Source organism: Poecilia mexicana, unplaced genomic scaffold (genome assembly GCF_051168715.1).
Source record: "Poecilia mexicana isolate PSO_F unplaced genomic scaffold, ASM5116871v1 scaffold_1, whole genome shotgun sequence".
NCBI classification, from domain to species: Eukaryota; Metazoa; Chordata; class Actinopteri; order Cyprinodontiformes; family Poeciliidae; genus Poecilia; species Poecilia mexicana.
Genome location: NW_028263370.1, coordinates 11440773 through 11560863, shown reverse-complemented (window position 1 = coordinate 11560863; position 120091 = coordinate 11440773). Strand labels below are relative to the sequence as shown.

Sequence of the window (120091 nt, the reverse complement as noted above, 5' to 3'; positions counted from 1 at the left end):
AATTATACTAGTTTAGTAAAATGTTACTTTTACTAAACTAATTTGACTAATTTTCTCTTTCAACATGTTTAAACTCTGGAAGTTGGATTAATTTTTTTTTTTTTTTGAGAGTTTAAGGTGGACTGAAAACTAGTAAAAAAGCTACTCTGGTAATCCTTCAGAGAATTAATGCAAAAATAGAATAAAAATATATCTTCTCTGCAGTTGTTGAAACAAGAGAAATAATGTTATTCTTTGTACATACAGTCATATTGATTAAATGATATGTTCAGGCTATAAGTCTCATTAGTCTTGTCTAGTCTTAAATGTCATGTTTTCATTAGACGCAAATGTAAAATCATCAAACAATAGTCTTGAGTCCAATTAATCAACATAATGTTTCACTTAGTGAACTGGATAGTGTTGTGAAGATAATTATAGCTTTACACCATAAAATGACACCAGGCAGCAGACACTGACACCTACGTGTTACTGCCTCCCTGTGAGCAGCATCAAGCACTGCAGTGCAAATGACATGACGCTTGTGGCCAACGTCCAATGATCACAACTGTTTAAAGCACCTTTCACATTTATTTATTATAAGATGTGCAAAATGCCTTAAGTTATTTACATATTAGTTGGAAAAACTTTAATTCAGAATTCCAACCTTCTGTCTTTTTCGTGTGCTTATTCAGCGAGGGAGGAAAAATGTATTCCAATAGCTGCAAAATGATTTAAAAGAAAGAAAAAGGATGGATGGATGCGGTACAGAGACCGTACATCTGAGGAAACTTATTGATTTTACTCACTACTATGAATAATAATTCATATTATTTGTTTGGCACCAAAATAATGTAAGCTATTATTTTGGTGCCAATTTTGCAGTGACTTTGTTGCTTTTTTTTCTTTTCTAACCCAGCTTTTACAGCTCTTATGATCATCAGGAAAGCAAGAAGCGTAAGCAGCAACATAATATTTGTTTATTTTATTTATTCTTTATTTGTCCTATTTATTCTTTTATTCATATGTCTAGTTAATTATTTTCTATTCATAATGTACAGCATTGTAGGACAGACGGTTTTAAATATTACAACATTTCAACGCTCTTTTCTTAGTATTTTCTTCTCCTAACTTGCTGTTTGAAGTAAAAATGTGAGTGGCTGTAGTATCGACAGTTCACCGACAGAGGGAGACATTTATCTCTGAACAGCAACAATGCTGTACAATGTGACCAATTATAAATCTTCTCACTGGCCGGATTCAAATGAAAAAATACAAATTAAAAATACATGAGTGATTCTCGCATGACATTTCATGTGTTCTACTAAATAAAACGTTTATTTTTTTCCAATACAGCAACAACAATTTTATTTCCTGAGCCAGGATGACGTTTGATGAACTTAAATCCTCTTTTTCCCCCTTTGTCCCCTTGCTCTCTCTGTGAGGTGGAACTAGCCAGCGTACATGGGGGAGATTTATCAGTGTGTTTGGAAAAAATCAGAGTGAGGTCTTCGGGCCAAATGAGCCTCACTTCTCTGTGGGTGAGAGTACAGCTGGAGAGATTATCCCCTCCAACACGCGTCATCAGTGTCGCCTCACAACAGGCCTCCAGTTGCTCTGGACGGGCTGTGTTTGTGTGTGCGTGTTTGTGTGTGCGTTAGCTTCAATAATCAGCCCTGTTGGAGACGACGGGGTTTGTGCGGCCATAAGCTGACCTGGAATTTTTTTCAATAAAAGGTTTAATCTTTAACAGGAGGCAGGTGCATGAGAGTTTCTCTTTCTTTTCTTTTTTTCTCTCCTTGTTTTGCTCCTTAAGCCAATTTATCTGCTTGGTTACTTCAAATAACCTTTCACATGAATGTCACTCAGTCACAATATTTGCATTGCGATGCATTTGACCTCTAGTTGCATCATTGCTGCTTGGTAAAGTGAAATATTAGGCAGCACTCATTTCTTTCATTTTGTTTGCATGTTACATTCATAACTGAAATTTCAGACACGAAGTTTGATGCTGCCTTTACTTTTTTTGTGTGCCTTTTTATAAGGAAATAAGGAGATGAAGGAATCTGCAAATAGGGAATACAAACAGAATAAAACTATTTTATTTCATTTAACCTTTATTTAGCCAGATTAGTTATTAAGAAGAAATTTTTAAAATAACAACCTGGTGTGGAAAGAAGCATTTTTTTAAGACTACAAACCAGTTTCTGAATAACTATTTATTTAAAAAAAAAAAAAAAAAACGTAATGACTTCATTTGCTTTCTAGCTGGGAAAGGTGGCATAGCAGAACAGAAATAATTCTGGTTTTATTTAGTCAGTTTCAGAAACACAAATCGAAAGTTACTTCATTAGATTGGTGGTTGGTAGATATACAGGGAAGCACAGAATCATTCATATCTCTGACAGATTTAAATGGATATGTATTTCAATTCAACCAAAGAGTTGGTTTCTGACAGGAAATAATGATTTCAAATGTAAAACAAAACGTATCACTTCCAACAAAAAAAAAAGAAAAAAAAAAAGAAGTTGTTCTCTGTTCCTGAAAAACGGCATGTTGACAATGATTCGCCTATTATTTTAGTGGTATTTACCAAGTTCATATGCAAGTGTGTGCAGGAGTTCAATTTCCTTGGCCATCTTGTTTTGGCTTCTTTCTACAGTTATTGGATGAGGTCTAGGTCAAGGTGCTGCAGCATCAGGGTAAAGCCTTCACCTTGCACCTTTTATTTTTCCATCACCCAGACAGTTATGCCTGAAGCTAAAACACAAGGTCCTAAACAAGACTGATCCACACATGCTTTTTTGCAGCAATGACAATAACACACAAATCTTGATTATTCCTGTTTTTCTTTTTCGAAGCTTGTATTTGTGCATGTGCATGCAAAACAACTTCTAGAACCCTACAAGCTCTTCATGATTTGTTTATCAAAGTTTTATTATTATTATTTTTTTGCTATCAGGCGATCGTTTAGCCAAGTCTCTTGTAAAATTCCTGAAGCATTTTATAACAGTGTTTCTCTCCTCAGCCTGACATCTAGTTTGTTTTTGTTACAAACTAAAGAAAGTGAACGCTGAAAGTTTTTTTTGTTATCCTCTGTAAGCTAGTCAGACAAGGGCAGCTGGTCCTACTTTTCTTTTTTTTTTTTTTTTTTTCAAATTTCCATTTAATTTTTAATAAAATTCTGATATGATGAGATGGATAAAATTGAGCAGGCAGCTCCTTAATTTTAGAAATTTTAAATAGAGAAACTATTTAAAAATAAATATTTTTAAAGGCAAGTAAAGTTAGTGCATAAAAGATGTTTTATGCTCACCACATATTGATCTGTATGATCTGAGTTCATGGATCCAGTTCACCACCACACACCGCTGTAACATGATCCAAGTTTTCCTCTGTCCTAAGTTTTCCAGACCCTGAACCTTGATTGGATCCACTTGTTCCGGGTGAATAGCCACACTACCCCATCCCTTTGTGTGCCATTGTTTTGAATCATAAGAGTATCGGTTGAGTGTTTTACTGGGAATCTGGGCTCTCTGTGTCTCACATCGCTCTATTGTGCAGCAAAGAGGGCAGAGTTTGAGCTGCCTATTGTGAGGGAAGTTTACTTTGTTTACTCCTTGTGAGAAAAGAGCGAATGCTGAGGTATATTATGTACGGCTCAAGAGCTTTTATTAAAAGGAAACTTTAAAATGAACCCTGGTTTCGTTTTAGACCCAATCACAGAAGCAGGTGCAGAGGGTCTTGTTGACTAATTGGACACAAGAACATAGTTCAAAAGTCGTAAACATGGTGTGATAACCGGTATAAAAACCAGACTCACCAAACACCATTTTGAATGGCCTTCTTGAACACTTTGTCATACCAATTTAAAACTTGGTACAAATACATAATTAACTGGTTGCAGGCATATTTCTCTGAAAAATATGACCACTAGAGAGAAGAGCCGAGTGGAGAGATTTTGTGTCCCTGGCATTTTATCTGGTTCACCAACTTAGACATTTCCATTTCCAGTAGCTTTGATAAATTGACTTTGTAATTTTATGTTGCCAAAAGCATTTTTCGTAAAACCTTTCTGCTAATCTATAAAGATAAAATCCTCCAAGCTCCCTGAGGCCATATAAAATCGCAAGAGGACTGGCAGGTTGTTGTAGGTTTGAACTTAGTTTAAGTTTTAAATTTCACTCAATTGCTAATGTTTAGCAGTGACGTATGTAATGTGAAAGGTCAACGCTATGAAACTTACCGAAAATCGCCTGTAGCGTAAAAACAAAAAAACAAAAATAAAATATCCTCCACTAGCGAGAAGAGCCGATCCAATTTAGGCGGCTGTTAATGCTAATTCAATATTTGGAAGCGCGACCAACATGGACTGAACGGCTTCGTTCACGTCCATCGCTGTCATTGCTAAAACTACAAGCAGACTACAATTATAAATCAGCGCAGAAAATTGACGTCATCGTTCACAACTTCTCTGTTCGCTGTTTGAACACAGGTTGAGTTGGAGGGATGGGAGGAAGCCCAGACTGAGCTGTGAAGCGAGATTAGCATCAAGTGGAATTGCGTAACAAAAAACCAAAAAACAAAAAAAAACAATTGCCAGGTTAGTGATATCTATCCCTCAAAGCCTTGAGTTTTATTAAAAAACAACAACAACAACAAAAAAAAAAAAACTCGCAGCTTCTTAAATTGCAGATGTTGAACAGCACAGTCCTGTACATAATCTGCTATGAGGTCTTATTGTGGTTCTTTTTCAAAACAGTAACAGGTGTTACGTCGATTCGCGTTTCTCCTTCAGATACTGTTTCCGCAGCGTCTTCTCCGCACCTCCGAGGCGGAAAAATACGCGCGTAACACCTGTTACCATGTCACACATGATGTCTTGTTTGCTGGTCGTGCTGGTTGAACCGTATTCATGTCTATGGGTTGAACAAACCATACGTCATTACTACATGATGACTCTCTTAGGGCATAATAGAGGCAGGCTGGCTTTTACCTTTCCCAAACACCTCCTTGGTGCTTTCACAAAACAGATGGAGAGGAAAAATGACATCTAAATCTCACCGTCAAGTGTTTTGTGAAATAGATTTGTTGAAAGAAAGCCACTAGTATTTGCTTTTGCAGTTTGTCACGCCCATGTAGGGGACACAACAAACATGACGACAGTGGAAGAAGATACTCGGACTTAAACAAAACCTTCAGACTTGCATGCAAAATCCCAAACTAGCACTGGACAAAACTGTGAACACAACGTCCTCATGGTGGTGGCAGCATCATGCTGTGGGGACACTTTTCTTCTGCAGAGATTTGGAAAACAATCGAGATTGAAAACGTTTACAGGCTGGTAAATAAGCGAGAGTGGGGTGGAGGTTCACCTTCAGGACAGTGGCCCCAAATACTCGGCGAAAATGGAACGGTCTAGATCAGAGGATATTCATGTGTCAGAACGGCCCAGTCAAAGCCCAGAATTAAACCTGATTAAGAATCTGTGGCAAGGCTGAGAACTGATTTTCAAAGATGATCTCCATCAAATCTAAATTCAGTTTTATAGTTTGTACGCAAAAATAAACCTGGAACAAACCTCTCCTCTAAGTCCACTCATACAGAGCTTCGCTAAAGTATGTAAAAGTGTAGCACAGCACCTTGAACACACCCACAGTAAAACACAGTGGGGGCAGCATCATGCCGTGGGACTGTGTTGATCTATTCACAGATAGTGTCCATTAAAATGTGCATTAAATTGAGCTACAGTGACCATAAATGAACACCACAGTTTTTCCCGTCACTTCACACGTACGCTCTACTTTACGTCGCCTGTCACAAATCACCTCTGTGAAGTGTACAGTGACTGGGGATTGTTATGTGATTGTAAAAAAGTTTCAGGGCTTAAAATACTTTTGCAAGGCCCTGTACCTGCAGTGTTGTATGCTTAATATTATGTGTGCATTTTTCCTTTATCTGTCTTTTCATTTAGGGCTTGTAAGATCTGTTAAGTAAGCATTAAAGTCAACGCATTGAGCAACTAATCCAACGGCCCAGCCTCCTCCCTACCAGAGTTCAGGCGCTGTGTTGAAACGATATTTCTCTGTGTGAGCACTTCTGACTCAATCTCAGTTTCCTATGCACACACACACACTTACAAGTTCCCTACTGTGTGAGTAAGTGCATATGTGTGTGTGTGTCTGTGTGTGCATGGGGGGGGGACTTTATCTGAATGTATGCATGCGTGTCTGCGCGTGTGGGTGCATGTGTGTGTGTGTGTGTGTGTGTGTGTGTGTGTGTGTGTGTCTCTGTGTGTGTTGTTACTCTAAACAGGGATCCAGCTTCCTCACTTCTCTCTTCTGTCCTCACTCTGGTGTCTGGCTGGCTGTTCTCGCCGCGGCTGTAACCGTTCAGCACATCGTGCTCGCTGCCTCCCCAGTCTCCATGACAACAGGCTGTCACAAAGGCGTCAAAAAGTCACCGGAGATCAGGAAGAAGGAAGCACCTGGTCCCACCCTCGCCGCGGCACTCTAAGTAATCCAGGTAGGCAGACGCACACATTGGGGAGACGCACTGTTACACAATATTGAACGAGAGATGAAGGCTGCTCTTGTCAGGAGTGTGTTGAAACAGAGATACATGATCAAACAAGTACCTTCGGGGAAAAGAAAGGGAGTAAAAAGAAGCTGAACGCGGAGAACGAGAAGCTCCGAGCTGTGTCACTGTTTTACTTTCAGTTCAGGTGTGAAGGAAGCAGCAGCCTCTCCAAAGGCTGGAATGTGTTGGTGTTAGACATATTGAGCTTCAAGTTTCACTGCAAGTCATCTTCACGCTGACAGTAAAACACAAGGAGCGGGATTGGGTGTCTGAGAGGAGCTGTTATTACATAAAGTTGTCATTATGGTGGGATCCACTTTGCTGACGTCAAAGAGCGAAGACAGTCGCCCCAAAGACGGCGAGTCATCATGACCTTACGAGGCGGCAGAGGGTGATCAGCGGTAATAAGCAGGTGGCGGATGAGAGCAATCATGTGGCGAAGGTTTGGAATGAGGTGTGAAGGAAACCCCTTCTGGAGGAATGCTGCTCAGGCTGTTAGGACATGGGCGCGTGCACGCACACACACACACACACACACACGCACACACACACACACACACACACTCACGTGCGCGCACTCATTCAGGCAGGTTGAACAGGGGCACAAGAGGATAGCATTTCCCATCCGGAATGATAGAAGGGAGGAGGTGTGCCGGGAGTTTGGGCAGTTCTGATTCTGGTTTGGTGAGTTTCAGGGGCAGGTAGTGTGTACACCTTACACACAGCAGCAGAGGCACAAGGCAGGAGGATTTCTAGTGAAACGAAAGCAGCGGAAAGGCAGAACTGAACACCTCAAAGAGTTTTGGGTCCAGAAGCATCGAGGCTTGAGTTGAGCGTCATGCAGCCCTGACTGGAGCGCTGCGTAGGTCATGGTTTGCTGTGAAGGAAGATAGATTGTGGTGTCTCATAGGATCAAGAAGGTATTCACCGGGATGATTAGTGTGTCTGCGTGTGTGTATGCGTGTGTGCTCTGAACTTTTTCATTTCTTCTACCTCCCTTTGGTCTCTCCCCCCTTCCAAGCTCTGAGGAATGCGGGGCTTATGTCAGTGAGAGTCAGGTACAGACTCACTAATTACCACTGCCCTCCCTACCTCCATCCTTCCCTCCCTCCCTCCCTCCGTCTGTTCTCTCCTTCTTCACCGTCACCTCCTGCTCTCTCCTCCACTTTAAGACCTTGCGGGCTCCCCCCTCTGTTCTCCTGTCTCCCGCTGTTGCGTCTACACGTGTTGTCGTGACTGGAGCAGAGAGGAGAGGACAAACAGAGAGGATCTGAGTCAGGATCTGAAAAAACACCAAAAGGAGAAGAGAAACTCTGACTTGTCCTCTCTGGCTGTGTGAGTGTTTGGAGTTGGTCGCCTGAGATCTGTTCTCACTGTTCTTTTTGTGGGGGCCCCGTCACTGAAGACAGGAGTCCGCTTGACAACCAGCACGAGGCGAGCGGCGAACCTGACGGACAGCGCAGAGGAGGAGGCGAAGAGAAAGAAAGAGAAGATGAGAAAGTGACGAGTTGGATCGTTGCTTTTTGCGTGGTGGACGAAGAACCGACGGCGACGCAGCGACTACACGTCCCATCATCCCACAGGTTGGCTGGAAACTCATCACACGAGTTCTCTGCACTTCTTCTACTACTTCTTCTCCTTCGCTTTTCACTCTTGATCCCTAACAGATACTCTGTGAGGACATTGTGTGTTTTCTCACCTGGATGGCTCGTACTATGCACACACTAACACACAGATGCACACACACAGTGGGTATCTGGAAGGACATTTTTTCAGCTGGTCAAGTGATCACACTGACCCAGCTGACTGCTGTAACCTTCACGGCAAGGTTACGGGACGAGGTCTGGATGTTTATTTGTGTGTGTGCGTGAGTGAGTGTGTGTATGGTTGTGTGCTTTTAACTAATGTCTTGTCTTGCCATTTTGTGTGTGTGTGTGTTTGAAAAACTGGTCGAGCAGGGCGCCAGTCAGCCTTGGGTGTCCTGTTGTTGTACAAACGAGATTTAGTTGCGTGTGTGTGTGTGTGTGTGTGTGTGTGTGTGTGTGTGTGTGTGTGTCTGCGTGCGCATACACTGAGCCTGCAGTGTGTCTGTTTAGGACGGCTCATATCCAGCTGATATTTTCAAGAACAGATGTCCTGTGCTTCTCCATACGATGATGTGCACTTTGAATTTAGGTTTGAAGGAGACGTACCTTTGACAAAATCTGCCGGCTTCTTAAATAATATCTGTAACACCGTGGTCTGTTTTAACCATGTAATTTAAACTCTGAAGCGGCTTTTAATCCAACTGAAGATTACACAACTTGTAGGACACAAAGCAAAACTGAGACTGAAACAAACAAAAAAACTGGTAGTGAAACTCAAAGTAATACATCACAAGTTCTGTAAAATTATTTGCACAATGCCGGACTGATTTAATTCAGATCAGTCCAGTAATTTGCAATACAATCCAGAAATGTATTCAGATTCAGATGTAGCTCCACACAGTCCAATTTATGGTTCTGTCTGTGGCTCTGTTTGTGAGAGACATAGTTAAAAACAAAAAGACTGAACCAGAATTATAGCTAAGAAAAACTAAGAGATAATGTAGAAGTAATAGCAGTTTTAGTTCCACCACCGGCTGAATACTGAAGCACTGGGCTGTACATTCTTTCTATGGGAAAGAAATACAAAGAGACGAACCCAGTTAAGGGAAATAACTACTGCACAGATGTCTCTGTCTGGGAAAGAGACATTTCTGAACACAGAAGCACCGAGTGAATTTCCCTCCTTGTAAAATAAAATCAAAGAGCGTTCACAAAGATGATGGCAGTGATAACAACGTCAGTGATGCGTCTAAAATAGAGCTAAACACAGAAGAGTGCTTTCCATAGATGATGAGGCAAAACGAGTAACAAAGTTAGAGGCAGTAATATTCCTATTAATAGCCATTTCTAGAAAAGAAAAAAAAACCCATGGAGATACTGGATAAGCACAGACATACTTCATTATCAGCTTTCATAATGTCCCATAACGTGAGGACAGGGAGGACTAATATATGTAAAACACAATGGGTGCTAAAGTCCTTGCCTTACATGAGTTTGTAGGACAAAGTTCGTGGAACATAATAGAGGCAGTCGACCTTGGCTCAGGTTTTACAGAGAATAAAACCTGAGAGTGTAAATTAGGTGTCCTCCAGAGATACCATCCTGTAGTTTTTGTGTAGATGCCTCCCTACCTGGACTGAATTCAGACAACCTTATCATAAAATACTCTACATGTAGGTGTAGGTATGTTTGATTCACATTCAAGAATGACTCAATCGATGCTTATAAACTGAGATTGTTTTCTTTACGACGACTTTCAAAGAGGATGATTCATGTATCAGTTTTTAAACAACAACTTTTTTCTTTACTGAGTTTGTGTGTTACATCTCTTTGCTGTTTTGAGGCAGCTCATTTGAAATTTATTTTTCTATTTCAAAAGCTGCCTCCGTAGCTCCTCGAGAGCCTCAGAGGTTTGCACGAAATACGTTGTGACATTACCTCACCCCCATTATGACACACTTTAGAAAGTACAACTATTCTAATGCTTTAAAGGGCTGACATTCTTTCGTTCTCCAAAGCCTGAACGAGGCTGAGGAGTATTTACTGTAAATGTTTATGCAGGTTTCTGGAAGGTGTGTGTCTGGTCAGACCTGATGAGGTGGTGACACGTGGTGTCTTTGCACTACCTCACGCAAGACCAAAACTAAAAATAGAATCATGGAAAACGGCAGACTTGTGACACTTCTTTTAAAGTCAAACGATTCTGTATTCGCGTCACCTCCTCGTTAAAGCCACGGCGAATTGTGCAAGTAGATGTTTTCAAAAAACTAAAAAAAAAAAAAAAAGTCATTAAAGATTGAATCTAGATTTGAGCTGTTTTGTCCCAGTATGACTTTACTGGTAAATCGTGTTTGGGCCGTTATTGGTTTCAGGAAGACGAGACTAGTGACTGAAGAAGATTCAAACAGGAAGAAAATGTGACATTTCTTTTGTTTTTTTAGAAGCGCGACTTAGAATACTGTTTAGCAAACCTCAAACATAAGGAAGAGAAACAGCTTAAACGGCATGAATTAGAGGCAAACAGACACGTAGTATACAGTCATGCCACATGATCATCTCAAGCTGAATATGAGGAAGCACAGATTTAGTGCACTGCGAATGCGACAAAGCCAAATCCAGAAGCTCAGGGCCAGAAATCCAGAGCTGCGCCGCGCACAGAAACTCATGCAGCTCAGGCAGAGAAGGGGACCTGTTAGCACTATTGTGCTGTTTATGAAACACCTGTAACCAGATCTCATCTCCTCTCCCTCTCTTTCTCTCTCCTTCTCTCCGACTCTTTCTGTTTGTCACAAACACACACATACCTGGAGAGCACAATGGCCACATTCTTCCCCTCCGTCTACCCCTCCCACCTTCCTCTTTAGCTCCCATCTGACCGGGCCAAACACAGAGTGGCAGCAAGACGAAAAGGAAGTAAAACAGGTCAAAATTACTGTTGCGTGATGTGTTACGAAGAGGCATAACATTTAAAGTGTGCTCATTTGCAACAGGAAATATATGAGACTATCAGGAATTTAAAGCTTCCTTTTGAAGAAAAAAAAAGAGACAAAACAAGTATTAGGACAAATAATAAAATGAATTATTTTAAAGAGGTAAATACATATACAGCTCTGGGAAAAATACAAGAGACCTCTTCACTGAATCCCATTGAAAACCTCATGGTTACTCCACCAAATATCGATTTCTGAAACATTAGTATTGTTGTTTCTAAATGAATATGAACTTGTTTTCTTTGCATTATTTGAAGTCTGAAAGCGCGGCATCTCTTACGTTATTTTGACCAGTTCTCATTTTCCGCAAATAAATGCTAAATTGTTGCTTTGAATTTCGGAAACAAATTGTCAGTAGTTTATATAATAATAATAATAATAATAAAAAAAATCAATGTTCATTTTACTCAGACGTATGCCTATGAAAAGCAAATTCAGAGAAACTGATCATTTTAAGTGGTTTTTAAAAATGTTTCCAGAGCTGTATTTATGCCCTTTCTACTGACCTTGAAGAAGCGTGTGTTATTAGTCCTACATTTTGTTCGGCAGGACAAGATTATGTGGCTCTTTAGATAGTATAAAGTGCATTTTTACAGATAAAAAACATTTTACACCAAACTGTTTGGTTTTGAGAAAGACAAACTAAAGAGAAATTTTGTTTTTATTTATTAGGAAATCAATAATTATAGTAAGAACGATAAATAGCTCTCTCCCTTGTCAAATGCTCCGTTGACACCCTTCCTCGTCCGTCTGCTCACTCAAAATTCTTTGCAAAACATCATTTCAAATGTACCCAGAAACATTTGCTTGTTGCAGCAAACATCCTGTTGAAGTTTACACTGCAAACAGCAGTCATGGATTACAGGTTTGCAGTACTCATTAAGACTAATAATAATAATAATAATAATAATAATAATAATAAAAAAAACTTATTTAAATGACGCATTGGTTTCCATTTCTGATTTGTGTTCAGATCTGTACTTTGCTTTGTTTGCATTTCTGCTGGCATACACCGTTTTTATGAAGGAGGTTTTCCTAAAAAGGTTCCTCATGACTTTACGTTGATATGACGATAATTTGTTTATTCGTCTGGAGGGAACGCAGAGCAGAAATCTAATCGACTCGAAAGCAATCAACACTTTACTAAAGCCAGTTTCAACTCTCTGCCACTCCACTAAGATGAGACATTGTGTAACTTAATGTTCGTCTGTGAATGTGGCGGCTCGACTGAGTGTGTAAACAGGTGACATCCACTCTCTGCCAAGGCTGGATCAACACTCCCCGTCCCCTGTTTTTCCTCAGTCCCCTTTCCGCTGTTCAACCTTCGACCCCTGCGTAACCCCGGCGCCCCCCGGTGCGGTGACACCAGTGAACTCTCTATCCTCTCCTCTCGTCCTACACCCCTGCTTTCCTCCCTCCTCGCTCCTCCAGCCTGCTCCAGCCCTAATGCTCTTATTATGCTTCATTTCACTGTAAGTCACCTCTGCAGGAGAAAATGAGCGAACCAGAAAACAGGACCTTCTTTACAAACCCATGCATATAGGCCGACGCCTCTCGTGGCAGCTGTTGCTAACATTTCCAATGATTTCCTTGTTTTTTTTTTTATTAACTCTAAAGTAAGTCAGGTGATACAAAATCTATTTTCCCCAAGGACATTAACATTTACCCATTAAAACCTTCTTAGATCTTTCTATGGCAGGTTAAAGACACTCAGATTTAGCATTGATATTATGCTAATTTTATGACTTTTAATTTTCAATGAACAACTTCAGGTTTTTTTGTTTTTTTTTAAAGAATGCAGTGAAAAGGTTTGAATTTATGTTGCTTTTTCTGAACTCCAGACATGTTTAAAATGATTCGTACAGCTCAAATATACTTACACACAGACTGATACTCGGTTAGACGTTCCATAGCAAACAGGGGGAAAAACACACTTCTTACAGCCATCGATAAACTTCTGACATAATTCTAGATGGTTATTTGACTGATGTTCTTATCAGAATTGGTAGAGTTCATTTTAACTGGTTGGTCTTCAAACGGGGTCAACAAATTCCCAACATGAGTCAAGACTAGATCCTGTTTTGATCTCTGCTGGGGGATCATTATCCTGTTGGCGCACCCAGCCGTCGACAAGGTTCATGTCACGACTGTGGTCGAGGAGTGGACCCCAAAATGCAGCAGGCTGGAGACGTAATGTGGAGTTTTAACATGAAAATTTAATATGAAAAAATGAAGAAGAAAACTTCCAAATGTGAACAATCCAACGGAGCGCAAAGAATAAAAAAAAAAACAACCAAAAAAAACAGAGTGACGAGCAAAGTGATGAGACAGACTGGCGAGTTGTGACTGAGATAGAGGAGCTTAAATACTGGGAGGCAGCAAATGGAACAATTTGCTCCAGGTAGATTGCAGGTGTGAGTAGTTGGCACAGGATCTGGCTGAGGCACAGGGAGAAGGTGGCACAGGGAAGCTAAGGAGATATACTGGAGAATAACACCAGGGAGCGGAAAATACTTCTAATACTAGAGAAACAATAAGACTAAAGAAAACCTGATAAACTAGAAGAGAAAAAAGTAATCTTTCCATTTTACCAATGCGTTTCCTCGTACTGGAAGTCATGTCAGTGTTTTGAAGGATGTTAGTCAAAAGTACTGATCTGGATCTGAAAATGAATCTGTGGTGGAAGATTAGGGTGATGGCAGGGAGGTCTTCCAACCTCTACAACTTGGAACTCATCACCAAAGATAAACCCTCAAAAGTATTAACATTTATAAGAAGTGTTTGGTGTCAATAGTGGTTTTTCCATTGATTACTCAGAAGTGTTGTTTGTTGTTCGTTTGTTTTTTAAATATAGAAAACATATTAATACTGTTTTCCCCCAAAATATGTTATTTTGTCTTTTGAGAGACTCTTCCCTCATTTCCTGCCAGAAACAAGCTTGTTGGTTCAGTGCTAATCATTGTTAATGTGCGTCTCGGCGGGGTGTGAATAACTTTGGGCTCGCTTTTATGTAAACCTCTGACCAGCGCTGTGCACACATCCTCAGATTTCTGGTGGCTGTTCTCAGAGACACTCTCCTATGCATACCTGTTGCTCCACACAATAGCCCAGTTGTCCAGACAGCTGGCCGTGGCAAGGTGTGCGAGCGTGTGTGATTTGATTCTGGTTTGGAGGAGAAGTAAATACGGATGGGATGTGTGTGTGTGTGTGTGTGTGTGTGTCGGGGTGCGTTTGTTTGTAATACCTTGTGGGGACGATTTTCCTGACATATACTACGTTGTGGGGACCAGTCGCTCCTCGTGGGGACCTGAGCCTGGTCCCCACGAGGGGAAACCCTGTTTTTGGGTCAGGGGTCAGAGTTAGGGCTAAGGTATGAATTGAGTTTTGGTTAGGGTTAGGGTTAGGTATGTGATGGTTAGGGTTAGGAAAAGGGTAAAGGTAAGGTTTAGGCTGTAGAAATGAGTAGAAATGAATGGAAGTCAATGGAAAGTCCCCACGAAGATAGCAAAACAAACGTGTGTGTGTGTGTGTGTGTGTGTGTGTGTGTCGCGGTGTGTGTGTGTGTGTGTGTGTGTGCTCGAAAGCGAGCGGCTCCAAAGGAAAGAAACTTCACACTGTACGACTCTGCCTTTCATGACAGGGTTTCACCCACAAGCCCACATATTGCCTCCCCGGGATGTGCCAGAATGGAATGTCCCATATGGTGTATCGGACTATGAACCCGTTCACAAAACTGATACAGAGTAGTCGCACAGAGGCCGCTCTTGCACACACAAGCACACTCATCTTACGCACAGACGCTCTGGTTCGTCATTTTCTCTCTCGTCCATGTTTCTCCTCTGACCCGTTCCCACACTCCTGTCTTTTGTTGGGTTAGCGGCGTCAGCGTGCAGGCAGGGCGACGGGTGTGTTACGCACAGCTTTGGTTTCTCAGGATGATTTCGTTTTATTCCGGGCCTTGAAACACCTGACTGTGAGGTTTGCGTGACATCGTTTAGCAGTTCTGCCTTTGTGCGTCCCTGTTTGGGGGCGTTAGCCTGAGTTCACGGCCGCTGAATTCTAGCAGCTTTTCATTCAGCTCTTATCGGCCGGCTATGCTTTCCCCTTCTCACCTTACTGGATGTGGGTGTGAGAGGCTTTTAGGCGAGCGGCGTTGGGGAACATTTTGTCTTTCCAAGTAGCAGGGGACGGCAAAGACCGTTGGTTTGCTAAAAGATGAAATCCTTGCACATTAAAACACAAGTGCTTGGATATTGAAGAATATTCTGTAATGTAAGGAATACAAATGTGGTAAAATAAACTGTTAGGAGTTGGAGAATGTGGGAGCCTATTTGTGATTTCCTAGGAAATTAGGCATTCAAGGGTGTGTCGTGGAAAAGAAAATAGAAATCCTATTGCTCATGTTTGCAAAATAATGCAATAGTCGTTCTGTGAACTGAACAAAAAAATGCGTTTGAGGAGAAAGTAAATATTGTGACTCATTTAGGTGAGTTTCTAAGCAAGTCCGGCTGTTTCATGGTGAACTATAATTTCTTTCACACACTTCCATCTTCTTTCCATTTTCCATTTTTATTGCTAACCTTTTCCACTCAATCTGATGATCCTGACAATCTGTTTCTGTGCAGATGAAACCTAAACTTTCCAAGCGAGTTATCTACAGAAACCAGGAAAGCGTTCCTGAAAAGATGCTGCTCAGCTTCGCACATTTTTACATTCCAGGTTGCACTTCCACCGACAACTCTTCACAACTACTGTGCTGTGATGAACTCGAGGCCTTGGACAACCTATTTCAGTTCGCAGTGTAATGTTTCCACAACCAGGTTCTATTGTCGCCTGATATTTTCATTCGGTGACTTGTGACTGCCTCCAGGGTTACATCCCGAACAGACCGCCATTTCAGCACAAGCCAACAAAGTGACACTCACTGCGGCTGATTGGCTTGACTTGTATATTTTTGGACTGTGGGAGTAAGCAACATAAAATTTGATAAAACTGGACTTGGTCTGCGTGTCGCAGAATCATGGTTGAATTTGAACAAACACGTTGGTAATTAAATGTGATTGTGCTGTAATCTGCAAAACACTGTGATCTACAGTGTTTTACAAAAGCTTTTCAACTTTCTCACAGTTTGTTGTGTTACATTACGTCCACAAACTTCGCCGTATTTAATTGGGATTTAATTGGGAAAAAATCGTGAAACATTTTTTTGTTGTTGTTTTTTTTGTGTGTGTTTGCTTTCAGTCCCACCAGGTCAATTAATACTTTATAGAACCACCTTTCAATGCAATTGCAGTGGCAGGTCTTTAGGTTTATTTCTGTTCCAGCTTTTGTCATCTAGAAACTAAATGTTTGCCCTTCTTTGCCAAGTCACTCAAACTCAGTCAAACTGAAGAGAGCGTCAGGAAACACATATTTTAAAGTTTCAGTAAACGGGCTAAACATCTGGAGACTAGAGTATCAGAGTATTTTTTCAATATGCCCACATCCATATTTCAATTAGTTTGGGGATAAGTGCCTTGCCTTCTTTCAAGGAAGAAGTTGGATCTGAACCCACAAGAGCTTTTTCCACTAAGCCACAGCCATTCCACAGAGAAATTAATTAGCCCATTAGCAAGCTTTCTATTTGGATCAACGTCCGGAGTTTTACTGGGTCATTTCAAGCACATTGACACAATACGATGCTGCCACCACCATATGTTACTGTAGGGACTAGGATATGTTTGAAATACTTTAAAATGTCACTGCGTACAACGAAAGGAAGATTTTGTTTTTTACTTTTCTTGTGTTTGAGTGATTTAGAACCGAGACGGGTGTGTCCCTGTTTTATTTTTGTCACCTCTCATTTTGCCAACAAAATGACAAAAAAAAAAAAAAAAAAAAAAAAAAAATGCAAGGAACAATTTGCATGTTATGAAACTGGAGTAATACAAAACGCAAACAGTGAAAACAAGCGCCTATCTACACATTTATTTACTAATTTTCACATGAGCTCTGTTGAAGTTTTAGCTAAATTTAGCCCCCTTTACTTGGTGAGGCCTCCATTTGTCACATGATAACTGGGATTATTTCCTGGTACAGGGAGTTAGGACAGTCATCCACGTTGACGTTAAGGTGGTTAGTGGCTATTGGGCAGAAAATAAGCAGCTGCGCTGCGGCTTACATGTCATCAGCATGACAGCTTTTTGTTGTCCTCAAGTTTTTGAGCTGCTTCAGTGATTTTCCTCCCTATCTCTGCGGCCCTGCCTTCCTCCTTCCTTTTCTCCTTGACCTTGGCAGTGATTGTAGCACAGAAACGCACACGCTGTGCCTTGTCCTCTGCTGGTTAGCGACAGGCCACATGACTGCATGTAGAGCGAGCGTCAGCTGACCGACTTCTAGGCAAAAGGGGAAACGTCTTTCATCAGAATGAAGGAAGGGGGAAAAAAGAAATGAGATCTCATTGTCTTGTATTTGTGTGTGTTTGTGTGTGTGAGTGTGTGTGTGTGTGTGTGTGTGTGTGTGTGTGTGTGTGTGTGTGTGTGTGTGTGTGTGTGTGGCAGGATGGCAGAGAGGTCTCGCTTTTGTGCTGAGTCATTTTGCTAATCAGAGGAGCAACTCTGGAATTGGCTGACAGGAGTTGTGGGATTTCACGTTGCCGGTTTTGCTGAGAAAGTGCTAAAAAAGGAGCAGGGCGGAAGATTTTCTGTCAGTTCAAAGTTTTACTAAGTGTGATTGCTGTAAGTGATGTGTTCGAACATTTTGTTCGAACACAGCTGCTAATCTAGCAGGAGCTTTTCTGCATCCTGTTCCCCCCTCCTCTGTCATACTAACCCACAGTTTTAGTCACGGACGAATTATTTCCAACATATTTTATGTGTGTCGCATGTGAAGCAGATCAGAAGGCTGTTCGAACGGCGTCACGATGAGACCCAGAACCTCCGATGCTCACGTATACGACATCACTGAGTTGAATGCATGTTGGATCATTTTTGTCTTGGAAGAAATTTTTTGACATTTTGTCCAGCTGTGGCCTTCTAGCTGATCTCACATGCCTTGCAGGCCCAACACACACTTTTCATTTAATTTCTGTTTATGTTTTCAGTAACTATAACGTTTACAGACAATATAGAGCAGTCACCCCCCACCTGTCACATTGTTTCAGTTACTGTCTCGTTATTTTGGGTTGAAGGTTACTTATCTAATGATGGTGCTGTGTTTGACTAGCCCTGCCTTAAATTAAGTAGCTAATGTGTCGTGATGTGGACTAATTTAGATTTCTTTGAACACAGATCACATATTTTCAGATAGAGTCATGAGAGTGTCAGTGTTCCTGAGTTTTTGTTTCATTCTGCAATCCACACAGGCCTGAATTTCTGGATTTTTCTCTCTCGAGTTTTTAGCAGGGTCGGATTTTCAGGACAAGGCCTTGGAAAATATTAAAGTAGTCGAGTGATCTGTATGTTTCACAAATTACAAACAAGAGAAGGACAATTCAGGAGTGTTGAGGGAATATTTCACAGTTGTTTGTTCATCTAAACTCATTTAGATTAGTTGATTTAAAAATCTATAGCAGATGTCAAATCAAAACCTAATTATCCAAAAGACTCTCTAAATCCAGATGGGCAAAGTGCTAAATGTAGTCACAGAAGAAAAAGAAAAAAAAAATCAAAGATCAAACACATTACCGTACTTAAGTATCAAATTTATAGTAAAACATTTGGATATTTTTTTAAATTAAGATTTACTTGTAGAAAATTAAAACACTTTTTCCAGTCTCAGTGTGCATATTTCTCTACTTATCCAGACTTTGAACATATCAAAAGGAAGTTCCATATTTTCTGAGATGTCGTATGACCTGATGTGTTTGCTTTGCAGCTGGAACATGTTTTCTGTTGCTGTCAGTTGATAATTAGTGTCCCCATTCTAGCTGCTGACAATAGGGAGATATTTTACATGCTTTATGAGGGAGTGCACTCTAATTTACCCCATACTAGAATTTAGACAATTCTCTTGCTTCTGATTGGTTTGGAGGTGGCTGGAGGCGGGATCATGTTCCCTTCATGCAAGAGCTGGCATTTAAAATACTTTTCTATAATCATGGGAGAGTCAGCAGTAAGGAAATGTGGTTGTGTGACTGTAACAAATGTTAGGGTCAGCCTGCCCAAACAGGAGTCGGCACAATAATCACTACATTGAATTAATTATCTTTTGATTTATGTGAAATGTTTAATTGTCTGCATAATTCATCAGAATGCTCAACAATCAAGACAGATAAACAGTTGCATGAGTACCTGGATATGAAGTAGTTTGGTTATACAAAGTGGAAGGAAGCAGAGAACTGAAGAAATATTCTGTATGTAAGTAATCATTTAATTTTAGTTGTGTTCTGCCAATTCACATCACAGTTAAAGTGCTTCTTGCTGGAACAACGTCTTCATTCGTATTCTTGCTGGCCACTGAGATTTTGACACTGAATTGACTCAGTCTTTTACAGAGCAGTTGAAGTTTCTATTTTATGCTGAATATGCATTTGAACCACTCTCTGGGACCAATGGAGTATTCTGATCCGAAGCATTTGTAACCACACGAAGTCCATCCGGGCCGTGTTTCACAAGCATACAGAAACCGTGCTGCTATTAAAGAATATTGTCCTGTTTTTGTGATCCGTGAGGAGTTTTGATGATAAACAAGAGGCTGCCACCAGCGTCGGCCTCGGCTCTGTTTGTGTACATCTTTTCATGGTTCATAGGAGACCTGCAGGGCCAGTTTCTCTACGTCTCTGTTAACATTGCGATTGATGGCTTTATATCTGTCCCAACGTTATGTTGAAATCAGCATTTTCCTGATTTACGTCACACAAAGGCACCGTTTCTGAATGCTTTACGTTTTTACCAAATGTCTCGCTTTTCTCATTTTCTTACTTTGAAACTGGAATCTTTTCCTTAGATCAGAAACTCTAAATCCAAGTCGATGTCTAGAACAGCTTCTATTCTGCAACTTTTAGGTGCATCCCGTCTCCAACACACCTGGATTAAAAGGCATACTTGCCTCATCAGTGTGTCATTCAGCTATGCAGACGGCTGGTAACGAGTTGCAGGGCAGCAGCTCACCAGGATTAGACCTGGGCATGGCGATCTGGAACCTAAAGCCTTGTGATTCTGACTAGTTTTCTGCTGGCACACTGACAGCCAAAGTATTTATTCATAAAATCAAAACTGCCCTAACGCGCACATTTGCTCAAATATCAGCCCGGGTTTATAACAAGTTTGTAACCAAGCCATGTTTTACTTTATCGTACCAGGTTTTACAATAAGAGTTAGTTAGCACCTTTATTACATGCCAGTCAAGGGTAAGGTCTAACACCCATTAAGTGACGGCTGAAAAAAATTATAACGCTTTACACAGTTTGCAAACATTTAGACTGCTGAAGGAAATGCAATAAAATTTACACTGATAGCATAGCAATTCTTTATACTTAGGATATTTACTCACTGCTCTGCCCACCTTTAGACCTTTCAAACGTTGACCACTGGGATAGGCTACAGTCAGATTTTTGAGAAAAAAAAAAGGAAATAAAAATTACTTGCAGATTGTCAAGTAGAAATATAAACAAGAAAGAAAGATAATATAAACACAAAAGTTCATCTCTTGAAGTAAATGTTACATGTTGCCTTCCATTAATCACGTTTTCCAGCATAGATGTTAATGCAAAAATTAATGCAATTAGGCTGAACCTGAAACCATGTAGAGAAACTGTGGCACATTCATTTTGACTATTTTGGTTTCCAGCTCATTTTACACCAAAAATGAGTAAAACGTCTTTATTTAATAAAATGGTAAAGTAGTGAAACGGTGTTCTACACTGCGGGGTAGATTTTAGTCATTTTATAACTTGTTAGAGGCCGGATTATTTACACACTGAAAGCATGAAGCTAATTGAGAGTGCCTTTTTAGAACAGTTTTAGGCTACACCAATCTACTTAGATTTCTTCAACTTGGAATGCTTTTTGCTGTTTTAATCCTGTATATTTTTGTGTTTTTTTGCTCAGGACAAACAAACACCAATGACTGAAGATGATATGTAGGTCTAAACAGAAAAGTAAAAAATCCATCTTGTTTTATATAGTGCAGACCATAAAGTCGCCTTGATGCTTGTATCCATCGCAGCCAACCTGTAACGTAGGTTTATGATTCTGAGTGGCCTTCACTTCAGGCACCTCAGGCCGTGCAGTAGAGAGATTTCATCATTTAAAACTTTGAACGGATTTATCTACACAGTTTATGGAAGTGCATAGCAAAAACAGTGCCGATCACTGATTGCTTGTCCTTCATTAACAGAGTTGTTGGTTAATGCGTTACTAAGGATCAGCAAACACACACACACACACACACACACACACACACACACACACACAAACACACTTACCCTGTCTGATAGCTGTCCAGGCTCCCGTTCTCTTCGGGGTTGTTTGAGGTTATATACACTTCCACACATTGTCAGTCCTTCCTATTCTCTCTGACACTTGCTGTGTTTCTGGTCTGTATAACTGCGATGTGACAGCTTTGGTCTGGTTTGCGTTATCCCTCTATTTGCTGTATTCCCCAGTATGTGACCACCGAAAGGCCTTTCAGGTTTTATTTAGCACAACAGGATAATTCGAACTGTCTAATTACCAGATTTATCAAGGTGCACACTTAAAGTTGTTCTCTTCTTAATGCTTTGGACTTAGTTTTATTCACACTTTCCCCCCCCCCAGCAGCACACTAATGAACAAATCCACAGAAAGGTTGAGTTTCAGAATAGAACCACAGATGACCGCTAGCAAACATGTCTTTTAAACCTTTATAGCGCTGTGTGTCAAAACACCTTAAACTGATTTTTCTCAATCAGTTTCAGGTGATTCAGGAACAATAAAAGCACGCATATTCAGTTTTAAAGCTGGACTTTCAAATGAATAAAAAATTTATTTAAAACCCAACAACACTGATATTGGAGCTTCTGTTAATTTTAGTGGTTAGGAAACTGATTTGTAGTACAGCTCTGCCTATTCGTTGTTCAGTATTCGTAGATTCACCTGTTTTCAGTGTATTGTGAGTCCAAATTATTAGCAGAAACTGTGCCTTGTCACATTATTTCTCATGGCACTTATTTATCTACAATTTTTGAAAGAAAATGCAGCTTAGGAATCCGACTTACCTCAGGGCAATGCGACATAAACAATGAACGAATATGAATATGAGTGTATGTTTGGTTTTTGTTAGGGTCAGAAACAGTTGAAACTGGATCCCCCAGTGTAGAATAGCATAACAATCATTTTATCCCCAGAAAAGTGCATTGTTTTTAAGGATGAATACACACACATATATGTACAGACATGCTCCTGTTGCTCATGTTTGAACAGTTCAAAAGCTAAGCTAATGCCAGTATGTTTATTGTCTGTTTAATTACGACTCAGTTCTGCTCACATGTTTCAGTGCCGTTGCGCCTAATCATACGCGGAGAAGACTTGCATCGCTTTGTCCTCCTGCTTCATAAACTTAGCACATTACCTTGAACGTTTCTGTCTTAATAAGTTTCCTCCACAGGTGGAGCTTTCCTGAAGCACGAACAGAAACAGCTACGCTGTAAAACAAAAATAGGACAAGCTATTTACACCTTTTGTGGAGTAGTTTTCATTACCTTAATTTAAAACATGGAGATGGATATGTTAAAACTGCAACATTTGCAATGAAATCATAACCATATTTATTTTATTATGATGTTTTTTCTAACGTTCACAAGACATTATTATGGTTCATTAAATGAAATCTTTAAACATAACTTTGACACATGCTAATTTGGTATTAGCATGTGTCCTGGCTAATCAAATTAAAAGAAAAAATAAAACTTTAACAAAGACCGTTCACATGTGGCATTAAAGCTGCATCCTGAGTGGTCAGATCACAGTTACCTGGTTTACATCCAAATTAACATGTAGCTACGTCAGAGTCTGGGCCGTCAGGCGATCAAATAACAAGACTGCCGATACTTATCACCACAGATTCGTTTTACCGCTTGAACTACGTCATTTCTTAGACATCAACATAGCTGAGATACATCTCTTAGTTCAGTGAAGCTATTTCATTGAGTCTATGACAGTTTACCTGTCAGACATAACAGACACAAGATATGAGGAACAGCGGCCGTTACTCATGAAGCAGCATTGCCGTAAAACAGCTGACTGGTTGTTGTCGGAAATTTCTTAGGTTATGTATTTGGTGTGACTGAACATTCCTGAGGCTGCAAACTTTGCTTTACCATCAACAAGGACTGGAAGTTACTGGGTATCAGATTGAGGCGGCTCTACAACACAGCAAGTATGCTACGCTACGCTATGTCGTGGCGCAGTGAAATCAGTAAGCTTGTGGTAGTTATCCTAAATGTCAGATTAGACATATTTAGAGTAGCATTGTGGCTGATTTTAGCTGCAATGAGAAACATTGTGATTATTCCTCTCCATTTTCCTGATTATCACAAACCCGTCACACCCTGTGCCCTTTCATCCTTTTACCTTCCCTCTTGTCCGATTCCTTATCAAGTGACCAATAGGGATACTGAAGGAGGGAGTGAAAGGTGGGGGTTACCTGTGCTGAGTGGCCCCACCTCTCCTCCTCTGGCCACTGAGAAGGGTAAACACAAAACCACCTTCGCTTACCTCTGCACTCTGCCTGTCAACACCACAGCTCGGTGAATAGATAGAGACAGAGAGAGTTTTTGACAAACGTGTGTGGATTGCCAGTAGAATAAAACACACAGGCTGCGTCTCCTTGGCCTACCCTTCAGTATCTGCACCGGGATAAAGGTAAAGTGCTAATACCGACCTTAAAAATGTGTTTCTAGCTTTTCGACTCCTTTACATCGCTTGTCTCGTTCAAATTGCTGCTTCTCATTGTACTTTTTGCCTTGAAAGACTTTTTTTTTTCTTTTTTGACCTCTTTATTAAAACCACCTCAACATTTGACTGTAGGTTGTGTGTCTGACCAAAGACTCTTTCAGTATTGATTGACTCATCCATTGTCAGGAAAAAACAAAAAAACAATTCAGCTACTTGCCTTAAGAAGTTTACCCGACATGCCTGTTTTACCAGCTCACTGTAGCCATGCTGATTGCAAACAAAGGCAATCAGTGATGGGAAGGGTGATCAAGGAGTCTTTGCAATGAAACCAGTGGAACCAGTGGAGTGGCATGACATGTGTATTCAGGGTGGGGGATAAAAAAATAAATGCTTCAGCGACTACACAGAGAAGTTACTATTGTCGCCTTCATTCTTCCGGGTTGCTCTTCATATAATATGTGGACTTTTGCCCCGATGAGGTGAGCTGTGTGCTTAGTGTGAGCATGTGATCTGGATCTTCACTCATTCACTGCAGAAAGTGTTCAGTGCTAGAAATGCAACGACAAATAGTTTCTTTTTAATGATCTGATTTACTGTTTTTTTTTATGCTGGTGAAAGAAAAAATAGGCTACATAAGCCGTTCCTGGAGCTCAACTTGATTTGCTGTGTTTGTCAACAGGGTGGGCCCGAATGTGAACAAAGGTTGGCTCATTTATCAGCCTAGAAGGAGGAGGAAATAAAACAAAAAGGTCACAGGCAGTCAAGTTGTTGATGAATGTTTTAATCTTGCTAGTTTGCTTCACACCAGAAGGATTTGCGGGATCATTTTGAGACAGGATGGCCTCCTGATCAAAATAGAATAAAAGTCAGAACTATTTCTGAAATCAGTATGTAATATTATTTAAAACTTCAGGGACATTCTGTGCTTCATCAAAACGGATCAACAGGCTACACAAAATAAAACCGGATATTTTAAACTAATTTCACACATTTTTTCTGATCCATTGCTGGAGCGTGGCAATACATTCAGCTCACAAGACAAGACGATCTGCAATATTAGATGACCGAGGAGACAGTGTGAGCCAGTATTTTCAGTGAGGCCAACAAAAACCCCCAATTTATTTTATTTTTTTTGTTTGTTTTAAAAAAAAAAGAGTATATATTTCAAACAGCTGCATTTTAATGAAGAATCAAATCCAGACTTCACAAGTCCGCATGTTGCAGATTTTATTCGTTCTACTGTTTCCAGAAACAGAATATTTCTTAAATCTTAAACTGCATTTAAAGAATTTATATTCTTTGCGGAAATCAACTTTGATTAGTTTGATGCAAATCAGAAAACTTTGTTTTGGTTCTAAAGTTAGCAATGCATGCCAATGCAACTTTATTTTGCGACAAATTATGATTTAAAACACTAAAGAAACATATTTACGAACAGATATGTAACAGCACCAAGTGTGTTACTGATAAAAATAACATACAAATCATCTGAAGTGTTAAGAAATAGCTTACACCAGCATCTTTCTGTAGATGTAGCAGCGACGTTAGATATTATTTTCTGGGTTGCTCAGTGTGTTCTGACCAACATCAGGATGTGCTACTGTTCTATTTCTTTTGGTAACTCGAACAGTCAGACTTCAGAGTACAAAGAGAAAGTTTCAGCAGCAACCCGGTAGTACGCTCCAAAGCAGTAGCATCATAGCATTTTGGAATTCGTGGTATTTTAATTTTCACTTCCTTTCTCACGTCAAATTAAGAGCCTGAAGAACAGATAGGTCCAGAGGTGTAATGTTTCAAGCCAGACATTTAGTTTTGCATTGTAGGCTCGTACTTTTAGCCTCCGCGAGACAAACACACATCTGCTTTGCCAGACAGTCTTCGGTTTGACAAGATCAAGTGTGGCATTTTCACTGTTTAATTGTTTTAGTTTTAATTGAGAAACTCTCCCACCCCTGGTGCTTTCACTGACTGACCTTGCTTCTGAATCAGTTCAATAACCTGAACTCTTGCATATTATAATCAATGCTAATATTTACAAAATAAAAAACAAACATCATTTTTGTTTAAAAACTTCTTTTAAAAAAAGACATGTAAATGTGTCACAAGAAAAGTTATGAGATATGTTTTGTTATCCACCATCAAACCTTTGAAAAAAAAAAAATCTCCTAAGAAATCTGGCTTCTTTAAAGGATTATTGCCTGTGCCACCCGTGCGCGCGGCACTCCGTGGAGTGTGACCGAAACCCTTTATCGGGAGGGCGACACGGTCAGCATCAGGACTAATTGTTTGAAACAATGTCAGCTTTGGCCTTGAGCGGGCTAGCTGATTACCCAGAGGAATGTGTTTGTCTTAGGAAGCAAAGCCTCTAAAGCCAAAGCAGCTCTTCTGATTAGTGATGACTATGTTGCTGAATGAGAGGCTCCTCTGTTTGCAACTGTTGCCTTGAGCGTGATAAATGTAACTCCGAGGCGTCTTTGCAATAACTGTCTCAGATTTTGGCGTACGAGTCAGATTGCGGTGTTCTCTGTGACACTTGATATGAATGTGAAGGTCTTGAAAGGCAGGTTGAGCCGAGGAGGCCGGTGCTCAGATTAAATGAAGTGGAGTCGCTGCTCTGTGCCGAAGTTAGAGCGACCTGGAGTCAGCCACCTAAAATCCTGCACTATTAAGAGCTTTTTGGCTCTGATGGAACTTTTATTTTTTCTTGCTAGATGCTTTTATTCCTATCCTTCTCAATTATACCCCCCTCTACCCCCTAATTCATCCCGTTCTCCGCCTCCATTCGCCGTTTCTCTCTCCTCCCCCCACCCCCTTCCTGGCTGCTTGTCTTCGAGGTTGGTTGGGCTGGAGGAATGATGGTGACAGGTACATGGACTGGAGAAAAGCAGAAACAAAGAGGGGAAGAAAGTGAGGAAAAGAGGGCAAAAAATGGATAACGGAAGAGAAAACCATGAAGGGCTTCGTGTTTTAGAAAATGGACTGTAGTTTAGATGATAATGTGCTCTGAAATTCCTCAGATAATGAGAATTCCTTCTTCTCAGTCAGCACTGTGACTAACTTCTCCATTGATCCTGCTGCGGTCGAGGCGCTGGCAGCTGAGATCCTCTGCACGTGGACGTCATGTGTCCTGAAAGTGCGGCCGCAGGGATCACTTCTCTCTTCTCAAGTTGTTTGGACCATTTTTCCTGCAGGTCACTTTGATAATCTAGCTCACCACAGAACTGACGCTGCAAAATAGACTGAATTTCTGCTTTGCGTGAAGTAGGGTCATGCTTAAAGGACATGCTCTACTCTGCAGAGATTTTTTTTTTAATATATTTTTTAATGATAATAATATCTAGTTGTGAGGGCTGCTTGATACAATTAAGCAGTTGGAGAGATTAGAAGACTATTTTATGTTTTTAAGGGAGTTTCTGCATCAGATTGGGAGGGAAACGTTTCCAGGAAACCAAAATGTAGTCTGAGCAAGATCAAGAGGTCATTCTGTTCTGCAGTAAATAAACAGTGAAAGTAATCTAGTCTTGTGACGCGCTACTCATTTACTTACAGTGGTTCTTAAAAAGGTATACTCTGGCTAAAAGGCCAGGTCTTCGAGTGAGAGGTGATAAAATATTTGAAGACAGCTCACTAGCATTTATCTTGTGTAATTCATCTGAAAATCACAATAATTTATTATAAAAGAAAAAAAAAGGTGAGGTTGCCTAATACGTTTACTTTTTACTGAAGCAGAGTTTTATTCATTTTCAGCATCAAGTGTTGCTGAATTCACACCAGCCATCAATCAAAATTGATTAACCTGAAACAAAGTTTAGTGGATTTGCTCATTTTTCATTCTTCAGATGAATCTGTGTTTTAGAGAGGATGGAAAGGATCAAACGGTGGTGAAACGTCTCAGTCAGGTGAAAGTAAAAAAAAAAACAAAAAACACACACATCACTAAAACAGGAGTTTCGTTCGAGATTGATAACAGTAGTAGTAAAAAAAAAATTGCAGAAGTGCTCAGTCCTGCTTGTCTTCATGTCGCAGGAATCTCCAAATTTCTTTTTGTGTCTTGACTTTTTCTTTTCAAGGAAACATTAAGGCTAAATTTCACATGATCCTTGTCAGAAAATGTCTCATCATTTGATGAATAAATATGTGAACTTCTGGACAGCAGAACCCAAAAGTATGTTTGGCAAATTTAAAGCAGCTAGCCATGTCCACAGCAAATCAGGATGGTGGCAGCAGCATTTGGAAAAGTAACTCTGGGGTTACTTTTCCAGAGACGAGGATGAAAATAAAGCTATGAACAGTTATATTTACCCCCTGGTTTTAACCCAAAAGCACTCAGTTGTCAGTAAGAGGTCAAAGGATGAAGAGGGTTTTTATTTTCTGCATCACAGTGAAAGTATATTCCCAAATCACCAAAATAATAACTTCAAATAATTATAGTTGCATAGAGGAGCCACAGCTCACACCTAAATTTGACAGAAAATCTTTTTGGGGTTTTCTGGGGAGGGTTTTCCCTCACAATCTGATTGATTTGGATATTTTGTCAAATTAAAACGTGAAGCGCTGGTGGACTCCTACAAAGAAACGACAAGTGAGATAAAAAGAACTTGAATAAAATGTTAGTTCAAGGGTGTGCTCACTTAAGCAGCCAGTTTACCACACCTTTTTTTCCTAACAGATTAGCTTGTTTGTCAGCTCAATTAGGGGTAAATGTTACATTTTATGTCGGAAATGCTTTGAAATTAATGGTCTCCTTTTACATCACAAAAGAGCCTGGCATTTTTAAAACCAAGTGTCGATCTTTACGAAGCTTTTTACTTGGTATTTGTACTTTTGTTCACGTTGAGTACCTTGGCAGCCTTTTTGCTGAGTTTATTCACAAATATTCATTGGTTTGAAGATTCCAGGATTGTTAACCTTCAATGTTCATTGCATATGTATGTACATATCTGACCCAGGCTTCTTTCAGCAACCAACTTATCTGAAGTATCAGCTTCTCCTCCTTCTCTGTGTGGTTTCTCTTCTTGTGGCTCTTCTGAGTGATTGTGCTCTCATGAACGATGACAAAATGACTTTAACTGTGAAAGTTAGTCTGCTGTGATGATCAAAGACCCCTGGCAAACTTTGCATGATCTTGTCCATAGCACAAACTATCCTCTGATAATTGGTTTAAAGGATAAATCTGATGACATTCCTTTTGTCTTGACAACAAATCCCGTGAACAGGCCAGTTTGAACAATGATCCCTCTATTGCCTTTGTGACGAAACCCCTCATTGTATTAATGCTGCTGTGCACACATGAGAGAACCCCTGTGCAATGCTGGTATTAGTTATTTTTAGTTTGTAATAGCCAAATTACTGATCCTGATTTTTTTTTTTTTCCCTTCTGAAATCCGATCTAGGTCAGTTAGGTAAGTCATCAAGTATCTGCTGATTGTCTCAATGTGATACTTGAATTTTTATAGGCTTTTTTTTTTTACAGCCCAACTATGTGCAACAAAGTAATTAAAGTCAATGATCTCTGCAAAGATTAGAATAGCGTGAAAACACTGACTGTTTTCCTCTTGGTGTTGCAGTACTCATTTTCTGCCTTATATAGTTCTTTCTTCTGTTTTGCTCTTTGCATATTTTCCTTTGGTTAGGAAGGTTCTTTTGTGTTCTTTTATACCAGGGAAAAAATGTGGAAGCTTTCTTTCAGCCAGCTGACCTGGCAATGTGCAGCAACAGGTGGAGGAAGGGTGATTCGAGCTTGAGGCACAATGGCGTTTACTCAGTAAAAAGATTTTGTTTGGTGGTAACGCCTTAAAACCTTGATATTGGTGACTGCCTACCTCGTTGGCAACCACTTTTCATGGCATGTTGTTGAGGCAACCTGTGCTTAAATCCCTTTAGCCTTCATGGATATTTTAGTATGTCTTGCATTAGTATGTGAAATGCCGTGGACGCCCTTTTTGCAATTTTGCAGTTTCCACTTACTTTTTAGCGTCTCCTCAAATGTTTGCTTAAAATTTCTCGGATAAGACGTACGGTCACGGCTGGGTTATGCTGCCCGTCTCACGCTGAGCAAGAGGTGGGGTACGACCTTTTACAGGTCACCTGTCCATCACAGGACAACATAAAGACACGCAGGACAAATAATCAAACACAGTCATACCTAAGGACTTCACATAAAACGATCACTTAACCTAAAAGTAATGTGGGGAGGAAGCTGAAATACCCAATCAGGCAGGGAGGGAAACTATGCAAGTTTCCCTCCCTGGCTGGAGTGTTTCTCTATTAAGAAACACTCCAGCCAGGATTTGAAGCCATAACTTCTTGCTTCAAGGCAACAGTGATACAAATTGCACCATTTTCTAGCCCAGGCCAACAGCAGTAATGCCAGACAATATAGCTGAAGTTACAAATGATGGCGAAGTTCATCTAGCTTGGGTGCCATTAACCTACGTAGTGCAGTGTTACCCTTGCCCTTGGAAATGTCTTCTGACCACCCAAATCACTTTTACCAGTGGCGATTGTTCATTCATAATAGTTCTCCACTGCAGGCATGCCAGCAACACGAGTTGGCGCATACATATGTAAATAAAAAAATAAATAAATCATAAAAGCAGGCTTCAGAGCTAGAAACCAATGTAGGTGGTTACCCTGACACCAGTCATTTGAAAATGATTTGGACCCAGACCTGTTAATGATTAAATAATTAAGTCTAAGTGCCTGTAAGTTGAAGTTTTTACTTTTTTTTTTTTGTTTAATAGAATATCTGCATTTGTATATGCAAGAAGCTTATTTTCTTCAAAGAAATTGGAAGAATTGTAATGTTTCCCTGAATCCCTAATGATTTAGTGATATAATTTATTATTTGAAGTATAATAAAAATCTATTCATATTAGTATTGGACATGGGGGAATGAACAGGGTCTAATTAGTGATTTAGTAGCCAGGTTCAGTGATTGAGTAGACAAGAACTTATTTTTTTTAGTCCATCTCCTGACTGGTTGATGGGTTTAAAGGTTAACTGTTGACCCGATGGTCCGAGGGTCCAGCTGTGCAGCCACTGGAACATCCGAAACTCTCGGAGGAGTGCAAGGCTCCCAATTGGCTCACACTAATGACTGACAGTTAATCTTTGATTTAAAGTAACTTCAGTCACTCCCCGCCTCACAATCACTCATTGTTTGAAAGGCATTACACACAAGCCCACACACACACACACACACACACCCCCACACACACACACACACACACACACACACACACACCCACACACGTGCATATTTTTACACAAACATGGTTCACTCAAATTTATGTTCTTTTTTTTTTAAATATCGCTCTTTTATCCCGTTCCTGGATCAGTTCAGCAAACAGAGCATCTTATGCTGCGTCAGCTTTGGTTGCACACAGAGACTTAACTCTTCATCTCCTTCTCTTCCATAACCATAGTAACGTCCCGTTTATAGTATTCATTTGTCTTTGTCTTGTAATCCGATTACATAACCTGGGTTCCATGTGAGTCATTGCTGCCAAGCTCTATTTATAGATGCCAGGAACACTCCTTCAGGTGTCATGCTAATACATAAGGCATTTCTTTCATTGTCCACCCGTTAATCACTGACCTTTCTGCTAATAAACACTTTCTTGTTGGGTTTTTGCTCAGTCTTTTAGGAGCCAGTTGATTTCAATGGCAGCTGAAATCGAGCACGCGGCTGACCACACGTTGTCTTTCTTTCACTTTCCCTGACTCCTTCAGTTTTTTTTGTTTTTTTTTGTAGTTTTCAAACGTAGACCCTTCAGGACGGTGTGTGTGTTTTCTCTCTTTCTCTCTCTCTCTTTCTGTCTGTCTCTCTCTCTTTCTGTCTCTCTCTATCTCTTTCTCTCTCTCTATGTGCTCTCTTAGCTGCCCAGGAAGGTGTGTGTTGTTTGTTTAAATTGAGCTGCACTAGGAACACGTTCACCGATGTTACGTGCAGAAAGACCAAAAAAAAGAAGAAGAAAAAAAAAAAGCCCAGAGAAATTTGCAGTATTGTGCTGACTTGACATTAACTCTGGTGATTACTCCAAGGCAGAATTTCCAAATGTCCTTTCGCTGTGGGAAAAACATGAGGAAGTATTCAAACCCCGGTTTGAAGATTTCCTGCCACTTTCCCTAGATTTCTGCATCGCTAAGCAGAAAACCCTTAAACACTGTTGAAACTACATTTCCCATAATACACCTTCACATTTTCAAATGCACCGTTCAGTTTTTTTTTTTGTTTTTTTTTTAACAAGCTGTTTTTCTCATCCTGGGGTGTGCTTTTTTTTCATTGATAAATGTTCACTGAAAACAAAAGCATTCCAACTCTCCAGTGAGCCAACTGTGACGTGATGTGTAATGGGGAGCAAACTGTATAAAAAGTGTGACCAATTTTTGTAAATGTCTGGCTTGTAGCTTTAAAGTATAAACAAAATAAACAGCAAAAATAGTCCAATGAAAAATGGAAAAAATGGCACTGAGACTTGTGGAAGTGGATTACTCACATATTTGATCAAGGTAAACATGTTTCATTGTGTCAAGATTTATTCCAAAGCAAAGTTTATGTGAAGAGATAGATTTTATCCTCTTCCCACCTTCAAATCGAATTTCTTTTTTGTCAGCATTTCCTACCAGAGGAACAGATTGCTATTTTTGGGGGTGTACTTAGGACAATAAGACAAATCAAGAAAATACAGTTAGAGAAGGGAGAAAAAGATTTAAAAAACAATCAGATTTTAACAATTTGGTTTAAAGAATTTTAATCAATTTAACTTAGCTGTAGTTCTAAGTCCAGTTTGAAGTGAATCAATATTCAATCCTCTACACACATGCCTTGATATAGTGAGTTCTTTATAATGCTTTCATTTATAATTACTGTTTTCTCTTAATTCCCATTCTTAAGCACCTTTTCAGTTCATTGGTGTTTACTTATGTCAAGCTTACTCCTTTCTTGTGTCTCTTATGGTGTCATCAACTTAAATAAACAAAAAGGAGGATTTGCAATTACAACTTACAAGTAGATGTTTTTCTTTTCATAGTACATGGATTACCTAAATACACTATTTTTTTTTTTTTATCACAGTTGTGTATAAACTTTTTGTGCTTTATGAAAAAGGAAATAACGTAAAAATGTTAGACTGGTATCGACCAGCCACTTGCACACAGTAGTACCTGTTTTAGCTCCACCCTCATCCAGCTCTCATGGTTGCAGATTCGATTCAGTGTGTGTGTGCGTGTGTGTGCCTGTGTGTCGGTGTAAAGGAGGCTGGACTCTGTGCTCAGTGCCCTGCTGTACCTGTCTCTCATGGAGGTGGACTAACACTCCCTGAGCAGGCAGCCAGGCAGCGGAGCGCTGTGGAGCAGCAGGGGTAGATATCCTCCTATCTGACCACTCTCTGCTTCTGCTTCCTCTTTTCTCTCCCACCACCATCTCTCTCTGCTAGGTCACATCTTTCTCAAGATTTTTTTTTTTTTTTGCTGTGTTCCACTCTCACTTCCCCCCTTCTGTTCTGTTTGTCTTTGCTTCGTGGAGCTCTGCAGTCCTTCGGTGCCAACTTTCTGAGGCTTCAAATGGAATGAGGATATTTGTTTCGTGAATTATACCTCTTAATGTGTCAGACATTTAAAGGATGGCATAGGCTTTTGTTTGTCTGACTCATTAAGTACCTTTTGTGCTGTTGATTCATGTTGTGCTTAAATTCAGCAACGTTGGGGCTTACAGTTTAAGCATTCGTGTTGCCTTTGATCCCGTCCTGCTGATTTGTGACGCTGCTTTCCTGCTGCTTGGATCGACACCGCTAATCGATTGCCTCCACGTGTCCATGTGTGCATACAACAAAGATATCACCTTCCTTTGGCCTGTTTCTGTCAGTACGCCGGCTCAGGATCAGTTCGCGCAACAGTCAGCTAAACATCTGTAGCGTTTCCTGCTCTTGCACAGGTTGCAGTTTGGCTTCGGACAACACGATAATCTTGAGTAAAAACATCGCGGTTTCGTATTGTCATAGTTTTAATGTGAGGTTTAAGAGCAAAATATTATCCCTTTTTATAGTTCTGTTTTGTTAAAGTAATAAAAAATATAGCAAAATGATATCAGCTGAGATTAATTGGTTATGTGCTCAGGTAGGATTCGGAGTTCAGCGCGGCGTTACCTTGATAAGAGAGGCTGGTGATGCTACTTTAGTTTCCAAGGCATTAGTATCCTTTTTTCTTTTTTTTTTTTTACTGGAATTATTTCCAAGCAGCCAAATATTTGCTTTTTTTTTTTCCTCAGAGGAAAAAGCTTAGTTAGTTTGTTGCAACCGATGGAGGAGGGGCTGAGCTGTGTAACTCTGCTCCATAAAACCAGAGGATACGCTGGTCACTTTTCAAGGACTTTGAACCAAAGAGTAAGATAGCTTAATAGTTTTTTGAATCCATTACTTTTCAAAACCTTGGTATAAATTGATACGTCTAACTGATGGCTAGTGTGAACAGGTAGGAGATTTGTTGTTTGGCCAGATTATGTGGAAAACACATCAATGACAGAAGTTATTTAATGTCAGAGCTATGGATAATCTGGGGGGGGGGGAAATATGTTTCAGCAGTAGCCAATCTAGATTCATAAAATGATCCTGAAGAAAGCCCATAAATCCCTTCCTCTGCACTCATAAAACAATCCATCCTCCAATATAAGGGTTAATATGCAGAGAATCAGGTGCTTCTATCAATCATAAACATAAGGTAATGGCCAATCTCATTCGCAACAACTGAAACACTAACTTCCTTAACATTTAAGTTCATAACCTTTGACCAGGCGAACTCTGTGTCTGAGCTCTGATTATGTTTAACCTGACCAGTGTTAGCCCTTGCTGTGAGAGGTTAGAGCCAGAGCTGGGAAATCTCACCTGGATCATCATAACTTTCCATAAGAGTCGTCATCTGTAAATCTTTATGTCCTCTGAATAATAGGCTGTGATTTGACTGAGGTTAATTATCCACTAGGTTCTGCTGCGGGTTTCCTCCTTGCCTCTTTTACTCATGAAGACAATTTAAAAGAATGGGCATCCAGTGGACTTTTTGATCACAATATCCCTTTTTTTTTTTTGCAATGCATTCACTCCCATCTCATAGTTTTTGGCTGGCTCTACATTTTCTAGATGTGATTAGATTATAAATCCACTCTGACTTTGCTGTCTTTACAGTTTTATCTCACTTTATCACTGTCAGATCAGAGGAAGTAAGGGATAATCTTGGGTCATTGTCAGATTTTAGTGTTGTGAGAATATGCTATTCACACAGAAATTGACTACAAAAATATGTAAAGATTATTTATTTACTTTTATTTAAGACAATAAATATGCAAACTGCTGCTAAAGTAATCTTACCACTAAAGTTCAGATCACGTTTTCTATATCATTTATATAATTGTGTTTCGATTTTTTTATGCTGTGATGTAAACATAGCATATACAATAAGTGAAGCAGAAGCTTTCAGGTGATTCCTGTGCAGAATAAAGTTACACCAGTTCAACGAGCTGGTGTAACTTAGCAGGCTAGCTACTCAGATCGAGTAGCTAGCCTGCAGTCGGATGCTTGGCAGAAATGCTAATTGTATTTGGCGAACTGTAGAAATCAATTAGCATTAGCAAAGTAAAGGTTAGCTTTTTCCACACCATGAACGTCTTTGTTCTCACAACCAGAAATATATGCAAACAGAGACAAGTTTGTTTATGAGCTGGTTTGTACACATCAGGAATTGGAGTGCACCTGAGTGTAAATGGTCTAAAGCACAATTCTTATCACAATAATATTTTTCACTTAATAATGATAATTGGGAACATTACAGAAACATAAAGCTCCTTATCCCATTTCTACCAACAAAAATATGCATATATTTTTCTCAATGAGGAGAACGCCTACAGTTTTTTTTCCCTTTGTGATGATAAAACTTCTTGTCGTGTAAGGACCTCGCATGACGGCAGGCAAGTAGAAAATGACAAAATCAACAAATGATTACTGAGAGGTTTAAATATTGCAAGTTGCTGGGACATCACTTGAAAGCTTGAGCATCAGTGATTAGTCAGGAAGTAACTATATACATATTCACACATGTCATTTTAATAGGCTAGTGTAAAATAAGCTTTATTTAGACAGGACAGATAAGGATATAACTCTCCGTTAGGTATTGTCTTCTTGCACAGACCTACTTTTAAAGAGTTCATGTTAAGAACAATTAAAGTTTTTGCTTCGCACATGATTTGCAGTGTGTTTCTTTTCATACAAAAATAATGTTTGTGTAAACTGACTCCTTTTGGGTCTTACTTTTTGGTAACCCTAAGCTCTGCTGTCTGGTAGAAACGACCAGCAGGTGCATGAATGTGTGGGTGACTAGGAGAACTGGATGTTGGGTCAGGTCAAATGACTGTGCATGTTACCATGGCTACTTGGCCTTGAGGTGTTTTCACCTTTGTCGACAGCTTTCGGTTACCATCAAAGTCAAGGGCATTGTAAGTGCCTAACTAAAAATAAATAAATAAATAAAATTCAGGTTTTATAACGCTCACTAAGGACTTTTAAGGTAACTATAACACAGTAGTAATGTGGAGGCTGTAATTGGCTGCTTCGACGTTGTGTGCTGCAAGGAGATTTGGGGATTTAAAAACCTGTGGATTTTTCCGTTCTCAATGCTGGCTGTGTTGGAAAATAAGAAAGTAAGAGGTTTATGTTTGGGAAGCCGATTTCTGATTTTTCTCAGTTGCTCTTTTAGGGCCGGGCCTCCTAATGAAAGGACACACACTGAGAAATGCACACAGTGAAACTGCACCTGCATGCATCACATTCATATTGATAAGAGGGTTGAAAGTCCAGCAGCATCATGTAGTGTGTGCGTGTGCGCAACAGATTATCATGTATGAGCAACCATTGTGCAGATATTTGTCACACCGTATGGCATTGTGTTTCACCCATAACACCTCACTTAGCTTTACTGTAGCCGTCCTCGGTATTTCTTACACAGGCGCATATGTGTCGCACACGTACACACACACACACACACACACACACACACACAGAGCATGTGACCAAGTTATACTCAATGAACCTTGAGCTGGAGTGTTCATGGTTTACAGCCCTTCATTCTCTCTGATAGGGGTCATAGGTCACCAGTGGATCTGAGGGACTCAACAAAACAAGGTTGTAAAACAACTGATAGGGGAAAGAGCTCTTAGGATTTATAGGTGCTGTATTTTTACTTGTGTTCAGGTCACATAATGTGTCTCCACAGAAAATCTAACATGTTTTGTCCTATAAATCAACAGGCAACAGTTTTCTTAAATGCATATTACATTGATTCATTACACAGAGTCATATTTCAACCATTTATGTGGTTCCTTTTGATGACTACAGAAGCTAGACATTTCCAAGCAAATTAATTTAAAGTTGAGTGTAAAAAAAAGAAAGGTGAACAAAAATTTCATAATCAACATGGACGGACATACAGTAACTCTCAAACAACTGCAAAGCAAAGCTCATTCAAGAGTTTGAGGGATTTTCACAAGATATATTGTTTAAGCTCAACCACCCAGATGTAGTCAGAACATGAGCTGCAATTATTCATTATTGTGTTGTGAAGACATTTCTGACTCAGACTTCAGAAGTGTCATACTTAGGCTTCAGGAGTAAGGGATTAAACTGTTGTTCTCCTTTCAATGGAAGTTAAGCTTTGCATTTTATTTAAAAATCAATGTTTCACCATCTGGATGAATTATGGAGGGCTACATAATCCGAATAGCTTGAGGTTCAGTGTGAAGGCTCCACAGTCAGTGATGAGTTGGAAAGTCGTGTCATCTGCTGGTCACCAAGTGAAGAATCAGTACAGCCATCTACCATGATTTTTGTTTTTTGTTTAGAAAGTCAAAGCTTCCCATTTTGGAAAACTTTGTGGAGGTGCTAGATTCATTTTCCAGAAGGTTGTGTTCTTTGCCCAAACTGTCAGAAGACCCAATGTCTGGTTTACGGCTCTAAAACCCACTGCTTTGCAGTTTGTCTTATAAAATGCCCTCATTTTCTTAGAATCTGAATTGTGGGTGTTCATTGACTTTAAGACATAGTCATTCATAATAATTCTTTAAACGTATCACTCTGTATTATGCTTTCATGTAATAATTTCACTTTTTATGTTGAATAGGTGAAATAAACATTTATGTTAAATAAATTTTTTTCTAATATATTACGATACACCAGCATCATTGTTCTTGTCTTGTCTCATTTCTCCTTTTACAAATTGATTTACAAAACTTTGTTCTTTTTTTGTCTCAAGGCCCAAAATCTGATTGGATGGTTTTGTCAGAATGACAGCGGAAGATCCCGTTTCCTCGTCAAACATGAGCAACAACTCTACTCCCTCCAAACCCTCCAAACCTTCAGGTGCCTCCTTCGATCCACTCCAAGGACAGGTCACCCTCCCAGAGGGAGTTGCAGGAGCTCCCAATGAGGCCGCACTGTTGTCCCTGATGGAGCGCACCGGCTACGGTATGGTCCAAGAAAACGGCCAGCGTAAATACGGGCCCCCTCCAGGCTGGAGTGGTCCAGCTCCCCCTAGAGGATGTGAAATCTTTGTTGGCAAGATCCCACGAGACGTTTACGAGGACGAGTTGGTCCCGGTGTTTGAGACAGTAGGCCGCATCTACGAGATGCGTCTGATGATGGACTTTGATGGGAAAAACCGGGGGTACGCATTTGTTATGTACACAGAAAAGCACGAGGCCAAGAGAGCAGTGCGGGAGCTCAATAACTATGAGGTGCGGCCTGGCCGGCTCCTGGGGGTCTGCTCCTCTGTGGACAACTGCCGTCTTTTCATTGGTGGGATTCCCAAAACCAAGAAGCGCGAGGAGATCCTGGAGGAAGTCTCCAAAGTGACGGAAGGCGTATTAGACGTGATAGTGTACGCCAGTGCTGCTGACAAGATGAAGAACCGTGGCTTTGCATTTGTAGAGTATGAATCGCATCGAGCAGCCGCCATGGCTCGCAGGAAGTTGATGCCGGGAAGAATTCAGCTGTGGGGCCACCAGATCGCAGTGGACTGGGCTGAGCCAGAGATTGACGTAGATGAAGACGTGATGGAGACGGTAAAGATACTCTACGTTAGGAATCTAATGATGGAGACCAGCGAGGAGACAATCAGAAAGGTAGGATATACACTCTCATTCTTATTTCTTAAATTTTTTGGGGGGTATTGAGTATGTGTTTTTGAAGTCCTGTGAGAAAGTTAGCTGAAAAGTGACAGAATGTGAGGCAATAAATGCTATATGTCGGAGATCTAAACCTTTCTAGTAGGCCCTGAATGTTTTATTTGTTGAAGAAGGACAGCTGTGGAGTGAATAACTGATATACAAAAAGCCACAGCAGGTAGTGAAGGGACTTAATACCTCAACCCGACTGACATTTTTATTAATAAATTAGATGGCGTTGCCTTTTTGTTTTGGTTTGACAGATTTTCAGCCAGTGGAACCCTGGATGTGTGGAGCGTGTGAAGAAAATCCGTGACTATGCTTTCGTCCACTTTATATCCCGAGATGACGCTGTGCTGGCCATGGACCACCTCAATGGCACAGAGATCGAAGGGTCCTGCATCGAAGTGACGCTTGCCAAGCCGGTAGATAAAGAGCAGTACTCACGTCAGAAAGCCTCTAAAGGAGGCGCCGCTGCTACGCCAGAGCCTACCCAGCAGAACTACATCTACCAGTGTGACCCCTACACGTTGGCTTACTATGGTTACCCTTACAGCACACTTATTGGACCCAACAGGGAATACTTTGTGAAAGGTTGGTTGTTTTTGATGCTTTTCAATTAATATTTATATATGAAAAAAAAATCTGTTATTTTGTTGAAAGAAAGAAATATCTATAAATATTGATGATAGCTGAAAACTTTTGGACCAGTACCCCTCCAGAGATTTCTGTTGACCAAAAAAAAAAGCTATCAGTGTTTGTTAATGTTCACAATGACTAAAATTATGATTGAATCTTTGATCAATGTTTTGAAGAATATTTAGCTAATTGTTTGTGGCTCAAAATCAGAGGCCTGTTGTTCAAAGGCAAAAACCAAACAATTTGATGGACCAATGAATGCTAATCCCATTACCTTAAATGATTGACTGAATGTGGTCTTGGGTGGAAGCAGGAAAATCTTTTTTGACTATCAACAATCATTGTGTTTTGGTTTTCTCTCCAAAGGATCCCCAATGATACAGAACAATGGTAATCCCTTATGTCCATATTCCTACTTACACCTCAAATGAACAATTAGTTTTCTTGCCGTTACATTTTCTAACACCACCTTTTTTTCCTGCTGTCCTGTCAACTACCATTTCATGCTGTGTTAATACAGGGTTATCACCAAAGCTCCAAACACCTCAGAGTACAATTGAACTGTTTTTCAGGAATAAAGCCAAAATTCCCCCCAATGCTTCTCGACCAACTTCTGAGCAAATCCTTTGAGAAATGTATTTTGTACAATCAGACTGCAGCTACTGCGCTGGTCTTAAATAGATTAATCAGCATTTTTTAAAGTTCTGTTCAAAGGTTATAGGTTAAAGGCAGTTAATGTTTTACTTGCAGCGTCTCTCTTTGAATCCTCATTTGGTATTAATCTTAATTATTTAGTTCCAGAGGCGATCTCATGGTGATTTCTGCAATTTAATGAAATTTAAACTGCTGTTGTGTTGAAATTAAAGCCTCTTATTACTTACGAAATAGAGTTTGGAGGCTGTGTACAATAGGTCACATTGAATTTCATGGTTTTAAGTTAGGGTATCTGATAGAAAAAGTAAAGAGATGGGAAATCAACATAATAGTCTTTATCGCAATAACTTTTTTCATTGAAGCTAATACTTCTGTCAGACAGTCACTCTGACTGCATGTTTCACGCTGGAAGATCTTGGTGGCGCACGTCCTACCATCAGTTTCCTGTATAAATAATTGTAGGTTTAAAAGTAAATTAACAACAAATGCATATGTGGCAATGACTCAGGGATAAATGGAATAACATTTGCATGAACTGCTATGACATTTTTAAGACTGGAGTTTTTTTTTTTTAAATAGTCTGTTTTGGTCTTGGCCCCACTCAGATTAGTTCCTAGCAATAGCATCTAAAACCTGGAGTAAGTTTTAGATGAAGATGCTATGAGAGTTATCAGCTGTAGGTAAAATACTAACTGCCTGCAGTTTTTAAACAAAACTTTAACAACCCTCTTACATGAAGGTCAATTTCTCAAGTGGAGCTTCCAAAGATGTTCTAAACCCAACGTAAAATCCTGCTGCCCAACGAAACATCTACAAATCCCAGCCCACAACCCCGTCATCATATTATACTGTAACTGTATTTTAAGCAGGTTCCGTGCGAGGCCGTGGTCGTGCAGCCTCGGGTAATCGTACCCCTGGACCTCGAGGGTCTTACCTAGGGGGTTATTCTGCCGGTCGCGGCATCTACAGTCGCTACCACGAGGGCAAGACCAAGCAGCCCGAAAAGCCCTATGAACTGATACCCAGTCTGGAGCTTCCTGCCTCCGTCAACCCAGTTGGCATCAAACCAGGCACAAGTCAGTGAGACAGACATACTCGTTAATGTCATCGCCCATCTCCAAGCCTTTACTAATCCTCTGTCCTGCGTGGTTTAAGGAATCTTTCTTGAATCTGCATGATGGCCGTTGCTGGATGGTCATGAGTATAAATGCAACTGAGCATGACCAGAAAGTAGCTGCTTCACTTCAGTCCTCTTTCTACCTCTAATCAAAAAAAGAAATGTGTTGTTTCGTGTTCAGACTGATAATAGTGCTGTGTCAAGGGAAAACAATGGGATTCATTGGTCAGCAGTTGTTTTAATCATTGAGGGAATTTAAACAATGCAGACCAGTGATGCATTCATTGGTTTAAAAGCAGTTAGGGATTAAAAATATATATCAGGACGAATACCCTAATTTGGACATGTCACACCAAGTTTTTCAGCTTAAACATTTTTCAATCACCTGGCATCATAGCCATAATGTTGAGACAAAATTTTATGTTGTTTATAACCTTTTGATTGGTGTGTAATTCCCCACACAGCACCGTTATCTGTTTAAACAGTGTTGTACTTACAGAATCTGCTTCCACAATATCATGCATTCACTCAGTTCCAATTTTGACTTTGTAATGGTTGAAGTAGTTGAAATTAAAACAAATTGAAAATTAAATTGTCTTTCCCAGCACATTTCAAATTTCCATGTTTTGTTTTTTATTTTCATTCAATAGTTTCAGTCAAATTGGAGCTGAAATGCAAAACTAATTTGCAAATTTAAACTGTGTTCCAATCAGCTAAATTATAATGCCAGTGTTTGGAAAAGTTGATCTTAAATAATAATAATAATAATAATAATAATAATAATAATAATAATAATAATAATAATAATAATAATAATAAGCTCTGATCCAAAAGAAGAAGGACGTCACAGGAAAGTTTTGAGATTTTTTCTACTTTGTTTCCTGCCAGTAAGAAGAAGGAAGTGCAGCGACGGTAATGCTCGGAAGATATTCAACTCATAAAGGAAACATCAATCAGGGCAGATAAATCTCAGCACAGAAAACACAGTAGCTCTGTTGGTGCACGCCACAAAAATCTAGTTAAATAAAAAGGTGCATTAACTATGTTTTGCTTATTCAGTCCTGAGAGAGAGAGTTCAACCAGCTTTTCAGTAGCTAGTTGGAAATTTGTCATACCTTCAGATATCGTCAGTTTTGAAAGGAGGAAGAGCTGAAGACAGTATTATGCTAAGTGGTATCAACAATGGGATAGTAGTTCATTTCCAGATTAAGAGACAGGGATTTTTACATGTGAGTTCTGTTCAAAGAATATAAAACCTTTTGAAAAATATTCAGCTTAATTATATGTTGTTTATTTGGCTGCAGCAAAATGACAATACATCTCAGTATGACTGATTTGGCCAAATGCATACAACTGAAACAAAATATTCAGATACATTGTAGAAAAGCATTCAACCTTCCTCATTTTTTGATGTCATACTAGATATTTTGTTCTCTATGTTAGGCAATTTAAGATTACCAATTTTTTTCTGTATGCGAAATCCTGAAATTATAGAAGAGATTTTAGAGAGGTTGCTTGGTCCTTTCATCAAAGTGAGAGGTTGTCGTACATTAGGATTAGCATTCCTTTAAACAAGCTAGCAAATCCCAGAGGACGATTAAATGTTTCCCAATCTTCACAACATTCGAGGTAATTGGAGGCACTCCTGACATCATGGTGAAATCAAAAGAAATCAGCTACCCAGAACGAGTCTGGGTAGAATTTCCCAGTGCCTATGGGTTCTATGTTCATCTGCTCAAACAATTGTATGCAAACACAGTGGGAATGTCCACCCATTGTGCCGTTCTACGTTTAAGAGATGAATATAAAACATTTTTTAAAAACTTTTTTTTTTTTTTTTGCTAGCCAGAGAATACCATCCAGACTGTGAAGTTTATGAGCAGTGGGATAATATTGTGTGGGTGTTTTGTTGCAGGAGGGAGTGGTGAACTTCATCATCAAAGGACATTATGTGGAAATATTGAAACAACATCTCAAAATGATAACCGGAAAGTTAACATTTGGACACAACTGGACAATAACCTAAAGGAAACCAAATTAGTTACAGTATCTGAAGGACAATAAAGTCAATATCTTGAAACCCTAATCTCTGTCTCATAGAAAATTAATGGGAAGAGCAGAAAAGGTGAATGAACAAACTGAACCTCAGTCACATTAGTTCCAGCCACAAACACCTAAATAATTCTAAAAACAATACTAAGTTATTATTACTTTGCCATTTAGAAAACAGAAATGATTGTGGGAATTATGTATGTTAGAACATGTTGTGTAGGGTTAGCATGTGAGCAGCGCGTCCACAAAGGTGATTGACAGCACTAAGACCCTCTTCTTGGCTCTGATTGGTTGCTTCTAATCAGTAGCAGCACATTTCTGTAGATGACACTCAGACCACAGGAAGGAGGCAGAGAAACTAGATTTTTTTTCACTAATTATCTGTCGTATTTTGTACTTTCATGACATAGTGACAATTTTAGCAAATATGTAAAAAAAAAAAATGAAACGAGAACTCCTGTTCGTCAACATGCTGCATTATCTATGAATGTTGGTAATTACACATTTTAGAGTGGTGCACCAAATTTGCTATGGCACATTTTTTGGTGAACAGTGAGCAAAAGTAAAACAAATACAAAGAGTTTTTTGTTTTTAGTAAATCATTATATTATTTTTAGATGGCACAAGAAAGAATTTTGATCAAAAATAATCAAGGTCAACATGCAAACACTGGTATTATCTTTCTACTCTGTAATGCTAAGTTGTTTTGTCAACATCTTCATTGCATTTGACATACTGGTCATTGGTTTAAAGTCATGTATTTATTTGGTCAACATTTGGTCAGTTTTCTGAAGTAGACATAACTGACCAAGATTGAGGGTCGGTTTCTTGGTTTCTGTGTATGTTGAATCACAGGATCAGCACCAGATTGAAAACTCTTTTGTGCATTTAAAACAATGACTGATGTTGTATTTGCATTGTGGTGTAAAGGTGTGTGTATGTGAAGGAGTAGCAGGACTTAATCCGTAGTTGAAAACCAACATAATCCGAATCACACTCTAATTGCTGTTTTCATAACTTATTTTTCCCTCTTGTTTCAATCCTCTCCTTCTCTTCTTTTCTTATTTTTTCCTGGAAAAAAAAAAAAAAGAAAACCTGCTAAACTGAGCATGATTGGATGCATGTTTGAGCATGGTTGGTTGTATGTGGTCCAGTCTGTTATCCAGGCTTTCATTTTTGTACCTGTCTGTGCACAGTGGCATTGCCGGCTCTGGGTGCACAGTACCCAGTGTTCAGCGCTGCTCCTGCAGCCAAAGTGATGGAGGAGGGCAAAGTGCACTCAGTGGAGCACCTCATGAACCCTCTGACCATGCAGCACCCTGAACACAGCGCTGCCACTGCTGCTGCCGCCGCCGCCGCCGCCGCCACTGTCTTACCTGCAGTGTCCACACCTCCACCGTTCCAGGTGTGTCTTATAATGTCATATGCAAAAGTATCCATTTAAATGTTTACTTGTTTTGCCTCACTACAAGCAAAAACCTTAGGAGTATTTTATTGGACTTTTATGTGACAGGTCAATACTAAGTAGTGCATAATTGTGAGACTAAAAGAAAGTGACAGATGGTTTCATTCATTTAATTTTTTTATAAATAATATGCCAACATTTCACATCACATTCTACTGTACAATATAATTAAGAATGCAATTGCACAGAAGATTGAGCACAAATACAAATACACTATGATTTTCTTTCTACTTTTCAATTATTATTTTCAGTGGATCTATCACATATTCACATCCCCACACATTGACACATGCAAAAGAAAAGTTAAAAAGTTATGGATGTTATTGGCAGGAACATGTATGCGTTTTTTTTTAATGTAAAAATTCAGAATATCCCATCTCATTCAAGGTTGCACAATATCCTCCAAGCTTTGCAAAATCCAAGTCAAAACAGCTTTTTATCGGATGTGTACTCTTAAAATCTTGGTAAATTTTTCTATATTCCTATCTAAATCCAGTTTACCTGTCCTTCCTCCTGACCTAGGGCCGTCCAATCACTCCCGTCTATGCCATGGCCCACAATGTCCAACGCATCCCAGCCGCTGCCAGCCTGTACGGAGCTGGGTACGTTCCCATCGCTAACTATGCTGCCAACACAGCCACTCTGGCTGCCCTGCAGAAAAATGCCGCCATGGCAGCCACGGCATATGGAGGCTATGCCGGCTACGCCGTGCCCCAGGCCTTCCCCACCGCGGCCTTCCCACTGCCCATCCACGACGTCTACCAGTCGTACTGAAACGGGGGCTCAGATCGAGTCGTCCAGTGACTGAATCTCAACAGCATCTGTCCACGCCACTAAAACATCTCTTGAACTTGATCTCTAATGGGATACGTAGCAAATACTAAGACTGCAAGACTGGGACAAAATTATGGCCTGGTATTTTCCATTAGTCGCTGCCATCCTCTCTTTATTCCGGGGCTAGAAAGGGGAGCAGCTCTGTTAGACAGCGTCACTGTTTTATTTTCTGAATTTTGTAACACACTTCAAATGCTTCCTCCTGCAACAGTAACCACAACTCCAGTAATATTCATATTGTCTCTCTTTCATTGCACCATCTTGTTGCTGTTGCAGCAGGGACATTTACGGTACTTTTTAAAGTATTTATGAAGAAAAGACGCATTATTAATGCTTTATTCCTTTAGCTTTTTTTTTATCTTGGTATTCTTTTTTTTTCTGGAACAGATCTATACACTGTGTAATGTATGCAAACAAAGAAAGCGAAGTAAATGGAAAGAAGGAAAAGGTAACCAGGAACTACTGATAAGATGATACCACTGTCTTTGGATATATCCATTTTTGTAGTTTTTTTCCATTATTATATAGTATTCTAGCCAGTTTTACATGCTGTAGGTGATGCTGTCCATGCTGGTTGAATGTGTATTGCTTTTTATGTGCCCAATTGGTACTTTTTGGTGTAGTTTATTTTGTGTATTTCAGTTGTTTTAAATGAAGGTTTTAGGTCTTTTTTTTTCGTTCCCTGATTCTTTTGTCCCTGGTTATGACCTTCTGAAACATGTGTCTTAATGTTGATACACTATAAAAACTGCTGGGTTTAAAACAACCTAATTTCGGAGCATACCATTAACCAATCTGCGGGTCAAATGTAGCTCAACCCAAGCTTGCATATACATTTGGATTAAATTGAAAGATTTTTAGCTTTTACTTAGCTTAGCATTAATAAAAAGTATCAAATTTTAATAAATAAAATATAGAAAGAAAGGGAAATAATTATGTACTGAAAGATTGTTAGTGGCAAACAATTCATTTTGGATAAAAGACAAATCATGCTCACTATATGACACTATAAAATTATTTTTCCTTCCAGCAGATCTTTTATTAAACTCAAAAGTTAAAAATAATTGAATAGAAACATTTAAGAAAATAGTAACTTTAAAAGATAATTGCAAAGAAACTTAAAGTAGATGTAAAAACCTGTTTCTTCAGCCCACTTATATTAACTTAAATTCTTTAGTTGAAACATTAGCTAGTACTAGCTTGCGCTGACTACTTAGCAGGTACTAAGGTGCTAGGCTAATGTTAATCTTGAGTGACTAAGCTTGTTCTTTAATGCTAACACTAGTCAATGACACAACCCACTGACATAAACATAACAACACAGCATTAATTTACCATCTTATCCGCTGGTATTTCATCCAGCAATGGTTGGTTGTTTCGTAGTTCAAAATGTCGCTCTGTAAACCGACAACCTGGGCCATAATTGTTGACTAAGTGATTGGTTGAAAATACATAAACACTCTCCCAGCAGCATAAACCCAACATTTGGGGTAAAAAACTAAAAAAAAAGCAACCTGCAGTTTTTGTGTGTGTGTACATTTTAAAGATGGGAATCCGAAAGGCACACAAATGAAAAGCAAACTGGAATATATCATGTGCCTTTAGATGTTCCCCATCATTAGAAACTGTATTAGTAGGGGACTAAGACTGAATAGATGTTCGTTTTCCTTCAGTTTAGTATATTTTATTAATGTTATGAAATGCTTGAGTCTTGAAAGGTGAACAAATATGTTTGTTTTTCTTTAAGAACTGGGTCCCTACACTGCTTGGCCCATTTCCATTTTTGCCAACCAAATACTTAGTACACTCCAGTCGGATGACTTCAGAGAGACTCTTTGCGTTTGGCTGCAGTGCCTTACATCACCGTACAGTACGTGCCTTTAGAAACAAAACAGGGCTGTGAGGTTGACACCAGAAGGAACAGACTCCCATCTGTGCATGGCACCTGAGTCTTCTTCTATTTGTATTTCCAGTGAACTTTATTTTTGTTATTACTGTATCATAGTGAGATGAGTGGGTTCGAGCCTCTGGAGTCAGATGTCAGAATGCCTCTGCGGTATAACACTCCTGCCTCCCTCTTTATTTCTCCAAATCGCTCTAGAACCGAGGTGCACTTAAAACGTATTTATAACTGGCACGGAAACGCCACCTTGAAATGAAGAGATATTAAATACAGAGCATGAACTCATGAGTGGATACGACTAGCTTGGCTGTTTGTTTTGCAGTGTTTTATTAATGTGTGAGTTTTACTTTGCCGACAAAAAAAAAAGAAAGTCTTTAAGATGTGGGTTTTTTTTTTGGTTTTTTTTTTGGGGCACTTGTGAAACTTCAAACTTTGCTTGCAAGAAGTTTAAAACTGGAGCAATACCTCACTCTTCAATATGCAAGTAGGTATGCAATGTGCTGGTTGTAGTGAAACCTCCAAACTACTTCAAGCAGCTGCTTATCAGGAAGTCACTGTCATTACAGTCACATAAACAGCGGTGAAAATATGTTCTGAACCTGTCAACGTTTTCCCAGTAGTTACCATCAAGTCCATGGTGGTCACAACCCAAGTAGTCGACACATACAGAGGACATCATAATAGATTTAGTGTGGGAGCCAGAGTGGGAACTCAGGGAATAAGTATTGAAGATGTTTACAGAGTTGCTCATTCCTCAAGAGACAAGTCTTGTTTTGGTAATTGCTACTTCAAGATGTTGTCCACATGCTGACTTCAAATCTTTCTTTTCTTTCTTCATAGATATCCCACTGGATTAAAGTCCAGTGATTGACGTGGCCACTAAACACTTTTTTCTCTTTCTTTGAAATCAACAGTTTCCAATACTAATTTGAACCAATAAAAAACAAGATTGCTTCTCAAATTCTCTTAGATTTCAGATGTTTTCTTAGCTTTTTACTTTTTTTTTTTTTTACATCCTTTTATTCACATGTTCAATATTTATTCCCTAGAGAAACACTTTGATTTCTCTGTACACATACATAACTTGGGATATTTAAGTCAAAAGGTATGAAATTGGCCACTTAAGAACATTTTGTATACTGAATACTTATTTTCTCCGCTGTATAATCTTTTTTTAAATGTAGGCTTGTATTTTCAGTCCAGTTTTAGGTAGTTCCTTTTTTGCCATCTTTTTATTTGGAATATTCTTTTACTTTCCACATTTTTGATGACTACACACAACTCTGAAAATTGTGGAGAAAATTGGACTGTTGCTAAAATAAGTTATTTGTTCCAAGATGTAAAATGAAAAGCAAGCGTGTTGTCTTGAGTTAATAATCTTACTCCAAGTTGTCCACTTTTTTTTTTTTTTTTTGCTCCAATTAAACTGGACTTCATGTAGAGGACTAACTGCTGTTAACTGCTTTTATGAAGAAGACAGAAAGTCTGGATATATATATATATATATTTAATATATGCATTACATTTGTTATGTATGAAGTAAAAAAAGGTATAATATATTTCTTTACTTATTTACAACTTGAGTAGGGATAAAAGTCAGAGTAACAAAAGTAGAAAAATATATATTTTTTTCCTCTTTGTATTACTTTTTTTTTTTTTTTGCCAAAGTGAGCAATAGGTTTTAGCTTTTAACATTTATTGTAATCTTCTAATCTGTAACCTAATGTACTTTGGTGTTATGAGTGGGAACACAAAGAACCTTCATGTTCAGCTACTTTTTAGCAGTTTCAGCAAGGATTAAAAGCTGGCTCATTGAAGTGTTACAACCCTGGCATTTTTAGCTGGTCGTGTTGCAACTCTGCATGTTAGTTTTGTCCAGAGAGTCCAACAATGATTTAGCTGCCTTTGGAGTTAACAAAAAGGCAAAAAAAAAAAAAAAACAAATAAAAAAAAAAACATGTCAGTGAAGTGAAGTCTAGACTAACATAGATGTAAACTTTTAACTCCTCCTTGTGTGCCTTATTGCCAAAATGTCTTTGCTAAAGCTTTGTAGACTCATGCAGACTTTTTTTTTCTATTAAGAGGTTTGTTAAAAAGAAATAAGACCTTGTTCTTCATTGTTATATTTATAGTGAAAAACACAGTAAATAAAATGCTTTTGAAAGGATGCAGGGTCTTTGATAATTATTTTTTGATTGCATGCTATACTTTTCTATGCCTTTTTCTCACAAGGATTTTTTTTTTTTCTTTTCAGCTGCCCTGGTTTTAGATTAGACAGAATAATAGCAGAGTGGTAACTGAGTAGCTTCTGATAGCTTCAGAGGTAACCCGTCTCTGACCTCATAGATCAGCAATTGTTGAGAAACGGCTGATGGGGCACAAAAAAGAAAAAAAAAATCTTTCATAAATTCTGGTGCTGCTTGTTACCTTTACTCCAGATAAATGTGCTTCACCAGTGAGAGCTTCTGGAAAGATCTAGGACTTACAATGTGGGGCAATGGCAGCGGGAGAGAGTTCAAATCTCTGCATTGTCAAGTTTTCACTAACTGCTTTCTAAATGTATGAAATAAATCCATCCGTCTGTCCATCCATCTACATCACTCTGTCTAGCAGCACACTCCAACTCAGGCTGGTGGATCTCCATGTATTTCCAATTCAAATGTAATATATAGCAGAAACCAGATGAACTGTCATTAATCGTCTGATGTTAATCAGACTGGATTATCAAAATTGCTTCTTTTGCTAAATACCAGACTAGTAACAGAGATATTTTTATTTCTTTAAATCCTTCATTACATTCGAAAGTAAAAAGAGGAAGCTTGCCAATGTAAGACCACGATTCCAACTGAAGTACACAACTGGAATCGGAAGACTGACGTTTCGTGATTGTTTTCCTGTCGGAGGGACGTGTGACAGATGTCCTTGAAGGGATCTTTCTACCTTTTATGATTGAAAACCGTTACCTTAAAATTAGAGGACTTCACACTCAGATGTAAACCATTCCAGTTGAGGCTGGAGGTCATGGCTTAAAAATGGCGACAGAACCACTTTGTATGGAAAACTCACATTAAAACCCTAAGGTTCTCCAAAGAGACACTTTCTTTTCTCTGACTGCGTCTCAAGATTCTGTCCATGAACGACACAAACAAGGTCAGCGATAAGAAGATGCCCTGACAGAGTTCAGCCTCTACTGGGAACAAGATAAACTTTGTGCCAAGAGTGAACCACAAGTCATTTTGTGGTAAAATGTATGTAAAATGTAGTACATTAAAAATATGATTCAGTGACCTATCTGCTGACCAAACTACATACAGTTTCAATTTTGCAAAGTTAAGCTATAAATGTAGCAAGAGCAAAACATTTGGGCTGCTCAAAATGATGGACTAAAAAAGTTTCAGTTGCAGAAAACCATTGTCATAATAAGTCAGTTTTAGGATATCATTTTTAATGATACATTTTTAAAAGAATCTGGGAGATTTATCGTCTAAAAAATAATTATGAAAAGAAGAACCACATTCTCAGCATTATCAGAACACAGCTCTGTAGTCATACATCTGCATAGAAAAATATTTATTGGCAGCTGGGGTTGTACATTAAACATTGAGAGGGCAACACTTCTCTCCCAGACAATGAGTTGTGAGAAAGAATGCTGTAAAAAGACACCATGAAACACTATAATGAACAAAACCCTGCTCTGAAGTACAGTTTTGTAAAAATGACCATTAGTCGATTAGCATGTAGAACATTTTTTATCAACAGTATGAAGCTTCCTGTCTGACATCTGAGGTTTCTTGTATGATTGCGAAACAGTTTAGTTCTATACATTTAGATCTATTTATAGCTCCTTTAAGTTTCTGTATCAGTTTAGAATCGTACTGAGTTCTGACTCGGCCATTGTAACAACTTGGTTGTTTTTCTTTTTGCGCCCATAATGCTGTAGATTTGCTGGTGTTCTTTTGATCATGTTCTTGTTGATGACCAAGCTTAGCTGTCTGAAAGACTGCATAAGTCCAACTGAAAATATTTGGTACAGAGAGGAGTTCATGGCCGAACCAATGACTGGAAGGTTCTAAGGGGCTGTGACTGCAAAATGTGCCCAAAACGCCACCCCTGTTCAGCTCTGTTGGTATACGGTTTGTATTGAGTTCAGATTTCTCAAAATACAGTGCAGTGCATTATGTGTTGATTCCAGAAGTCTTGGGGTCCACTCACTTTGCAAATGCACATCACACTAAGTTCTTGTCCAATATAAGAGGGTTTCTTCTAGTAATTCTTTCAAAAAAGGCCATTTACAGTTTCATAGTTTTATAATTGTACTGTCTTGGATTTCAAAAATGAATAAGCCAAGAATGGCCTGTAGCGTATTGCAGCTCCTAGGTTTTTTTTGGGAAATTTTTGTATGGTCTTAAGCACAGGGTGAATCTGCTGGAACAACCATATTTGGAAAGTTTTGATTAATCAATCATCTTCATTACCCCCAAAGGACAATTATTAGGCAAACTAAAACAAAAAAGAAACTCTGACATAACCCATTCCGTACACACATAAGACATGAGGCAACTTTTTAAAAAGTGTTTCCAGTTGTGGATAGTCTGTCCTACCTCAAAAGTATTACTTGATGACAGGCATAAGAATGTATCCCTTAAAAAAACAACAACACATTATTGTTGATGTCAAACACAAGAACTAGTTTTAGTATTTCTTTCTCTTTATCTTATTTTTATTAAAACAAAAATATCTGAAAATTATTTCAAAAACAATTCGGACGGTATTCAGTCAGTAATAAAAACACACATCACAAAAATGTTCATATGAAAAATCATATTAGAACATAAACAGAAAAAAAAACGAGTTAACACTATATCCGATTTACAAGTAACGGATTTTAAGAGCCATTTAGTCAGTAGATTACCATATTATACTACTGCCATCTGGTGGTAAAACCATCTTATAAATCTGTAGCATGCCCGTAGTTCAGACTAGTCAGTGTGGGTTTGCAATGGCAGCCATGTTAGCTCTACATTCATCAGTGCAGATGAATGTAGCATAAAACGCATTCACTATGAAGGTTAAAATACATATTCAGCAAGCTACTTGCTAGTGGAATACATTTGGCGTCCTGGTCTGTTATTATCTTTTGCAGAAATGTATATTTGACTAAGAATTTAAGAGCATATATTCCAAATAGACTAAAAATAATAATTTTTGTAAAAATCCTCTACATATAATGGTACATTTTCTTAATATATAAAATACAGTTTATATTGTTCATTGGTCAAGTTGCTTTTAGTAAATAAAAGTGGCTCAATGAACAAAACTGAAAAATTAATAATCTAAAATATGATATTAAGGCTAATAGATTTAATGTTAACTACAACTCCCACCATGCCCCAGCATCAGTGTGCGTGCGCACCCCTTCCTTAGCTTGCCACTGCGATTGTAGATTTATAAACAAGCTAGCTAAACTGAGCGGCGCTGCGCTATGAGCCATGAGGAAATCCAGATGAGTGTGAGAGCTGCTGTCACTCTTGAACACGGCTTCAGTTTATATTTGGCTTAAAGGAGACGCAACAAAGCGCACAAAATGGCTGTTCTCTGGGCCTTGGCGAATAAGTAGGTTTACTATAGCTTTAAGAACAAGAAACTAGTGTCTGCTTCTTTAAAATTATATCGGTTTATAGCTGAATAGATAATTAAGAAAAGTTTTAAGTTTCTAATGAATTAATATGTGCATTTAATTTGCGACGAATCCAGCAGAAAATGCATCAATGTTGGATAAGGGCCGCTTGCAGTCAAAACGGCTTTAAAGCAGATGTGCTTAGTTATTCCTCACTTTGCGTGTGAACCTGCTTGACTATAAGAGGAATTAAGAGGTAGGACATATACCCTTCACGGTGATGGAACCAGTCGACAACAGAGTCGGGGATGTAAATAAAGACGAGGAACCGAAGGAGGACAAGGCCGCGGAGCAGACCCCGGCCACCAGTACGATCGGTACGCAGCGGAGGGCACTCAGAGAGCGGGGAGCGGGCCGACCTAGGTCCGGTGTCCCCTCTTCTGCCACGGAGGTTAACGGAGCTGCGCCCGGCGCGCAGACCTCCGGACGGGTTCTGAGGGACAGGTCAACCAGGGCAGTACCGGCCTGGCTGAAGGACTTGAAAAGCGACGAGGAGGAGGACGAACCGAGCCCGGACAGCAGTGCGACCAAGCGGCGGAAAGTTTCCAGCTCCAAACGGAGGAAAGGGCTAGATTCAGCGGGTCAGGAGGAAGCTGGAGAGGGGCTCACAGGAGACAGCCTTCAAGGCACAGAGTAAGCTTCACATTTATCAGCCCGTACTTAATAGATACAGTCAACGACAGACGCACATTTGTTTATAATGAGCCTGTGTAGAGTTGAAACGTGCATCAGTGGGGGTCTGCTCCTTTTAAAAGCACGCCTTCTGCATGGCTCGTCCCCTACATGGGTGGAGTAAAACTTACCTGTCTTTAAAGACGCTCTCTTTATAACAACTGCTGTATTAATGTCATATGGGATGTTGTGTCACTGCTGGCCACACAAGGTGATTTTTTCCCCCCCTTTTCTCTTTAGTTCAGAAGACCCAAAGAAACCTGCCTCAGATGTTCAAGGTAATCAGTGGATGCTTCACCAAAGCCTTGCAGAAGTTTTCATATGGCTTCAACGTGTCTCGTTTTTTTTCTTTCTTTTTTACATTAAAACCAGTAACTTTAATGTACATTATTTGGATTTAATGTTACAAACACAAAGTTGCGTATGATTATAAAGTGAAAGGGAAAAATACAGGATTTTTTTTGTTTGTTTGTTTCTTTCAGAAACAATCTGTATAGAGTTATGTGTAATTATATTCAGCCACCCACATTTTGACTTCAAATACAGCTACTAGTTTTTGGGGGGATTTGCCTGTAACAGTCTTGCACATCTAGAGACTGAAATTTTAGTCCTTTCATCTCTGCAAAATATCTCAACCAAACCCTCTGAGCTTACGGAAAATAGATTTTACTACGTCATCCTGGTAATTGTCTGGTTCTGCGCTGTGATCTTTGTTCCACATCGATTACTTTGTAACACTTTAAGATGCTTTCATCTGTTGTAGCTCTGGCAGTATGTTTAGTGTTGTTCCCCTGCTGGAAGGTGAACCTCCACCTTAAGCCTCAAGTCTTTTCCTGCCTTAAAGAAGTTGTTGCCCGGTATGTAGTTTCATCGATCTTCCTTTCAACGTTGCAAGGCTGAAGAAAACACCCCCCACAGCTTGATGCTGCCACCAGCACAATTCATGTGGGGATGGCGTGTTCAGGTTCAGTCATTTTTATTATAGTTTTAAGTCTTGCAGAGATTTTCCTTTATTTGTAGTTCAAAAAGTTTTATTATGAACTCGCCTGTTCAGGGCTCCTCATGCTGCAGGTCTGGTGTGTCCTCTATGACTTTATTTTAACACTGTCTGTGTTCTCGACTCGCTCCCATAAAGGCCAGATTTGTAGAAAACACAACTAATGGATGTCCTGTTGACAGACTCGCCCACCTGAGCTGTGGAGCTCCTGCTGAGTTACCATGGTCCTCTTGGCTACTTCAGTTGGTTTGCCAATGTCATGAATAATGTGCATTCTTACAGTAGCAAAATGTTAAATTACACACAAATGAGCTCTATTTTCTAATTAGAAAACTTTCAAACTTTCTCTGCTGGATTTATTTGAAGGTAAAAGCAGCTTCTCTGTCCCTTTTGAAGACTTCCTTCCACTTTACAACTATGCACTACTTTGTGTTATATACTTGATATATGAAATCCTTTTGTTTTTAATGTGACATAATGAAGATGTTCAGGGGCCGCGGCTGCTTTTGCAGGGCAATGCGGCTGTTGAATTATTGCCGCTCTGTCATTCATTGTGTGTGACATTCAAACAGAACAGATGTGTCTGTGTGACTGTGCCACAGTTCACGGCACACACAAATGTTTCATGACTTTCCATTTCCCCTCCAACTCCAGCTCTTCTTCCCAAACGGCCCCCCGCCCAGAATGATGCCACGTCCCCGGCTGGCAGGGCGGCCCGGAGCGTTGCCAAGCCCGTGTGCAAGACCGAACCTGAAATGGAGACTCCAGCTGGTGAGTGACCTGTTGACCTTGAGCTCTGTCACAGATCGGAGAAATGCTGCAACAAGGTTTTGTTTTTAAATAACCAATCAAAGCTTGTTTTAACTTTATTTGTGATTGCATATCTTAGTTTTAAATCCATGTAATAAGGATTTTAACACATTAATGATAGCAGCAGTTTGACAAAAAAAAAAAAAGATGCATAAAACAGAAGTGCAATTATTGTTATTTTATTTTTTTTACTGAAGAAGGTTGAAATCTGTTTGTATTTTGTTGTCATTTTGTTTTGTGCAGCAGTGGAAGAAGAGAGTGCAGATAGAGAAAAGTGTGAAACGTAAGTATATGCTTAGCTTTTTAGTTTAAAAATGACTTCCACACCATGAATGCCATTTAAATCCTGGTGATGTGACTAAATCTAAAAAAGGTTGAATGCAACTTTTCCAGCAGAAGTGATCCTTACAACCCTTCCTTTACTTTTGGGAAGGACTTTGAGGAGAACTAGTACTTATTTTTGACACAGTTCTGTTAAATTTATCATTTAATTATATTACATTTTAACATTCTGAAGCTAAACTTTTAATTAAGTTATAATGTTATTTTATCTCTTAAAAATTTATCACCACTTTACTGGACAAACAGATCCAGTTCATGTCAGCGGTGGTTGTTTACAATCTGGTGATATAGTTGCGTTAAGATTCAATCCAAATACAGTCAGATTAGCTTGGAGTGTTTCCAGGGCCCTAAAACCCCTAACCTAATTGTTATTTTTCCTTAGCGAAAAGAAAGAAGAGGACAGCAAGGAAGTCGCAGAGCAAGTCCCGGAAGATGAAGAGCTTTCTTATCAGGATGATTCGAATGACTTCGGCTTCCAGCCTCAGAGTCAGAGGTAAATTTACACTGAGCGCATCACTCAGCTGTGTACAGAAGAAGCATAAGCCGTTTGCGGACCATTTGGTTGTTTGCGTTTTTGTTTTCAGCAGTGGTGAAGAGGAGGACGGCCTCAGCAGTGATGAAGACGTTCCCTTTAGAGACGACTTAAACGATCAAAGCTACGACCCGAGGGCTGAAAGATTTCTGTATGGAAGCCTCACGTCTCTCTTTATTTTATTTTTTTTTGTTCGTTGGGAAACATTGCCAAATCTTTTTCTTTGATTAATATTCTAAGATAAATTTTATTTTTTTTTTTTTACTTGTCTTCATTTTTTTTCTAGGGATATTACTAAACCAAAGCGCAAAGTTCCTCCGAGACACAAGGAAAAGAAAGAGAAGGATAAAGCACCTAAAAAGGAAACAGAGTTTTCAGAGATAAAGGTAGAGGGTGCAGATAACCTGGAGACGGTGCAGGAGGAAGTAAAGCTGGAGGAGGAAGTAGCGGAAGATCTCGATGGACCCAGGAAGTAAGTTCAGCTTGTCCCGTGTTTTTATGCAGGAGCTTTAAAAACAGAAACAATAGTTTGTCGGTGTTATTTCTCTTCCCTATGAAGTCTTTTCACACTGAGTTGTATCTGTAAACACGAAGTAAGCACATTTTATTTCTTACTTAATCAGGAGAGGCCGCAGGAAAAAAGACGACAAAACTCCACGGCTACCAAAGAGACGGTGAGAGTGAAACCTGCGTAGTGACTCAAACCAAATGCGTACCATAAATTTATTGTACAATGACGGTGCTTTTTTTTTTTTTTTTTTTGGTTTCTAGCTTATCTAGTGTTTCTAGTGTACTTATTTCTCCCAATATTATAACCGGTTGGGATTGTGGTTGAGAAGCCTTGCAGGCCTGTTGGATATTGATGTGTCTGAAGATCTGATTATAAGAGTCCAGGATGTTTAACTCGGCTGTTTGCTTGACTCGTTCAGGAAGAAGCCACCCGTTCAGTATGTGCGCTGTGAGATGGAGGGATGTGGGACGGTGTTGGCTCATCCTCGCTACCTCCAGGTTTGTCTCAGCAGCGACACACACACACACACACACACACACACACACACACACACCCCTGAGATCAGCATCGAGATAAGCAAGCCGGGATTTCCTCACACATTTCCAATGGCATGATATAAACAAAAACAAAGCTCTTATTAATTCTTATGATGTTGCTGTGTTTAAATGTATGACTTTTTTTTTTCCTTTTTAATAGAACAACGTTCATACAATGTAGATAAGACAGGTATTTAAATAACAGGGTTGCTATTCTGTCTGAAAATGTGTGAAAAATGAAAATAATATGAAAAATCTTAGTTTTTTCATATTTGATTCTTTTTTTTTTCTTTTCTTTTTCCCTCTCGGTGTCGGTTTTTTTTTATTTATTGTTTTATTGTATTTCATAATTTAAACTTTAAACCTGCAGAAATGTTCTCCTCCATGGACACTTATTTTTTTCTTAGATCAATAAATTTCCCTAATAGGTAGAGATTTTCTGGCACCAAACAAATTTTGGTAAAAGTTCTTGGCAGTCAATCTGAAAATTATCTTGGTACATTTAGGCAGATATGGTTTTGAAAAAAAATTTTTTTTTAGGTATTTAGTGTGGAAACAGAAAAACAAAGAAGATCTACTTAGGAACTGTGATCAGTTTTAACATAGTTTCTTTGTACCCTTAAAGAAAAGCAATACATATCCTCGTCCTTCTTTAAAGGACAGTACCAGAGTATATTTTTTAAACAGTTTTCTCACATTTTCCCCACACTAGCATCACATAAAGTACCAGCATTTACTGAAGAAGAAGTACGTTTGTCCCCACCCGTCTTGTGGGAGACTTTTCCGCCTTCAGAAGCAGCTGCTGCGTCACGCAAAGCACCATACAGGTACACAAATCGCTTGGCCTTTGATTGGTTTAAAAAGTCCCAATAATAAAGCTACGTAGGGAAAACATCTATATTTGATTGCACCCTTTTTTTTCTTTGATTGTAGACCAGAGAGATTACATCTGCGAGTTCTGTGCCCGCGCCTTCAAGAGCTCCCACAACCTGGCTGTTCACCGCATGATACACACTGGAGAGAAGCCTCTACAGTTAGTCTTTCTCTGTTCATTAATGAAGCAACTTTGCCGTTCTGATTTAATTTAGATCTTTTTTTTTTTTCCCCCGTGCAGGTGTAGTTTGCAGTCGGTTCATGATAGAATGCGAAATATTTCAAGTGTGCCTCTGCAAGGCATTGTGTCTTAAGCCTTACTACTTCCCTGTTTTAACAGATGTGAGATCTGTGGCTTCACCTGCCGCCAGAAGGCGTCGCTCAACTGGCACATGAAGAAGCACGACGCAGACGCCACCTACCAGTTCTCCTGCTCCATTTGCGGTAAGAAGTTTGAGAAGAAGGACTGCGTGGTCGCCCACAAGGCCAAGAGCCATCCGGAGGTGCTAATCGCCGAGGCGCTAGCGGCCAACGCCGGCGCCTTCATCACCACCCCTGCCTCTCTGCTGGAGCTGCCAGGAAACCCCGTGCAAGCGGATGTGGCGGGCATGGACGGGAACCACGTCGGGCAGGACGGCCACGCCGATCAGCTGGGTCAGGACGGACAGCACGTGACGCAGCAAGTGAGCCCCCAGGTGGTTTTACTGGGGCAAGACCCGAGCCTCCATACCATGCAGGTTCCCGTGACGATCGCCCTCACCCCCATCGACCCCCCGTCTCCGGCCGACAACCATCAGCAAACGCACCTGCAGCTCCAGATGCCCGTCCAGTTCGTGCAGCAGCCTCAGATCCAGCAGCTGACCCTCCACTCCGGCTCCATGGTGACCCAGCACCAGCCCCAGCTCCAGCCCATGCCGCCCTACGCCCCCCACCAGCAGAACCAGGCTCAGATCCTGCAGATGACCTTCCAGCCTGTCAGCCAATCGCAGACCCACCACGTTCAGCAGATCCCCATCTTGGCCGCCTCGCCGCAGCTTCAGACCATGCACACGGCGGCTCCGAGCCCGCCGCTGGTCTCCGCCTCCCAGCCTCAGACCCAGGATCCCTCGTCGGCCAATAGGAATGCCTTCATTCTGGACAATCCAGTGCTGTCTTCCTCCTCTCCGCAGTGCGGCTCGCTGCAGCAGACGGAGGCGGTCGGGGAGAGCGGCGTGGTGTGGGAGCAGACGGGACAGGGGGACGTTCAGGCTGAAGACGGCGAGATACATGTGCAGCAGGTCATTATATAAAGAAAAAAACACACAAAAAAATACCACGAGGACTGTGCATGTGAAGAAGTACCTGCAGTACGGTTTGAGATAAATGTAGGATCACACAGATATAACTTGTACTGTTCACTAATTGTCAGACTTGGTAGCTTTTTAGAGTTTCCGTATCAGGGAAAGAAGTGTTTGTGAATGTTTGTTGCCTTTGTACATAACAGTCTTGTAACTAGCTGTTTGAGTTTGTGTATTGCTGAGATTAGGTTCCACTTATGCAATAATACACCCCCCCCCACCCCTAACCTCCTTCCCGTAAAATATTTGCCATGAATGCAGAAAGCTGGAATACATGAATTTAATTTATGAAACTTAAACACGGGCAGCATATTTTATTTTTAGTCTTTGTTATATATATAGAAGGTTAAGAAACGTGTATGGTCACAAAGACGTAAGTCTGAAACCGAAGTTTCAACAGCTTGAAAGTATGAACCGTCTAGTCTGAGACATTTAGGATGTTTGTTTACCTTGCAGGAACAATAACTGGTTCAATCCTCACTAATGTCCTTCCTGTTTTAAGGAGCCAAAAGATGACCACTGACACCTATATGGACATATTAAAAACAGTCAGATTTGTCAATATCCTGTCAAGTGTAACATTGTTTGAAAAGAGAAGCTATGTAGAACATAATAATCTCACACATTAGAGTTGTTCTAGCACAAAAACACAATAAAAGATCCATTTATAAAACTTAATAAACGTCTTAACATTTAACCCAACGTGTTCAGTCATTTTTAGTTGAAAACTCAATGTTTATTTTGTTTTTTTTTTTTTTTAGGGACAGGAGACATTTCAATTAGAAATTCATAAGAAATAATTGCTTTATTTAACAGAGGCAATTTTTTTTTACTGCTACAAAAGTCATCTACAACATTTATGTTAATTCTGATACATTAATGTAAGCAAAAATGCATAAACACATGCTGGAATGAAGCAGAAGAGGCTCATTTTGTTCCTCATATATAAACAACTGTAACACAATTAGCTGATTGTTAGATCCATCTTCTCATTTTACCAGCCTGCAGATTAACAGACATCATTCCCAAAGTAAGAGTTGTGTTTCTTAGGCTTTTAATATAGTCTCTTAACTGAGGAGAAAGTGTTGGAAGTTTGATTTCAGCCAGCTGACCAACAGTGCACAGCATTACATAAGGAAGAGGCAGCGCTGTGTTAGATCAAACTCGTGACTTAAAACCTTGTTCGCTACTACAGGTTCTTGCAGGTGATTCATACAAAGATTTAAAATACATTTTGATCTGAAGGTTTTATTAAACAAAATTATTTTTATTGTTGCTATAAGATACCCTTGTGGAAATGATGTAACCTTTTTATTAATTTTGATACATGCAGTTTTTTCTTGCATATCTCTAAAAGACCTAGGAACAGTTAGAATGGAAATTTACATGGTTTTCAAGCAGAATTTTCTTAAAATTTGGTTTACCGCAATACTGGTAACTAGTGCATGCCTATACTCACAGGAAAGGATGACAAATTGGTCCATGTGTAAAGGAGAAAAATGAATACAGCGACAAAGGGACATCAGTATGATGTCTGGTCCAGAACTCTGCCTCCATTACTAATTTAAGATGTAAAACTTTACAAAATTAGTTATTCCCAGTGGATAAACCTGTCATCAGGACATATTAATCCGCTCTCTGTCTCTCTGCATAGTATATTGCTTCAGTGCTCTTTTAGGGGGAATCAAAGAGTTACTCAGTCCAACTTTCCTCTTCTTCATCTGCTGCTCAGCCTCTTTTTCCTTTGATTCCTGCTGAAAGCTCTGGGATCCTCCCACCGGTTCTGGTGTCTCCTCACTCACAGATGGATGAGAGTCGCTGGGAATCATCGCCGTCTGGAGGTCACTGTCGTGAGCAAACTTGCATTTGATGCCAAACCTGCACCTTCCGTCCTTCCTGTAGGAAACGCAGACCTTTTTGCCTCCTATCTGGGAGGGTCTTGCCTGCATGGTGAGTGGAACGTGTTTCTGTAAAGCACTGAGCTTCTGGTCGGCCTGTGCTTTGAATGGGTTGGTGAACACGCTGCTGTCAGACGAGGCGTTTAGAGAAGGTGGAGGTAACTTTTTAGGGGTGACAGAGTGTAAGGGGGGTGGAGGCAGGATGGGCCGGGAGGGTGCTGAGGAGCCTAGCGTTTGGGGATGAGGTGATGATGATGAATATGATGAGGGCTCCTGATCCTCAGAGTCCGACTCACTGGATGCCGAGCCAGACTCCAGTAAGAAGTTGCGGCTCTTTTTGACAGCGGTAGCATCATCTTGAAGAAAGCTTGAAAACAAAAAAAAAACAAAATCTGATCATCACTAATCAGAATACCAGCAAACCTATATTATCAAATGATAAAAGCGTCCACTCACTCAGCTTTCCTGCTGTTTACGTCTTCCTCCTCTTCATCACTGCTGGAGGAAACTCCATAACCAACCAGCGAGTTCATACTGGAGCTAGCTTGTTAGCATGAGCATATGAGGTCGGTTTCAGGACAGAACAGCGACAATTCTGTACCACAATAGTTGCTACCCACTTTAATATTTTAATCTATGAAAATAGCCTCGCTGAAATACGTAAAATAATTTCTTTCACCGTTTTGCGTCCAAACTGTTTGCTGTGGGAAATGTAGCTGGAGCAGCAGATTATGTAGCTTTTCTGTTATTTACGTTCTTCTGGGCATCTGCACTGACACCTACAGGAAGGGCGTGGTATAGCACTCCTTAAACCGAGCAAAACTAAATACACTTGGTTATTATTTTCTCCCCAAATAATTACAAAAGAGTTGCAAAAATATCCACATCCCTACACCCTCACATATTTTAACTTGTCAATTTACTATCCACAAATTTCAATTTATTTTATTGATGTGATGGTGATAAGTCGGTATATAGCAGTGCATCAGTGTGTAGAGAAAATGAAATGATTTTCAATTCTTTTTTACAAATAACATCTGAGAACCATGGTGTGTATATCTGTGTAAACTCCGTCACTTTAAAATCCATTTCAACCATCTTCAGAAGTCACAGTATTAGTAAACTTGCCTATAATTTATTCTTAGTTTTGTGAAGGTTTTGGAGGTTTGATGTTTGACAAAATTAGAGAAAAATAGTATAAAAATATCTTAAGAAGTAAAGCAGTTTATTAGAATATTGGTTAGGCTCCCAACAGGCTGAATGGCAAAGTGATAATGCAGAGAAGCAGCCAGGAGGCGAAGGGTAACTCTAGAGGAGCTCAGATGAGAGAATCCACTGTCAGGACATCTATTATTTGTGCACAGAACTGTGACTCTGTGGAAAGACTTGGAATTTGCTGTTTTACAGACAGTTAGGAGAGCTTGACTTTTTTTTTTTTTTTTTTAAAAGAAGAACATATGGGCAACATATCAAATTGTTAGATGTGCAAAATATTTGGGTAATCAGAAAAAGATTAAGATGCAATTTCAGCAAAAGGGTGGTTTTACAAAGTACTGAAAATTTAAATGCACATGAAACTTTAAATTTCTATTCATCAAACTTTGAAAAAGTTTTTTTTTCAACGTTACAATTACACACTACCTTTGTCAATTTATCATAAAATCTATGATTTTATGTTTGAGGTTGAAATGTCACTTATCAGAAGGTTTAATCTAAACGTTTACACAAAGCACTATATTTACTATATCAGCTTTTGAGTATTAGTTGAATTCACTATTGAGGTTTTAGTTTGCTTGTTTTGTTTTTGACATTCTAGGAAAAAAGTACAAATAATGTCATTTAAGAATTTGTCCTACAACTTTAATCACTTACTCATGTTGTTTATTTTCTATAATTTGCTTATTGTCAATTTAGGAAAGCCTTACAGGCTGGTAGAAACAACCGGAATGTTTTGTCAGATCAGAGAGGATCACCAAGAGGAACTTTGTACAGACTCACAGAGATCGTCTCCTTAAAGGGGACATGAACTAGATCCTTTCTTTGAAAGGGTCAGGGGTTCTAGTCATACACACCATATGTGCACTGGACTCGGCTCATGTCATTTTCCTCGTAGAACCGTGTGTATGTATGTTTATTCTTTTTACCACAGTTGAAAATGTTTTCCTCTCCATTACAAATACCCGTTATGTGTCTCTATGAATGGACTGTTTTTGCTGACAGATCACATCCTGTACCAATGTGCTGAGTCACCAGAGGAAAATTTCTTTTTTTTTTTTCATTTCCACTACAGATCACTATCCAATAAGTATAAAAGTCATGGAAAGTCAGCTATCGGAGCCAATTTTCCACCACAGCATGTACCCAGGCCTTTCCTGCAGGTTTAAATCCAGAATCCCGCTCAGCTGCTATTGTTGTGGAATAAGTCTGCAAAAAAGATGCATATATGACACTTCAATGAATTCTGTTACACAAACAGAGAACACAAAACCCCCCAAAGAACTGACTCTGTATTTAATAAATACAAACAATAAGACTTAAAGCTATGACTGACTAGCTAGTGCAAAAAATGCCCTTTTGTTTTTATTTCTGTTTCTAAACAGACCAAATTTATTGTAAGTTTTAATGACAAATTATAAGTGATAAACATATTTACCTTTTCCTAAAGTTAAGATATTTTATAAGTCAGTTTATTTATAAAGAGATAATTCACATCAAAACATATTTTACCACAGAGCACTACGAGGGAAGGAAATAAAAATGTTCGGCTTTAATAAAAAAAAAAAAAAAAAAAAAAAAAAAAAAACAATAAAACCTTAATGATTCAAATATAATATTTTTCTTGACAAAATATCTTTTCATCCAGCTAGCAATGCATTTCATTCTGTATTTCCAGTTTATTTACGGTAGATAAATAAGATATGTTTTATTACTTATATCTTCTGTGCCTTGTTTATTGGCAGCAGCAGCTAAAGAAAGCGGAAGATACTTTTTTTCTTTTGATAACTGCCAGAGATCAAAGCAGTCTAGATGTTCCGTCCACCAGAGGTCACTGTTTTCCTCAACTCCACTCCTTCTTATTAATAAACACAGTTGTCCTAACAACTGTGTTTTATCTGACACTTTAAAACAGCAATAGTTGCAGTCTGCCTAATACACAAGAGTGGGCATTTACACAGATTAGGAGCGACAGGTGTGAATATTTGATCAGCTCTGTCAGCCCAGACAAGACAATCCACATAAAATCTACTTAGAAAACCATTTTTTTCCCCCTCCCACACGTCAAAAGTGTGTTTTATTACAGTAAAACACATAGAACTAGTTTCATTTTGAGTGACAAATGTTAAAAGTTCAAGGAGTATTAATACTTTTTCCAAGACATGCATTTGTCTGCTGAACTGATCTGTCAGTATGTATGTCCTGCTTAAAACCGGGTCTCTTGCTGTTTATCACAAATAACAGGAGCTGCTAACAGGAACTAAAATAAGCACCTGTCTTGGATACTCGCCTGCAGTGTGGTCACATATCATTAAGGATAGTGAAAAATTGGAAGCATTGTCATGCTGTGTCATTAATGAAGAGCAGCAGCAGCTTCCCTGCTGTAGCCGGAAACATTTTCTAAGATAAGCTCTCAGTCCTGTTTATCATAAAGGAGCAGGAATACAGAGGAAGCAGCGTGGAACAGCCCACACAGGAATACACTCAAATTCAGATCATTCTCCCAGACTTTGTCACTACCAGTAAATCAGATAAGCTGCTCATGAATTAGTTGATGAGCCCCTCCTACAGAAGTGCTTTACTGACTTTTAAGGCAAACTGTTTTAACATTTAATAAATTAAAAAAAAAAAAAAAAAAAACACCTGTCCCCAAATAGTTAGCAAAGGCCCTGCAGATATAGAAAATATCAATTTTCTATATCTTGTGTGAACTCCAGAGTAAGCCTAATCTCCACAGTAAATTAAGCTTGGATTATATTCTATGAATTGATTAACCCTATTATTAAAAGACACGCTCCTATCAAGAAAGAGGAAATTTAAAATCACTCAATTTCAAAATGAGCTTACGCTACTTGAAGCTGAGCACCTTTGTTTCAATAGACGATTTTACAGATATTTTAATGAAGATGCTGTCTGAATCCTGCATTTTTCAGCTAAAATATGTAGTGCTAAATTTTATCCAATGTACATGTCACGATAATTATTTTTCATGACCTCCACAGTGTTGCAAGTTTGTTGTCTATTGTAATTCTGTGCTCTTACTACGCACATCATTTTGTTTCCAGAAACATCTGTGGTGGAGGGTCACCCTCTATTAAATGTCTATTTAGCTTGCCGTACCAGTGAGTCGCGTTGAATTCTTGCAGTTTGGCTTCAGGTTCTCGGGGAAGAGGCGGAGAGTGGACAAGCAGCTCGGAAACAGGAGCAGCTGCTTGTCCAAAGCACGGCGTCTAACCGGAAGACGGGAGGAGGACTCCGACTTTAATTGGACCAGGAGTGAGTGGGAACAGAGGGAGGAATGTGACGTCACTGCGATGAGAGAGAGGCGTGCGCGGCTGTATAATAAAGGCAGACCTGTTGCTGGCGTACTTTTTTACTGGGACTCCCCCTACTGAGGTGAAAGACAAGGGAAGGTGTTATGGCTGGAACACGGACCAGAGGAACGAGCAGGACCACGGCGGCCAAAGTAGCTAATCTCGCCGCGCTGGTGCAGTATGAGTGCACCAACTTACTGGTCCTCTATGTGAGTAAATACTATTTAAATAGCTACTTTCCTCTGGCGGTAACTTTCCAGCACGTCACAGTAAAGTCGCTTGCCTGACTCCCTGTTTCTGTGCATTTGGGAGTGGGGAGAGTTGGGTCAAGGTTTAAAGGGAAATTAATGGGAACTTCCCTGTGGGCGTGTGTTTGTGCATGCATTTCTGCATCTGTGTGTGTGTTTGAGGATAGAGCGTGTTTTAGTGAGAGGGAACAAAAGAGTGATGACAGACTTTTGAGTGCAGAAGTAATGTGAGAGAGAGGAAAGTTATGTTTTAGTGTTGCAGAGAGAGAAAATGTGTTGAGTGCAACAGGTCAGAATGAACAGTGGTAGGTGTTTTTTTTTTTTTTTTTTTTCTTCAGTCACCAGCTTATAGGCCGTCCTTTTCATCTCTGTTCCATGAACTTTTGCTTGCCTGCTGTTTTTTTTTCCTTCTTTGTCTGAAGCCAGTTCATTCCTTCATCCAGCTTTGTTTCTTGCTGGAACTCAGGGAGTGGCCTGACATGTAGCATCACATCTACAGAAGTCTACTACACAAACTTGTATTTTACCAGGCTTTTACAGTATAGACCAGCACACAGTAAAGTACTTTACTGCGATATTCCTAAATCTGCACGTGACCCTGGACAAATCCGTGAACATTGTCAAACATGGTGGTGGCAGCAGCATGCCGCAGAGGGCTATTTCTAAGAGAAATTGATCAGAGTTAAATGAAAAATGGACGAAGGTAAAGGCAGAGAAAATCTGAAACGAAAACTGTTAGAAGCAGCAGAAAGCCAGCAGTTTGACAACAGCAGTCAAACTGCAATAGATCAATCTAAAGAACAAACAGAAATTAAGCTGATCAGATAAACAATAACGCAAAAAATGTAACCACAAAAATTCCTGATGATTTTTTTTTTTAACTTCCCGATGAGCATTATTTATTTTTTTTCCTCATTTTTGAGCTTCCATTACTTTAATCTGTACACAAATTAATCAAATTATCCATTTAATTAACTTGGAACTTCTCTGTTATTATAACCATATAGCCAACAATATAATTTGCAGTGATCCGTGGAAACATTGCTTCCAGCTATGCAGCAAATTCCTGAGGTATCCATAAAAGTCTGAGGTAACACTTCCTCTGCAGTCTTGAACCATAAATTTTCACTTCCTCCTTGACTTTCGCAACAGATGGCTCACAGCTGACCTCTTCTTCACATCAGAAACATGGGAGCATTTCATGTCGTTGGGTGGCTTTTGCATCACAACGAGTACAATGCTCCACATCCAGCTCCATTGATGCCCCTGAGCGGCACCATGTCGTCATCAGCATGTGGTGCCGGATGTGACGTTATTCTAACATATGCATTGGGTTCCAAAATTATTCATAAACCTTGAATTTGCGCACATTTTTATCACTTTACAATCAGATACTTTAATTATTTTTATTTTATTTGTATTTCCTTGAGTTTCTATGGCAAAGTTCATCACTGTAAAGTGTCTGTTCATGTATTCTGTTTACATGTTATGGGATTTTTTTTTTAATGTCTGTATGAATTGCAAAAGGTCCATTAGATGAAAGGATTCAGAGTAAGAAAACATGTTTGAATATTTTGCTCCAACTTGCCGTTGTTAAAAAAAAAACCTGTCCATTCAAAATGTGGGTCAGGATTTTCCAGAAATGCGTTGTAGAAAATGTATTTCTGGCCAAAATTTTAATAACCACGAACCATATGTTGATGACGAAATGTACTTTGGTCATCAACAAAAGTAAATACAAATTAATCAAGACTCGTCTTGGTTTTTTACCAAGACTCTCGGGTCCGGGTAACGACTGACAGCGGTTTCAAGATGATTGCTCACTTCAGTTCCTCACAGACATGCACTGCGTTTTCCCTCCTCACGCAGAGTTTGAACTTCTCTGTGTAAATTACACTCGGCATGGTATGTTTTCTTTCTCATTTGAGTCCTTCTAGATTGAGCTCTGTAACAAACATTGTAAAATCTAAAACATTGCAGTCTCAGTTAAACACAAGAAGCAATTTAAGCTTTTATTAAATCAATGTTTTAGTAAAAGCTCACGACTCGAGATGCCTGACGTATTTCTTGATGATGCATCATGTTTGAGATTTGTACCGTGCTAGCTGTTTAAATGCAGACTTATCCCTGTGAAGTTAGTAATTTAAATCAGCCAAGGCCCTGCTGGAGCTGAGCCGAGTCCTGGGAATGAGGTAAAGCGAATTCCTATCGCGTGAGACCAGAGTTGCGTTTTGTTCTCATCTTTGGCTATCGCAAAACAAAACCCAGCTGCTGTCAGTCTTTACAACGAATAAAAACCATTTATCTTGAACTGTCCCCTCTCTCTCCTATTCTCTGATATCTTTGTTTCTTTCTTTTTAATTTCCTGCGTCCTCAAGAGGAAACGGGAGAATCTCCCAGAAGATGTGGCCAGTGACCGTCTGGTGTTCGTCTCTCCTCCTTCCTCCCAGCTGGACACCAGGAACAAACTACTGAGCCTCCACTCTGCTTTGGATAAGTGCCACAGCCTGCTGGAGAGAGCCATCGCCTTGGAGAAGGAGGACCTGGACGGAGATGAGACGGGAGAGTACGAGAACGGGAGGAGGAGGCTGAAGGATCAACTGCTGAACCTTTTGAGAAGCACCGAAGAGCTTCTCAAAGCAGCTGGTGGTCAAACCGTAAGGAACCTGGACGGCTCGGAGGTAGGCGTCGACGTCACTCAGCACAGATGTTTTGGATTAGAAACCGAAACAGAGCAACTCTTGTCTTCTCACTGGCAGCCGTATCGTCCCAGCAACGTGTTCCACCAGAAGCTGTGGGTGTACAGCGTCTTCACGGAGGTGAAGCTCTGGAGCGAGACGGCCGTCGCCGTACTGCAGGAGCTGCAGTCTGACGCTGCGAAGGAGCCGTCAAAGAGGAGTAAAAGAAGCACAAGAAGCACTCGGCGATGAGACGGCCTGTGGGGGGGGGGGGGGCGGACGAGGAATGTTCTGAGCACTCAAGATTGTTCATTGCAGCTTGGCTATGGAGAGAAACGGGCTGATATGAAGAGGAAAAGGGTAAGGATCAACTAGAAGAGACATGGATCAATGACGAGAGAAGAGAAGTAGTATTGGCTGCTTTTTTGATTTCTTGATACCTAAAAGTAATATAAAAACTCATTACCTCAAGTGGAAAAAAATAGACATGCGAGTAAAATACACCTATTTATTTATTGCTTATCAGATGAACTGTAACAAGTATCCAGAATTGAAAGGCAGTTTTTCTTTCTTTCTTTGCACAAAATGGAAGTGATGTCATAACTTTCTATTTTTCTCTTTTGAACTTGTATGTTTCTGTTCTACACTCCTGTGTTCTGATACTTTGGAAACAAAGCTGGGAGGCACTGCGGCTTAGAGGGAGTCAGCAAGATTTTCTGATGTTGTATTACCCCTTAATTTTTTACAACATCTTAGAAAAGTAGTCACACACTTGAACTTTTTCACTCTGATGTATTTCATTGGAATTTTGTGCAAAAGTAGTTCATAAACGAGTTGAGATAAATACAGGGCAGAAATCCTGTTAGAAGGTGAACTTGGCTTATAAAGACACCAAAAATGGTTTAGCTCAGATATATGGGTTATGATGGCCAGGTCAAAGTCCAGACATGGATGATGCGGGGTATCTGTGGAAAACTTCAGTTGATGTTCATAGACACTCACTATCTCTGCACACAGAATTTTGCATGCAGGCTTGAAAAATTAAATGTTTGGTGACCGGAGCGCTTCTCTTTCCTTTTGTTGGTGTGTCTCAGAAAACGGCACAAAAAAGATTGTGGTCATTACGGTAGAAAATATGAAATGGTTCAAGGGATGGGAATAGCTTTGGGAGGCACTTTGAAAAGTGTACAATGTGCGATTTTAAGTTCTGCAGTTATAGTTGAAGGAAAATTGTGCAACAGCACCCTCTAGTGTTTCCTTCTCTGATTTCTTAATTGTCCCCAACATTTCTCCTTATCTCAGTGTATTGTGTCTTATGACTTTAGTGTTTTATAATATTTAAATATTTGAATAAGAAGGGAGAGTGAGATAAAATTAAATGAATGAAAAGTTAAAATTGGAGAAAAGCAGATATTTCTTAAAACTACGTTTGTTTTAGGAATGTCGACTACTTGGCTTGATAAATTTGCACAAAGCTGTAATTTATAGCAATGGTCAAAATCCACGTTTTTAATCTACTGCACATCTGGGTGGGTGAAATAATCAACTAAGCAATATGATACATGGAAATGCTGCAGCTGAAATGAATGGGAAATGACTCAACCATGCTGCTGTAACCTGGCAATCTTATCTGGGCTGCAGTTCTAATTAAATTAGCCTCAGCCAAAGACTCCGATTGTATTTAAATATGCATGAATGTTTGGCGTAAGAGAAGATGGTGTGAAAAGGACGGAAACCTTTAAAGCGAACACCTGATGAGCGCACGCGTTCGACAAAAGGAATAGCAAAGACCCTGAGAATTAAAAGGTTTCTGTTGGCAAAATCGAGACAAGGGGACCAATTATGTCTGAAGTTCTTCTGACAGATGTTCTTGAGATATGTTTGTTTTCAGCTGATGGTAGGGGCACTGGAAGTACGACTGCTTAGGTGAGACAAGGAACTGTTGGTTCTGGAGGCTGCTCTTCAACGTGCTGTGAGTCGCCACCATTCGTTTCCAAAAGGGCTTTGCTGGAGCATCCTCAAAAGCTGAATATTTAGATCATAATCTTGCTGCTTATGTCATAAATTGATCCACACACATACTCATACCACAACAGTTGTTTTTTTGTTTTTTTTTCTTTAACCGTCACAGTTCTTATCAATTTTCACATTTGGACAATTTCATCTAATAAACTAAATATAGTTTAACGTTTCACGATGTGCCGTCTCTTCATTCATGGAGTGCAGAAGAAGAGTTGTCGATTGCTATGGTTGAGCAATAGCTCTGGCTTCCCCGAAAATACAGTTTTACCTGTGTAACATTTGTTTTGGTGTCTGTCTGCGTCGCAAAGGTAAGCCACCAAATTCCTCCTTCCTTCTTTTTCCTTCCTTTGGGGGAACACTGCATGTGAACCTGTTCCTCTGGTAGCTTTTTACTAACAAAACAAATGAGAGAAACTGTTCACAGCTCACCGATGAACTGGAAATGCCAAAGACTCAGATATCGGCTTACAGAAATCTAAAAATGTGTCTTCATAATGCTGCATAATACACAAAAACTCCAGAGTGTTGTTAATGCTACATCTGTGCCCTTATTTGCTTTGCAGCATCTTGCTAACCTGGTGGAGCTCTACTTCTCCTGGCTGACTAAATAGTGATGCAACATAAGCAGAATGTGTCTTTTTAAATAACTTTTTTCTGAAACTTCTCTGTTGAGCTTCAAACAGACATGATGGATATTTTTTGCAATCATCAAGTAGTCCAGCTCCACCACCCACCCACTGGGTTACAGGATGTGAAATGAAGTCTAAAGGCTCATCGCTAATTCCCTTTGTTTTCTTGTTGATTTATAACTATATTTATTATTAACTGTTTATTATGTTTTATTTTTACATCTAGGAAAAAAAAATGATTACAGTGAGATTTTGTAAAATATTTTCTCACAAAAGAAGTTTCTTTTTTTTATTTTTATTTTCTTGGGGACGCTGTCTGATCCAGAGGGAGCTATAGCACCCCCTAGTGTCACCCCAGAGTCACAATTGTTGAGAAGAGTAAATGATACAGGTTTTTAAGTCAGTATCCAATAACGACACAGATTTTTTTGCTAGCTGACTTTCAGAGAGTCACTGTATGCTCACTAAATATAGAGACAGTCTTGCTAAGTTGGCAACTCTTCCTTGAGGGATTTGACTGTAATAGATAACTCCTTTCAATGCAGAGGAGCAGCAGCTCTACTCTGCACTGATCCACACCAGGATCAAACGTCTTATTTATGATGTCTATGGAGAAGCTCACATCATCTGAGATCTCAGTCTTAACTGATGAGATGTCTTTCACAACCACAAATGAGTTGAAACATGGACCAATATTTTTACTCTTCATTGTGACACAGTGAAATTAAACCCCACTGTTCAAGGTGCAACACTAATCAGCAAATGTAGAGTATTTTCTTCTATTGTCAAAAATTCTACTTGGTGTATTGGATTTGGGCCTGACTGTGTTTTTTGTTTGATCTGAACCAGGATCAGATCAAACATGGTGTGAAACCGACTCGGTTTCAAACGTTACAAATGTCGGTCTGCTGAAAACCAGACCCTCCCACAATTTGAAAATAGTTCCTAACCTTAACCCGCAGTACCTGTTAGAATGGCTTACATAAAAGAAAGTGGTATTAGCAACCAGAACAAGTGTTAATTTATGAGGTCTGTCTGAGGTAAGTACTATCAAAGGTACTGACTGACTGTCATACCTTGAAATATACAGCTATCTTATCTTAGTGAGACATATCAAAACAATGTTTAGTGGATGCTACATATCAAACTAACATTCACAAGAACAGTGGGGACCATTTTTAACAACAAATGTTTATTATTGGTCCTTGTGGCAATAACGCAGACTTTATTCCTTATTCCTTTGCTTTAATGCTTCATATCCGTGTCTTCTGAAGTCAAACTTCAACAACTCTCTGCACAGTAAAATGTTGACATCCAGGACTGACAACTCAGTCAACTGTAAGAGTTTATGAGTGATTCCAACAAACATTTTAGCATGTGGTTGTTGGCTTTTAAGATTTTTAGCTAGATGTTTAAGCTCTGCGATGTTCATGTCCATGGATTTTAAACAAAGTGTGTTCCTTCTGTGATCAAATAAAAAAAAAAACATCAGTGATCACTGGTCTTTTAAGGTAAAGAGCCAAAGTCAAGCATGCTAATATGAGAACTGAAGCTTTGTATAAAAAATATCCTGGAATGTCCTGGGTTTTAATTTGATGGAAAAGAAGAATTAAATGGAGTCCAGCTGTGGTAAATTCAGTTGATTGGACTTGGATTGAAATGGCACACACCTGCCTGTATAAAGTCCCACAGTTGGTGGTGCAGGTCAGATGTCAAACCCCAAGCATGAACTCAAAAGAATTATATGTAGATTTCCAAGAAGTATTGTCTTGAGGCATAAATCTGAGGAAGGATACAGAAGATTTTCCCAATGAGCCCATTGGCCTTAACCCTTCATAAATGTTTGGAACCACCAGGACTCTCCCTGGAGCTGGCCGGCCATCTGAATTGAGCAATGGGGGGCCCTACTCAGAGAGGTGACCAAGAACCCAATGGTCCCTCTATCAGAGCTCCACTGTTCGTCTGTGGATAGAGGAGAACCTTTCAGAAGGACAACCATCTCTGCAGCAATCCACCGATCAGGCTTGTATGGTAGAGTGGCCAGATGAAAGCTACTCATTAATAAAAGTCACAAAAGACTCTCAGATCATGGAAAACAAAATTATCTGGTCTAATGAATACCAGGCATCATGTTTGGATGAAACCAGGCACAGCTTGCCATGTGGCTATTAAAGCACAGTGGTGACACCATCATATTAAGGGGATGTTTTGCAGCAGCAGGAGCTGGCAAACTAGTCAGAAAGTCAGGACAGAGGGAAAGATGAATGAAGAACAGACAGAGACATCCTGGATGAAAACCTGCTCCAGGATGCTCTTGACCTCAGACTGGGGCAACGGTTCATTTGTCAGCAGGACAACAACCAAAAGCACATGGCCAAGATCTCAAAGGAGTGACTTCAGAACCACTCTGTGAACGTCCCGGCCTCTGGAGTGGCCAAGTCATGGTCCAGACTTGAATCTTATTGAATATCTCCGGAGAGATCTGAAGATGGCCGCACAGACATCCCCCCTCCAACCTAATGGAGCTGAAAACTGCAAAGGAGGATGGTCAGAACTGCCTAAAGATAAGTGAGCTAAGCCTGAGTCTGCCAAATGTGGATAAACAAAGTTTGAAGAAAAGGCTGTGGATACTTATTTAAGTGTGATTCCTTGGTTTTATATTTTTAATACATTTGTAAAATTCTCAAAAACTTTTTTCACACGTTTTCAGAAAAATGAATGTTTCAATGCAATTTGGAATAAAGTAGGAACATAACAAAATGTAAATGCGTCCTGGATGCACTGTTCATTCCAGATTAAGCCAAAATAATCCCTTGTGTCGGTGGATACTCACTGGTGTCAACCACAGTTACCTACAATAACCTATGAGTACATAGTACTTTATATTGTCAGTTGTCAAAGTGGGTGTGAAACGTCCCCCCTGCCTGGAACAAATTGTCTCACAGTTGGAAATAAAAATGACCCCCAAGTACTGGGGGTTAACATTTTGCACATGTGCTACATTTTGATTAGAACGACAAGTCATTAAATCGCACTGCAGTTCCTTGCCAAGAAACTTTCTTTCAAATTTTCTATTTCTTCGCTGCAAAAACTTTTTCCTTAATGCCTAGTTGTTAAATTTTTCCAGTGAAGTAAACATATCTCAAACAGTCTTGGAGTTGTGTTTGGCTAATTAATGACAGAATAACTCACAAATTCTAGAAGTAAGTAGTTTATGATGCAGGCTGGGAAAATACTTCATATACTGTAAGCTCTGATACGTTGATACGTGTCATGATTTTGGATGTAGTGAGAGAGATTGCTTGTGTGTGTGTGTGTGTGTGTGTGTGTGTGTGTGCGCGTGTGTGTGTGTTGAACTGCAGGAGACACGAGCATGTGCGTGAGAGCAGATGAGGTGTGAGTGTGTTTAAAAGGGCGTGTGTGTGTTTGTTTATGAGTACGTGCCTGTTTGTGTGTACATCTCTTCGTTGGTGTGTGTCTGGTTGTCAGAGAAGGAGTGGCAGTAACAGTGTTTGTAGAGGAGAGAGGAGGTGTGTGTGCGTATATATATTAATACAAAACATGCACAGATAGACATACATATATATGTATGAGTGTGCAGCAAGCAGGAAGGAAATGTGTGTATGTTATGGAGAGAGAAAATGGATGTGTGTCTGCGTGTGTGCGTGTGTGTCTGAGAGAGACATAAAAAAAAGAAGGGGAGAGAGGGCAGGGAAGTGTGTGTGTGTGTGTGAGAGAGAAAGAGACAGACAGAGAGAGACAGACAGAGGGAGGGGAGAGACAGCAAGCAGGAGACAGAAGTGTGTGCATGTGTGTATGAGTGTGTGTTTTTGTATGTGTGCCTGTGAAAGTGTGTGCAGCTGTGTGTGTGTGTGTGTGTCTGTGTGTGTCTGTGTGGTGTGTGTGTGTGTGTGAGGGAAAAACCAGAGCAAGAGAGGGAATGAGTGTGTATTTATGTGAGTGAGCAAGAAGGAGAGAGAGGACATGTACGTGTGTGTGTTTGCGTGAGTTTATGTGTGTGACAGAGGGGGAGGGGGATAGGGGAGATGTGTGTGTGTGTGTGCGTGTGTGTGTGAGTGTGTGAGTGTGTGAGTGTGTGTGTGTGTGTGTGTGTGTGTTTGTGAGAAAGGAAAGAGGGAATGTGTGTGTGCGTGTGTTTGCGCCTGCGTAGGAGGGAATGTGTGTGTAGTTGTGTGTATTTGTGTGTGTCTGACAGTGATAGAGGGGGAGGGGTGTTCGTGTGTGTGCGTGAGAGTGTGTGTGTGTGTGGAGAGAGAGCTAGGAGCAAGCTCTGCAAATGGTGTGTGTGTGCGTGTGTGTGTGTCAGAGAGAGAGCGAGAGAGAGAGAGAGAGAGATAGAAAGAGAGACAGAGTGTGTGTGTGTGTATGTTACTGCAGCACAATATGTGCCTGGGCTGAATGAAAGGGAAATGAATGTACTGTGTGCGTGCGTGCGTGTGTGTGTGTGTGTGTGTGTGTGTATGTGGTTGTGTTCGTGCGGTGGAAGAGGGTGTGTGTGTTCTTTATTCAAACTATGTTTGCGTGTGTGCGTGTGCAGCAGTGCGTTCTGCACAGTGGTGTGTTGCAGTGTGCATGCAGACTTTGCTCATGCATGTGGATGTGTGTCCTCAGCAAGGATTGTGTTGCAGTGTGTGACCATGTGTGTGTGACTGTGTGTGTGCGTGTGCGTACAGTTGTATATTTATGTGTACTTTTAACAGACACACACAGATACTTATTGGGTGTATTGGTGCGGGTGATGAAGCCCTCATGATAGTGTACGCACACAAATGGAGCCGAATTACAATTAAACCCAACTCATTTTGCAGCTTCAACATCTCGAGACATTTTCCCCCTCACATTTTTCTTGCTCTGACTTATCTCTTCTGTGTGTCCATTTGGAGCTTCCTGATGACTGGTGCGACCCACTGTGTGTTTGAGCACTGCCACATAACTGTTTTTCGAGTGGCTCTATGTTCCACAAGTACAACATTTTCATCACTGCACTTAAATAACGTGTCTCATTAACATTTCTTGTGAAGAGGGATTATTACTTTTTGGTACAGTTTACAGATGGAAGCTGTGCTGCAGTGGTGAACAAAAAGCTGAGCCAAAATGCCAAAGCTTTCTATTTTCTGGCCCATGTACGTTCTGAGCCTCACCTGTGTTTATGAAAAATGGAAAATGACCAAAAGAACTACATCCCAAATATAAACAGCAAAAATAACCTACCTTGGTGGATGGCTGGGCTTCATCATAGGTATAGAGAGGGGAGCTCTGTCATAGGGGTCAGTTTGGAGTATGTTGCTGCTTTTCCACACTGAAAACAAGCCTGTTGAGCAGTTTTAGGTATTTGATCAGGATTTCTTCATTCTGGAGGTTTAATATAAACCAGGGAGACCAGACTGTTTGGGTTCCAGGCTATTAAAAATTAAGTACTCTCGCATCATCAACAAGCAAGGAACTCTCAAATCCAAACAACCAACTCTGGGATTTGGAAATCAGGGTAATGCTTTTTGCAGGAATGGCATGCACTATAACGCGGTGAACAAAAGCTTCACACGTAGAGAGCTTGATTATGAAGACGTAACTGGTCTTTGTTGCATCAGATCACAAAAGAGGACCAGCTTTCTTTTCCCTTGCCGTCTAAAAAATAATAAGCTTGGCAAATCCAGGACTTTTCATCCACAGGCGCCCCATGGCACACTATCACATATCAGAGAAGCACCCAGGCTTTGATCAGGTGCTTGATAACATGCTTGCACAATTTAAGCTGAAGCTGAAATAACCTTTAAGAATAAACATTTATCTAGTCCAGGATGAGCTGCTTCAACATGACTGCACGAATGTAGAGGAGCCTGACCAAATGAATGGTGTTACCTGTTGAGCTGAGCTGAGCAGCAACAGTTTGCCAGTATGATTCGGTATCTAAATAAAGAGCAGGCAGGGCAGGTTTATGCTCCTCCCACCGGTGCGTCTGTGTTATGTAACTGTTGTCACTTCTTTTTGTTTTACCACAGGCTATCTCATAAAACCCACAATGACTTAATAAATGTATTGTAAATTAAAAGCACACCAAATTGGACCATGCTGAGGAAGCGTTTACTTACTTGCACCCTGACTAATTTCTTTAGTTTTATATATATATATATATATATATATATATATATATATATATATATTTTTTTTTTTTTTTTTTTTTTTTTTTGAATAAAATTTTAAACTACATTAGAGATTTTTTGAGGACTGAGCTTCAATTCTTTGCCATTTAGAGGTAAAGAATTGGTGTCCTTTGGATCATTGCCCTACTGTGTAACTCAGTCACAGACAAATGATTGGATAAACTTCTTTCAGGTTATCTTCCACAGAGCACAATACGTTATTCCATCAATTACTGCAGGTTTCCTGTGTAGTAAAGCAGGAAATTTTACCACACCATGAAACTGCCAGCACCATGTTTGACTGGTGGTATGACTTTGACATCTTTGGATGATTTAAAAATGATTTTGTAAGCCTTCCTAGTCTGACAGATACATTGCTTTTAGTTCTCTTTTGGCCTACTTCATGCTGTCAGATAGGAACTATTGAAGCATTTTCTTGATTCCACAGAGCTCACATTAATCAGACTGGGGTGTCGCTGGTAAAATTGCAACAAATATGTGATTATTCACATATATATATTACTTTTTATGTAGGGGCAAGTTGGTTTTGATGGGTTCCCCCTTTGATAGATGAGATTATCATTTGAAAAGTGTGTTTTAAATTAGGTAATATTTTCTCTGGTCTGAAACGATTAAGGGTGACAAAACTGTACAAAACAGAGGAATTTTGTAAAGGCATGTACATTTTCCTGGCACTATACATTCAGGCTAGTCGGCACATGTATAGCCTTTTTGAGAACTCCAGGAAATGTAGTTGTTTTGCCATAAACAAAACCAACATGACGGGCAGAATGCTAGTACCTTGCAAAATGAGATCCCAGTATTCAAATGCATGACAGGGGTCTTTCTGAGAGGAGTGGGAGAGTTCTCCAGGTACTGCAGCGCACTGGGCACGCCAAAAACAACTGTGTGTGGTTCACTTTCTAATTTGCTTTGTCTCACTGTGGTGGACTGGTGACCTGTGCAGGCTGCAGCTCTTGTCCAATCACTACTGAAGATAGAGGCCAAACCCTCTGAAACCCTATAAGCATAAGGCAGTTTAGGAAATAGACAGAATTATGGTAAATAAATGAAAAAATCTGCATTAGTTCTTCTTTTGAACTTAAATCCTTTGAATAATGATTCAAGTTTCTCATAATAAGGAAATAGGGGTTAAATATAAGCAGGATTCAGGTCATGACTAGAACAAATGGACAGAAATTGAATGGAAAAATTACAAAATTTAAAAAAGTAGCAATATTAAAGCTTTATAGCCAAGCAATTACTGGATTTATTGAATGAGGAAAGATTTATTAAAATAAATAATTATATATTTTTTTCTCAATTTAGTCTAGCTTGTATTGATGTTTGTAGTAGGTCGTCATTCATTTTGTCATCAATCGAAGCAAATCATCTGTTTAATATCCTTCAACTTTTTGAGGAAAACCAAAACTTTAGCAGCCAGAAATGCTGCCGTACAACAAGAAAGAAGCTCCATTTCAAAGACAGGCAAGACCCTCGAGCCAGTGGGAAGTGAAGTGAATGTACGTTAAAATGAAACGAATGTAGTTAAATTAAGGAACAGGCAGCAGCAGTAACTCATGTTTTAATGAACAAATAAAGATGCCGACACATTAGCTGGAAGATTCTACATCATTGAATTTTATGTGCAAGACTGCTGAGAGAGAGCCTGTGAATGCAACTCAGTTTAACATTTGTAGCATTAGCAAAGAGCACAACACGTTGGGTAGAAATTAAAAAAAAAACAAAAAAAACTTTTGAATGACTGCTTCGAGTTGAAACTGCAGGTAGACTTTTTTATGTTGTAGGTTTGAGTTTAAACATAAACCAATCTTTGATGTTCTTTTCTGAAATGCTTCATCTAACAGGTGAGACATGGACAACTTGGCTGTGTCCCATCTCTGCCCAGGTGCAGACAATTTAGTCACAAATTATCTCAACATAGCAACTTGGAGTATCCAGAAAAAAACTCATGCACAGGGAAATCACGTGCTTAGTTTTTCATATTAAAAGGTTTGTATCACGGGCAAATTCCAGGGATCTTTAACTAACATATGTTATCTGCTGGCAAACAAATTTGAATTAACAACTCATGGTCACAATAGGTCCTTAACTTTCCACTTGAATCAACCTGACTTGTCATTGGATAAACTTAAAGTTTCTGCAATGTCTACATTTCTCACCATTCATGCCCACGAGTTTTCTCAGTACAGTGATCCATTGCTGCTAATTTTCAGGGTACTAATATGGGTAAAATGTTGGCGTATCAACTGTAACGTCTTTAATGTGACAAAATAATCAAAGGAACCCCACCATGTTTCATTGGTTGAGAGGATGATCTGAAGAATTGAACTTTATTTTAGCTTTACCTACTTTAACAGATCTACTGCTATTGGTGTTTTCTTTGTTTTACGTCACAGAGAACTCATTAGCTGTGTATTTGACCATTTTTAAGGGTAGTTCTCTGTTTTATGTTAAGAATATGTTCAGATATGTAAAAACTAGAATGTCATGCACAATCATAAAACAGTGTAACCATATTATTAAACCTAAAGTGAAACACTGTCATCTCAAAGCAGTGCTCCTACTCATTTTCAGAAGCTGACATTTTCTGTTGGATGGTGGTAGCATACGTGAGGTAAGGATTTTGCTTCTCTGTGGAATTCAGTTCAAAAGAGGAAAGAGCACATCTGCAGGGGTTCAGTAGTCAATTAAATTTCAATTCTTCTGCCAAATTACTCATGATTTCTCATCTGTTGGGAACCAATGGAAAATAATCTGTTTGCCAGTGTAAACCAATTTTTTTTTTTTTTTTTTTTTTTTGAGTAAATGCAAAATAGATTTTAAATGATGGTTTCATTTCGTTTCTAAAGAAACTTCGGGCCTTTGTGAAAAAGCGATTGTCTCTTAAAACTAACAATTCACTGCTGGCAGAAACAACAGTAATCAAACATCTACGGTAACTAGCAAACAGTCTTTCAGGTAGCTGGGGAGGAATTTCTATAAAGCCAACAATGATGTTTTCTTAATTATAAGTAAGGGTAAGTAGTTTTCAACATGTCATTTTTATTTTCCAAAATGTAAATAACAACAAATAATTAGTACTCATTTTACACTGTATTGAAAGATGCATGTCTCGTTTTTAAAAACATGGTCCCATAAAACTAATTTTAAGTCTTGGGTTAAAGTGTAAATCAGTGTAATAATCAGCTGTGCTGTTTATCACAGGAAAGATTTTATTTCTCCAACATTTACATGTTTTGGTGTGAAATGTGTTTCAAAACAAATAAAAGCTGTAGACCAGGTGAAGATGCTTCCTGGAGCTGGTTAAGTGCCATCATTCACCAAGGTCACTCAGGAAGGAAGAAGTATTGCTTCAAAAGAAACATAAAGACATAATTTACAGATGCATTCAAAGAGAATGGAGAAACCATGTTCTGTAGATTGTAAAACTAAAATTCAAGCATTTGGACTTGATGACCATTGCTGCATTATGAGAGAAAAGGGGGAAGCTTGCAAACCTCAAAAACACCATTTTAGCTGTGAAGTACAAGGGTGGCACTATCATATTATGTGGTTGTTTTGCAGTATGAGGAACTGCGGCAATTTTATGAAATAGTTGGCCTCTTGAGAAAAGAATATTGTGTAAAGTAAAGCTGGGGTGCAAATGGGCCTTTCTCGCAGACAATGACCATTATCATACTGTAAAATATATACATGTGTGTGTGCGCGAGAGCTCATGTGTGTATGTATGTGTGGATGCATGTGTGTAAACCATTTAGTAAAAAGTAATAATTTCGGTATTGGACTTAAAGTAGGGAAGATTTCAGTAAACAGTCTGTGTAAATATTTGATTACAATAATTGCTTGCATGTTCAGCACATACTAAAACAAATCTTCATAACCAAGCTAACAGGTGGCTTGAAGTCAATGTGGTCACGTCATTCTGAGCAGTATTTTGCCAAATTTCAGTGGGGATTCATTCGTATGGCATTTTTGTTCAACTGTTGATTAAATAAAAGATCTGTAGTGAATTCTCATCACTCAGCATGACGTGTTTGTGTGTTTAGAGGACAAAATAAACCTCAACATTTCATTCATCTGTTTTACTCAGACAGTTCATTCTCTTTTGGTGAGTTAATCACTCTTCTTAGAAACGATCTACTTTTTTCATCAGCTTGCTGAGCGGGTCCATTCCTCTGTGGGGGTTGTGCAAATCCCTGGAATTAGTAACAGCAGCGAGCCACCGTATTACCACATATATGAAATGACAAAAATGTGAGTACTTTTAAATCGACCTTTTTGAATCGACTGAGAACATCTTTTAAATCTCTCCCGCGTTTATTTTGTGGCTCGCTGCGCGCTGCGGACCCCTCCGAGCAGCGGCAGTGGGAGCGGCCAGGATAACCTTGGTGTGAGGCGGCTGGTTGAGCGGCTGGAGAGCAGCGCGAGAGGCTGAATGGTGAGGCGGTGGAGTATCAGCGTAGTGCTGGTGTGAACATGGCGGAGACCGTGCGCTCGCTCTTCGAATACCGGGATCCACACGGCGACGGAGAAGGCGTCAAAGCGGCACCTCCAACTCGCGGGTGAGTCCGGCAGGGAGAAAAAGAGGTCGTTTTGGACTCAGAGTGCAAGTGTTTTGCCTGCCTATGGGGAAAAACGCACACGGGTGGGTGTGTGCGCGCGGTATGTGTGAGGGTGTTTTCGGTGCCACTAAAGTTATTGTCACCCGTTTGTTTTGCTGTTTATCACTATTTAAACCTCGGATGCACTGAAACTAGCTTGTTTCTCCCTCGCTAGCTTGTTTCTGACCGTTAAATCCACCTTGTTGTGTGGCTCTAGAGAGGTATGTGTGCGTTGGTTTGCATCTGCTGAGTCTGACTGAATTCACCGCTTTTACAGAAAACTGTGCTTGCTAGTAGCAGGGTTAAGCTAAATAAAGGCGAATATGTGCGTCTTTTGCTGGAAAAAGGCACCACTGCAAGAAATAAACACTTGTTACTCTTTCACGTAGCCCGATAGCGGTGTTTAAAACAGTACTGCGCGCGCTGAACTCCCGATAACTAAAGTTTTCAGTCGTGATATTAAAATGTTCACTGTCAGAAAGTTTATTAAACATTGAAGTTTTATAAATTGTACAGGCAATGATAGCGTGTGTGTGTGTGTGTGTGTGTGTGTGTGTGTCTGTCTGCAAGTGCGCGCTCTTGTATGTGGTGCGCGCGCTCACGTGTGATTGTGAGAGAGACTCGCACACGCGCGCACACACACGGGGAGAGGAGAGCGTGAGAGAGAAAGGAGCACCTCTCCCTCTGTGCGTGTGTGTGTGTGTGTGTGTTAGAGCAAGGGAAAGAGGAGGGAGTGTGTGTGTGTGTTGGTGTGTGTGTGTTAGAGCAAGGGAGGGGGAGAGAGTGAGTAGTGTGTGCGTGACAGAGTGTGTGTGAGAGTGAGACAGAGATGAGGAGAGGGAGGGGGAGCTCAGTGTGCAAGGAGTGTGTGACAAAGAGAACAGGAGTGTGTGTAGTTGTGTGTGCGTGTGTGTGTCTGTCTGTGTGTGTGTTTAGGAAAAATGGGTGAGAGTGTGTATGTTGAAAAGAGCAGATAAATGTGTTTTTAGATCGCCTGTGTGTATTCCTGTGAGAAGAGACAGAAAGTTAGAATGAAGAGAGTTGGAAATGAAGGTGTGTTCACTGTGAGGCTGTGAAGGACGTGTGTATGTGTGACAAGAAGCATATAAAAAGTGTGTAACTGTGTGAGAGAGGCAGATAGAGGGGAAGTGTGTTAGAGGCACAGAGAAAGGGAGGGGAGTGTGTGTGTGTGTGTGTGTGTGAGTGATCAGAGAGTGGGGGAGGGACTGCATGTGTGTGCGTGTGTGTGTGTCTGCGTGTGTGTGTGTGTGTGTGTGTGTGTGTTTGTTTGTGTGTGTTTTAGAAAGAGTAAGTGAAGTGTGCATCTGTGTGTGAGCTGTTGTGTAATTGTGTAACCTAATGCAATGAATAGATTAAAAAAAGCAGGGAATGTGTGTGTTGGGTGTTTTTGGGTTAGGTTGTCCTGAGAGCAAACCTGGCGTCTGTCTTTAAGAAACTGAGAGGTGTGTATGATGAGCTGGGGAGAGCAGGTTGAGCATGTGTGTTACCACAGAGCAAGAGAAGACGGGTGTGTGTGTTGCAGAGAGAGATCGTTGTGTGTGTGTGTGTGTGTGTGTGTGTGTGTGTGTGTGTGTGTGTGTGTGTGTGTGTGTGTGTGTGTGCACTTAAGAGAGTGAGAAGGAGGGAAAGAGGAGGGACGGGGGTGAGGACATGAGGATGTGTGTGTGCGTGTGCACACGTCCAATAACTAGCATGCATACATGCAAGCTTTTAAAGCAAAAAGATGGTGTGTGTGTGTGTGTGTGTGTGTGTGTGTAGCTTGTGCATATGCTGTCTGTTTCTGTGTTTGTGTATTTGCTCTGGAAGAAGAGTTGCGCGTGTGTGTGTGTGTGTGTGTGTGTGTAGGTGTGTGTGCGTGTGTTTGTTCTGCAGTCAGTAAGAATGGGAGGGGTGTGTGTCATGGGGGAGACAGACACAAGGTTTGTGTGAATGTGTGTTTAAGTGTGCATGGGCGAATGTGTGTGCAGCTCCTAGACAAGGGCAGTGTGTGTGTGCGTGTGTGTGTGTGCGTGTGTGCGTGTGTGTGTGTGTGTGTGTGTGTGAGTGTTGTACAGAGGGAAGGAAAGTGTTTATGCATCTACTTTGTTTATGAAAGAGGAAAGGACAGTGTGTGTGTATGCATGCTCAAAGGAAAAGTATCTTTGTGTGGGTGGTATGGTATATGTGAGATGGGGGGCTGTTTGTATGTGTGTTATTATTGAGAGTTGCGTGCGTGTGTGTGTGTGCGTGTGTGGAGGACGGAGTATACATGAGGCTTACTGAGTTTTTGTGTGCAGTCCAAATGTATGTGGAGCAAGCAGCAGGAACAGTTGCATGACAAGAGGTTGCGTGTGTGTATCTTTTTATCCAGCAGCACATTCAGTTTGCTTGTTGGTGGCTAAAGGAGGAATAACTTGTTTGGTGGATTGAGTGTGTGTGTGTGTGTGTGTGTGTGTGTGCGGGTGTGTGTGTGTGTGTGTCAGAAAGTGGAGAAGAGAATATGTTGTGGCAGACATGCATGACTGTGAGAGAGTGTGTGCATTTCTGTGTGTGAATGAGTGAAAAAGAGAGATGGAACGTGAGACTGTGGGCCTGGTTATTTGAGTGTGTGTGTGTGCGTGTGTGTGTGAGGGAGCTTTAGAGGCAGGGGGAGGATTGCGTGTGTGTGTGTGTGTGTGTGTGTGCGCGCACGCATGTGAGCTTGGCTACAGAGAGGATATTTGTGTGTACTGTAAGTGTGTGTGTGTCAGTCAGTGTGTTTGCGTGCCTGTTACCCTGAGAAGGGAGGGGGAGTGTGTGTGTGTGTGTGTGTGTGTGTGTGTGTGTGTGTGTTGGAGAGAGTTAGTTAGCACTTGTTTGTGTGCCTCAGCGTATGTGCGTGTTCCTGCAGGGAGGGGGAGTGAGAGAGATGTTTGTTGCGTGTGCACATGTGGCCTGTGTGAGCTCTGCGTGTCTCTATGTGGGTCTAGAGTATGCACTTTTTTTGTTTGCGTATTTGTGCGTGCATGTTGGTTGGTGGGAGGGGAGCTGTGTGTGTGTGCGCGCATGCGTGCCTGTGTGTGTGTGTTGTTTAGAAGGGAGAGAACTGTTCAGGGAGGGAAGATGGAGAGAATCGATGGAGAGGGTGAGACAGAACGAGAGACGTATGGAGGGAGATGTTAAGGGGTCAGCTCAGTCAGGAAGCGGTGGTGAGACAGATTTGGTCAGCAAGAAAGTTTAAGAAAACTTATTGAAACTTATTGAGGTGAACAGACCCAAAATATTCTAGCAAACATAAACTTTGTGTGTTTTTCTAAGAAGAAAACTGCTTACATAAACGCAGTGTGAGTAATAGCGTAAACATTATTGTACTGAAAATATCTGAAGTCTAAGTATGGGAGTTGGTTTGGCAATATTTCTGAATCCTGTATGTTGAGATGCACCAATCCGAGTTTTCCTGTGTTGGATATAGTGATATATATATCATTGAATGAGAGATTTATTTCATGTTCTGGTCTCTTGAAAAATGGTTTTAGTAATAATTATTATTATTTATTAAGCTCGAGACTAATATGGGTAACACTTTATTTGAAGGGGGTTGAATAAGACTGACATGACACTGTCATAAACATGTCATAACACCTGTCATGAACATGAATTAGCCTTCATGAATATTTATAACTGTTGTCATAAAGCGTAATTCGGTAAATTATGACACTTTTAATACAAAGTTAACATTATTCAAAATGCCTTTGTTATGACAACTTGACATTAACCAAGAAATCATTACTGATATAAATTTGTTATAAAATAATTAATGATTGCACTTTAAAAATTAGGTAACTTTATGTTATTAAAGGTAAAGTTTAAACAGTAATGATTTCCTGGTTAATGTCAAGTTGTCATAATAAAGACATTTTAAATAATGTCAACTTTGTATTAAAAGTGTCATAATTTACCAAATGACGCTTTATGACAACAGTCATAAATATTCATAAAGGCTTATTCATGTTTATGACAGTGTCATGTCAGTCTTATTCAACCCCCTTCAAATAAAGTGTTACCCTAATAGGTAATAATTGGGTGTTTACTAAAGAATTGTTGAAGGATTTAAAAGTCAGTTATTGCAATTAAAGATGCTAATTTATCAAGTTCTACAACAAATATTGGGATAAAATGAGAAGAATTAAAGAATTAAATTTGAGTCATTAATCACTACAAGTCATCAACAAAGACAGATTTCTGTTCTTACCAGCCCTAACTACAACTTTGTGACATGATCCATCAGTTGAAGCGTGCAAGTCAAGACACTGAAATTCTTTTTGATCTTGAGATCTGTGAACTTGTACTACATTTTTGCTACTACTCTTCAGGGTTCTGAGCGTATAGCAGCAATGTCTGCTCTGTTAACTGACTATTCAGAGCAATTTTCAGACAGGCAAGCTGTTTTAGCTACACATGGAGCACTAACTGTAGCATTATGCCTATGCGCCACTCACAGTGGTGATTAAGACTTCTGTGAGTTTAGAATCTGTGTTGACCTCAATGTGTTTAATTGTAGAATAACTTTATTCATATCAACCTTTTAAACCTTGGTTTTATGTGTAATCCTTTTCCAGGAAAGTCATTTTATCATCATTAAATTAAATTCTCAGTATCTGTGCAGTATCATGACATTTAGACCATTAAACAGTCTTGTGTGATAAATCGAATACTACAATTATAGATCCACCCAGAGAATGGCGGTGCGTAAATTCTAGCGGTTTTCAGCCTCCCTTCTCCTGACCAGTGATTTGACATTTTTTTTGTTCTTATGGAGTTTTGGTTATTTCATTAAAATAATTGCAAAGTTTTTTTTACACACCATGCACCAGTTTGTATCTATTCTTACATTCAAAAGTGTAAAAGTGATTTCCTATAATTAGCCTGTCGTTCACTACTACAACATTTTGTCCTCTTGTTTTGTACTTTATCAGTTATGATCTTTTCTTTCCCTCATTAGAGGCATTTTGATAAATTGGTGAAGTGAATTTACCCAAAGTGACTTTTGATACTAACATGTACTATTGATGACTCAAGGCTAGAAAGGAGCATTGTGAATGCTGTTAAATTACAGTTCGCAAAAAGAAATCAGAATTGACAAGTCTAAACTAAGTTTTTGAATCTTCAATCAGCTCTTCCCCCCTCAAAATTGACATTTGTGTGTTTGCTGTAGATGAAACATTTTCAAAGAAAAACTATGATCCCATATGAAGTTGTACCCTCTTAAACACTCTGAAGTTTGCACACAGTGTCACAAATGTAGATGGGAGTGGACTGGCTCAATCAAAATGTTGATATCTGTTCACTATGCATCTCTTTATTCATTTTTGCCTCTCAGTCTGTTGTTCCATTGCTTAAGTTTTGTATCGAAACTATTTAGCGTTTTTTTTTTTTTTACCACCAGCTCTTGTTTGTGTGCAAAAGGTGCATCGATTCACATATTAACATGGACGGTACTGATCAAATCCAAAGCAAGATCTTGCCATGGCCTACTTTCAAAAGACTCCAGTGTCATGTGAGGGAAAACAGACTGATGGGGAAAACAAAGCTGAGATTTGTGGTCGCAGAACCAGCTCAGATTCTTCAGAGGCAGGATCAGTTTGGCTCTTCTAAGCGTGGCTGTTTTGACATGGACTTATTCTGAAGGAGATAATCTGACTTGTCCGCTCTGGGCGCACACAGGAGGCAGCGTTCTGTCATCATACTCTGTTAACGATTTGGAGTAAATCACAGGATATTATGCTTTTTTTTTTAGATTTTTTTTTGTACTAGTGGCCTTTTATTGAACAGTAATTTGAGAGGAGAAAGGATGAAGAGAGAAGGCGAAGATGTGCAGCAAATGCCCTGAGACCGGGAATCAAACTCAGGACAACTGCACTGAGGAGGGTGGAATTTCTGATGTACAATGTGGTGAAAGTTGGAGCAGAGTCCTTTTTATTTATTTATAAGATTTAAAGATCTGGGTGCACTCAGTTATTACAAAAACAAACTTGCAGTTCTTTTAATAAAAGGAAAAAAATATAGAACAGTGTGTGTTGATGAATTGACACACTGATTAAATGATAATTGGGAGTTTTCTTGCATGTGTGTTCTCCAGGCGTGGCTGTGGAAGGAAAAGAAAAGGGACACCTGTGAAGGTCTTTGTAACACACACGGAGGAAGAGAGCGTGCCTGAGCAAAGCATCAGCCCAGGTATGTATATATGTGTGTGTGCGTTTGTGTGTGTGTGTGTGTGTGTGTGTGTGTGTGTGTGTGTGTGTGTGTGTCTGTTGTACATTCTGCATGTCATGTTCTAACAGCCGTTAGCTGGAATTGTGTGTATGTTTGAGCGCTGTCTGCATCTGTCTGTGTGTGTGCAATTATTGTGGGGGCGGACTGTGAGTGACCTACTTCTGGTCATGTTTGGATGTGTGTATCTGACTACATATGTGCATCTGTGCCTGTGTGCACTGCTAGAGATGAGGTTGTGACCCTTGTGTTCATGTGTGTGTATCTGTGTGTGTGTCCCTGGTGTGTAATCCTCGTCCACATACCATTGCTGTACTCTCAGGTGATCGAAAGGAGGGAGGAGAGAGTAAACGTCCCTCACTGGACGCACCTTCCTACGTCACACACCCTGCTCATCACACCTGGTGAGCTCACATTGATCTGCTCCTGTTTTAACTGCCATCTTATAAAACTCAAGTTTTTAGAAAATGATCGACTATTGCTGATTTTTACCCGATTACTTGAGGACTGCTTAATTTAAGCTCTGCACATTTGAGTCACACTCCTTGGCTGCCACCAACCCTTCAGGTCTTGATTTCATCCACATAATCAAGCTGACTTGAAGCTGAAGTGTGTGTTTGGTTGGAAAAATCTGTATTTTTAAAAGCTGATTTCTATTCAGGCTCCTTTAGTCTAATACCCCTAAATTCAAGTTTTAAATATTTTTAAATGTCCAGAAAACATGACATTTAAAATTAAAATATTACATCAGACCCATTTAACCCCCCCCCCCCCAAAAAAAACCCTCACATATTTAGTGATGTAGATGTTAATGAAAAATATTTTTAATACCTGCTCAAAGCTTATTTTCTAAAGGTATTTTTAATCTGATTGCATAATCTAACTTATTGAACAGGATTACTTTTACAAAGTGTTAAAACATCATTTAGAATGCTTTTGCAAGGCATTGCATGATGTATGGGGCAATGTTGCTCTGATTAAAATCAGAAACAGAGTAGAATGTGAGTCACAAACTATGATATGTTTTAGTAAACCAGATATCCCAGTATGCAACAGACTTCTTCAACTGCATTTATTTATGTTTCTTTTAAAATGCTTAATCTTTTTTTGATTAAATGACAACACCAGTGATTTGGCAGGATATTACTGAGGGGTGCATGTTGCTTCTTTTTTTTTTTCTCTTCCTTTTTTCATCATTTAATCCTTTGTCTTTCCAGCGGTCCACCAGAGCAGACTCGAGATAAGGTCTCCCCTGGATCCAAGGCCAGCTCAGCGTCCACCCCGGCTCCGCCTCCCACTGCTTCCTCAGCCCCGACGCTGACCCCTGTGCCCGCTCCGGCCCCAGCCACCACAGCTTCGGCCCAGGGCCCGACTGTGACCCCAGCTTCCACAGCTCCAGCTGCTCCCACTGCCTCGGCGCCGGCTCCGACAGCCATGTCCTACCCTCCATCCCCCAACTGCCGCATCAGGGAGGTCCACTGTGGCAGCCAGGTGCGCCTGGTCGTTATCGCCATCCGAGACATCACCAAGGGAGAGGAGATCACCGTCGACTACAGTCTGACCGAGTGGGGAGAGAATCTAGTGAGACAAATATATATTTGATTAGTCCTTGTGTGGAGTTATCCCACTCCTCCCCTTTGCTGTTTCAGTGTGTCGTCTTCATTTCTGTAAAAGCAGACGCAAGAAATATCTGACGTCAGACAAACATATGTTTGTTCTCACACTGCTGATAACACTCACACACACTCACAATCACCCGCCTTCTGCATGCACAAGCTAAACAAGGCATATGGTTGCCATGGTAACGAAAGAGCTCCAGCTCTCCTTCTACCTATAGTGCTGTAGCAACAGTAACCATGGTTATAACATAACATTTGGTGCTGTGATGGGCCCCATTAAATTTGATGAATATTGTCAACCAAATGACACCAGAAACTGTTTAAGAAGTTGTGAAACAGCGAAAATAAAGTTTCACATTCTTTTACTACATGCAGGCCTCTTGGTTTAATCTGGCTTTGTTTCTCAGCTGTCTCATATTTAAAGCTTGTTTCAGACAATATCTTTCTATTTTTTAGTCTATTTTACTAATGTGGAGTGTTTTCCTGCTCTCTGAGTGACAGCTGAGGCTGATTGTAATGCTAAATATTAATGAGCGTTGTGCCTGCTGCTGGTTTAATCTGAGTTTTATGCGTTCCTCAGGGTTTCCGTGCAACTGTGTCTCCAGCGCAACCGGAGTGTAACTCAGACTCTGAAAATAGCAACAATATGAAAAAGGTAAAATAATGTCTCCTGTTCGCACATTCAAACATTTATAATATCTATCTGACTGGATTTTGCACATCATATAAGATTTGTGGGATATAAACCATTTTATTTATTTTCTTAATGCAATTAAGTTTTTTTGTGATTGAAATTAAAGTCTTCATCCCAGTTCAGTTCCAAACTCTATAAGAATCAGAGCCAGACATAAGAGAACCGGATTTGCATCCTTAAACTCTTGTCCAGGGAACGCTCCTCTAAAACATGTCAGAAAAAAAATTACAGTCTGAGGCTAAATCTTGTCTGTAAACTGTTCGTTCTTCAACTATGTGTCTAAAGACAAAAATAACTTTAATACTTTTCTTAATATGTAATGAATATGTTTGGACAATTTTGCAAAGGCTTTTAATAATAAAGAGCCAATTCCATTAACTTTTTTATGTGAGATGTTATTCCTTTTACGTTTTTTGACTCTGATAAAGGCCACAAGCCGTAACGCATTGGCGTACGAATGAAGTAACTTAACACAATTCAAGTGTTGTTGAAGATTTGCATTAAACAACTTAATCCACAAAGTAAACAAATATAAATATGTTTGTTTTTTATTTTATTTTTCTGAAAATGTATACTTTAGTATATAAGCATATTTTTCATCTAAAATAAATAATTTTGGCAATGCATTACAGATGTGTATTTCTATTGTGAACTTGTAAGGACTTCATGTTACTTTTTATCATTGCTATTCTAACATTACCTTGACATTTGCATCTTTTCGCTCCAGGAAGACGAGCCCCTCTCTCTGAGCGCCCAGCAGCATCGGCAGCAGCAGCAGGAGTTCGTCACCCCGTCCTGGTCCCTCTCCCCATCGTCCTCCCCCATCTCTCACTCTGACGCCAGCGACTCGGACGCTGCGGATGAAGACAACTCCAGCCCCCGAGGTCGTGCACTTCGCCGGCGGAAGAAGCGTCGTGGCACTCCTTCCAAGAAAAAGGTCCCCCATCGGACCCCGCCCAGACGCCCTTCGCCTGTCTCCCCTTCCAGCGTCCCACATCATAACCGTCCCCTACCTTCGTCCCCGTCTCCTGCCTGCTCATCTTCCTTCCCCTCCTCAAGCTCAACCAAACCCGAATTCAAAACTCCGACCTGTTTGGATTCTGGAAGTGGGGGAAATCTCACCGCAAATGTCCCAAGAGATGGAGTGTCCACCGACTCCACACGCCAAACCTGTGAACACTGCGGACGCCACTTCCGCTCGCTGGGCCGGCACCTGGACAAACACCACGCCCACCAGCCCGACGTGTGCTCCGCCCTCGTCGAGCGCTACACACAGATGCCGCGTATGCATGCGCACGGCACAAACTCTGCTCCACTGCACGCTCACACAGAGAACCACTCCAAGTTCTCCCAGGTCAGAGGACCTAGCAGTGTCCAGGACCTGTCCATGTCCCCGCCCTCTCTCACCTCAGCGGACCAATCCCACGGCTCCACCAGTCCCGTCCTGACTCCCCCGCGCGGGCAGAATGCAGTGGCAGTGTCCGTCCTAAAGAGGAGCCCCCCACCTGTGGCGGTGACACAGTCCAGGAAAGGAGGGGTGAGGAGATTAAAGAAAGAAAAAAGGACGGAGGAAGAGGAGGACATGGAGGATGTGGATGTGGATGTAGTGGACATGAAGAAGTCAAAAGAGGAGGAGGAATTGGAGCTGGTGTGCCCTCAGTCCTTCAACAGCAAAACAGCCAAAAAAATAGCAGCACCAAAAAAAGAGGAGGATGAAGAGGAGGAAGAGAATGATGTAAATGGAATCATGGAAATTGAGGATGACAGTGGGACGGAGGAAAAAGAAAAGGAGTTGCTGAGGTAATTAGTTTCTTCTTTACGCAAGTTGAATGACCTTCGTTACCAAGCAGCTTCTTCATCTGTTAGCATCTATTTTCTCTAATACACATGGCTTCACAATTATATTTACAAATTAATATGTTCATCCTCACTAATGTATAAATAAATGACCACACACCATCAACAAGCTTCTGGGACAGCTCTGGCTGGACTACTATTCTTTTAAGGTATTAGTCTTTTGTCTTGTTGAACACCCAACTTTGCTCATCTGACCCAAACAATCATCAACGATGAAATTTTGGTTGAAATGTTCAAGATCATCCAAGAAGAAACTTGAAAATCAGTGTTGTTGTCCTCGGTGAAGGTAGGCTAGGTTCACACTGCAGGAAAATGCGACCCAAACCCCATTTCTTTTTTATTTATTTATTTTTTTAGTCTAAGTTACGTTTTCAAAGAAGTTCCAAATTTTTTCACCCAGAAAAAAAAAAATCTGATTTATGCCACTTCCATATGTGGTGTTGAATCTGATGTGCATTTTGAAATGGTCTGCAGTCAGAACGGTCATGTTGTATTTTATCTGACTTTTCTGTCCTTGATGTGAGACATGGGAAGTGTTGCTAATTAGCTATGGATATAAACTGTGATGCAGGCCGTAGCTTGTTTTGATGTTTTTTTGTATCAAACAATAAAATAAAAATCAAATTAACTCAGGCTCAGGACCTGGGAAAATAAATAATTTAAATGAAACATTAAAAGTCCAAAATTTTTAACATTTATGTCCGTTATTACTATACAAACATAAACTCATGACTGCCACTGTTGTTACTGCAACCTTGAGGATGAAAAGTGCCCTCTGTGTCTTGCAGTGGTTCAGGCCGTCACCACATGCTGCCCCTCCTGTCCTCTCTGTCCTCTCTGGTCCTGTACCTCCGTCGGCTCCAGCACTCTGCGTTCCTGTCTCTGTCCCGGCAGCTGCAGTCCGCCGAGGCCTGGCGCCTGCTCTGCCACTCCAGTCTGGCTCTCCTCATCCTGTACAACCGAAGACGCGAGTGCGAGGTCTCCAAGTTGACCATCGCCGAGTATCGCGTTCGCGTCACCCCTCAGTGCCCTGTCCCCGTCCCTCCTGGTGCCCCCCCGGCTCTTACCCCACTGGAGGCTTCCCTCTCTCCGTTTGAGCGACTAGTTCTTCCTCACCTGCCTAGAGTCGGGGTCCAGGGGAAGCGCGGGCGCGTCCAGCCGCTCATCCTGCCCCCCCACTGTGAGCCCTGTTTGGAGCTGCTCCTGCAGACCCGTCATGACGTTGGGGTAGACCCCGCCAACCCGTACATCTTTGCCCGCCCCTACCACTCTCCCGCCACGCCTCTGCGCGGCACCGACCTCCTCCGCAGCCTGGCCCGCTCCAGCGGCACCCGCAACCCCAGGGCCTTGACGCAGACCAGGGTCCGCCGCCAGGTGGCCATCCTGACCCAGCTGCTGCTGCTGGGGGAGGGAGAGGAGCCGGGGCAGCCAGGAGGCGGAGCTGTGGAGCGGCTGGAGCACTTCCTGGAGAGGGAGTACCACGTGACGCAGATCTGCACCGGAATCGGCCAAGACCCGGGCTTGATGGGCAGAGTGGGCCGAGTGGTGCTGTGTGGGGAGAGAGACGGCGTTCTGTTCAGAGGGATGAGCCTGAACCACATCTGCCTGGAACTGGACGGTGAGACGAATGAACAGAAACATGACGAGTTCCAGCATCAGTGTTTTATTGTTCCTTCCTAGGAGAAGATTTTTGGATGAAATTATATTTTAATGATTTTAAGTCCGTACGGCGTCTGGTTCTGATTTCAAATTTGATTTCCAGTGTTGTCAGGAAACTCTGCGGACTCTTTCTCGGAGGGAGACTCGGATGGGGAGCATGTGAAGGAGAAGCCTGTGGCGACCCCTCCGACCCCTACTCTGAGCCCTCCACCCACCCTGCTTTACGTCAGGAAGGGCAAAAACAACGGCCGGGTGGGGCGGCCCAAGAAGATCAAGAACGTCCAGCCTGCCCTCCCGCAGCCACCCCCACCTCCACCTCCTCCACCTGCGAACCGCAGGAGAGGCTCAGGTTAGCCCTGTTACTGCTGTTACACTCAGTGACATTTTAGTGAATCCAAAGATGCAGAGAAAATCAGCAACATTTTCAATTCAAAAACCCTCTTTGCCCAATAACAAAGATATTGCTTTTTATCTACAGTATTTCCTCTCTCTCCAACAATGCAGGGAAGCGAGGGGTCCTGAAGCGCCCCTGGTCCGAGGCGGAGCGTGCAGCAGTTGAAGAGCACCTAACCAAAAACATCAACGAGCTCCGTGTCCCGGCGAAGGCCGACTGCGAACGCTGCCTGCAGCAGTGTCCCCTGTTGGTCAACAACCACCGTGACTGGCGAGCGGTCAAGTTCTACTGTCACAACCGGATTCAGCTGCTGAAGAAAAACCAGCGGCGTGAAGGCCAACCTCAGCCGCTCACCGTCTGCTGAGATAGAGCGGGAAAGCCAGGGTGCTTTTTTTAGCAGCCAATCTTATCAAATGTTGGCCTGCTTTCCTTAAAACGGATACATTTGGAGAGTCCTTATTTCACTAAACTCTCTGAGAGTGGACCTTTTTGTTTTACAAGAGAAAAAAATTCTTCTGCTCAGTTTTAAGGTCTGAAATTAACACTAGAGTGAGTATGATGGTCCTACTCTGAAAGCTGCAGCGCTGCTTGGATGAAGAACAGTGGAAGTGGATCGCAGCGTCCGCCACTTCCTGGCTGCGTTCGTGTAGAAGGATGTAATTTCGTCTATCCAGAATGCGTACACTATAGAAATGTGTAAACAAAGAAGGGCAGCTGATCCCTACAGTGTTAAACAAACTTTGTGAAGTAGCATTAGTCTTCAGAACAATGGGAGATGTTTATAGGACATGCCCTGTGCTCATCGTTTTTAACTAAGATTTCTCCTAAGATAAGCTAGTTCTTCTTTTCAGACAAATGACTGTGCAATTCTTGCTATGGTTTAAATGATATCTGGACTTTTAATGACACAAAAGGTACAACATGTCTGAAGTTGGCACCCCCACCCCAAAGAAAACCTAACATTTCATCAGCATGGAGCTAAGAGTTTGGTTCTTATAGAGTTAACAGCTTCATAAAGTCCAAAAAGTTTGAAACTGCTGTGGAAGCCTGTTGTCTTTTGTCGGCTTTTCAATCTGTCTGAAGTTGTGTTGCTGCCCTGAGCAACTTTATTTGTTTTATTTTTCTGCTTTTTGCAGAATTTTTTTTTTATAAGCCTCAAGAAGGTGCTATAGGCCTACAAGCTATCATTATATGTGTAAAGAGGTTTTCCTTTGGTTGTGTTAATGTTAGTGTTGGGGCAGAGAAAAGAAAACTTATTGTATCGTCTGCAGTCCTCCCTAGAGCTCCTCCTGTCCTTTTGCTCCACCAGATTTTTGCTTTTGCTCCGAATCTGCATCCGTCAGACTAAAACCTCCATTAAAACCTCACATCAGATACTTGAAGTTATTTCAGCCTTTTTCAGAATATCTTTCCTCCTGTAATGCTCCAGACTGGCCAGTTACACTTGTACATAATGAATATATTACCAATATGCTAACTGGTTGCTCGAGTTGCTGTTGCGTAGTTTTTCCTGTCCACTTCTGAGTTCATGCTGTGTGTAAATAAGCCTGTTTTGTAAATACCCCTCAGAGAATCAAAGGAAAAACACATTGTATGACATGACCTGGTTATTGTGTTATGTTTTTTCTTTTATATAAATCTTATAACAAGTTAAAGCTTCATTTGTGTTGTGGGTATTTATTTCACTGGAAATTGTTTCTTTGTGCCTAAATTAGGGTTGCACGATATCTCTAGTATCGGTATCGGCTGATGTTGGTCAAGTTTCAACATATTGCTCCAACATATTGCTAAAATCTCTTGGTATTTCTAAGATTTAATCACGCTCGTCAAAGTTCCCAGTGTTTTTAATGAAGAAAGAAGACCACAGCGAGAACCACATGTAATCCTACCATCACAAACCTCAAGTCCTTTGCCATGTGAGCCAGAAATAAGTTAAAAGCACTTTTAATATAGTATTTATATCTTCTATTGCTCAATAAATTTACAACATTTGAATGAAATGAACAAAATAGCAGTGTAGAAAAGGGATCAATAACTATTTGTAGATCACAATCATAAACAGGGTTTCACTGTTTGGTCCTACAAAACAGTTTCCTAAAATGTTTGGGCCGATTTCTTCCCATTTTCTTGGGATTTGTTCTTCAGCAACGTGAACAAGAACATGCCTTCAGCGGCACTTTGAAAAGGCGTGTTTGTTTAGCAGATTTTCATGACTTGCTCTGTTGAGGTCACTGAATGCGTCAACCACTTTGATGCTGTGTTGAGTTTGCACCGTCCCTGCATTATGTGCCACTCTTTGGACGCTGCCAAAAGGTCGTTATGGTCACTTGTTCACCTCAGATGCCCTTAATTGATGCTGCAGTTCTTTTTAACAAGTAGTTTTGGATTTAAAAAAAACAAAAAACTCCTCCACCTACATCCTCCTTTCTATTTGTAGTGGCAGAAAAATCTGCAGTTTCAGTCCACTCTTGTTTGTCCCACGTTGAGCTGTTTTGAGCTTTCTACTTATTGTTCCAGCTGTAAATATGAGCAAGTTACACACGAAGGCTCATTTCATCAAAAAGGCACCAAATTAGAAAAGCAAGAAACGGGGTGAAGTAAGACATGCAGAGAAAATCTCGAGGTTGGCAACCAAATCCGTCAGTGATTTTATCAAGAAAAAATAATTCACAGAAAAGAAAATGGTTCCCTCAAAACACAAAATTGTATGCATAATATACCTTTAAATCAAAAGCAAATTAGCTAACATTTTCAGCCTTGTGTTCCACTGTTTAGCACATTAAAAACAATGCTAAAAAAGTTTAGATATGATAAAATGTTTTGTTAAAACTTACTGGTCCATATTAAGACCTCTAAACGCACCAGCCCGCTGTAGCCCAGATGCAGTTGTTACTGTAAACACTAGAGGGAGGTGTTGTACCATAAACTAAACAGCGAAAGTCATTGAGGTGTATTTTGTCTAAGCAGTTAATTAATTATATCGATATTAAATCAGATTTATGATGCTCTAAACCTTTTGTGGCTTATTCTCGTATCGATAACTGTCTTCTGGACATCTGTCCAGTCAGCAGACGTCCCAGTGATTGTGTCCTACTGACCCAGACAGAGAGACAGATACTTGACCATGGCTCAGAAAACCTTTGCAGGTGTTTCGACATATTTATCTGACTGGAGTGTGACACCACTGTATTTGTTTAACTTTTTCCTCAATATCCTAGTTTTCCTCCAACTATATGGCGTATATATATCACATACGTGGGAAAGGTTTTGAAGTGATTCATAGCATATATTTTTATTTATGTTTTTAAAAGCCTCAGTTTCACAGGGACTTTTCCACTGTCAGAATATTGACATCCAAATTCAGAATAAGTGATTTTTTTCTACTTTTCCTTGAAACTTTTCAACCCATCAGCAGATGTCAAACCTTGAAATTAAAGTAAAATGTGGAGACCGTTTTTTTTTTTTTTTTTGCCTGCAGAGATTTGCCTTCACGCAGAAATGTCTCCTAATTCAAAATCCTTCTGAAAGCTGAAAAGGTTTAGACACGTCTTTGACTGTAAAAAAGCTCTCCTTGCAAAGTTCCCTTGAAATTATAAATAATTTGAACATTTTGAGGAATCTGATTGTAGAAAAAGCTGAATGGTTCTTTTATTCTGCTTTTCTCTGATTCAAGTAAACATTTTAAAGTCTACCAGGAAGTTGGGGTAAATGCAGATCCGTGGAATATTAACTTCATGTTAAACTGTCCAGAGCAGTCCTTTTTTTTTTTTTCCATTCCTCTCCAAAAGGTGGTAGTAAAGGAACAAAAAAAAAAAAAAAACCCTCATCATTTTATCAATAAAGCCTGTTCAGTTTATACAAGATCTAGAAAATGCAGCTTACTCTTTAGAAACCCAACAGCCTACATCCTTGTATATCGACATCTACCAGGCTGTTCACGATTCACACCGAGCCTCATGAAGTCTCGGTGGAGGACATGTGGGTGGATGCCTGCTGGAAAAGGTGGACTGGTGCAGCTTTGATTCTCAGCTTCTTCTGAGAGCATCTTGAAGAAAACATGAGTCCCAAACAGCTGGAGTTGAATTTGTTGTCCTCTCCCCCATACTGACCGAATATGCGAGCAGGTGGAGGGGTGAATGTGAGGTGTATTTAAAGCTCCTCATCCTGCTTAGAAAACATGTCAGGGCATCGACTAGACCACAACGTTCCAGGTGGAGCCGGTTTGGAAATACACGCACGAATACACACACTAAAATCTTAACTCTCTAATTAATGTCAAAGGTCACTTTTGGCTTCCTGAGATAAACTAAATCACATTTAAAATATAAAGCCTTATAATTAATCAGATTTTGTCTTTTCCCCCTCAGTGCTTTGTACCAAGTTCTCTCAGACTCTTCTGGTTCTACCTCATCCTCTGCTGGTCGTGTTCCTCGTTTTCTCCGGTCTTCCCTTGAAGGTAAACTTTAAATATGAGTTTGCCTGCATCCTGCCTGCGTTTGAGTCCACCTGCAGAAGTTGTGTGTGGCACAGTCCCAGTCTCAGTAAGACATTTTTTTTTTTTACCATACATTTACACACATATTTGTAGTTCTAGCTCATTTCCTGCCACCATTGTATTTCATTGTGGGTGGATATTCTTTGAGTGAAGGGGCTGATTTGTATATATCCACATTTGTTTAAGTATGTGGTTCTGTGGTCACAACAAAAGAATGCAAATTGGTCCTAATTTGCATTTGAATACCCGCAGAGATTTCATATCTGGATATTTCTGGCTAACACAAACTCCTGTGAAGAAGCAAGTAGTTTAGTTGTTATTGCACAAATGTGTGAAATATATGACGTACCAAAATTCGGTTTCACTTGTTTGGGTTTTGGTTAAGTGTTCTGCTAAAGCAAACCTTCTCCTGTTTCATTTATCAAAAGGGGGGGGGGGAAGGAAAAAGAAATCCTTTCACTTACAGAACGCATCGCAGCAATCAGCCAGGATTTTTATTTGAACGATATCTCGCATTTATCTGCACGCCTCGCTTTGCCCACAGGCTTATTTTATGTTCCCTGTTTCTCATATCTTCACATTTCCTGCTGGCCATGTTCTCCAGCTGGCGGAGGAAATTGACTCCCTCCTGTCTCCCTCTGGTTTGTAACTTTAACATTTCCATGCATTTCACATTGCCATGACTCCCACCTCACATTTAATGAGTGCGAGTCTTCCAAACCCTCTCACGCCCCCCACAGGATCCTGCACTGCACTCGCGGTATCAAACATGTTTGTGTTATCTTAATCCGTGCTGATGAAATGAATCTGGCAGCCAGCGACATGACGCGGACATTTGTTTTGGTCCTGCAGGAAACGTTCAGCTCGCTTCAGGGACCGTCACAATAATTCCCCTCATTCGTCATGAGTTTTTAGTATTAAACCACCGTGGCGATCCCTCGGCGAGTTTCACTGCGTGGCTCCTGATCTTTGGAGCCTCAGGGCGGCTCTGCTCCAGTCAGCCGCTCCTCCTGCAGCTTCTCTGCTCTTTCTGCTCACATCCTGCTCTGCCTATATGTAACACCGGCTTCCCAAAGTGGCGTTATCCATATTGTTGATGTTGTTGTTGTTGCATTCTTAAACCGTGATGTATCTGCGTTTTTTTTTTTTTTTTTAATTATATTATTATTGTTAAGGCCTAAATGGCACCAGCACATCCAGCTGGAACAAAAACTATTAATCAAGTGTAATATATTTGTGCTGATGAGCCTTAAGAGGTCGCTGCGTTGTGGTTCAGACGGTGAGAGGACGAACCCCTAATACCCTCCAGCCCTCCATGTAGCATGACAGCGGGGTCATGCTTGACTAGAAAGCTTGGGAGATGGGTTAATTGGCTTTTTTTTTTAATTATTCATAATTATTTGTGCAGTGTTGTCGGCAGCTTCTGAGAGAGAATGTCGTCACTTAATTAAACAACACAGATTTTAAATCCTGATGTCCAGTCCTTGGGGAGGAAAGACTTGCAGAGATAGAAGTTGGTTTAAGCCACTGGGGGTTTTAATCCTTTAATATAAACAAATTAACAAATGCAAAATAAAAATGTAATCCTGCGCTTTCCCCGATGAACTGTGTCTAGCAATTTTGTCACAATGTTATATTTTCAGAATTTTACAGAAATTTGAAGGTGTTATATTTACACTGAGGAACATTATTAATTAACAACTAATATAAAATGTTCAGTTTGCAGTAAATGTATTTGGTAGGACCCAATGAAAGCTCATGGAGGGAATTGTTTGGAAGTGCAGGAATGTCCTGATTTCGGCTTTTTAGTTCCTCGGTAGAGTCAAACTCGAGGCCCCGGGGGGCCAAATCTGGCCCTCCCTAAGTTTTTAACGTGGCCCTCTGGAGCCTGGAGGGCCACAAAAATGGAAACTTAAAAAAGTAACAGCTCTGTGCTGAAATATTATTTTACAAATCAAATCAAAGCAGTTTTCTTTTCTTTCAAATTACATCTGAAAGACATTTCTTATTATTTAAATTTCAGACGTTGTTTTATCAGAACATTCTGTTATAAATGGCCCCTTGAGAATATTATTTAATTTTCCTATGGGATTAATAAAGTATCTTTGAATCTGAATATTTCTAATTTTGATTTGACCCTAAATGAAAATGAGTTTGACTCCCCTGCTCTATCAGCTTAGTTATTGTTGATGTATTGTCTGAATTTGTCAGTCCTCCCCCCCCCCCCACAATCTGTTTTTCACTCCTTACACTGATAGGAAATATTTTACTACTTTATATTTAAAGAAACATTTAACAGAGCTCAGCAAAACATGAAAATCCTAAAATATAAACAGGAAAACTGCTTGATGGAAACACAGACTGTGTGATAAACATGCAACACTGAGAAATATTAGCAAAAAACCCTGAAGACAAAGCCACTCTGTCTTCAGACAGAAACTTAGAAACTTAAGAGAATTTGGTTTCCAATGCCACTTTCAATAGTATTTGAACTTTGTGGAGAATTTTTTATAATGAAATGAGTCACAGCTGTGTGAGTCAGAGTCTGGAGTGGTGGGCTGTCTGTGTAAACACATCTCTCTGTTATACTTTTCTCAAATGGGTCTAATGAACACCCGTAGCTGCTCTCATGAGTTTTCTCCAGCTTTCTGCACAGACATAGAATATACATGGAAGCGTCTTTAGATTGTTTTTCATGCTGGACTCCGCCTCTCATCTGTAGTGACTTCAGCCAACGCCGAAAAGATCCTGAACGGAACAAAGCTTGAGGCCGACATGTACTTCAGAAAATATAAGGCTTGAATCTAAAATCCAAATCAGACCAAGTTCAAAACATTTTTAATACAATCCAACAATTACAGTCAACGGAAATTACAATACAGCTAACTGAGACGTGTAAGATTGCAGTCCGATCACCTGACCGCTGTCCTGTGGAAGAACGTCATCCCCCACAGTATGATGCTGCTGCTGCTATGTTTCAGCCAAAGAAGCCCAGCTTGTTGTTTTTGAGTCAGTAACTCTGCATCAGTCACTCAATCATGTGGTGACGGTGGGGAGAAATCTCTCCTATTTAACGCTAATAAACCTCACTGAAAACGACTCCAGTGGAAACTGTTAGCTAGTAAATGTCTTCTCGTTTTCCTGAACACAAGCTGCTTACAGTCATGAGCCCATTTAACTGTCAACTTTAACCTGAGGGATTTTATGCGTCCTACTCATCTCTTTAATGAATGCTTATAAATGCCAGCCATTCATTTCCAAACTCACAAATAGCCTTCAGCATGATGTACCTACAAATTAGTGTAAAAAGTCATGGCTTTTTAAAAAAAAAAAATGTCAACACCAGCCTTCACCACAGATGGTTAGAAATGATCAGAAAAGATGCTTTTATTCAATAGGATGGTTAAAATTGGCATTTTGGAAGAGAGGGGAAAAGCCCCCCCCCCCCCTCAGAACTGAGATGAAGTAAAGCACCGTACTGTCAGACGAACAAATAAGAGATTCACTGGTAAAATGAATCAGTGCATGACTCGGAGGTCTCAGATTGGAAGATACTTGTACGCCATGAGACTAATTAGACGGGTTGTAGCCTCGGGCTTTAACTGTAAGATCCAAATGTCAGGAAAATCCTGCAAGTACTTTAATTCTGATCAACCACATTTACTTTTACTCTGAGCAACAAGGATGGACTCAAAGAGATAATGGAGAGGGTTTGCATTAGCGCTTTAACCAACTTCCTGTCTGATTATCATTCTGTCGCTCAAACACAGTGATAACCAGACACTGTGACTGCAGCAAAAAGTTCCTGTCAGACACAAAAGCACATTTCTGAGCTCTTGTTAGATGCTGCAAACGAGGACAAAGAGATGAAATGAAGCAATGAGACGATCAAGATAAAGACAAAATGGCATTGCTTCGACGTTAACATCTTTTACGCATCAGGCTGGACTCAGTCGCTGTTGCTGTGTATTCTGAAGGTTTATTATTCTTTTGGAATAAGTACTACTAATAATAACAGCTGTCCTTTTCCTTTGTGTAGCCAGAGACGCGTCTCTTACCCAATTAGATATAATTTAATTTTGTGTGTCTCTGAAAAGAACAGGAAGTCCAAAATATCAAGAGTATGAGACGTTTAGGAGCTGAAGCAGTCATCGTTTGGGCCATGTTTTCTCTTTGGCAGCTGATATGATATGCAGATCATTGATTTGAATTGAATCTGTGCTGCTATATTGCTATGCTCATCACTTGTCCTGCTGGATGTGTCTCTGGGCACGTTTTATGAAAATAAAAGCTCGAAAATGTATTTTTGTGTCCAGATCAAACTGAATACTATTATCGGTGACAACAAGTGATAAGTCATGTGCTCTCTAATCCTAAAGCCTCCTGAGTAAATCTCATCACCTTCTGTCATTTTTATCAGCCTTTGACAAGCGTCACCTTCGTCTTCCTCTAATCTGCCGGTCTCGTGTTCCCACCGCAGGGCCAGAACGACCTGACCTGCGTCGTTAACGTCTGCTCTGGGATCACTGGAGAGGAACAGGAGGCCAAGTTCTCTTTGCAAGCAGAAAACCCTCCAGAAAGCCTGGTTTGCCATTTCTCTCAGCATCAGGCTCGTGATCTTATTGTTAAATAGTTTTGCCAGAGCACATACTGTGCATAAAAATGTTGGTAATAATACATTTCTCTCATCTCATGTGTTTTGTCATTTAGTGACCACAGGCTGAAACTTTTCGATATAAATCTAACACTTATACAAGTGATTATTGGCTGAGGCAGCTGCAGCTGGATTCCATTAAAAATAACCACGAATGCAAATATTACACAAGATAAAATATATATATTTTTAAAAAATCCAAATGTGTGACAGGTCAGGCCAAAGTTATTCACAAAACTTCCATCTTATTATTACATCATCTAAAAACCTTTTTTTCCCCCCTTTTTTTTAGCCTTTCTTCATTTAGGTGCTTTAAAGTCGATTACAGTTAAAGTTGCAAAGCAGAAAACCTAAATGTTATTTCTCATCATCTGAAACAGGGTTCTGTGCGCTGAAAGTAAGAATATAAACACAGAAGGATGAGATTCACTTCTTAATATAGTCCTGTGAACAAAACAGAGAAAAACACGGCAAGGACAAACCGAGCACGACAAGCAAAGATGAGGAGAGTGAGATATACAGCGCCTGAAGGTATTCATCCCCTTGGATGGTTTAACAGAAGTAAAATTTTTAGACAAGAAAAAAAAAAAAAAACTACTTAAAAACCCCTTTTATGTTAAATTGATTTTTGACTAAAATAATGACTAATAAATAAAAAAGCATTACAAAACTATCATAAAAAATAAGTGATTGGACCAAAATATAAAGTTAAGTTGAAATTTTGGTATTTTAAGTATGAAAATTACAATATTTTATATAAGTAATAAAAAAATGACAAAATCAGGCTAAATCCTTTCTTTTTATTTTTTCCAAATCAGTTTCTTTCAACAAAAAAAAAAAAAAAAAAAAAAACTTATGAAACTTTAGCAAAAAATCTGCAGGTGTTTGTCTTTGTCTGGTGAAGTTTCGGTTAAAACATGTTTGTTTTTCACTCAGTGGATGGAGAATCTAGAAATATTACTCAAGTAAGAGTAATGATACTCCACAGTATAAATGACTTAAGTAAAAGTAAAAAAAAAAAAAAAAAAAAACTCCTAAGGGTACAAAGGAGTCACTCAAGTAAATGTTACTATAGCAGATGGCAGAGACTCTGCAGACACCGACTACGTCAAAGCTTTATGGGAAGATGGCAATGAGAAACTTACTTAAGGTGCTCAAGGTGCCAAAAGAGATCAATATTTAACCAATCACTTGGTTTATGTTACACATTGTTTATTTAATCATCTCTATTTTGTCTAAATCAGTTTTTTGGTACATTTCTTTGTCAAAAAGAAAATACATTTTGTTAGTCATGATCAATTTTTTTTTACAGCCAAAAAAAAAACACAGTAAGACATCCAAGGTTATGCCATTTTTTTTATAGGCACTGTAGCTCATAACTCCAACACAAAATACAGGATTACTTATTAATTATGAACAGCGGAAGAGCAGAAAGACTGAGGTCCCAGAGGCTCTTTTATTATCATGGAAGTTAATCCATTGGTATTCAGAACAGGTCTTCAGCAAAGCAAGCTGGGTGCCGGAGAACTGAATGCAGATTGAATGCAACGAGTGGCCACGATACAATTCTATGGGGAATCACCGATGCACAATACATATTTCACCCTAAACGGTGAACACAGAGCCGTGACTGGGGTTCAGCCCAGACAGACACAGAGGAGATGAAAGTCCTTCACTCTGAGCTGTGTATGTTTGGGAAGATTGCTTCCGTCTGTGTCTGCCTCCGTGTTGCCTGATTAAGTGACCATTTTGCGTTGGCCCTTTTTTCTGCTTCGGGTGAAAAGGTGATCAGGTTCCACAAGGTGAAACATGATTTTGTTCACTTTTAAAGCAGCTCTGGGTTTTTGACACGCAAAAGCATCAAGAAACAAAAATGGACCTCCATTAGTTTGCTTATCAAATCACTTTCCCACTCTTCCCTTTTATCAGTGCGGCGCTGGACGCTGCCGATGAACCTTTCAGATGAGGTCAAAAAAGAAACAACAACTCTGTGTCACTTCATTTGTTTGAAACTTAAGTTTCAAAAACCCTGTTGCAAAAATAAATTTAATAAAATAATGCATTCCATCATCTGAAGAATTGAGCATAGCCGTTTCTCCTGCATGCGGAGGAGTGCAGAGGCTTTTCTGACTTGCAGAATAGATTATTGTAATGTTCAGCTTTTTGGCTTTCCTAAAAGAACAATGGATTCATTACAGCTACTTCAGAAGTTAGCTTCAATGATGCCGACAAGGACCAGAAAGCAATTTTGGTTTTGTTTTTTTGCTTCTTCTGTCACAGCCCTTCGCTCTGGAACAGCCTTCCATTGAGACCAATGTCCACTTAAAGGTTTATCGAAGGAGACGAAATGGGCTGTGTGTGAGGATCGAAGGGTCTAAAGGTCCTTTTTGTTTGTGCCCGGGAGTCAACATGGCGGCAACATTAAATGGGCTATCTTTATTTTGTAAATTAGCATGCAGCACAACTCTCTCTCTGTGTTGCTTAATTAACCATCAGCTAATTATGTTGCCGAATAGCAACTTCATTTATTTCATGCATTTATTTTTTAGCTTGTGAAAACTCATTAGTCTTGCCTCTGACAGATTGCTTGTGAGAATGTTTTTTTTTCACTCCCTGTCCTTCGTGCTGCAGCTCATCGTGTTCAGAGAAATGTTTTGAAGCTAATTAATTATTACCCGCTAATGCTCTGCACATATGTTACTTCAGTATTAAAACAGCTAAATCAAATTAAAGCTAAATTATTATTATTTTTTTAGATTTGATGTAGTGGGCTCTGTCTTTAGGAAGTCAGACTTCTTAAGTGATGCTGCACATTTGGGAGGAAAATGTCTTTGCCTCTACGGTGGGATTTGAGAGTTAAATTTATTCCCAGGCCTGGTCATTTGCATCTTTTTTTTTTTTTTTGGTCCATTTGGCATCATTGAAGTACAGAAGAGGATTAGGGCCACTGAAAAAAAATAAAGAATTCTGACTTTAATGTCAGAATTCTGACTTTAAGGTCAGAATTCTGACTTTAATCTTAGAATTCTGATTTTAATGTCAGAATTCTAGCTGATGGGCGCCAGCAAGCAACCAGTTCCAGAATCACAGATACGAGTTGTGGCGGACAGCTAACGTTCTGGAGAAATATGTCTGATTTAAGTGACTTCTGAAATTCTGAATTCTGAGAATTCTGAGATTAAAGTCAGAATTCTGAGATTAATGTCAGAATTCTATTTTATTTTTTTTCAGTGGCCCTAATCCTCTTCCATATTTGAAGTCATAATCAGGAAGGAGACAGAAAATCATTAAGCTATAAACCAGCCGTGGCCGGTTGCCCTTTGAAGGATGAATAATCATCAGAGCTGCTCAAGGAGCTCCTGCAGAAATCTTCAGACAGACTTCTAAATACCAGGTGCAGTTTTTTCCCAATTAACACTCATCAACCACAATGGCCTCTACGAACATCCACTGCTCAAGACTCCACTGCTGAAAAAAGAAAAGTTGCTTGTTTAACGTTTCCTGCTGAACATTTGGAGAAGCCAGTTGAAACACTGAGAAAAAAAATAATACTGTGGTCAGATGAGATCAAAGCGACGAGTGCAGTTGGAGAAATTACGATACGGGCCGTTTAAAATCACATGGCAGTAACAGACTTCGTATAAATGAAAGAAGGAGACAGAAACAAGAACACAGCCAAGAAAATCTTCATGGGGTTTAGAAAAAGAAGAGTAAAACTTAAGAAGTCAATTACTTGACTTGAATACAATTTAAAATGGGAAGAACTGAATGCAACCAGTACAAAATTGATAGATGGAAAATGCTACTACCTGCCTTAAATTCAAATCCAAAGCATTTCTTACTTTTGGGTTGGTGAAGATTTGTTTATTGATGCTTTTTGTTCACTCTTCCTCAGGTTTGATGACATAGTTTGACCTCTACAACCAAGGATGACTTTGTTCCAGCTGGTCCGCCCCGAGTGTTGTCGAAGTGAAGTCCGCAGGGTTCAGAGAACATTTATAGCTCTGAGTGGAGCACAGCAGAGATGTTGTGCTCAACAATCTCCTGAGTTGTATCCCCCTGATGTCTGCCGGAGAAAACATGAAAGTCCTCCTCTGGGACGGTCACTTGATAGAACATTTCCTCCATATCTGCCATTATAACCTCTTCTTCCTGCCTGTTCTCGGTAATAACACCAGGGAGGGCGCTGATTAAATTTAACCTTTGGGCAAACTGCTTGTTTGTTATGCTATTTGCACAACGAACAAGTGCAAATGGCCCTCGTGGGAGTTAAAGACCACTCTGATCTGCTGGTTTTTTTTTTTTTTTTATTTATCTGGGGCGATGCCAAACCTGTGTTAGAGGCATCAGTCTTTGTATCAGGACAATTTTTTGCCGTTGCTAAGCGATATCACAGCATACCCTTTTCAAGCATAATTTCCATTAGGTGTTCTGCATTGAAATTTTGGCTTTATTTATTTTATTTTTTTGTGCCGCTCCAGTAACTGGAATCATTGAGCAATTTCACTTTTTTTTTTTTTTTGTAAAGCAGCACGATGATGCTATAATGACAATCGTTCAATGTGCTGACTGTGCTACAATAGCAAGAAACTGAATGCAATCTTGAGATATTTATGTCTTCTCATCTTTCTCACAGTCAAAAAAAATGACTCTGGAGATGTTGACTCCAGAGTCATTTCAAGAAATTCTCCTGCTTACAAAATCAAGATGTCCTCTTGAAACATCACCTAAAGTCATCTTTTATCTGTTGTCTTGTGGCTTGCTGACACTTGAGTTGTAGTCACTGTACTCTGACAAAAACATCAAGAAATGTAATTTCAGTCTCATTTGTCAGGAATTTAAGTTTATATTTGAAATAATTAGAGGCTTTGCTTACTCTAAGTAGCAGAACAAAAACTACAGCACAAGTATTAACAGGTCAACAAATAAAACACTCTCATAACTCCTTTCCGTCAGATTTATTCAGTAACCAGAGACATACAAATGGATATAAATGCTGAAACTTTCTGCTGTTTTTTTTTTTTTTACTCAGAGAATAATCTATTGCAAATGATGCTGAAATATATGATTATTTTGATTAGTCTCTGCAGACAGTTTTCTTGACTCATTCAGAGCAATTTCTGTGCTCAAAACGTGTGCTGATCTCCACGGGGCAGGAAACGTCTGCAAAATCATATCATGTAGCAAACCAAAACCAGATGATGCCGTATTCGTAATTGTTACAAAATCTTTGGAAGAGTTTGCAAAGTTTCAGCCGGAAGCTGCAGCAGCCATTACAGTCACCTCCAGTTATTGTAAAAGGGTTTGTTAGATAAAACAGGTAACGTGCTGGGTGCGTGAACAAAACAGGCTGTGATTTTTTTTTTAAGACGTGCTGCTCAAAAGCCTCTGTGGGGGTGTCAGAGGCGCCAATTAAAATCACGTAACATCCCATTTTTTAGTTTTACATTTCGATTTTGTACATACGTTTGTTTGCATGTACGTATGTTTATCCTGCGTTCCTTGTTTTTGACTTTTTTTGTCCCTCTCAGTCTCTCTGGTCGTTTTCTGCTAAAATCGTATCCAGTACGTAAGCGGATTGACATTTGTCATGAATATTGTTACGGTGGCTCAGGAAACAAAATTGTCTCAAATTCTAAACACTAAAATTGTTGCAACCCTGACCTTGTGTCACCTTTCACATTTACTCTGAAATGAAGTTTATAAGTGACTACAAAGTGTTCTAACATAATGTCACCAGCTGCCGCACTGATTAAATGTTAAACCACTCGACTAGTTCTTTTTTTTTTCCAAAGTAAATAATTAAATTCCTCATCATGCACACATTACAATTTGAAGTAAGTGTAGCATGAATTAGCAGGTGTTTTTGAAGTGACAAATCTGAGGCCTTCTTCCAGCTTAGATTCAATGTCGAAGTATTTTTATGCTTTTAATTGACTTATTAAAAATGATTTTAACATTATAGTTGTTATGGTAACCACAGATTTTTTTTTTTAGTAAAAGTGCAGCAGACTGAGTAGAGCAGATGGTAGAGCAGATCACAAACCGAAGCTGCAGAGAGCACAAGTTGCACAATGAAGGTGAACAGTAAAGAGGGTTCGATAAAGTTCAATGAGAGTCGAAAGAAAGGCTAGAAATGAAAGCTAAAAATATGACATTTTTTCGGGATAAATTGACTTTTTACAGTTGTATTGTTGAAGTTTGCAGGGCATCAGAGAACAACGCCGGCAAGGCCCAAAATCTCCATCGTGGGAGGATTTATGCGTGTGTGAAAACACGTAAATCGGCAACAGAAATGTGCTGGAAGTTTACATTTTCATGACGCTAGTTTGAGAGAGAGAGAGGCGCGGACCGGCCTGCTTGTCCGATCAGTGCAGCCAGGTTTCACGTGTGTGTAAGGCGACCACAACCAGCTTTTCATCTCAGAAGCATTTAAGTTCAAAAAAGAAAAAAAGCTGTAAGATGACTCAGAGTAATCGATTTAAACAACTTGCAAACATAATTAATCACTTGAGTAAATTATATCTGTAATCTAATCCGACTAACCTTATAATTAAAGGAAATAACTGGTTGCCATGGTAACGCCATGTATAACTATAACTGTGTTTTGTCATTTCTATTGAGTCACATCAGCAGCTACCCAGTACGTCTGGTTGATCATTAAATGTATATTACATATAATAAAAATTATATAAATAGTCACCTGTAAGTAGAAACATTTTAGACACTTTGTTTTGCTGCAGTGTTTAATTTACTCCCAGCTTGTATAGTTACACATGTCCTTGATGAAGATGTACAGATAAATTACAAATATTTTTCTCTTGAGAGTTTCTCCACCTCTGTGTCAATGTCCATTTATTTATGAAACGCTTTAAAAACAGGTATTTACTGCATCAAAGTGCAGTACAGTATTCATAAAAAACACAGAAACCCCCCCCACAAAGGAATAAAAACTTAAAGTAAAATAGGTAGGACATTTACAGCTTTAAAAACCAACAGAAGAACTTTAAACTCAATCCGATAAGAAACTGGCAGCCAATGCTGGGGTTACACGTCGCTCTCACTTCCAGCTTCCAGTTAAGAGCTCAGCTGCTGCATTTTGAATCAGAGATCGTCTCTAGAGAAAGCACTGAGTGAGTCCACTCGCAGAGCTGAATAAGAACTCTTAGCTCTGAATACATATGCACTCAGCAGACCACTTGGTGTTTTACTGCACTCACAACTCGGCTTCACTAGGTTCACAATTGGCCTGCAGCAAATTAAGATAGAAATAACCTACAACAACTTGTAGCTAAACTGGCTAATAATGCCAAAAATCTAAGCATTGTTTGAAACAAATTTAATAAATTGTATTGTGGCTAATTTGAACTTAAAGAGGGAAAATGCATCTGTAGATTTCACAAAAGCAAAAACATATACTGCATTTGGCTTAGTTGTCAAATCTTAAGACAAGTCACAAAATGAGTCTACTACGCTGAGATGTAGGAATATATTGCTGCTTGGCAACCTTTCGGGGCGACAATGCCTCCATCCATTGTTCACACTCACTTGTCCATGCAGGTCTGTGGAGGAGCTGGTATTGAGCATCACACCCTGGACCTGGACAGGTCACCAGTCCAACACAGAGACACAGAGGACTAACAGCCACACACACACCTAAGGGTAATGTAGAGAGACTAATTAACTTTAAAGTTTTTGGATGTGGGAGAAAGCTGAAGCTCCCAGGTGGAAGATTGAAACCCAGGACTTTTTCCTGCAGGGTGTCCGAGCTACCATCCAACATGCCACCCAGTAACAATGAAGGAGGAAGAAGATGCTGAAAGTAAACAATTTGCATTTCTCATGGGAGGGTGTCTGTACTGTGCAGTGATCCGTCTTACTCACGAATAAAACATAATAAAAATAATGGAAATACAAGGTTCAATTTCAAGTCTTTATTTGTAGCTTCATTTAACCATACTTAACCCATCATACAGCTGCAACAACAAAGCAAGTAGTTCATTCACAGGCTGACCCAACTTTGACTGAATCAGATATCTTGCAGTGCCTTACAGAAGGGTTCATGTCCCTTGGTCTTTTCACAGTTTGTATTCAAAACTAACTGAATTTTTTCAGATTTTACGCGACAGACGGACAAAAGTAGTGCTTACTATTGATGGCAAAGGTACGGCTCTGCTGTGCTCTCCACCAATCTGCTCTTTATAGAAAGAGTGGAAAAAGAGAGATCCACTGGTAAAAGACAGAACCAGGAAGTCTAAAGTTGAGTCCTGAAGAGATTCAATAAAAGTGTTGAAGATGTGACAAAATTTCACTTTTGTGCCACATGAAGAGCATCAGCTGAGGCAGCTGAACCTCATCCTAACCATACCATCCCCAGGTATCGCATCATGCTGCAGAGATTCTTTTCTCAAAGAAACATAAAAACAAGTCAGATTAAGATGCTGTAACAGACGGGACCGCGTTAACGCAGTCCTCTACCATCTCAAACAAAAAGTAATACGGGCCGCTGCGTCGGGCCACGTCGCCGGCCGTTTCCCCGCTGCTGCTGCGGAGCCCGGGCTTCAGGTTCCTCTTGGAGAGGAGGAACTCTAAAACGTGCGCCGTGTTCGGCTTGGAGGAGTTTGAGTGGGAGGCGGCCAAGTGCAGCGGTGTGAGGCCACCGTTGGTCTGGGCGTTAAGCTGGGCGCCGTGTTGCAGGAGGCAACTCGCCACGGCGACGTGGCTCCATCGGCAGGCGCTGTGCAGGGGCGTCCAGCCGTCGACCGTGCGGTGATTTACCACAGAGCCGGCGGCCAGAAGAGTCTTCACGACTTCAACGTGGCCGCTGTACGCCGCACGGTGCAGCGGGGTGTAGCCGTCCTCGTCGCAGCAGTGCACCAGCAGAGGATCGGCAGCGAGCAAACGGAGGACGGTGGTGAGCTGAAGGCAACACAGGACAGAACAACATCATTACAAGGGCTGCGACAAAACGACTAACAATATTCTGATGACTAATGGGAAAAAATTAATTGGCACAGTCTGCTGATTTTTCATTTAGAGACACATTAAAAGGTAGATTACATTTTTAAAATACAGAAACAAACATGTTATTGCCTATAATGCAAGACTACAGCATTGCTTTTGGTGAACGCTTTGTCATTTGCAGAAAAGGTAAGGTAAAGGTAAAAAAACTTTATTAATCCCATAGGGAAATTAAGATTGCACCTCAGGATTCATCTTTAGCTAAATAACATTCAGCTCTGGAAAAAAAAAAATATATATATTTTATTCTATGAACTACTGACATGTCTCCGAAAGTCTGAGCATAAATTTGGTATTTATTTGCAGAAAATAAGAAATGGTCAAAATCACAAAAAAGATGCAGCGCTTACAGACCTCAAATAATGCAAAGAAAACAAGTTCATATTCATTTAGAAACAATATTAATGTTTTTACCGTGAGGTTTTCAATGGGGTTCAGTGCAGAGGTCTCTTGATTTTTTTCCAGAGCTGTACTTCTAACGTCAAAATGTGAGCAGATTTGTGCTTTCTGCAGGGCTTAAAATCAAAGGGCTAATTTGTTGACTATTCAAATAAGCAAAAGGTGCTCAATTGATATTTTTTATTTTATTTTTTTACAGAATTTAAATCAGGAGAAGCTAAAGCTGTGCATTTTGAGTAGAAAAGATTCATAGACAAGTTTTTGAGAGTCATTATGAGACTTTCGTTTTTTCTTCTCCTGCCACAGTGCAAAGCATGACCATTAAGGTAATTAGTCTCTAAGGTTCTGCATGAGTGTGTTTCTGTGTGTCTCTGATGGACAGGTGACCTGTCCGGGGGGGTGTCCCGCCTGTTACCCAACGACAGATGGAGATGGGTAGCAGCCCCCCCTCCTGCAGCCCTGAATACACAAACCAGTGTAGATGATAGATGGAAGAATGAAAGTCTTATTCAACAACATTCATATCAAAGAAACTCTCATTTGCTGCAGTCAATAACACATTCGAATCTTTACGTGATAATGAACTCATTGTCAGGTCAATTATAATGGATCACATAAAGAGTCACTTTTTCCCCTTTAAAAAAAGTCTAGCGGCTTCGTCTGGAGTAAACCTGAGGGATTCAGGCAGGAGAAGTCTGTCACCAAGGCTGCAGCCGTAATATCTGACTAATGACCCTCCACCACAGGCAGAAAACCACACTGCAGTTGTATCACTTCACAACAACCGTCCACACTTGAAGAGAAGTGATTCAATGGTGCAAGTAAGATCCTCTTCATCTCCATGAATCGAAAAAAAAAAAAACAACAAAATAAACCCGCCATGCAGTTCAGAATTCCCTGAAAATATGAATACCATCTATAAAGAGAGTAAATTCACTCTGTTACCTCTACTTATTTTTGACCTTGTGTAATTAAAAATCCTCTTCTTGAAAATTGCTCGCGGTGTGAGTCATCAGCCCAGCTTATCCAAATAACAGGCTTTGAAAAGAATAAGTCTTTGTGTTCTGATAGCAAGTTGGACTGTATTATCATATTTTTCCTTTCAACATAAAAAAGGAAGGTGTTGCTGTGAGCACTTTTTTTTAAGCCACACTATTTGGAACAGAAAATTGCCAGAAAAAAATACTGTGCTTAAATAAATATCCTTGGAGGGAAAACCAGGAGATGGAGCTTTTTCCAAGGGCATAGAGAGAATAAAATCTGTCAATTTCAACTGGGTCAAAATGCAAAAAATAAATCAATAAAACATTCATCTTCTTCGTGAACGCCACAGTGCCACGAGGTTGAAATGGCAAAACCATTCAGTGTGAACACTTACTGGGCGAAGAGGACTACCTATCATTTTATTTTCACTGTCATGTTTTTATAGGAAACAAAGTGATCACGACGAGAGAGCGCCCAGAGCTTCGTTAAAAGAATCCGACCTGAGCCGGGTGTTAAGAGAACGCCTTCCTGTGAACAAAACGATGCAATTTTTGTCACGCAACTACGTCAATGGGACCCGATTTTGACATTTTGGATAAAGTAAGGGAAAGCCTTAAGGCTGCAAGAGAGTGAGAGAAAGCAACACTTCATGTGTTACAGAATAATTGTTGTGTCTGTCATGAAATGTGCTGGATATTTGCAGTGTACTGGAAAATTGCCATCCGCAGAAAAGCCCCTGGTCAAGAAACAACCAATCAGAGTCAGGAGGAAAGCCTTAGTGTAGTCAATCATGCTTGTGTATGCGCCGCTAAATGTGTTAATAGTAAAGAAACAACTTATTGTTCCAGGAAAACAGCTTATTTATCATGCCAACTAGCCTGAGCATTCGTGGCAGGCTCTGTTGTGGTGAACCAGCTGTAGTGTAGCAGAGGAAAGGGGACAAGTGATGAGAGCAACACGTACATGAGGGTGATTGACAGCTCTTAGACCTTCCTTCTGGCTCTGATTGGTTGTTTCACTGAACAACGTATTTGTGCATGTCAGCAGGTCCATAGGAAAATGGCAGAAAAACTAAATTTGTACATACACAGATTATATTGTCACTACACGGTGGCAGTTTTAACAAATATGTAAAAAAAAAAAATTTTAAATAAAAGCTACATACTGCAGCTTTATTGCAGATGTAAACGCTGGGTTAGACTAATTGCTCTTCCAATAGCAGCAAAACACTTTACACATCATATTAAACTTTGACGGAGAATCCCAGTAGAAATCATTATAGCTTGATGTTCTTTGTTCAGTTAAAACGGGTTTGAAGGGATGAAGGTCTTTCCACCTTTTCTGCCTTGTTAAGAATTGCTAACAAATGCCAAACTGTGTTGCAAGAATTTCTGTCCACAGTATGAAAGAATCTGTAATAGGTTTCCATCTGGACACCACTGGGTACTAAACCTCCACTGTACCAAGTCACAGTGTGGAAAAAAAAATAGTCAAGGCACAGACCAAGATAATTATAGCCCAGAGCAGACAGTTCACTACTTGCACACAAAACAAAGAGACTCGGCTAACAGAACTGACCCAAAAGAAAATGGGCCATTCATATTAATACCTGGCCAATTTTAAATATTCAAGGATAATAATTACTGTCCTAATCCATGCACTGTGGCGACCAACAGCTGTGCTCGGCACAAATGGTTACATAGCAGTTAAATAATGTGCTTTGAAGACACTAAACCTATTTTTAGTGGTCCAAGCCCACAAAGTGGGCCGGACAGGTCCCACCTTATCAAGTCAAATTTTCTGCATAGCACATTTCAGCGGTTCAAAGTGCTTTACATCATAAAACATCAGTCATCAATTGTAAAACAACCAATAAACATTACATTATCGATCCATATTACATTTCTTTTAATTAGGTACAATCTTCCACTGATCAGTGGCTCAATTTCATAATTATTTTGCTTAAAATGCAATTTATGGAAAGTCAATGACGGAATTAATTCAATGGCAATGATCTGATAATAAAAACTATGTTACGGCAAAACAAAGTTAAACCCATTGATTTCCACTATTACTGTTATTATTACTATTAGCATAAAAAAAAATGTAAAAATGTGCAACACTCCACGGGGGAAACGTGGATCAAAGTTTACACATTCTGAACATCACATCAAATTTTACAAGATGAAGGTTTAACTTGCAAAACTGAAAAAAAAAAAAAAAAAAGTTCCTGATTGAACAACATTTCTCTGCCTACATTCATCAGGCAAAACTGGATGTTATCAAAATAAAAGGACAGGATTTAAATTAGTAGCCATTACTCCCCTCTCGCCGTTGTTTTTGTTTCAGCGAATCAGCATTTATTCCAACAGAGTCTTGCACAGTCAGGCCAATTTGTACATCATGTATGTGAATCTCAAGTCTGTGCACATCCTGGAGACTGACTCTGCAAGGCTGTGATTACCGTCTCAAATGCATGTGGTGCAGAATCTTTTCCATTTTTTTTTTTTTTACAGTTTTCAGCACCTTCGACACAGACTGGATAGACTGATGGAAGACGAGAAAGTGCCATAAAAGAAAAAAATCTGCCTTGTGACAGCCGCTGTACTTGTCTGATTACTCTAAAAGCAGGAAGCAAAGGAGGAAAAGAGGAACGAGTTGTTCGTGATGAAGAAGCAGGGTGGCTAAAAGAGAAGAGCTCTGAATGCCGCTATTAAAGAGAGAGAGAGAGCCGAGGAAAACAGAAAATTGTTCGTCTTGCCACGATGACACCACTGAGAAAATTGCAGCAACATTTAAATTGCATGAAACGTTAAGCCAATGCAGCAGCAAGACTAAATCAGATGCATCTCAGCACTTTGATGGATTTAGAGATGAAGCTGAAAAACTGGTCAAATCTGGTTTTTAAAAGCCATGTTTTGTTTTTTGTTTTTTTTCCCTGAGTGAGATAAAGTCACTTTACCTCAAAATGTGAGACCTCCTGTCAAAGAAAATCTTTCAGAACAATTTTCATATCACAAGTTTCTGGAATGAACGGATTTCTAGGGTTTGGCGATGACTGACGTAAAGCGAAGTCTTGTATCATCTCAAAATGTTATTTGAATCTTAAGTCCCTTTTTCACGATGTAGACAAAATGAAACTGACCAAAATATCTGTACAAACAGAACAGACGATTCCAAAAAAGAACCAGAGCGAAAACATGGGAGGCTGAATTATCAGCCAGTCTGATGGGGGAGACCGTCTACGATATTTGGGTTAGATTTTGAGGAAGAGGGAGTCGCTGTCTCCGCCTTTCCTGCAGGTGGCGGTTGGACGGCCATTCCAGGACAATTCCTACTTTCCCTTCTTTCAACAAGGACAGCAATTTTGCACTCATCTTTTCCCATCTCCACTTTGTTTTCCTTCATTAAACAATGTTACCATGGGATCCTGTAAGACATTTTGTAAATTAGAGATTAAATTTAAGGAGTTTACATCTTGTTAAAATTACATAGTGATACATCTGGCTCTAAATTAGGGACCATTAGAGTGTAAAAGCAAAACATTTTAACTGTTTTTGTTCTAAACAAAGATAGCAGTAATCACTAATTAACTTAGATTGTACAAAATATTCAGCAAAATTAAATATCAAATGGATAAAGCAGCAAGTTTTAGAGAAATGCATTCTATGTTTTTGCAAATAATGTTTTGGCAGATTTAAAAGTTTGAGTGAAATTTGTTTGCAGCTGCATTATATAACCGTTTTCTCAGTAAAACAAATTGTGGGGTTTTTTCCTCACATATTTCAGTCACCGACATGACATTCAGACTCGAGCTGCAGACTTGAGGAAAACATCTCATTAAAGAAACCTCACTAACTGACAACAGTTTGCTCAAAAGAAAAGCTGTGGCAACTTGAACAAACTAAAGGAAGTTTCCCAGAAACAACCTCGAAGGAACAAACAAATGATCATTCTCACTTCGTCTCTGCGCCGCATTCATCTGACCTCTCTGCCGTCTTTCTGAATCAACTTCCTCACCTTGCTTTCTGAATCTGAATCTAGGAAGATAGTAATGAGTTTATAAAAGCACATAACTGCAGGCTGAGCCATCTTAACACAGCAAGTTTCATTTTTTTTTTAATAAAGTCCCAAGAGTTCGCTAAATACTCAAACACCTTGTTGCAACCACAATCTTTATTTTATCTGGGTTCAATGTGCTGAACTAAAATGACAAGTGCACAGAAATATTTTACAACCAGAGAGCCTGAGTAATTAGACATTTGATCCAGTCCAAGCGGTTCTTTCCTATATGGATTTAGACGAGACTGGATGCAAAATATCGTTCAGTCCTGTGAGGCAAATTCAGACCTTTCTACTCCAACACCTCTAAACATCAAATACAACTAATTGCTCTCAGAGGTCAGCTGATAATTTAATACAGCTGTTATTTAAAAGTTAAATGAGTAAGGTCACGAAGAGCAAGGATCGCAGCAGGCAAGTTGAGGAGAATCTTGTGGAGCAATCTAAAGCAGGATCTGTTCAGAGAACAACAATATCTCAAGCTTCAAGCGGAGCTCTGTTCAATCTGTCATCAGAATATGGAAGAGCATTCCCATCTGTTCTTCCATTTTGGAAAGAAAACATCTCAGTCTTTAGATGTGTAATGTTGGTAGAAACATTCTCCAGAAAACTTTCAGCTGTAGTTGAAAACTTCTTAGGTATACTTTGGCAAAAAATATTTGGAAAAAATAAGTATCAAGTGTTTTCCCTTCCAACTAGTTTGTGACCCAAAATACCAAATAAAACATATTTGGTGGAAGTTAATTGGGGGGGGGGGGGTGGATATGCATGTGTGAGTATTTATTATTTTGCCTCAACACTGACTGTGGAGTGTCCATTCCCCGCGACCCCCAATCATTTTTTTTTATAAGATAAACAGAGAAGCCTGTTAAGAGTCATCCACAGAGCTGTTCAGGAGAGTTCATGATGATGTGGATAACAAGACCAGAAATGCAACACTATGAAAACAAAAATAACAACCTGCACGGACTGACCTTAAAGCAATTATTTCAAGCCCTTGTCAAGTGTGACCCTTGCTTGCCGGCACTTACGCGGTTATTCTCTGCTGCCCAGAGAACGAGCTCCTTTGG

At 40.0% G+C, this 120091-nt stretch overlaps 6 protein-coding genes across 17 annotated transcripts in view; 4 read left to right on the top strand and 2 right to left on the bottom strand.

The window, feature by feature from the left end:
- The first annotated feature begins 6331 nt into the window (after nucleotides 1-6331).
- Nucleotides 6332-50024, top strand: rbm47 (RNA binding motif protein 47). 10 transcript variants are annotated; one of them, XM_088004420.1, is made up of 8 exons: nucleotides 6332-6504; nucleotides 7968-8141; nucleotides 38284-39151; nucleotides 39457-39787; nucleotides 40199-40222; nucleotides 41353-41562; nucleotides 44852-45060; nucleotides 45643-50024. In XM_088004420.1, exons 3-8 carry the CDS (start codon nucleotides 38315-38317, stop codon nucleotides 45892-45894), a joined length of 1863 nt encoding a protein of 620 aa, XP_087860546.1. In that variant the 5' UTR covers nucleotides 6332-6504; nucleotides 7968-8141; nucleotides 38284-38314; the 3' UTR covers nucleotides 45895-50024. The 10 variants fall into 10 exon arrangements, with proteins under 10 accessions (XP_087860546.1, XP_087860542.1, XP_087860538.1 ...); XM_088004416.1 differs by having other exon boundaries at nucleotides 7964-8141; XM_088004412.1 differs by lacking the exon at nucleotides 6332-6504 and adding an exon at nucleotides 6530-7478.
- A 3369-nt stretch (nucleotides 50025-53393) lies between these two features.
- zfp91 (ZFP91 zinc finger protein, atypical E3 ubiquitin ligase) lies at nucleotides 53394-60841 on the top strand. Of its 3 annotated transcripts, none has more exons than XM_088004406.1 (12): nucleotides 53394-54167; nucleotides 54447-54484; nucleotides 55858-55974; nucleotides 56260-56296; nucleotides 56738-56848; nucleotides 56940-57038; nucleotides 57174-57359; nucleotides 57511-57561; nucleotides 57817-57895; nucleotides 58647-58761; nucleotides 58868-58967; nucleotides 59148-60841. In XM_088004406.1, the coding sequence occupies exons 1-12, from the start codon at nucleotides 53755-53757 to the stop codon at nucleotides 60094-60096; spliced, it is 2295 nt and encodes a 764-aa protein (XP_087860532.1). In that variant the 5' UTR covers nucleotides 53394-53754; the 3' UTR covers nucleotides 60097-60841. The 3 variants fall into 3 exon arrangements, with proteins under 3 accessions (XP_087860532.1, XP_014864726.2, XP_014864725.2); XM_015009240.2 differs by having other exon boundaries at nucleotides 56257-56296; nucleotides 56943-57038; XM_015009239.2 differs by having other exon boundaries at nucleotides 53395-54167; nucleotides 56257-56296.
- Nucleotides 60842-60858: 17 nt separating this feature from the next.
- LOC106931241 (uncharacterized) lies at nucleotides 60859-62875 on the bottom strand. Its single transcript, XM_015009241.2, has 2 exons — nucleotides 62499-62875; nucleotides 60859-62409 (listed from the first exon to the last, which is right to left on the bottom strand). The coding sequence occupies exons 1-2, from the start codon at nucleotides 62573-62575 to the stop codon at nucleotides 61761-61763; spliced, it is 726 nt and encodes a 241-aa protein (XP_014864727.2). The 5' UTR covers nucleotides 62576-62875; the 3' UTR covers nucleotides 60859-61760.
- A 3510-nt stretch (nucleotides 62876-66385) lies between these two features.
- On the top strand, nucleotides 66386-71689 carry cntf (ciliary neurotrophic factor). Its single transcript, XM_088004452.1, has 3 exons — nucleotides 66386-66780; nucleotides 69198-69500; nucleotides 69579-71689. The coding sequence occupies exons 1-3, from the start codon at nucleotides 66676-66678 to the stop codon at nucleotides 69747-69749; spliced, it is 579 nt and encodes a 192-aa protein (XP_087860578.1). The 5' UTR covers nucleotides 66386-66675; the 3' UTR covers nucleotides 69750-71689.
- Nucleotides 71690-82595: 10906 nt separating this feature from the next.
- LOC106931242 (uncharacterized) lies at nucleotides 82596-97061 on the top strand. Its single transcript, XM_015009242.2, has 9 exons — nucleotides 82596-82895; nucleotides 89053-89147; nucleotides 89506-89587; nucleotides 90401-90764; nucleotides 91383-91457; nucleotides 92224-93296; nucleotides 94142-94971; nucleotides 95116-95361; nucleotides 95517-97061. The coding sequence occupies exons 1-9, from the start codon at nucleotides 82810-82812 to the stop codon at nucleotides 95768-95770; spliced, it is 3105 nt and encodes a 1034-aa protein (XP_014864728.1). The 5' UTR covers nucleotides 82596-82809; the 3' UTR covers nucleotides 95771-97061.
- Nucleotides 97062-112474: 15413 nt separating this feature from the next.
- Nucleotides 112475-120091, bottom strand: part of ankrd49 (ankyrin repeat domain 49) — a 9162-nt gene continuing 1545 nt past the window's right edge. Inside the window, exons 2-3 of the mRNA XM_015009248.2 lie at nucleotides 120053-120091; nucleotides 112475-113474 (exon numbers count right to left, since the gene is read on the bottom strand). The exon at nucleotides 120053-120091 is cut by the window's right edge and continues 221 nt beyond it. Coding sequence (XP_014864734.1) covers nucleotides 112989-113474; nucleotides 120053-120091 — 525 coding nt within the window. The 3' untranslated portion in view covers nucleotides 112475-112988. The remainder of the gene's footprint in view (nucleotides 113475-120052) is intronic.

What these genes read in the sequence shown, in the direction of transcription:
- rbm47 (XM_088004420.1), top strand. Translation starts at nt 38,315, where the DNA reads ATGACAGCGGAAGATCCCGTTTCCTCGTCAAACATGAGCAACAACTCT. An exon ending in GCGAGGAGACAATCAGAAAG is followed by an intron (nt 39,152 to 39,456) that starts GTAGGATATACA and finishes TTGGTTTGACAG; the next exon opens with ATTTTCAGCCAGTGGAACCC. An exon ending in CCCAATGATACAGAACAATG is followed by an intron (nt 40,223 to 41,352) that starts GTAATCCCTTAT and finishes CTGTATTTTAAG; the next exon opens with CAGGTTCCGTGCGAGGCCGT.
- zfp91 (XM_015009239.2), top strand. Translation starts at nt 53,755, where the DNA reads ATGGAACCAGTCGACAACAGAGTCGGGGATGTAAATAAAGACGAGGAA. An exon ending in GATAGAGAAAAGTGTGAAAC is followed by an intron (nt 56,297 to 56,737) that starts GTAAGTATATGC and finishes ATTTTTCCTTAG; the next exon opens with CGAAAAGAAAGAAGAGGACA. An exon ending in ACTGGAGAGAAGCCTCTACA is followed by an intron (nt 58,968 to 59,147) that starts GTTAGTCTTTCT and finishes CTGTTTTAACAG; the next exon opens with ATGTGAGATCTGTGGCTTCA.
- LOC106931241 (XM_015009241.2), bottom strand. Translation starts at nt 62,575, where the DNA reads ATGAACTCGCTGGTTGGTTATGGAGTTTCCTCCAGCAGTGATGAAGAG. An exon ending in GTAAACAGCAGGAAAGCTGA is followed by an intron (nt 62,410 to 62,498) that starts GTGAGTGGACGC and finishes TTTGTTTTCAAG; the next exon opens with CTTTCTTCAAGATGATGCTA.
- cntf (XM_088004452.1), top strand. Translation starts at nt 66,676, where the DNA reads ATGGCTGGAACACGGACCAGAGGAACGAGCAGGACCACGGCGGCCAAA. An exon ending in CCAACTTACTGGTCCTCTAT is followed by an intron (nt 66,781 to 69,197) that starts GTGAGTAAATAC and finishes TGCGTCCTCAAG; the next exon opens with AGGAAACGGGAGAATCTCCC. An exon ending in GGAACCTGGACGGCTCGGAG is followed by an intron (nt 69,501 to 69,578) that starts GTAGGCGTCGAC and finishes TCTCACTGGCAG; the next exon opens with CCGTATCGTCCCAGCAACGT.
- LOC106931242 (XM_015009242.2), top strand. Translation starts at nt 82,810, where the DNA reads ATGGCGGAGACCGTGCGCTCGCTCTTCGAATACCGGGATCCACACGGC. An exon ending in GCGGCACCTCCAACTCGCGG is followed by an intron (nt 82,896 to 89,052) that starts GTGAGTCCGGCA and finishes TGTGTTCTCCAG; the next exon opens with GCGTGGCTGTGGAAGGAAAA. An exon ending in CATCTGCCTGGAACTGGACG is followed by an intron (nt 94,972 to 95,115) that starts GTGAGACGAATG and finishes TTTGATTTCCAG; the next exon opens with TGTTGTCAGGAAACTCTGCG.